Source organism: Marmota flaviventris, chromosome 5 (genome assembly GCF_047511675.1).
Source record: "Marmota flaviventris isolate mMarFla1 chromosome 5, mMarFla1.hap1, whole genome shotgun sequence".
Lineage (NCBI taxonomy): Eukaryota > Metazoa > Chordata > Mammalia > Rodentia > Sciuridae > Marmota > Marmota flaviventris.
This window is the reverse complement of record NC_092502.1, coordinates 160487380-160631558: the sequence shown is the minus strand read 5'-3', so window position 1 is coordinate 160631558 and position 144179 is coordinate 160487380. Positions and strand designations below refer to the sequence as shown.

The 144179-nt window shown below is 46.2% G+C and overlaps 2 protein-coding genes across 2 annotated transcripts; one reads left to right on the top strand and one right to left on the bottom strand.

Moving 5' to 3' along the window:
* Nucleotides 1-44367: 44367 nt before the first annotated feature.
* Nucleotides 44368-70656, bottom strand: Nsun2 (NOP2/Sun RNA methyltransferase 2). Its single transcript, XM_027943893.2, has 19 exons — nucleotides 70471-70656; nucleotides 70198-70355; nucleotides 69598-69702; nucleotides 65960-66065; nucleotides 63194-63265; nucleotides 62300-62384; nucleotides 60752-60944; nucleotides 60292-60366; nucleotides 59044-59174; nucleotides 55396-55469; nucleotides 54790-54920; nucleotides 54294-54390; nucleotides 51574-51755; nucleotides 51205-51297; nucleotides 50668-50803; nucleotides 49958-50038; nucleotides 49593-49731; nucleotides 48001-48040; nucleotides 44368-45342 (listed from the first exon to the last, which is right to left on the bottom strand). The coding sequence occupies exons 1-19, from the start codon at nucleotides 70564-70566 to the stop codon at nucleotides 45060-45062; spliced, it is 2277 nt and encodes a 758-aa protein (XP_027799694.2). The 5' UTR covers nucleotides 70567-70656; the 3' UTR covers nucleotides 44368-45059.
* Nucleotides 70657-71083: 427 nt separating this feature from the next.
* On the top strand, nucleotides 71084-111168 carry Srd5a1 (steroid 5 alpha-reductase 1). Its single transcript, XM_027943899.2, has 5 exons — nucleotides 71084-71600; nucleotides 94167-94333; nucleotides 96795-96896; nucleotides 102145-102295; nucleotides 109871-111168. The coding sequence occupies exons 1-5, from the start codon at nucleotides 71320-71322 to the stop codon at nucleotides 109935-109937; spliced, it is 768 nt and encodes a 255-aa protein (XP_027799700.1). The 5' UTR covers nucleotides 71084-71319; the 3' UTR covers nucleotides 109938-111168.
* Nucleotides 111169-144179: the final 33011 nt, after the last annotated feature.

Below are 144179 nucleotides of genomic sequence, written 5' to 3'. Positions count from 1 at the left end.
CAAGATAGCTGGCACTGCTGAGGGACAGGGTGTGGCCAGCTTCAGTCCAGAGGACAGGTGCTCCGGGCAGGCAGGGGGAGGGGCTAAGCTGTGATCTTTCAGCCACAGGAGCCATGGTGCAGGAGTGGGCAGAAGACAACACAGGCCATCGGCTGGGACTGGGGGCAGAGGCTGAGCTTCCTCCTGCTCAGGCCAAGGGGGGCCCCACCGCCCCTGAGCCCCTGCACACACCCCCACCTCCCAGATGGCCTCCCTCTGACCTGTGGGCCTCATGGACAGACCTACACATCACTGGGGAGGACCACAGAGTCAGAGGCTCCTCAGAGCCCCCAGTGCCTGCTTAGGGTCACCCTGGGAAGATTCCAGAATCCAGACCAATAGGAGAAGCTCTTCCAGAAAAGAAAAAAGTGAATAAATGCTGACTCAAGTTCCTGCATGGGTCTGTTCAGAAATGACTGCCCTATAATTCCCAGCACGTAATTTTATAAAACCTTTGTTAGGGTTTTGATGTGAGGTGTCTCCTGAAAACTCACACGTGAGACAGCGCAAGAAGGTTCAGAGGAGAAATGACTGGGTTGTCAGTCAGTGATCAATCCCCCCATGGGATGAACTGAGTGGTGACTGAAGTGGCGGGGGTGGCTGGCGGAGGTGGGGATCGGGGCGTGCCTTGGGGTGTGTATTTTGTATCTGGCGAGTGGAGTCTCTCTCTTTGCTTTCTGACCACCGTGTGAGCTGCTTCCTTCTGCTACACTCTTCCCCCACCATGTTCAGCCTCACCTGAACCCTGAGGCCTCAGGTCCCCATTTCCTCCACAGGACCTCTGGAGTGGACGGTGGTCAACAGTCAGGGTATTACCCAGAGGCCTCCTGGCAGCCATTGTGGTGCTTTAATATTTGAAGAATGGTCCCTAAAAAGAGGAAGCAGCCCTTCACGGTCCTTCACGTGTCTGCCCGTGAGATAAGGGAGGCCAGCAGAGGAAGAGCTCTCTGTGAAGCAGGGCTGTGGACAAGCGAGAAGCAGCTCTTGAAAAGTGCTGAGCTCCCAACACAGGGGCATCCAGTTGCCATATACCCATCAACGAGGGCTCCCCTCTCCCTGAACCACGTGGTGGGAGGGATGAGTCTGAAAGCCCCTTTCTGATTCCGGTATCCATGCCAAGACATTGGCAGCCTCGGTATCACAGACAGGGCAAAAACCATGAGGCCCCACCGTCTTGGAAAGTCAAGAGACTGCTGGCAGAGAAGGAGAGCCTTGGACTGGAGGGAGCCAGCCCCAGGTCCAGAGAGACAGAGCAAGGTCCCAGAGGACAGCATCCCAGGCGGCAGGAGAGAGTCTCCACTTGGCCTGTGCAGAATTCACTCCCCCCTGATCGGCGGCCGTTAGGGGCAGAGGTGCCACCTGGCCTGGCCCAGCTTGGCTTCGCCCATCCACAGGACTTGCGTGCCCAGGCGCCCCTGGCCGGCATGGGGAGCAGCTGCGCCCGCCTGTCCAAGATTTCACCTTGGGGGTGGAGCTGAGGCTAGTGAAGGCTGGCTCTGTCCCGGGCCAGGGGTGCCCGCCACTCACTTCAGCCAGGTGACTCTACCAGGTGACTCTGCAGAGGGCAGAGGCTCCATCTAGCTGGACGCTGTGGGGTCAAACGAGGGAACAGTTTGGATGAACTGGCACGATCTCTTTGTGATTGCAACTCTGGGTGGGAATAAGTAACAATGGTGAGGAACGAGGATGATGTCTGAGAGGTGACAGGTGGGTGAAGACGGTATAGACATTAGTCTAAGAAAGGTGAGACCAAGCCATTTCTTGATTTTCTTTAAATCCATTCAAACTTTGGTCCTCCATCTTCCATGTGGACAGAACCTGAATCCCAGCCTAGCCCTACCCTAGGACCTCACACAGCCAGGGCAGAGAAGGTTCTGGAGTCTCCGCTGGGGTGCCTGTCTGGGCACTGTGAGCACACCCACCCCCAGCCCAGTACAGCCCTCCATGGGGACGCCTGAGACCCCTTGTGAAGGCCATTCTCACTGAGAACAGAAGCCCCCAAGTGGCCATCTTCCCAGGGGTCCCCAGGTCCCCTGTGTACTGTCTTCGAGGTCTACTTCCCTTCTGAACACCCAGCAATCCTCCACCTTTATCAATGGCAGCCGGGAGTTGCTTACAAATGACTTCTGCTTTTGGCCATGAGCTATAACTCACCCCCTCCTGCTTGGAGAAGAGAGGCGGCCTAAGAACCAGGTCACCCCATCAAAAAAGGAAGGAGCACCAAAGGAGCTGTGCAGGGAGAGGACTGCTACTCACATCCCTGGAGGCAGTGCAGGGGTCAGCGTGGGCAAGCGCCCTCACCAGGTGGGCATAAGGTGTGGCCGCCTTAAGTGAGTTCCCTGGGCTTCCCAGCAGGTAATGCAAAATCAAAACACCACCCTGTGGCAGAGGTCTGGAGAGCTGGCCGTCCCCTTGTGATGGTTCATGTGTCAGCGTGGCTGGGCTTTGGTGTCCGCTATTTGGTCAAACCCTAGGCTGAATGTTCCATAAAGGTATTTTGATGTGATTAACATCATAGCAGTGGACTTCAGGTAAAGCAGATTGCCTTCCATCACGCGGGTGGGTCTCATCCAATCAGTTGAAGGCCAGAAGAATAAAGACTGGGGTTCCCTGGGAAGGGATTCTCCACACAGCAGCATAGGAACCCCATCTTAGACTCCAGACCCAAGACACACATCAGCTCTTCCCTGAATTCCAGTGGGTTGATTCTGCCTCAGGTAAACCCCGGTTGTCTCCCTATCTACATGCAGGTGCTTGTGAATTCTCCAGGTGCCTCATACGCATGGTCAGAGAGTTTGGGGAAGAGAAACCAGTTGGAGCCACTTCACTATGCTCTTGGTCGCAGGCCAGGCATCTGTGCTCAGGATGGGATGTCACCACCCAGTGCAGTAAGCCTTGTAACGTAGGGACAGCCTGAGGGCTGAGTGTGAGCTGCATCTCAGTGCTCTCCGTCGCTGGGCCACTTCGCGGCGAAACCAGCCAAGCAATTTACTTGGATGCAAACAGTGACAGAGAAAATGTGTTCAGTTTTTAAGACATTATAACCCACTGAGTGATCGGTGTGTCATTGTCTCCTATGAGAAAAAAACTTGAAAAAGATGACTTTACACTGCTAATACAAGGACATTGCTGGAGTATTAGAGAAATTCATTGCCCCAAAAGTCTAATCCAAACAAGAATCATCCATTCAAGGGTCCTCATGGTGCCCTCAGCTCCGGCGAGCTATTGAAATATTTAGAAGGATTTGCTTGTATCCACCTGAACACACCTTGCTCTTTTGGAGTTTTTACGCCTTCCCCTCGATATTGAGGCCAGGGTCAGTGCAGACAAGGCGCGGAGTAAGGGATTGTGGATGAATCATGGCTGGGGCCAGAAGGGGCCAGCTGAGGCCCGGTGTCTATGCCAGACAAGGTTGGGGTCCACGAATTCCTCAAGACAGACCCCCTGGCAGCCCCTCAGGGTTTGCTAAGCCATGGAAGGCAGACTGGCTTGGAGGGAGACTCAACCAGGATGGAGGGACCCCGAGGACAAGGAACTGAGGGTGGCCTGTGAACAGGAGCAACAGAGCTCCTCGTTCAGCAGCCCACAAAGAACAGAATGTGACAACAGTCGCCAGGAGTGGGTAGCTGATCCTTCTCCTGCTGATTGTTGACATAACTGAAGTCCAAATGGCAACTTGATCAGCAAGGACCCCGGAAAGTCTCCTCCTTCCCGGTCCAGGCAACTGTGATGGGAAGTCAGGAGTAGCTTGAGCAGCCAAGGTTGGGGTAGTTTGTAATGCAGTCAGGAATGACCCGTGACACCCCCCCAAGCAGAGCGAGGCCTGCCCTCTGGTCTCTGGACTTGGATTTTCACTGCAGAGATGGTCCTTCTTGGGCAGGACCGAAGCCCAGGCATCTGGGTTTCGCTTATGTCAAGTGACTCCAGGGAGCTGATGTAGACTCAGCCTGAGCGGAGGGATTAGTGCCCAGGGCGCCTCAAGCCACAGGTGAGCAATGGGTGCCCCTTTGTGGTAGGCAGCCCTGAGCTGCAGAACCAGCCTCTCTGGGAGCAGGCCCTGAGGTCTGCAAGGCCTCGGGTGTCACAGTTCTATGGTGGAATGATTAAACCAAATCAGATGCTCCTCCCCTCTGTGATTTTAAAGCCCTGGAGGGAGACTCCTGCCTGCGACCCTCTGGTCTGGAGGCTGCGGAAGCCTCCACACTGGTATTCATCCTTGGTCATCAGGGACCCTGGCCCCACCTGCCTCCGTGGGGCAGGTTTGTGAGGTGCTGCCCGTTCAGCTTTGTTGTGGAGTTCCAGGATGATGGGAGCTGAACCGGAGCAGAGATCTCAGCTGGGTGGGAACAGCACAGACCCTCCCAGACAGCCTGAAGCTGGCTGGCTCACCTCAGCATGCCCCAGGACAATGTCCCTCCTAGTCACTGAGTGGCCACTCAAGGGTCTCACATCTGTGGAGGTCCCTGGATAATGAACACACCACACACACACACACACACACACACACACACACACACACAGCATGAGCCACAGGAGAGCAGAAACAATTCATCCCCCCAAGGATGGATGCCACAGGCCGGGAGCTGGTCAGGGCCTGGCTCCTCCTTACCCCTGGGGCATCCTGCACTTTGGGGGATAACTTGATGACAGACCCAAGGCCCTCCTCAGGGACCAGCATGAGCCCGGCCTCACCTGTTGCTGGTGGGAATGTGAATGACGCAGGCACTGGGGAGTCCAGCAGCTCCTCCGAGCGGGATCAGGGCTACCACGCAGTGCGCTGGGTGGTTGTGTCCCCTCAGTGCGTGTCCTCAAATCCTGACACCCAGGGTGACGGCATCAGGAGGGAGGTCACGAGGTCATGAGAGTGGAGCCCTCAGGAGGGCATCAGGGCCCTTATCAAAGAGGCCCCCCTCAGCATGTCGCAGATACTCTGTCTCACAGAAAGGGAGCGTGGACCTCCGTGACATCTAGGAATCCTTCATACCGACACCCAGGTGAGTGCAAGATCGGGTGACTGGAGGTGACAGTCTACTAAGTTGCCACAGAAAACTGATCATCACAGTGTGCCTGCTCCACAGTCTGCCCAGAGCCCTGGAGACGACTCGCTGTGCCTCCATCCTGCCCCATGGCCTCCATCCTGCCCCATGGCCTCCATCCTGCCCCATGGCCTCCATCATCCCTCATGGCCTCCAGCCTCCTCCATGGCCTCCAGCCTCCTCCATGGCCTCCAGCCTCCTCCATGGCCTCCATCCTGCCCCATGGCCTCCATCCTGCCCCATGGCTGCTGCCCTTCCACATCCATAAAAAACACTGTGGTGAACACCTTCATGCAGACAACCTGTCCGCAGATTCCCTTAGGGACCTTGCTTCGGCTCTTCAGAATCCCACTAGAGGTGCAGCGCTGATGGCTGCAGGTGCACAGATACTTTGTTTCACTAAGTTCTGGTGGATTGCTCTGTGGCATGACCACAGCTGTCTACACTGCCTTCCCAGCAGGAGTGGGAGGGGCTTCTAGCCCCCAGCCCAAGAGGCCCACCCAGCTTCACACATTTTCAAGTCAGCGGGTGTGAAGTGAGAGCCTTGGTGAGCTAGCGGATGGTGCTTCTTAATTTGCAAGCCTTAATTACCCATGGCTTCAAAAGGCTCTGTTTTTATATGTCTTTGAAGTCCCTTCTGTAAATGGGCTCTTCGTACCCTTCGCTCATTTTTCTGTTGGGATTGGGGTTCCTTCTTTTCCTGATGTCAGGGCTCCCTGTGATCTCGTGGGTGTAGACAGCCCACACTGACGGGGATCTCTGTGACGGAGAACTCCATGCATCAGCACTGTTCCCTGTGTGTATTCCAGGGTTTCTCCAGTGATCCCCTGTCCACTCTATGATAAGGACACACATTTACCTTGTCTTCTATGACCTGGGGGAGGTGCCCCAGTTGTGTGTCACACTCCCATGTGTACAGGGTCTCTCTGAGTCGGTCTTCTGTTTCACTCTTCCCTTCTGTCCTTAGAAAATGCCATGTTGCTCTTATGACCACCTCCTTATATAATGCCCTAATATCTACCATCATGGTTTGGAAATGGGGTGTCCCCCCAAAAGCTCATGTGTGAGACAACACAAGAATCTTCAGAGTGAAACGTTTAAATCATGAGAGGTCTGACTGCATCGGTGGATTAACCAATGATATGGGTGAATTGGGCAGTAATTGTGGGCGGGCAGGGTGGGGCTGGAAGAAGTGGGTCACGTGGGTGTGACTTTGAGGCCTATATTTTGTCCCTGGGGAGCAGAGCTGCTTTTCTCCTGCATGACCTCCTGCCGCAATGTCCTGCCTCCCCTCAGGCCCAGAGCTGTGGAGTCGGCTGACCCTGGACGGACAGTGGACTGCTGCCCTCCTCCCTGGGGCTGGGTTCTGTTCTGGTGACGAGGAAACTGTTCCTGCTCCAGAGAATGCCCAGGACTTTAGCAAGGCTGGCTTCTCCAGGGCCCGAGGACGGGGAAGCTCACTTTGGGAGGCCTTAAAAGGGTGCCATCCCTCCACTGTGTCTGCTGATGTCTCAGGTTGTCACTTCTTGCCCTGAGGTGCCAGGCTAGTGCCTTCTAAGTGGCCCTGCAGACAAGGAGAGCCAACGCCAGCTGCCTCGGGACCGGTCCTCTGTCACCCACTCCCAGGAATCCCAGCCTCTGGGCCAAAGACACTCATGCGGAGGTGCAGCTTCATTGTCTTCTGGGAGGGTTACATGGGTCTTGGCAGCACGTCACTTACGTACATGACAATGAAGCTCACACATACCCGGTGCAGACAGTTTGGAAACTCCTCTGCACAAGGAAAGAACACTCAATTCCTCTCGCCACAGGCACCGTAACATTGCAAGGCACGACCCGTCTGGCTTCCATGGTGTCTTCTGAGCTCCCTCCCCACAGCCCCACTCCCAAATCTCTGCACAAATGACACCACTCAAGTCCTACGACTCCTTCCTGCTGTACTGGCCTGGGCCTCAGCTCCTGGTAGCTTATGATGGTCCACTAGATGTGTCCACTTGCCTGGACCCTTAGGTGCCCACACACTAGGTCACACTTCATGCTGGGAGTGTTGGGAGGGTGCTTTTGGATGATGTTCTCATTCATGTTAATAGACAGGGTGGAGCAGATGACCCTCCCAATGTGGGTCACCCCAGCCAAGGCCTGAGGAGTTCTTCCATCTCAGGGACCTTCAAACTGGGACATGAGCACTTCTACCCTCTCCAGACTTCACCTGAGCCCGTCTTGCATTCTGCAGGTCCTTGAGTATGATCACCTCCCTAATCATGTGAGCCAGCTCATGGCAATAAACACGCACACATGCGCTTGCACACACAGGCGCATACACACACACATACACACACTATTGATTCCTTCCCTGGAGAACCCTGACTCATGACAGCCAGCATCAGCACTTCCTCACCACCTCTGCCCCTGCCCCTTCACTATGGTCACGTCACTTTTGGTGGCCTCACTGTGTCATCATTAGCAGGAGTGAATAAGAGGAAAAAACTCCTTCGTGTCCTTTGATTTCTAACATTGTCTCCAGGTTCCATGAAGTCTGTACCCTGGTCTGTCTTGGCTGCTGCTTATTATCAAGTGCCTTGTTCTTGGCATGGTAGGCGCTCACGAGCAGGTGTGGATGGAGGGAGGGAGGGAGGTTTGAGAGGGAGGTGGGAATTGGGGGCCTGGCTCTGGGGTACATATTCGTATCTGGTGAGTGGAGTCTGCTGTCTGATGATCATGTGAGCTGCTTCCCTCTGCCACACTCTTCCGCCATGATGTTCAGCCTCACCTCCAGCCCTGAGCAATGGAGCCTGCCTTCTATAGACTGAGACCTCTGAAACTGAGCCCTCAAATAAACTCTTCCCCCTCTGCAGTTGTTCTGGTTGGGTCTTTTAGTCACAGCAGCAAAAAAAAAAATGACTAAAACAGCACCATCCACCCCTTACCTGGACCATGAAACTTCCTCCTGGTCTGAAGCCAGCACCCATCCCCCTCACCAACCTCACCGCCTCGAGCCCAGACCCCTCCTGCCCCAGACCCGCTAAGCTGTGGCTGGATTTGCCTCCTTTTCTACAACCATCAAAATGGACTCTCCCCTCTGGGCTCTCCGTAACCAGCCAGCTAATGAGGTGGAGAGATGAGTTGAAGGGTTAGGGCTAGAGGAAACTTCATGGGATTTCCCTCTGCTGTGGGTGGGATTGTGTCCCCCAAACAGATATGTTGAAGTCCTAACCCCTTATACCTTTGGATGTGACCTTTTAGGGGAATGGGCTCTTTGCAAATGTCACTGAGTTAAGGTGGCCCTAATCCAATGACTGGTGTCCTATGTGGAGAAAGAACTGGACACAGACCCAGAAAGAGGATTCGTGTGAAGACGGAGGCAGGGACTGGAGTGGCAGATGCTGCCACAAGCCCAGCACAACAGGGATGGCACAGAACCAGCCACAGCAGAAAGAGGCAGGAAGGACTCTGCACGGAGCTGGAGGGAGCGCCCCCTGGCTGACACCCCGACTTTAGACTCTGGGTCCAGAAATGTAAGAACGAACCTCTGCTGTCTCAAGTCCCCAATCTAGGACCATCTGTTACAGTTCCTCCAGGAAGCCAACCCACACTGCACAATGTCACTGTCGTCTTATCTACAATCTCCAACAGCCTTCCCAAAGGGACCAGTGACCTGGACATGGGGAGACCTATTGGAGATGTGGAGCATACAGGTGCCCCTCAGACCCCATCAGCATGGCTCCCAGCTGTGGGTCAGCTTCTGGGGACTCTGTCACACAGGCCACCATCATCCCCACTGGGCCCCCAGCACAGAGCTTGAGGATCCCTTGGTTGGCTCTCGCCTCCCACTGCCAGCACCCCTGCCCCTCTCCAGACAGACTCAACTGACCCCCACCCTTGGGACATTCACCAGGCCCTCCTGCCCTTGCCCTCTAGAAGGAGCCAGAATGGACAATCAACCACTTCCTGCTCTGGTCCTCCAAGACCCTGCCCACTGCTGTTCCCCGGGGACCCTGGCACTGCCCAGCGCCTCACCTGACAGCCTGCTAGGGGCAGAACCCCAGGCCTCGCCTGGGCCTGCTGAAACAGCCTGCAGCACTGAGGTCGCTCAGGAGCTCACATTCAGGAAGCACTGCCCTCCGCTCCCAGGCGCTCGCTGGCTACCTCTCCCTCTGCCAGTGCTACTAATGATTTGGGGGATGTCTCCACCCACCTGGACTCTCCTGGCAAACCCCCAAGCCAGTTCAACCCGACTTTCCCGCTCTGCACCTCCACCTGGGCAGCCGGTGGGTGGGATGGTCCTGTCCACAGTGCCAGCTGGCCGACTGGCTGCCCTCAGGCCAGGCTCAGCCACAGCTCAGCCCACATCCTCCTGGCTGCAGGCCTCTTCCTACACCGTCCGCCCTCCGCTGTGGCCTGTCTTCTTACTTCACTGGGAAAATGAAACTTCCCCTCACTGAAAGCATGGAAACTGGCCACCCACAGACACGCCCAGGGCCCCTGCACCAGGCCACTGCCCCATCGCCCAGGAAAGTGGCTGGATCCTCAGTGTGCCACTCTGCTGGGGACCCCTCCTCTCTCTACCTGAGGGCTCACCCCACCCCGTCTCTCCCCTTGATTAGTCCCTGTTCCCTCTGGGCTGACTCACGCCCATCACAGACACAGTCTGGAATTTCTCCCACCTTAAAACAAACCAACAACCCCTTCCTCATCCCCAGGACCCCTCCCTGTCCCCAGATGGATTCCTCAGAAAGATCACCTGTCCTTGCTGTGGCCACCCTCCGTGGTCTGGTTCTCTTACTTTAACTTGGCTTTCTTGCTCATCCTAAAAGCCATCTTGCAAAGCCACCAAGTAAGTCCAGTGGCAAAGCCTCCCTTCACTTGAGGACCTGAATTCAGCCGTCACCCTGGGGTGTCAGCCAAGTGGAGCAACAGGTCTCAGGGCACCAGCACTTGAGTGTGGTGAACTTGCCCGCCGTCCTAGCCACCCACAGGGCCAGCCACCCCTCCCTTACAAGGGCCTAGCTTGGTTGGAAGATCTGCTGTTGCTCTCTTGACTTTGGGTTCATTTTGTGCACCCCCACATGGCACAGGGCAGCACCAGTCATCCATCCAGAGCCACCACCGTGGTCTCTCAGTGTTCAGGCAGGCTCTGCTCACCGTCTCCACCCTGCTCTCCTTGCAAAACAGGAGTCAGACCCAGTCTCCTCTGCCCACTGTCCTGGACATAAAGCAACAGTGTCACCAGGGCCCCACGTGATCAAATCCCTCCTCCCACGTCATTCCCCTCCTCACTGTTTCTGCCCCTGGCCTCCTGGAGGTCCCTGGATCATGCCCAGCACATTCCAGCCCTGGGGCCTCTCTATGGACTGTTGCTTTCCGGAACATTCCTGGTATCCACAGGCTTGTGCCTTGGTTCCAGCCCCTGCCCCATGATCACTGCATCAGAGGTGATTCCTCAGCACCCAACCAAACAGCGCCGAGTCCTTCCCCTGCCTTGGTTTTTCTCCAGAATCCCTTCCTCACCTAGAGCCTGCAGATGCTGCAGATGCCCTGGGTCCACTGTGTGACACGGCAGCCCCCTCGATCACACAGCATGGCAGGTGACACAGGGACGGGGAATCCTGTCTCCCTAGCCCCATTTTAATTGCTCGCGCTGGCAGCCTCAAATCTGCCCCTTCCCTTCCCTTCCGGCCCTGCTCCCCTCAGAGAGGCTTTGTGTGTGCACCAGCCAGGAGCCCCACCCCAACACCGTCTTCTCCATCATTCCCCATCCCAAGCCAGTTGGGACACACGGCCTTTCCAGCCCATCCCAATGCCTTTGGTGCCCAATGAAGCTGTGTACTTTTCTGCCTGGCCCCAGATGTATCTGAATCTGACTCCAACTCTGTGCTTGCCTCATCACTGAGCTACCAAAAGCTCAGCTCCTTCCCTTCTCTGTCCTCAATTCCTAGGACCCAAGATGGGCTCCCAAGACTTCCACCTTCCCCAGCAAAGCTGAGACCTGTTGCCCTGCTCTGCCCAGGGTGGCTGCTGGGCCCAGAGCCCCAGCCCTTGGGCCGGGTGCTTCCTTTCCTTCCTCCTGGCTCCCGTGGTTGCTCCAGCCCTTTCCCAGCACCCCCTGCATTTCTGAACCTGCGTGCTCCCAGGCTGCTTCTCCAACCTGCGCACTGAAAAGAACCAGGCCTCCCTTGGGGCTCCGGACCACAGGGAGCTCAGTAAACGTTCAGAACAGCGGCTTGTCCACTGCTTCCCCTCCAGAGTCTTCACTGGGGTGTTGCTCAGATGGTTTGTAAGTGTCCTGAGAAGAAAAGAGAGGGATGCTGTAGGAGAGAAGAACGTCGGGTGGAGGAGGCCAGAGGGCATCGAGGTCCCTCAAACGTTTCAGGTCAGCTTCATCTTTTCTATCTCCATGACCCTCTCTGTCTCTAGAATGATCTGCAGTCTTTTTGTTGGCTGCCAGTCTGAGGTGTTCATTTATCTTCTCTAATCTCCCTGCCTGGGCTAAGTCACGTGAAGGAATACTTGCATCTCACCTGTCTCTTTGCTGTCACACTGGAAATTGACGGGAAGCTGGCCCACAGCAAGGCAGGGGCAGACGTCACCTGCACAGCCCAAGACCGGCTCGTCTTTGTTCCAAGTTGCACAAGAAGAAAGCAAGAGGAGACTCGGGCTTCTGCTCTTCTGCCTTCCACAGTGTCTTTGTGCGTGGGTGTAAGTGGGTGAGCATGTTCGTTGCTACACACCAAGGTCAAAGGCAATGTCAGAGAAATAAGATCAAGAAGGTTCTGTTTTCCCAGGAGGGGAAGGTCTTTGCTTGACCTACTGGGATTTGTCTTAGCTGCAACAGAAAAGGAAAATGTGCAATGTGGAAAATATCGGGGGGAGTCCCCTGCCTGCTCCTTCAAGGGTCGGCTTTTTAATAAAGAGTTTTCTCGCTTTCTTCGCTGCTGTTCTGTAAAATGAATCATCAAACAGGGGCCGCCGTGACCTTGACATAGCCATTGTATTAGCACCCAGCAGCTTTCAAAGACTTGAAAGATACAAACGCTTCAGAGTAACATTTAAAAAAAAAAATTCATTCTAAGCACAAACAAGTTCTGGAGAAATCTAAGTGCCCAACGTGGCTGCACTTGGGCTGTGTTCCCATCTGGCTCTGCCACCTACCTGCCACTTTGAAAGCACATTCCTGTCCAAATCCAGAAAACATCTCAGACTGGAGAGGAAACCTTGAGACACAAAGCCCAAGGGTGGGAAAGAACTTCTCCCACCTAGTTTTACTCTCTGCAGGTCTGTGGCTGAGTCCCTGCTCCGGCTGGCTGGTCCACCCCTCACTGTCTTCTGTTGCTCTGTCCATCCCTCTGTACTTCGGAGCCCATGAAGCCTCTGAGGCTGAATAGAAGTGGAGGAGAGTTAGGCAAAGCACATTGTGAACTTCTGCCCACAAGATGCCGCCCCTGTAGCCCACAAGGCTTTTCCTCCCTCCCCCATACCAAGGCTGTCAAAAAGTTCTACCAGTGCTTCCTCTGAAATTACCTTTTGAAACCAGTTTTCTGAGAAACAATTCTTGTGCAATATATTCTTCCCATTTAAAGTGTACATAATTCAACAGTTCTTGGCCTAACGTGAGACTGCCATCAATTTTAGAAACCCCAGACGTCCAATCTACCTTCACCTCTATGGACAGTCCGTGCTGCACATTTTATAGGATGGAATCATACATCATCTGTCCTCTGAGACTGTCTCCCAGTGATTGGGATAATGTGTTCAAGTTTCCCCTCTGGTGTAGCAATTAAGGGCGCCGTGTTCCTTTTCACAGCCAAATAGCATTCCATGTATGCGGAGCCTTTTGGCCTTTATGAATAATGCTGCTACGAACATCCCTGGACAAGCCCTTGTGTGGCCGTAGCTTTCACTTCTCTCGGGCATATGCCAGCAGTAGAATCACTGGGTCACACAGTCAGTCTGTGTTTAATCACTGGCTTTCTAAAGGGGCTGCACCAATTCACATCCCCTGCAGAATGGGATGACTTTTAATTGCACGAGATTCTCATGCCCACTACCAACGCCTAAGCCTGGCTCCCGCAGCCTCGTTACTGCTCTAATGACCCCTCTGTCCAGAACTGTGTGCCCCCTCCACCAGTCCACACAGCCTGCTGCTCCAGAGTGGCCTCCCACTGCCAGCGCTGTCACCTGCCAACACCGCTCCAACACTGGCACTTTACCCTACAACCCCACCAGGCGGTGACCCGCCAATCATGAGCCCCCAAGGTCTAGGCCGAGACCCTGTCAAGGCCACTCCCATCCTGCTCTCTGCTTCCCCAACATGGACCTTCACCTCTAGCCCATGCTTGAGCTCGCACACCTTGCCCCCAGGACAAGAAATTCCGGCATCCCCAGAAACGCCCCATGTGTTCTCCAGTGCTGCAGGTGGCTGTTGGGGACATGCGCACGTGCTCTCCAGGTCACTTCTGCCCGGGCCCTGCCCTGCCCCAGTGGACGAGCCCACTCTGTCCCTCTGCTCACCAAAGGCCATTCCCTCTCCACTCCGGCTTGCGCCACCCCTCACCCTTGAGGCTCCACCAAGGACCCCGTCGTGGCCCTCCCCCAAAGCTTGCCTGCACGGTTGGGCTTTTGTCCTCCTGTATTGGGCGCATATTTCACGCTGCCAAATGTAAGAGCTGCAGCCTGGTGTGTACCCACTAGCGACTGTGCGGAGCAAGGAGACAGGGTCAGTGAGCGAGCCCGGGAAATGTGCTGTGAGCGAGTCAGACGGGGCCCAGGGAACACCACAGGAACAAGCTCAGCGCAGCAGGAAGGGCGCCAGTTAGAGCCCAGCCGGTGCTGACTCAGAAGGGCCACCAGTGTGGGAAATGCCACAGAGTGGTGTGAGGAGGGCCGTGGGTCCGCCTGGGGGCCACTTCCTCATCTTCCAGGGGCTGGGGGCCAGCGTGACCACAGGCTTGGCTCGGGTTACACAGCTGGCATCTTGTCCCCGCCACTGCAGGACACAGCCCCCATCCCAGGCCCAGGAAGGCCCCAGGTCTGGCCTGCCCGTCTCATCCCCTCCAGCCTCCTGCTCCAGCAGCTTGCTGTCTGGTGAGCCCCATCAGGTCTCAGCCCAGGCTGGACGGCCTTCCTGCCTGGCCCTGCAGAGCCGCTGCCCCCTGTCATGGTCACCTCCTCAGAGTCCTCTGGACAGCCAGGCTGCAGCGGCTGCCCAATAGCCTGACACACTCCTCTGCACAGTCTCTTGTCACCCCCTGCCTTCCCCTGCCCTGCCCCTCATCCCGGAGGGAAGCTCCCCTGTGGGAGCCGGCCCCAAAGGTGTGTCCTGGTCACCGTGGTATCCAGAGCACCCCGGCACTTGCATGGGACGGGGGTCCAGTGGCTGCTTGTGGGACAGATCAATGACCCCAGGAAGGAAGGGGAGCTGGCTCAGAAGGCGGCTGCTGCTGACGGCGATGCAGATGGCCGGGTGATGACTGACCCTGGCCAGAACCCGCTTTCAGGAGGTTCAATCGCTATCCCATGTTTCAGATGAGGCCACTGGGCACAGAGAACTCCGGCAGCTCTTCCAAGGTTGCACAGCTAGAAAGCAACCTCAGGGACTCTGGGTCTCTGAGCAGCTCTGGTACAGAAACATCCCTGAGCTGGGGGCCTCCTCTGACGGCATTTAGAGAAGGAGGCAAAGTGAGCTCCCAGTTGGCACTGTGCAGACGAGGCAAAGAGAAGCCCATCCTGCCTGGACGTCCTGCCTCCCTGGGTGAGCTTGAGCAAGTCATGTGACCTTCCCTTTGCAGACACCCAGGCATTGCCTAGATCATTGAGCCCCCACTACAGAAGTTGCTGAGCTGGGCTCCAGGGGCTTGGGAGTGAAGAGACCCGATATCTTCCTGCAAAGTCTCATGACCGGGCAGGAGAGAGGGGCGTCGCCTCCCAGGACAGCTGTGGGGCACTGCTGGGACAGCCCCAGAGCCACAGCACCCACTGTCAGACCCGCTTTACCTTCCTGGGAAGCCAGGAAGGTGTTTGGCAAAAATATGGCTAATTTTGGAGTTCATGAAGGAGCTCTGCATGCATCTGTATGTACGTTATGTAGGTGAGCCGGTACATAGGTGTGTGTGTGTGACTGTGTGCACGTGTGGGCGGGTGTGCACATGCAAGCACATGCACATGTTTACAGACCACACGAGGGTGGAGGTGTGAGGCCGCACTTTCTCTAGAGGACTGCAGCACAGAGGCCCTGGGTCTGGAAGGGACAGTGCCCATCTGTTAATTATGAGAAGCCCAGGACGGTGACAGACAGAACAGCAAGGAGGTCAGGGGGACAGAGCCTTTACGCTTTGCTGAGAACCTTGGACTTGACCTCAGATACCCCATCCTCACTCCCTAGTGAAAAAGCTTTTATTCCCCCAGTTCCATCACCAACTCCTGCCCCTGGTGAAGATTCTGGACCATATCAAGTCGTTCGTCAGGGTTCTGGATCCCACTCCCGTGAGCAGCCAGCACCAGCAAGCTTAGCCAGCCTGCTCACCCATCCACACGGGGCCGGCTGGACTCCCGCGCAGGGGCTTGTGCCACTCTCACTGCTCCTTGTCCTTCTCCAGTCCCTGTCCTGCTCCCCACACGCCACCCCAGGGCACTTCTGTCCATGTCTCTTCGTAGCATCTGCTCTAGACAGCTTCTTTGCTGCTGTGACCAAAAGACCTGACAAAAACGATTTTGGAATAGGAAAGGTTTATTTGAGAGCTCACAGTTTCAGAGGTCTCAGTCCATAGACAGCAGACTGCATTCCTCAGGGCTCAAAGTAAGGGCAGAACATCATGGCAGAAGAGTGTGGCAGAGGGAAGCATCTCACATGATGACCAGAGAGAGAATCCACTCACCAGACACAAAATATGTACCCCCAAGGAATGCCCTCAATGACCCCCCTCTCCAGCCACACCCCACCTGCCTTCAGTCACCACTCAGCTAATCTCATCAGATTATTAATCACTGACACCTCTAAACCTTCTTGCACTGTCTCACACATGAGCTTTTGGGGGACACCTCACATCCAAACCATCACAGCATCCTGTGTCATCTGCACAATCTTGGATGTCCCTGTGCATACAGCTGTGTGTAGGTGTGCATGTCTCTATCGTATAGATCTGTACATGTACACATGTGTGCAAGTATCTGTGTGCACGTGTATGCATAAGTGCATTTCTGCACATGGGGTGATTCTGTCATCGTTTGCCCCTAAACTTGTCTTGTGTCATCTTTCCTCTTTAACAACAGCTCCCAACCACACGAGCTTCTGCAGTGTAGATGAAACAACCCTTCCCACCATTCACTGATTCCCCACAGCCCTGCTACGTTACAGACCTGAGGGTAACATGCGGAATAACAGCTTTCAAGGAGAGTTTCACACATATGATCACTTATTTCCAGTGGGCTGGGATCTCAGGAGTGGAATGTGTCAAATCAAAATCTATACATGTTTTTGCCGGGTGCAGTGGCACATGCCTGTAATCCCAGTGTCTCAGGAGGCTGAGGCAGGAGGATTGAGAGTTCAAAGCCAGCCTCAGCAGCTTAGCGAGGAACTTAGAAACTCGGAGAGACCCTGTCTCTAAATATAATAAAATTAAAAAAAAAAAACAGCTGGGGGTGTGCCTCGGTGGTTGAAAACCCCTGGGTTCAATCCTCAGTACCAAAAAAATAAAATCTATACATGTTTTTAAAATTCAATCAATGCAAACACACTCCTTTCCAAAAGGTTGTAAAACTACATCTTCATAAGCAGGGCACCAGAGTACCCTTCCCCACACCCCAGCTGGTAGAAAGATACAAGAGCCACCTTGAATCTTTGCTGGTGAGAAAGTACAAAGCAATAGTCTCTCGTTGCTCTAACCCATATTTTCCCCACTACTGGAGCATTTGAACAACTTTTTGGTGATTGTTGCTCATTGGGTTTCATTTTTAAAGCTTTGTCTTCTATGAACCTTTGCCCATTTAAAACATCAGGTGAGTTTTCCTTTTTAATTAATAGATGATAGAAATGAACATCTGTCATCTGTCTCACTGATGTTTTTGTGATAGATAGCTATTGTTCCAATATTACTTGTGGCTACTTTTGCCATATTTAAAGTGTTATATTAGATATATTAAAAATAAATCACTACATTAGATTTCCTTATAAGATTTTATTTTATTTGCTTATGCAAGTCTTTATCCCATCAAGAATATATTGTGATCTTGGGGGTCAAATGATGCTGTTCTTATTTCCTTCCAGTTAGCTGATGATGCTAATGAAGTAATTGTATTTCTTCCACTAAATTAAATTATCAGTGCTACTGTATATTAGCTTCTCCAGGATGGGAAGCCTCCCTGGTCTTCTGCAGAGCTGTCTGTCCTTTGCACGTCTTTGTGGACTGTCTACCTGGCCTCCTAGCAGCATCCGCCTTTGCTTAGACAGCTCTCCTCTGTCGTTGCCCTTTAGGATCTTGGCTTTTCTCGAAGAACTTTCATCTTCTCTAAAATTTCAAGACCCATGAAAATCCCTGTAGGTCTGATAATTGCAATTGAGTTAAATTTATAATAATAGCATTAGAAATGTGATACTTTTGTGATATTAAGCCTTCCCATCTAAAATTATAATATGCCTTTCCATTTATTCTTATCTTTTATGCTTTATGTCTTTTAATAAGACTTTACAATTTTCTTTGCTATTTATAGCTTTTGTTATTTTCATTTCTAGGAACATTGCTAACATAGAGAGCGATTATTGATAATTACATTTTTATCTCATATATGAAGTCTCATATTAATTCTAATAGTCTCTTGGGTTTTTTCATATACGATATCTTCAGCACAGAAGACGTTCTTCTGTCACTTTTCTCAGTGTTTATGCCAATTATTTTACTTTATTTCATTACTCTATTTTTAGAACCTCTGAGAAATGTTAAATAAAAATGATAAAAACAGGCATTTCTGTCTAATTCTTGGTTTTAATTAAAATTGTGTAGATATTTTGCTACTTAAAATAATATTGCTGGTGGTTTTTAATAGGCAGTGTTTGTTGTAGTTAAGCTGTTTTGTTTTGCTTTTTCTTACTATCCATTTGACTTTAAGTTTTTAGTAGAAATGCCAGATAAGTGTTATCATCAGATACATGGCTACTTATTTATCATATGGTTTTTCTCCTGTAATATATTGATATAATGAATTATGTATTTTGTTTTAGGTTGGGATTTTGTTTGGTTTTGTTTTTGGAGTGCTGTGAACCTAAGGCTTTGCACACGCTAGGCAAGCACTCTACCACTGAGCCTCACTCCCAACTCGGAATTATGTATTCTTAGACATCTAGGTCCCTAACACTCTTGCTGAAATTTGTTGGGTTAAATAACATGATAATATATAATGATTGTTGTATAATATATAAGTAGATAGATAATCCTGTAACTGTGATACAATATTGGTATCAAGATCATAAAATGAATTGGGAAAATGTCCCTCTTTCCATATTGCCTGTTCAGAACAAGCTGAGAGGCCAAGACTGGTCCTGGGCCTTGGTCAATCACAGTCCCATCTCCTGTGCAAATTTGCAGATGCAGTTTTTCTTTATTCTTTGTGCCTGGTCCCCTCATCGCCCCTGATTCTTCGCCCTCCCCCAGCTGTGCCCATTCCTGCACCTGCTCCAGGCACATCTGTCTTAGTGGTCTCCTTGAGATCTCACCTTTGGGAATGATTTGTCCTTCTTGTTCTCCACTTCATTCATTTCATATTTATATTAAACTCCCATTCTCTGTTTATGAAGGCTTATTTTTTTCTGGCAAAATTTGCAAAATGATTGTTTTCCCTTTTATGGCTTTGACATAATAATTTTCCTATTAATCTCTTGCTGATCCAAGATACACAAATGTGTAACTTATTCCCAGTCACATTAAGTTTTTGTCACCACTTATTTCCAGCTTCCTTGGTTTATGAAGGTGGTCTGGTCACTTTAATTTTTATAATATGTTAGGGTTTTCTTTCCTGCAAAATATTTGTTTGTTGGTTGGTACCAGGTATTGAACCCAGCAGTACTTAACCCCTGAGCCACAATTCCATGCTCTTTATCGCTACTGCATGAAGTTTGCTGATGGCACTTTTCAAGTCCTGGATATCCTGACTCTCTTTGCTATTAATGAGATCTAATTCTGAGAAAGGAGTATGGAAATTCTTAATCATGTCGAGGAGCTTTTGCTTATGTGTTTCTGCTCTGTGTTTTGCATATAGATGCATCATGATGTTATTCCACCAATTCGGGTTTCCATCCGCACGCAATGTTTGAGCACTTATGTTTACACGAGTAGTACTTTTAAGCTAAAATTTGAATTTGGGATTGTTCACTGGATTCTAATGCTGTCACTTCTGCCCAAACGTCTTCCTACCCAATCCTTTATCTCACCTCCACCCCTCCCTCCAGGTGTGCTTCTTGGGGTTTGCTGGCTAATCAGTGGTGTGGCCCTCCAGTGGTCCCTCCATGGTGAATCCCCACCCCAGGAAGCGCCAGGCCCGATGTTCTGGATCTCACTGCTTCCGTCCCGGTTCCTTGGTGCTGATTTGGACGGCTCTTCTCTCTTTTTCCTTCTCACTCCTGCTGCCTCGGCCGGCTGCCTTTCACCCAGGTCTCTCCTTGTTGGCCTGGAGGGCCTGCTGGGTTTCCCCTCCCACTAATGGTCACTGCCATTTCTGCTGTCCCAGAGAGGTCAGCATGCTTGTCTTTCAGTGAGCAGCGTGTCACCTAGTCTCCACATGGTGACTCTTTAGTTCTCCCCCTTCCTCTTGACTCTGGATTTTCAAGTGTTTTTCTTTATCCCCAAGAGATTTTAAAACATGTACCCACCCCGACACTGTCAATCCTATTCGTGATTTTTGCCTCACTATTGTGTTCTTGGTAGAATTTCCCTTATAAGAACCCTTTTCACGCGTCCTCAATTAGCAATCACGTTACATACTTTCACACAGTCTGTTCATGTATGTGGACCCTGAGCTCAGCCCACATGAGTCTCCGGAGAGTCCCCTTCTTCTTCAGTGTTCCCAGCCAGGGGGCTCATGGCAGATTCTCCCTCAAACTGCCCCACACTGAGGGTATTCCTTCACCCAACAGCAGACCTAGGCCATAGGGCTGTGGACTTGTGGCCCCTTCTCTAGATGCTATCCCAACACCAGGCCGACAGTGCTGTCATTTAGGGATCTGGGGTCAGTCTGATGTCCTCTCTGTCATAGGAATCTTTCTCTTTTGGCCTAGAAACTTGTAAATGTTTTTTGTCTTTCTTAGGGCTTATAGGGGGTTGAATAATGCCCCCCAAAAGATAATCCGGGTCTCCTGCACCTGTTTGAAAATAGTCTTTCAGATGTCATTACACTTCGGATCTCAAGATGAGACGGTTCTGGGTTTGGCTTGGTCCCTAAATCCAATGATTGGTGTCTTTAAGAGAAAGGAGCAGGGACACAGCTGAGGGGCCTATGAGGACAGAAAGACGGGCTGTCACCGCCAAGATACCAAGAACCACCAGACGCTGGAGGAGGCAAGGGAGGGCACTCCCCTCGAGTCTCAGAGGGACGTTGTGTCCTGTGCTGGGACAGAAATAGGAAAGGGCCATCCAGAATGAGTCTGCATCTGTCCTAGAACTTCCTGACAGCTCCTGGCCCACATTCAGGCTGAGGGCCAAGGATGACGGTAGCATCTTTTCCCTGTTTTAGCAGGTGGGCCTCGGGAACACGCTGGAACAAGAATGGTGTGGAAAGGGGTGCTGGCCCAAGAGAGGGAGCCTGGACTACATGGGCCTCCCCCAAGGCCTGTGCTCCAAGTGTGGAGAGGCCTCCTGCCGCAGGGACCAGCCCCATGCCGCAGAGGCCAGAGTCCTCCCAGCTGACTCTGCCTCGCTGGACGGACCACCACAGACGGACAGAGGTTCACCAAGAGGAGGGAAAACCAAGGGCAGCCACTGTTACCAGCCTACGAATGGCCTCCCTGAGCTTCCTGAGACCTCGTAGGTGCCCTTTGAGAACAAGTCAGCCCACAGACGCTTCTGGGAACAACCCTGCCCCCACTTGAAGCCAGCGGAGTCTGCCCTCAGCCTCCTCAGTTCCAGGCCAGAGCCACCGTGGGTCCATCTGAGAGGCCAAAGGCTCATCCTCAAGGAGCCAGAGTGCAAGGTCACACAGAACCAGAGGGTCATTTGAGAGGGAGCAGCAGTGAGCCCAGGACTGGCAGCCAGAGTGAAACTGGGGAGCAGATCAAGCCCCCTGGGGAGTAGACCCCAGGATGGATCTCCTGAACCTGCAGAGTGACCGTCTTGTGCCTTCCCCTCCTTGGGAAGCAGCCTGCTGGCCCCAGGGGCCTCCCGCTTACCCCTGCCCTGGCTGACCATACATGGAGCCCACCATGGATCTGGCCCCTTCGACTCCAGGCTACTGTCTCAGGTGGATGGAGTGTGAGGATTCCCTGGGAAGGAGACATCCCACCAGGACACGTCCCATGGCCAGGGGAGTGCAGGAGGGAGTCAGGACCTTGACCAGCTCCCTGAGCAGCCACACCCTGTCTGCCACCTCCTTGTCACTTGATGTGGGCTCTGGGTCTTGGCAAGCCGGCTGTCTAGACACTGGGGCTCTGGCCAAGAAGAGCCTTTTGGAGACTGTTTTGCCAAAAGAGATTGTGGCTTTCTTGGCAGAGGTGGAAAAGAAGGGCCTTTCTGCCGCCCAGCCTGGTAACGCTCTGAAGAGCAGCTGACGTTAGGACTCACGGCCAAGGGCTTTGCTCCAGCTAAAGCCAGAGAACTGGCTTCCCTGGGAACCAACCTTGGCTCAGACAGTCCTGGATGCAGCAAATGGAGGAGGTGGGACCTGGCTGGGCTCCAGTTCCCTCGGTGATGTCGCCATGCGGGTAGGTGGGCATGTTCTCCGAGAACACGTCTTGTGCTCCCAGCCCACGGGGCTCAGACCAGCTCCTGGTGCACTTGGTGAGGAGCCGGCAAGCTTCCTGCTTCTCCAAAGGCTGTGCATGCGACAGTCAGCTCTGCTCCACCCTAGCTGCCTGGGGCCCTGGGAACACTCATTTTTCCTCAGAATGTGGCATTGCTTCAGAAGAAGTTAAGTGTCCATTGGCAAAGTCTAGGGAAGTGGACACTGGACAGGTAAGCCTCAGGGTCTACCCCAAATGCCAAGAAGACCCTTCAGAAGCCCAGTGACTCTGCAATAGAGGGGACAGGAATGCCAGGCTTCTGTGAGCTGAGGAGCAAAAACACCCAGGAGGGGCGGGCTATGTCCTCAGGTGGCACAGGAAGGTGGGGATGAACACTCAGAGGTCAGATGAAGGACATTTTTCTCTGAGGATGGTGAAGGGTGGCATCAGAGCTGGTATTGGGAAGGAGCTGGGGGAGGCAGTCTGAGGGTGTGGAGGAGGATAGAGGGGCTCCAAGAGCAGAGGGGCTGTGGAGCCCACCCCAGGGAAGGACAAGAGGCAGCTGCACCTCATGGGGGTGGTGGCTGGTGAAGGCCCGGGTTGCTGCCCACCGGCTTCCACTTCCTGCCTGAGGTTGGGGTGAATGTTTGAGGTCAGCCCAGAAACCAGACCTCCTCCCATTCTGTCCTTTCCAGTCACAGCTGAGCAGCCGAGCTCCGGCCCAGAGCCCGAGGCCGGTGGGGAGGTGCCCCACTGGAATGGAGAGTGGTAAGCACGTCGCCATCTCTGGGAGGAGTTCAGTCAGGACTCAAGGCCCCCAGGCCAGACCAGCACAGGCACAGGTCTGAATCGCCAGCCTGGCACCTAGGGACTGACCGGGGACCTCGGCTGGGCCCTTTGTCCACTCTGACTCAGGGATAGTCCACTCCCAGCCCTTGCCCTTCTCCTCCCCCAGACGTCCAGGTCCACAAAGAGGCAGGATCCTCGGTTTTCCAGGGCTGTGAGATGACTCTCCCACCTGCCCTGGTCCACCTGCCCCTCACCAGGTCTGCTCTGTGGTGGGAACAGCCCCTGGAGCCAGGGCCTGCTGGAGCAGGAGGGTGAAGTGATGGCCACCTCCACCCTGCTGTGATTGCCCACAGTGTCCTCGTCCCTAATGCCAAGCTGGGAGCCTCTGACCTCCCAACAGGCTGGGAGGGGCTGATTGGAGGGAGCTGAATCCCCTCCTGGTCAGTCTCCTGAAGCCTTCCAGGATTCCCCAGGGAGACCAAGCCCTTGCAGGCTCTGGGGCACCACAGGGATCACCTGCCAGTGGATCTCACAGGCACAGGAGCGAGCATGGTGTGTCCTCACAGTGGATGGCAAGCAGCTGAGGGCCACCCAGATCGCTCTGTGTGGGCCCGTGGCATGGTTTTGGCACCAGTGCAGGGTCCAGCATGTGGGTTCACTGGACACTCACTGGACAAATGAAGCCTAAACTTCCTGAAGAGAGCCATCCAGAGCTGTGTGCCGCCCCATGCGTGTTCCCTGTGCCACATGCCATTTCAGGCACAGCTAGCTCAGTTGGCAGAAGCCGAGTCCCCCTTCTCTTAGAAGCCGCCCACGAGCCCTCGTGGAAAGTCTTCCTTGCCTGAGGACGCCCCTTTCCTTCTTGTGCACGTGTTCTGTCCCTGGCCCTGCAGGACCCACAACTCCCAAGCCGGGCCTCGAGAAGGAGGAAGCTCTACCTCCTGGGTCTTGGGACTCACCCTGGCCCAGCAGCCACGCTTTCGGGAAGCCATGAGGAGGGGCTCTGGCCCAGGGTCCCAGCTGACGTCAGTCCCCAGGTGTGAGTGAGGACGCCCCTGAGACCACTCTGTCCCATCACCATCTGACTCAAGAGGACCCCTCTTAGGAACCCCCAGCAGAGCCCATGAACTCCCCAAAGGAGCAGGAGGAAGAGGGGGAGGGGAATAACATGATTAAAAATAGTAATAAAATATTTTAAATAAAATAATTTAAAAATAAAATGATTAGTTTTGTTTTAAGTAACTGAGGTGTGGGATGACTAGATATTCAGCAATAATAAGTGGAGCACATGATAGACTAACAGGGGCTGTCAAAACCTCAATGACAATTCAACACCTGGACATCTTCAAATAAGCCTTCCCAGACATTCTACCTTAGGAGAAAGCGGTGCACCTCTTCTCAGTGAAACCACCGGTATTCTTTTTTATTAAATCATTTTGAATCTCTTCTGAGAGATACTGTCATCCTTCGCCAACATCGTGTGCTAGAGCAGAAAGAAGGGAGGTCATTTAAAGGATCATTAAATTTTAAAATGTCCATTTGCAAAGCATGCCCTGAGGGCCACTCGCTAATACCTGAGAAAGTCTATCCAGTTTGTTCATTAGCATCATGTTTTCTGTCAGGTTCTTTCTTTGTTCAATGTAAAACTGTTTGCTCAAAGACCCAATATTTGAGCTTGAACAGGGTTGTTTTAATAATTGATCATTAAATAACTTCCACATAGAGTGTAAGTCAAAGTTAAATGGATGAATAAAAATCAACTGGGTTAATAGTATCACTGAAAAAGACCCCAGATGTCAAGCAGGCTAATGTGCTCCCATGACAAGGAAAGTCAGTCACCTCAGAACTCCTTAAAGGGGTCAGACTGGGTCAGCCACAAGCAGAGAACAGGCCAGGGCCGGACAGTTTTATGGGAAGGAAGTCCTTGGCGAGGGAGCAGAGATATCCTCAAACCATCCGGTGTTTGCAGAGCATGGTCTCCGGGCCTCAGCTATACCAGACCCTTGGGGATACAAGGCTCCTGTCTGTTCCCAGAAAGATAGAAAAAATCAAACCTGTTTCAGGGAAGTTTTTCACAGTTGCACAATGGCTCCATCCAGACTCTGAATCTAAGTTCAGGACTAGCGTGGAAGAAAAGGTGCACCACTTCGTGAGGATAATCAAGATTGTTGGAAAGACTTCACTGCACTATATTTCAAGACTCTTAAATTTTTTCACAATATGCCCCTAGAATCAAGAGTGGCTGTTGATCTTGGAAGATGGATTTTGAAGTTGAGGCCAATCACAAACTTTATAAAAAGTGCATTTGCTCCTGAGATTCTTGGAAAGTGACAAGTCAACTAAGAATAGGTTTCCATTCTCTTCTTCTTGCTTTTTTCTTTTTTTTAGAGTGTGCTCAGATGAACATAACTGGGGTCAGCATAGTTTTCGATTCACCTTAAAACATCAGTAGGGCCCTTCACGTGTATCTGTTTGTCCATATCATGTATTATGGTGACACCCTTAGCCTGCCACTCAACCCAAGGAGGAGAGCTCTGCAGATAACCACACCTGTGTGCCCTCTCCCCAGGCTCTTAATCTCTGTTCCCAGAGGCAACCATTATCTGGAATTTGGAGTTCATTATGCCTTTGCTGCTTTTTTATGTATAGACGTACATATCTTTGTTCAAACATATTTTGTTTGTCTATGTATTTTAAACAATTTACATCCTAACCAAAACACCAAAGCAAGAAGAATCTCTTTTTGCAAATGATATTATCTCATTTGTAGAAAACCCTAAAAATCACACACCCATTCATGCAAAAACACTTAGAGCCAATATCCTTCACCACACCCCATCTCCTAAAGGTGCCACCACCCTCCCCACAGTGTCCCAAACTGGGGCCAAGCCGTTAGCACATGCACCTTGGGGAGACATTCAAGAGCCATACTGTAGCACCAGGTCAGAAACATTTACTGTTAATCCTGGTTTAAAATAAAGCTTTTATTTTTTATTAGGAATGGGTAATTTTATCAGCTGCTTCTCTACATTTACTAAGATGATTTTCTCTTTCAAAGTGATGATCCTTTTTGGATTTTCTTATATTAAATTTTTGGGTTCCTAGGCATCAATCATCCTTAGCTTCCTAAGCGATTCCTAAGTATCAATTATGACCATCTTTAACACTGTAGGGTACAGTTTGCTAATATTTTTTTTTTAGGATCATTGAATCCATCTTCCCAAGGGAGACGGGCCTGCAATTTGACTTTCTTGTACTGATGTTATTGAGGTGTCCAGGTCAGACCTGGCTCATAAAGTGAGCCACTGACGGGAAACCTCAAATAATTTTTTCTGTTTCAACCCATTGGTCCCACAAATTAACCTACCCATCCCAGTGAGCAAGATGGGAAGAAATTCAAAACAAGGCAAGAGGGCATCTTATAAATTATCAATCTATGAACAAGCATCTGCTTTATATGAGCCCAGTGTTCTTCAACTTCAGCTGAAAATCAGAATCACTTGGGGAATTCTTTTTAAAAAATGCTTCTGTGGCTGAGGATGTAGCTCAGTGGTAGCAAGCTTGCCCAGCACGCCTGAGGCCCTGGATTGGATTTCCTTCACCACAAAATTAAAAAAAAAAAAAAAAAAAAAAAAAAAAAAGAGATTGCTCATGAGGGACCCACCTAGGCCAATTAAATCTGAGTCTCAGGGTTGAGGCCAGCCATTGCAGTTAGCCATGGCAGCCTGAGGAAATCCAATCTGCAATTAGGATTAGCAACAATGGCTCATAAAAATCCAGATTTTTCTTCCTTGTAGCACTCTCACAGATTTGCCATCTTACAATGAACCAGTCCATGGATTTATCAGTGAGCATTTGCCAGCTCTGGAATATTTCTGGAAACACTTCAGGCTTGATAGTGCTCCTGGGATAGGGTCTCCACCTCCGAGTGCAGGCTCACTGGGAGGGAAAGCCGCCTGAGCTTTAGAGAACAAGCCCTGAAAACTCACTGTTACAGGGAAGCTGGACACAGAACAGACTTCATGATACCCTAGAATAAATGAGGCTCATGCAGTCAATGAAATCTATACAGTCACAGAAAGTTACACCAAGATGTTCACGATCTGATGTTTCTGCAGATTCCAAAACTCTGGGTGCCAGTAGTCAAATAACATTTTGATACAGGAGACAAAGTTAAATGAATAAGAAACAAATAGTATGTTAATTGATTTGTGCTTAAAAAAAGTGATATACAGTGTCAGACAGAAAAATAAATTTTAGTGATCAATTGCACAGCATGGTGACAATAGTTAATAACAATCCATCATGTATTTCAAAACTGCTAAAGAAAATATTTTAAATGTTCTCACCAAGAAGGAATGATAAATACGCAAGATAGACACACAAATCAGCTTGATTTAATCACTTCATAAGGCATACCCTGTCCTAAGATCACAGTATATCACATAAATATATGTAATTGTTACTTGTCAATTCAAAGCAAAAAAAAAAAAAAACAAGAACATCCTAACCAGAACACCAAAGCAAGAAGACTCTCTTTTTGCAAATGATATTATCTCATTTGTAGAAAATTGGGTTCTTGTTTTTTCCTCTTTGCAATTGGACTTTACATTAGAATTTCTTATGCAATGAGGAAAATAAATAAATGAAAAAATATAATGAGACAGTAATCTGGTAGTTGATTCTATTTAAGGTACTTTATTACAAGAAAAAAATTTTCCCATTGTAACTCCAGGTAGAAAGTTGAGGGGAGGGGTACGCAATCTCCACAGACATTCAGAACTAACTAGCGCCAAGTGTAGACCCAGGGACACTGAAATTCAGGGTGGCACTGTCTCTGGGCAACTCTGAGAGCCGACTCCCTCCTCTTTCTCCTCAGAAGTCATTTGCTCAAGACTGTGCTTTGCCATGAAGGCACAGACTTCAGCCATGACAATGTGACCTTCCAAACCCAGTGCCCACCCTTTAGGCAAGTTGCAAAGTTCTGCAAGCCTTCATTCGTCATGTGTAAGTGGGTATGGAAGAATGCAGATACTGTGCAGAGACCAGGAGCCCAAGGGGCCTTGTGAGAGGAAGCAGACGTGCAAAGTCCCATCTGGGGTAAGGGACAGGTGGGCCTGGAAGAGTCTGAGGCCACAGGCAGAGGGTGGTCCAGGCCCCATCCTGGGGCTGAAGACCCCCTGCACCCCCACCCTAGGACAATCTCACTCTACATTAACTCGCAGTCAGTTCATGAGGAGCCGAACAGGCATGCCTCCTGTCACATCCCCGGTTCTGCTTGCCTTCCAGGGACAGGAATGATGCAGGGTCTGCCCCATAGGGGCTGGGGAACTTGGGGGCCATCTCAGAACGTGGTGGCCCACACATCAGAGGAGTCTCACTGACTCTGATGTACCCTGAAAAAAACAGCGTTGAGGCCGGGGCCTGAGTCCTCAGCTCGGCTTATTGAGCCTGGTGGCAAAGAAGAGTTCACTGCGAGAAGTCACAGGAATAAAAAGGCATCCTTTCTGGTGGGCTCAGCCTGTTTTTAAGACCTGGGGAGCCTCACTGATAAGACCCAGGCAATTGGAAGGGCCAGCACGAGCCCCTCCATCTCCCTGGGAGGGGCCCCTTGTGGTTTTCAATTAGGCTGTGCTTGCTGCTTAGTAGTCAGGCTCCGGCTGCTGCCTGGTCGTGAAAGGCGTAAAACTGGGTCAAGCGAATGATTGCAGGCAGGCCCAGCAGTAATTTCCACTAACCAGCCTGCCTGTCTCTGGGTGCTATCGGTGCTTTGAGGATGAGCAATGGTTCCCCAAGGGTCACCTCTCAGGACCTCTGGCTGCCCACCCAGCCCTATCATGACGGATTCTCTAGTTGGGCCCAGGGTTTTCTCAAAGACATGCGGGTGATCCTAGTGGCAGCCAGGGTGAGGAACAACTGGGTTGGATACTCATTTGGGGAACAACTTCCAATCAGATAAAACTTAGAATACAAGTTGACTTCATTGAAGGAGTATTCAGTTTATTAAGCAAGAAGGGCAGCCCTGCAGGGAGGGGAAATGTGTGTTGGAAAGAAATTGACTGAGTGCAACTGGGCAGGGAATGGCCGCTTTCTGGACATGCAGACTCATCTGATGGGCACTTACTGAGTGCTTCTAAGTGCAGGCCGCTTGACCTGCAGCCCATTGTGCACCAGATCGACAGGGGCCCTGCCTCTGGGAGCCTTCAGTCTCCTAGAAATGTGCATGATGTGCCCTTTAAGATGCTAAAAGCCTGGGTTTCTTTTTAACTGGAGCATAACAGGATTCAGCTCTCCTGCCTGGCACTTTGTTTCAGGTGAGAAAATCACATCAAGGTTGTTAAGTCAAAACACATCCTGTGCTCCTTTCTCCTGGAACTTATGAATGGAATGCTAGAGGTGCTTGGGGTGATGGGGACATAACAGGATTATATCAAGCTGCTTCCCGTTGAGTGACGGCTACATGACCCATGAGGTTTGTTATACCATTTCCCCAACTTTCGTATGTTTGAAGTTTTCCATAAAAGTCAAAAAATTTTTTTAATTAAATCAATGAGTAAAGAGACCAAAAAAAAAAAAAAAAGTCTTTAAAAGGTTAAAGGTCAATTAAAAGAAAAATGCCAAGAATTCAAAGTGAAGCAGAGGAGTGTGGCTGCACAGGGCTCTCTGCAGTGGGATTTCGTGTGTGTCATGCTTGGACCCGAGGGTGAAGCGGGGAAAACAGGTGGCCGTGAAAGTCCTGTGGCAGGCTGGATGCTGCACCCTGCCTGGTGCTGCCAGGACCTGGTGGCTCATGGCACAGAGAAGGCCGCTTCTAGTGTGTTCCTTCCGCTTAGTCGGGTGCTCATGGGGCTCAGCATCGGGACACCACATGCCCCCACCACTCAGCAGGCAGCACAGAGAAGTGTTGGAAAACTGGTGCCAAAGAGTCACAGAAGTGACGTGAGCACTCGTTTCTTCTGCTAAGTCCTCTCAGGCTCTTGTGGAAAATGCTTTTAATTTGGGGATCCACATTTTGAGAGGATGTAAGCACACTGGAGGGGGTCCAGAGCACACTCCTGGGGGCCAGGAGGGAAGAGCTGAGCGTCCCCGCTGGCTGCCCTCCCCAAGGTCTCCGTGTCAGTCGAGCTGCCCCGCGGGCTCCAGTGGGTGCAGCCCGGGCTCTCTGGTTTCGGGAAATCATTGCCATCCTGTTGTGCTGCCTGTGGCTCCCGCTCCCAGGGCCCTCAGAGGCCACCCTCTGCCCTGCCTCCTCCCCTGACTCGGCTCCTCAGCGCGAGCTGACTCCCCATGAAGGCCTTGCTTGGCAGCCAGCCACAGAGGTCAGAAGTGACCCCCAACCTCCGTCACTGCTCAGCCTCCCTCATTGGCTGCCCTCTCACCTCTGCCCCAGGATGTCCCCACAAGGCCCTACCTGTCTTCCCACGCTCTCTGGCTCATCTTGTCCCTGGCACCCTTGTCACACACCTGTGGCCCTGCTGGGCTCATGCTCCAGAAACTTGGGGACTGCCTGCTTCATCCACCGTCATGGTCCCCGTCCTGGGCAGGCGTGGAACTAGGGAGGGAACAAATGGAGGCCATTTTCCTCCGGGTGCCCCGGGGCCTCGTCTAGACCCCTTCTGAAGTAGGATCAGAGAACACCAACAGTGACGCTCGTCCTTTGTCCCAGGGAACCCAGTGTTTGAGGCAGAGGTACCATGAAGTCAAGTGAGTGACGGGTGGACAGAGACTTGGAAGATGAGAGGTGGGCCACCAGGACCTTAAGCACTTGGTGTGGCTGGGGACTCCAGCAGGGTGAGGTGCTCCATCCTGGTCTTGGTGAGAGGCCACCCACGAGCTCCTGGTGACTGGGTTCTCTGGCCACACCAGGCACCAGGACAGCTGACCTCATCTCACTGGTGAGGCGGCCCAGAGGTGAGACTGGGAAGGCTGACCTTTGGGGCAGGAATCTGGAAGTTTCAAAGCACTGGTGAGGAACAGCGTGTTTTGAGATGGGCCAGAGGTGGGAGCTGGGCTTCCCAATGCCTGGCCCAAGGGGAGGGAGGACACGGCCTTTGAGCAGATCTGAACACTCTGTGGGGCTGCTCGGTGCGCGGCAGGATGTCCAGGGCCGTCTTGGCCTCACCTGGAATACCAGCAGTGTCCCCTCCACGGAGAGCGCAGTGCCTCTGGGTGCTACCATACCCCCGAGGGCAAGACCACACGGTGGGGCGTGTTGCCCTAAATGTGCCCTAGACAAGACAGCTCCCTGGCTTAGCAGGCTCGGCAGTTCCCTCTGGGGTGCGAAGTGATCTGTTCATCCTCGCCCAAGCCCACAGTGACGATGCAGAGAGGCCACAGGGAACAGGATGGCATTCCCCAGGTGCACACGGCATAGGGACGGCAGCACGTCTGCCCACGGTGCTGGGCCCCCTCCTCCTCTGAGGGACTCCTTCTGACCAGCCTGGCTCTGTGCCTCCTACTCTGTCCTCGTCCGCACCCTGCACCGTGCCAGTCTCATCAGTTGACACCACTAGCCTCAGGGCCCTTGGGGTTGTCTCTGAACTGATTCCTCCTTGGACCCAGAGACACAAATTTACAACCTGCTGCAGGAAGCAAGCCAGGGCTCCAGGTGGCTCTCTCCAGGCACAGACCAGGGCGCTAGACAACAAATGGCCTCAAACGGCTGGGACTTGATTAGTAACTGACAGTTTCTCTGTGTTGTGTTCCCACTTCCAACTCAGGACCAACGAGACCCATGCCATCAGATACCCTGCTTCCAGGTGGACCACGTGCAGCTCCCCACTCCACCAGCCCATATCGGGCACACGTGGAGCTGTGCCTTCCCCCACCTGAGCCTGCCTCTGAGTCTCTGCCAGGGCCATGACAGGGCTGAACCCCTTGTGCTAACAAGCTCTGGGTAAACAGCCTGTGCTTGTCTCCTGTGGTTAATCTCCACTTCTTTTTACAACCCTTGCCCCAGACTTTCCTCCCACTGGGCACACCGTGTGGCCAGCCCTGGCCTCCGGCTTCTCCTTGGCTACCTCTCCACAGGCTGCACTGTCCTTTGATGGTTCGCCCCACACTGAGCCCCGGAGATCCTGAGCAAAGCAGCCCTCTTCCTGCTCTCCCTCGTTCTATTCTTTCTGCTCTGACTGGTCCCAAGGTTAGGATCACCAGAGAGAACACAGTATGAGAGTTAAATCTGAATGTCAGATAAGCAACAGACACATTTCTAGTGTAAGGATAGCCCAAGTATTTCATGGTACATACTTATGCTTACCAGATCTATCTGCACAGCAAGTGTATCCCAGCACCACTTCTCCCACGGGCTGAATAAATCTCTGTTCCTCAAGTGCTCATTAAGTCAACTGGACTGTCCCGCCAATTCACTCATCGCTGAGTAAAACAAATCTTCAAAGCATCGTTGACACACACTTACTAAATCCTTCTCTGAGATCTGCATTTTGAAAAATTCAAATGATACTTGGGCCCCATGATGGCATATGTCTTAGTCTGTTTTCTGTTGCTATAACAAAATACCTGAATCTGGATGATTTCATAAAGAAAAGAGGTTTAGGGAGTTCACACGTGGAGGCTGAAAGTCCAAAATTGGTTGGGCTCCTTGGTTTGATCTCTGGTGAAAGCCTTACAGATGCATGACAACATGGCGGACAGCGTCATGGCAGGAGCATGTACAAGAAGGTGAGATCACATGGTATACCAGGAAGCAAGAGATTCAGGGCCTAGGTTTGTTCTTTATAGAACTCACTCTCAAGGGAAACAACGGGGGTCCCATGAGAACCGTCAGCCCCTTCCTTCTGAGAATGCTGCCCCCAAAGACCTAATCACCTTCCCCCAGGCCCAGCCACACTGCCATGCTGGGGATCTGGCTTCTGGCACATGGACTTTTGGGGGCACACTCAAGCCACTTCCAAACCAGAGCGGCATGCCTGTGCTCACAGGTGTTAAGCACACTGAAAATCAAGTCATGCTTAAAAAGCAAAAGATTAATTAATTAATTAAAAATAAAAAAAAATCCCTTGCATTTTTAATACAGGTCTCATGTTACGATTCATGGATACTCTAATATTTGTCTTGTCTTCAAATACCCACATTTTTTAAAGAGAGAAAAAAGAAAGCTCACCATGGCCTGGAACAAATGGCAGCAGAGCCTTGCAGCTGCCTCTGATGGAAGGTTGTCCACTGAATTTGGTGCTGCTGCCCCGTGTCACCATGGGGCTAGTCAGACCGTGTTTCACACCTCACTCTCTGCTGCTGAGAGCCGACAGGCCAGTTCCATATCTACAACCCGGAGTCGGAGCTCATCCAAGGAGCAATCGTAGCAATCGTTGCAAAACGTCCTCTCAGGTAAGCTAAGCAGAATGGTAGGGAAGCAGCCCACAGGAGGGTCTCCAGCCCTGGGCCAGGAGACCTGGGCCAGTGGACAGGCAGCTCTAAGACCAGGCATGGGGAGAGTCCATTTCAAACTTCCAGAAGCAAAGTCCTGTTGTCCCTCAAAATTATTATCAAAACCAAAAGCCAACAATGCTCCAGGAAGCCCTGGTTCTCGCAGGCCTTGGCCGTCGCATAGAACAAGGAACGTTTCCTCGGGCAGCCTCTCCGTTTCCTTCTGCCCAGCTCTGGAGGGCCAGTTACCCCTGACATCACTCTTGTTCTCTCCACTCACTTCTTCCTCGAGCAAATTTTTTATGATATCATAGCACTAAGAAAAAGAAAAGCCATTTCCCCTTCCCCGTACCTTTCTCCTCCTAAGTGATACCAAACGTGACATAGAGTAGCAAAACATGTAAGAAATAAACAGCATGTGCCTTGAATCACAGATGAAAACCAAGGCACCCGTGTGGCCCGTGGTGGCCCAAGGCTCCATCAGGGACACAGAGGCCAAACCCAGTAGTATACACAGCCAGGTGCCATGTCATGACCTGTCTGTCAACAAAGGGCCCCACATGCCATGTGGGCCCCATAGATTATAATGGAGCTAAAAATCTCATTTCACCCAGGGACATTGTAGGACCACAGTGTCATGGTGCAGCGCATCATTCAGTGTTGATTCTGGTGCTAACTGCCCTCCTGCGTGGACAGTCATATAAAAACACACCTGTGATCCCAGCCACTCGGGAGGCTAAGGCAAGAGGATTGTAAGTTTGAGGCCAGCCTCAGCAACTTAGCAAGACCCTATCTCAAAATAAAAAGGGCTAAGGGTGTAGATCCATGGTAAAGTGCCATGGGTTGAATCCCCAGCACCAAAAAATTTTAAAAACTTAAAGTACAGCACATATGATTATGTACTGTTCATCATACTTGATAATGATAATAAATGACTACGATGCTGACACTACACTTTACCTTCATCTTTATTTTTGGGTTTTCCTTCTACTTATTAGGGAAAGGTCCACTGGGAAGTGTCTGCCGTCCCGCCAGCAGCAGCCTCCCCCCGCCCCTTACGTCCCCTGAGGCTCTTGATAGCATCATTTCTCTTGGGCTTGGTTGAATCTCTTCTTGTTGGGGTCATCATGGCCTCAAAGAAGACAGAATCACTGCTGTGCTGGCAGCAGGGGCCACAGTGAGTGAATGCGCCAGAGAAGACATCACAGGGTCAGTGAGGGAGGCTAGTCGGTGGTGGTCACTGTCCACCATTCCACCATAGCGTTGTCCAGCTCCACCTCAGCTAGGACAAGAACAAAGGGTGAAAACAGCATTTTTTATAGCAAGCACATAGATTTCAGACCAGCTGGGGCCTGCGATGCTCAAGGACGGTCCTTCCACGTGCAGCAGACACTGGTGTGTACGTGGGGCCTGCTGCTGTCTGCCTGCTCCACACTCCCACCAGGAACAGCACAGAAACTTCTGTCTGAGAAGAGGAAGACCTGCCCGTGCCCTGCCCAGCAGCCCCCAACTCTGTGCCAGGACAAATGCCCTCTGGGTCAAGAGCCAAGGCCTCACCTCTGAAGCCAGGAGGGAGGGCTGGCGGGTGAGCACAGACGCTCCTGCTGGAGTTTTGTTTGGTGGCTTTGGTTTGGTTTCAGCCATGATCTGTTGGATGTCACGTCCTTGGAATGTCAGGGGCCCTCATCATTTATTCCATCTCTATCCCCATGGTTCCTTGGGGAAGTGCTGCCTGCTCTCCAAGGCAGTTTCTAGAAATGCACCGCTGCAAAGTGCCTGCAGGGCTTGTCCCTCATCCGTCCCTGTCAGCTGGAGAGAGCTTTTGCTAAGTCAGAAGGATCCATCTGAGAGTCCTCTGCCGTCCCAGGCTCCCTAAGATAATGCTCCAAAGGTGCAGAGGAATGGAAGGGTTGGAGGGAAAAGGCCCTGAGGTTACGCCACCTCAGAGTCACCTCCATGTCACAGGGATGCCATGGTGGAAGTTTACAAGCACTTCTCAAAACCACCCTTAATTCCAAAGCAGTCAGTCCTTCAGAAAGCTCGCAAGGGTCTTGGAAGTTGTTGGAACATCAGCAAGTTGCAGCAAAACACAGTTATCTTGGGCCAAATAGAGGAAAGTCTCTGATCCATGGCACACACTGGTCCTGGTGTGTGTAGGACCTTGGACAAGAGCTGGTGGCCGTCACCACAGGGGTTGTGTGGGCATTGCTGGTTAGGACTGAGCCAGACTGTGAAAGGTCAGAGGTCAGAGGTCTGGATCTGACCACTCTTGCCTCCCTCATGCCTTTCCATCCCAGGCTGCTGCCAACCTGCAAAAAAAAGTGTGTGGGAGCCACAGGTGAGTCCTGATACCTGTGGGTGCCAGGTAGCCCTGTCCAGGGCAGGCCCAGGTGGCCAGGACATCACTCCTGAGGCCAGCTTGGTGAGGTCCAAGCAGCATTGGAAACACATGACACAAATGTGCCATAGACATTCATTGTCCCTCTAAAAGTCAAGAGCGCCAGCTCGCCAAAGGCCAGTGCAGCCACCCTGCCGCTGGGAGCAAGCAGCAGGCAGCACTGCGGGCCAGGCAGGAGAGGCGGGACAGTCCTCGCTCCCATCTGGAGCTTGAGACGCGTTTCCTTACCCCGAGTCCTCTTCTTCCTCCAGGGCTCAAGTGAAGGCGTGGTCTGTCCAGTACTAGTACAAAAGCTCCCTCGAGACCCCTTCATTTTGGCCACATGAAGTGTGTTGCCCTATGAATTATTCCAATTAAATGTTCTGTGATTTTTAACAGTATTACATGAGCATGAAACAAGATTTAAAAGGAAACAATGTGTTCTGGATTCCAGTGCACCAGACGCCAGCCTCTTTCCAGACCAGCTGCGTACACACCCTCCAGCATGGGGTAGGGGCTCCCGGTGCTGCCGGGCACCTTGCTGGTTTGCACTTACTTACTAATCCGTATAGAGAAGCACATCGGGAAACAGGGCCGCCCCCCTTGGCAACTGCACAGTCTCGTTTGCGTGCTGTGGATGCGTGAGGATGGATTCAGTCAGCTGCCTGTTAGCATTCCTTCCTTTGCTCTTTCAACACCGCGGTGATTAGCTCTGCACATCTGCCCTCTCACATTTACCAACATGGATGCTGGGAAAGTTCCTAGAAGGATAATTCCTAAATCAAAGGGTATGAACACGTTAAACTTGACAGGTATTGTCGAACTGCCACCAGAGAGTTTTGTCAACGCGCACCCCCATCGCCAGTGCTCCAGGTTCCCAGTCAATACGGTGTGACAGGGACAAAAGCCAATTGTTTAAATTTGCATTCTCTAATGAGATTGAGTGTATTTCCACATGGTTACAGGCTGATAATATTTATACATTTTGTCTGTTTCTCTGTTCGGTGACCTTTTTCTGTTTGATTGGGAGGCAGTCTTTACTTATTAAAGAAATTAGCCCTTTGATATAGCATGCTTTTCAATTTGTCTTTTGTCTTGACAATTTTATGGGCCATTTTCCAAACAGGAAATGATGATGTAGTTGAATTTATTAATCTTTTCTTTCATGTTTCTGGTTTTGGGGTCATATTTTAACAATCTTCACCACTCCAAGATTGTAAAAATCAGTCGACTTTAAATCCCCAGCTCCCTACCTACCCCACATGAATAAAACATAAGTACTGCAGTGAAGTTGCTTAGTCCCACCCAAAGAATTGCTGACCTTCTGAGCTGGAAAGGGTATGGAAGATCAATAAGCCCCGCCCCCTGATTTAGCAGTTAGAGACCCCATGAGGTGATTGTTGTTTCTAGAGGCCACCCAGGGAGTGACCCCAGCAGCAAGGCTGTGGGGTTCCACACGGTGGGTGTCTTCTCCAAGTTTGCACAGCCTTACAGCCCTTCCTTGATGCTCTGGGGAGCCCAGGAGACCCAGGGAGCAGCTCTGCTGGGTAATATTCACATACTAGTTGAAATTCAATTGACTTTAAAATGACACAGTGCCTTAGATCCTGACTTTGACAAGAATTCCTAGATACTGGTAATGTTCTGGAGCAAAGGGGAGATAGGTGGTTCCTGTCAATCTTTTCAGGGACTAGAAAAGAGTGTCCTTGGGAAGACTGGCCCTAGCCTGGCTCTCCCTGAGAGAGCGACACATGCAACAGACAGCATGGGGCAGGAGCTCAGGAGCAGGCCCACACTGCGCCACGCATGGATCCCAGCCCAAGGTGTCTGGGTGCCTGACAGCTATGGGGGGTAGCACAGGGGAAGATGGCCCTTAAGGCTGATGGTTGCAGCTCAGTGGTGGCCATTCTTCAGATCACCTAACTGTGGTCTGAGAGGAGCCCCCAGACTGGAGTTGGAAGGTCACCACATTTCTGGTTTGCTTTCCTTTGCTCCTCTATAAGGCAGAGCCATCCATTACCACCACCACCACCACCACCACCACACACACACACACACACACACACACACACACACGGGTGGTTTTTATGTGGCTCCACTGGCCAAAAAATTCGGATGAGCTTAATGTTCTGTAGCATATATTATTATTTTAAAAGTTTTTAGTTTCATCTTGTGAATGCAGCATTTATTTTCCTTATGCTGAATACACATGTTTGTAAAACTACATGCCCTAAGACCAAGAAATCTCCTCCGAGGAAGAAGACCCTCCCACAGCTCCTGCTCCCCACCCATTCCTGAAGCCCTCGGAGGCAGGGAATTAGGGGATTGCCTCCCAGGACATCACTTGACTTCATCATCACCACACACAGTCTCATACACGATACACGATATGTTGACTTTATGATTAGTTTGGCTACCCAACGAGCCACTTTCGGGGAGGGCCACCTTTACTGATGGTGCCACGCTGGGCTGCGGAGGACGGGAGGGGAAGGAAGGAGGGAGGGAGAGAGGAAAACAAGGAGAGGAGCCTTTCCTAAACAGTGAGTGGACCAGGCTGTGCCCGAGTCAACCCGGCCAGTGGGCCCCAGATACGACCCTCCCCTCCAGACCAGACCAAAGGTGTCTCAGTCTCAGAGATGAAGTGGCCCAGCACCTGGCCTGTGGCGATGGGAACAGTCCTTATTTATGTCATCATGATCAGGGATTTCTGCTCTAGGGAGATGCCTCAAAACAGGAAAGAATCTGAAGGGAGGAGACTGCGTGGCTGGGAACCCAGCAGAGGGATTCTGGGGTGTAGGATGGGGTGGGGGAGGCTGGCTAGGCACAAAACTGCAGTTCTTGGCTCAGAGGCAGAGGCCCCAGAATCGCTGAATCAGGGATGGGACACCAGGAGAGTGGGTGGGGCCCACAGGACAGTGGTGGGGGCACACAGGACAGCTGTGGTGAGGTGGTGGCCTTTGTGGCCACAGCGAGGAGTTTTGACATGCTTGGAATGTCTTCATTACCACCTCTGCTTCAACTGTCTTCTAATGGTTTCTTCATTTGGGTAGAAAACCTGAGCCCAAGAATCAGGATTCAGATCCCCCTTAAATCTGCCCTACAGTCTTCAATTTCCTCCTGGAAGCCAGAGGCATCTCACAGGACTTGTGTGAAAATAAAAGTGAACACTGCATGTGAAAAGCCCTCTGGAAGGTTCTGCCGTCCAAGGAGAGTGAGGGGCCAAGCCCACCCCTGGTGGTCTCCCTGCATGTGTGGTCCCTGAGAAGCCCAGAGGCCTGGTCCCCTCCCCTCCCTCTGCTTCGGCTCATCCTTGACGGGCCAGGAAGTGATGCTGCTTGGGCCTAGGTGTTTGTGTCCCTCACATGCTCACATGGAAACTTGGCCAACAAGGTGGAATGATCAGGTGGGGCTTCGAGGGTTAGGTCATGGGGTGTCCTTCAGCCCTCATGGATCAGATTCGGTCATGTAGAGAAGAGACCCAGAGCTGCTGTGACCCTTCCGCCACTGAGTCCTCAGTAAGAAGTCACCACCTGTCACACAGGATGTGGTCCTCACCAGAGCAGAATCCGATGGTGTCTTCATCTCAGACTTCCAGCCTCCAAGAACCGTGAGAAATGATTGTTGTATATAAGCCACCAGTTTATGGTGTTTTGTTAAAACAACCAGAATGGACTCAGAAATTTGTCAGAGCAAATTTCCATGTTGAAATGAGACACTAACACTAAGCTCTAATGAGATACTAAGCAGATGTTCAGGGAAATTCAAGAGGGGAACTCCCCCTCCCCGCAATCCCACTAGAGGACGCGGTTGAGGAGCACCGCCTGCGTCAGAGGTCAGAGCAGACTCCTTTGACCGACAACATTCCTACTGTGCTTTTCTCTTGTTGGAGTAGAAGCATGCTTACCTGGGCATTTTTACTCCCCCACACTTTCAAATCCACTGGTGTGAAAGTAGATTTAGTATGTTCTTGCAAGCTTAAGTTTCCAATGATGGAATGGACTTCTCTCTCTTACTGAGAAGTTACCAAAGACGTGATCTTCTCTTGGGCACAATGCCTTTGTTTTCATGTGGTGCTAAGGAACGAACCCAGTGCCTCACATGTACCAGCAAATGCTTTATCACTGAGCTACAACCCAAGCAAAGGCTTGGTCATTTTATTGGTCTTTTATAAGAATGAGCTTTTGAATTATTAATAACCCTTACTGAGCATGTATTCTATTTCATGTCTTGGTGTTTACTGAAGCTTGCTAATTGGTACCCAAATTCCTACATTCTGATTTGTTATTTTCTGATAGATGCTATTGTTAAAGTTTTTAGTATCACTGGGTTTGTCATTTTCTTCTTGTATTGTTAACATCACTTTTCTCCATATGTCATTGCAAAGCGTTTTAAGGTTAAAGGCAGTTACATGTTTTTGCTGGGTTATTCCTTTTATAAACATAAAATACATAGCATTTCCCTGTTTTCCCCATTTACCGTGTCTTGCCATAAATTCTATTTTATATTAGCACCCAATACCTATCATAATTTAAAATATACATACTCCCGTTTATTCCAACCTCCACGTGTTGCAGGCTTTTGGAGAAATAACCAAAGCCTGGAAACAACCTCAATGTGCACTCACAGGGGTCTGGTTAGGTGGGGTAGCCTCTGTCACTCTGAGAATGAAGCTCCTCTGTACTTGACAGGAAATGATCCTGGAGATCTCTTATTGAATAATAATAATAATAATAAAAAGTCTAGAACAGAACATTCTGCGTACATGTCAACAGTGGTAGAAAAGGGGGACATTGTACCTAGCCATTTCTATCTTCCCATTCTATCTATGGACGGCCAGGCAGGAAATTGCCGACGGGGTCGGGGGAAGGCACAGAAGGGAGGCGGTGATTGACTGGAACCTCGGATAGTGAACTGTGTGAATGTTTAGCCATTCAAACATAATTAAAAATACCATACCCACATCTGCATCTTGCATTAGCAAATTCGAGCTGTTTTGCATTTTTATAGTTTTCTTGCATTTCCACCATTCTCCCCTTGTTCCTTCCTTAGACTGATGCAATTTGGCTACTTTTTCTTCAATGGTTTGGAAATTATGCTTCCTATTTCTAATTACCATCTCATACTACAAAGGGACATGCTGAAAAGTGAGTGGACGCGGTGGTGTTGGAGCGTAAAGCTGTCCTCGTCAAGCTGCAGGTATTCAGGAGCCCGTGGTTGTCACTCTGGGGGAGTTGCCCTAAGAAGAAGGGTCTCCTTTTCTCAGGGCAGCTCCCACCTCAGGACTGGCTTGATGGTGAGATATGAAGGCCCAGATCCCAACTCTGCAAAGCCACGCCAGCTCCCCACGTGACCCACTAGAGCTTTGTCAAGTTGTGACGGCCTCTCTCCCTGAACCCATCTGCTCCAAACCTGTTACATTCGAAGTCCCAGGTTTGGATCCAAACTTCCTCTATGCAAACTCCCAGCAGAGTCTGGTTTCTGAGGAGTCTGACTTCTCCAAAGATTGATTTGCCCAACAAATTCCAACACAGGCAAATGGTACAATGCTGGTCATGGGAGGTGCCCAGTCATGAACAGGAACATGCATCTATTGGTTCTGGTATGGCCTCGGTAGCACACTTGGAGAGCTTCGTATAGCTTTATAGTTGTTGCTATTTAAAAACTGGTTGGGGGCTGGGGTTGTAGCTCAGAGGCAGAGCACTTGCCTAGCACATGTGAGGCACTGGGTTTATTCTCAGAACCACATATAAACAAATATAAGGTCCATTGACAACTAAAAAAAAAGTATTAAAAACAAAAAACTGGTTGGGTATGTAGAGATCTGTTATTGGAATATGCTTTGTTGTAACCAAAATCCACCCAGAAAAAAAACCACAGGTATTTGTTTCTATTATTAAAAGTGGTCCTTCTCCTAACATCAACAATTTTATAAATAACCAAAATGAAACATGAATTAATTTGCATCATGGTAGTTTCAACAGAGGACCAATGGTTTCTAGTTTTTATTAGTTTTTCTTTATGCTTAGAAAAATCGATAATATGGAGGTTTAGCTTTAAGGATGGGAGATGTAGGTGGTAGAGATCGGTGTTTGAAATGCAGAGTGGCTGTTATGTAATTTCATAGTCCCTGCTGTGTCCAGCTCCTGATTTTCTGCCACTGGCAGCTCAGGAAGTGTCACGAAACATCCCCTCCCCAGCAGATAAAAAGAAATTAGATTCTAAGGGCTTTGATTCAATCACTACCTCAGTCACTGCCAGTATTGAAAATTTCGTAGTGGCAGAATGTGAGCAAAAAAATGACAATTTAAGCTCGATACATTTCTCCTAATCAAAAGGTTTTGTTCACTAGCAAAAGAGAAGCCAGTGATTATCAAAGTGCACCATCTCAGCAAATCCTCTCCCTCAAATCGGCTTCCACTTCAGAACACTCGCTGCTGGGCGCTGGCCTCTCTGCTGCCTGTGTCTGCTAACCAGGCCACATCAGGGGACTAGCACTACACCTACTTCACAGATGAGGAAATGGAGGCCTAGAAACTTGCCCAGGGCCACTCAGTAGGAGTATCTGTTAGCTATGGTGTCTCGGTGAAGGACCTCAGGATTTAGTGGCGTGAAACGGAACGGCTACGTAGGTAGGACAGCCTGCAGGACTTGAGGGTCTGCTTTGAGGTCCCTCGGGGGTGTACCATCCCACGGCTCACCTAGGCCGGGATACGCTTCCAACAGCTGTACAGGGGAAGCCAGCAGGACTCAGCACCAAGGGCGTCCTTGGGCCGAGGACCCGAGTTCCTTTCAAACAGGGCATCTTGCTGTCACCTGGGGACCTGGATTTCAGGAGTGCTCCCACCACAAGCCATTTAGGCACCTTATGCCGAACACCTGCTTTTCTCCTCTGGGTCTGGAATTTTGGATGTGCCATGTAGAACAGCCCATGATCCTAGCAGAATCCCTGGCAGGGACTCTACTGAGCCTCCCCAGAAGAGGTTTCACACATGTGGTCACAACTTCCCTGGGAGGACGCCAGGATGCCCCCACCCCCGGGTCTGCTCTGCACACCACCATCTTTCCCTTTTGCCACAGCTCAAGGATGCCTAGGCCGAGTCCTCCATGTCCTCCTGGAGCAGCAGCACGGAGGGGTGGTCTTAGAGACCCCGACACAGGAAGGAGCGTGCTGTCAGAAGATGGGAACCAGTCTTGAGTGACCTCATCTTCACAGAAGCACCCACTACTGCTGTCATCCAAGTCACAGGTTCAGCCCACACGTGGGAAGGCACGAAGGCATGAGCCCCAGAGCTGGGGATCACAGAGGGGCCACTGTTGAGGCACACAGGCCACAATGCCTCCCCACACCAGCTACTTGGCATTCCCCAAAGTGAGCAAGAACAGATGACAGCCCAGAGTTCCATTACTAAAATGAAATATATGTTCCAGAAGCCGCGGACGCCACTACAAATTCTGTCCTCTGGACTCTCATGTGTGCACCACATGTTCATCATTCACTTATTCATTTATCAAACAGGCTGAAGACAGCCTTGGTTCAGCTTTCCTCCACCTGGTCTTGGCCCATGCAGACCCCCTCCTGGGAGGCCAACCAGTACTGTCAGCTTCTGTGTCCTTCAGCTGTTTGACACAAATTCGAAAGGACATCATGTGCTTCTGAGTGCAAGGCTTCTTCCCCCACACAAGGGGCGGCACCCTGCCTTCTCAGCAGTCACCACTCTAGAACACTGGGCAGCTGCAGTGCTCCACGCAGTGACCAGGACGGACTGGACACCAGGGGTCTTCCTGGTTTTCTGTTGTTATAAAGATGCTATATCAAATGACTTTGCTGACAGATCATTTTGCACATTTGCTGGTCTGGGAAGTGGTTAGGGCTATGCATATTTGCCATTCTTTTATTCATCTTTTCAGTATCATCTGTAGTTCAATGGGAACAAGAGGCTGTAAGTAAAGTGTGTCTCCCTCAGTCCCCACCCACCAGGTTCCTTTGGTGACACCCCCAGCAAACACCAGCCTGTGTGGAAACCAGAAACCCTCACCAAAACATTAACTCAAATGAGAAAAAAACCTCCTCTTTTGTAGGTGTTAAGAGTATCTTTTTTTTTTTTTAGCTGCCCTAAATGTCCCGGCAGCCAAGGGAAACATGGCCCAAGAGGAGGACAGTCACTGACTCCCTACACCTCTGTGGCCCCAGGCCTTCCACCTCACCAGCAGATGCATCTTAAAAACCAGAGTCCTTGACTGTTAGGTTTGAAAGTATTTCAAAGGAGATATTCAGAAGATGCATCAGTCGAGTGAGATGTGTGGCCGGTGTAAACTTCCATAAGAGACTGGGGTCAAACGGCCAAGTTATCGGCACCGAAGAGTGGTCCTCTCTTGGTGTGAGGTTACTGGAGAAGGCTCCTCCTCTATGGGAGGAGGACACTGAAGTGAGACGGGGCAGATGCTGATAAAGGAAGACTGTTGGCAACTGCTTAGGCAGGTGACAAGTCTTTCTGCTGAATCTTGATAAGCAGTGTCCCACCCCCAGCACCCATCAGCAAGTGCAGCCATTTCAAACAGGCTCCTGTCCAACCAGCATCAGTGACAGGTTCCCCGTCAAGGCCCTCCTGGGGCCTCACCCACATGACCCCGGCTTCTTGCTGAGCTGGAACAGTGAGGAGCAAAGCCATGGCGAGGTGGCTCAGAAGACACTGACAACTTCACAACAGTCTGCATCTGAACATTTCTTTCACCGGGTAAGACAAGAGGGTTTTGAGTCCAACATTTCCGTTAGCCAAAAATAAGTTTTTCTGCCTCAGAAGGGCAAAAATCGAGTCACCCGCATATACGCATCATCATTAATAGCTCTTTATTTAAACATCTCAAGGGTTCCCAACCTCATTTAAAATAAAAAAAGACCCCAACCCCATTTAGAAATAAAAACTGAATAAAAGCACGTAAAGGCCCCGTAATTAGTATCCCAGTTCACAACAGAGAACTTACTCTGAAAAGTTATATTCACCTTTTATTACAAAGGCACAGAAGTCATCTGAGGTCCAGATAACAACCCCACTGCACATCCTCTCCACACTGCCCATGTGCAACTCAACACTGCTAGGAAGCCAAGGGACGTCCCCAAGACTTTATAAGGAGCTATAAATTCTTCCTATAAATAACTTAAGAGACTGGACCTTAAGACCAATATAGGTCTAAGAAAAGGGACCAGACATTCTACAGGGGCAACTTTCTTGAGAGGAGGATGGCTTAAAGGTGAAAGCCTGTCACCATGACAGACAAGCGACTAGGAGGGGAGCTAAAAGACACTTTCTCACGAGCTCCACCCAGAAGCAGTACCAATCCTCCCAGACTGCTCCATCGATCTTTCCATCAGTTTTCAGTTTTAAAAAATATATACTTTACAGCTCAGAAGACATTCTTAATTTAGTTTGTCACCAAGGGCCAACGGAGACCGGCCCTTGATGATATACGCATCATCATTATTAGCTTATCGTGGTGGATCGTGCGCTGTGGGGTGTCCTCATCGGGGTGGATCGGGTGCTGTGGGGTCACAGCCAGGGGTGGCATCCGGAAGGCCTGCCTCCTCTGCTCTCAACTCCTCACCCAGCCCATCCTCCGGCAGTTCAGTGGTGGCTGTGCTGTCTTCAGTGAGAGCAACCCCCTCTTTCTTCTTTTCTCCAGACACCTCCAGCCCCATCATCCTGAGGTAATGGAGTCGTTCATTCTTGGGCACGAAAGTTCGAATGGAGGCCTTTCCCCGCCAGCCACACAGCACAATGGGGCACTGCAGGGCATCTGGATTCCTACAGAAGAAGACAGCTGCATGTTACATCAGCTGTGTTCATAACTGCATCCAAAGAGACATTAGCATGCACACTACACCCTCAAGGTGCTGGAAGGACATTGTGTCTGGTACTATGGCAGGTCTTCTTGAAGAAGGATCTGGAGATCACTTCCTCCTCCTCATCCTGAAGCAGCTCACCTAAGCAGGCAATGGGATGGCCCCACCTCTGCAGGCTGCATGCTAGCTCTGTGCTGGAGATCTACCCCCCCCCCCCGCCCCGCCTTGAACACACTCCCCCAGGGGCAGCACACTGTGGTGAGGAAGAGGCCTCTCCCCTGGAGCCCTCCTGCCCACCTCATGGTGGAGTCAGTGAACAAGCTTTGGGCCTCAGGCTGAGTGACTCAGGAGTGGCAGAACCCAGCCAGGGACCATGGTGCATGTTCTTTCCCACTCCAAGCTTCACGTGACGTGGTCTCTGGTGAGCACATCATGACCTGAGCCCCATGGCACACTGCACAGTTCTGTTGTGTTACCACCTCCCCAGGCCTGCTAGTCCCACCTCGCAGTCCCCACTCTTGCCACTGGGCACCTTGCCCCCTCCCTCCTTGACCCAGACAACTGCCCCCCAGCCAGGGTTGTAGGCATCCACGGGGTAGGCTCCCAAAGGCCATGTTTAAACACAGGCTGAGGAGGGGATGCAGAGGGCTGACTGAATTTTTAAAACAAATAGGTGAGGAGAAGGACCCAAACAGGAAGCGGGGAACCACTAAAAAGAGTAAGAACCACATCAACCCCTTCCCATTTTTCCTGGTATAAAGCACAGACAGTAAGTTGACAAAAATCAAGAAAAATGCAAAAAATTCCCAACCCCCCATCTTCTTAACCACAAAAACAAGCAAACAAACAAAACCTAATAATTTCTGAAGCTGTTATTTACCTGTGTGGAAACTAGTATTTATGTGTGGAAAGTGTATCGGCATCTTAGAATACCCCAATGTTTTCCAATCAGAGCCAGATGTCACTGCTATTTTTTTAAAAAAACATTTCTGGGTCTTGATTCAAACTTTAAGAAAACTGCCTCATTCAAAATATGCTGGTGGGCCGTGCTCTGTTTCCCCGGCTTGCCTACGAGCACACCTAACAGTCCTCCTTTTTACATCTTCTCCCAAGCCCACAAAACCCTTCCCATTACACACAGCAGACCACTAGCTGCCCACATCAGCGCTGCACTCCTCTGCCCCTTCCCCAACTGTCCGTAGCACCCATCCACCCAGTGCCACCAGGCTATCACAGACCACCTTTGGCAAATTGCAGGGACACCCGATGTGACTCTGGCACCTACATGTCCTCACTTGTGGCTTTGCTCCTGCCTCCCTGAGCACTCCCATCTTCACTGACTACTCTCCTAAAAACCCAGCTCCTCTAAAGCCTAAGTTATCTCACCAAGTGCCAGGACTCGGAAGAGAGCTGTACGCTCATGAGACCTGGCCTTCTTTCCCCTTGATTCTAAAACCTCTACCCAGGAGCCTGCCCTAAAGTCCATTTCCATGTCCATTCAAGCACCTCAAAATGAGTGTTAAGTGCACCCCTTGTTCCCAGTCCTGGAGACGACACATGCTCAGCTGTGATCTCCACGTGCTCCTGCCCTTTCACTGCCCACACTCTACCCACCTCACATCCGGCAGGGCCACCTGCAGTACTCCTGGCATCTAATCCCCAGTCACCTGCCTCTGCCACCCAGCTCATCTGTTTTTCACCCACTCTACAGTCTCCCCTTCTACTCCTAACTCCCACATCAAGACCTCCTTTTCCCCACAGAGCACACACCAGACAGCAGTCAGTCTGACACCTGGGAACACAAGGCACCTCAGATCCTGCAAGGGCTCAAGGTCTTGGCTGTATATCCATCCTCTCTCCCTCCCTCCTTGTGGCTGAGCCCCAACCACACAGCTCTCCAGTCTGCTCCTGCCTCACATCTGGGCTTTAAAGGTTTCTCCTTGCCCAACTCACAGAAAACTACACGATGGCCCTACACAGCCACTCCCCAAATCAACTCAGCCCTGGGCCCCACCGTATTCCTTCTCTTGGAAGTGGTCCTCTATTTTACAAAGAAGCAGTGTTAGAGGTGAGGCTGAGATGCTACCACTTAGGAAGAAGCCACCTAACTCTTCACCCCGTTTCCTCATCTGGCAGCTGCCGCCGATACTAGGACCTATGCCTCCAGGGATCCCTGTGAGGCTCCAGGGTGAGCAGGTACAAGCACTGGACAACCTAGAAGTGAGCAACAGCAGGGCTCAGCCTGTCTTAACCAGCCTTGGAACCACGCCTGAGTGTGATGGGGACCACACCCAGCTGAACCAACAACCTGACCTCACACTCCAGTTTTCCACATAAGTCAGAAGTCAAATCAATTCCTAATGCCTGGAAAGTGTTACATATTTTGTTCTCCACAAACATGAACATATCACACCTGCCTCCCAGCCGACTATCCTACAAAGAAGTATCCTCATGGTAATCTACAAAGACAGTATTTCAGTTCTGAGGTTTTCATAGTCTTACCTTCGGTGTAACATTCTTAAAAGGCTTTCAAGGGCCCCGAGGTTCCCACCACCCCTCAAGGTTTCCCTCGCCCGAGAGAACGCAGCACAACCAATGGCAATGGGGTGCGCTGACTTACGCAGAATCCGGCTCATACTTCAGCACGACACTTCCTTTTGCTGGAAGAGAAAGAGACCTAAGTTTGCCAAGTGCCTGAGTCAGTGGACACAACTGATTGTGCTTCTACATTATGCTGTTTTGAGGAAATAGCAAATAATCCTCTCTTGACTAAGAATCTAGATGGAGTGGATGGGGCTGGGGCTCAGTGGTAGCGCACTTGCCTGGCATGTGTGAGGCACTGGGTTTGATTCTCAGCACCACATAAAAAATAAAGGTCTATCAACAATCAAAAAAAAAAAAGAATCTAAATGGGATCCTATGTGCATGTATAATTACATGGCCAATGTAATTCTAATTCATGTCCAACCAGAAGAATGAGAAGTTATACTCCATATAGTATAATGTCAAAATGCATTCTACTATCATGTATGACTAATTAAAGCAAAATATTTATCATCTTTAAAAAAAGGAATCTGGGTGGAGAAGCCCTTCTGAATATATACAGCTGCGCTGAGAACACAGCAAGGACAAGGGGACAGAGGCCCAAGGAAAACAGAATTAGAAGACCTTGCCAAAATTATTTTTATGCCTTGGAGAAAATGCCCCAAGAAGGACCTGAAGTGGAAGTTTATGAAATATAAAAGGAAAATGTAACCAAAAACCTATCCTGGTGGGTTAGCAGAGCAATGGCCTGCTGGCCAGATGGCAGTATTTTGCTTTAACAAGGTTGGCAAAGATACCAGGTGAACTAGATACCCCATTAGCTGGTCCTATGTGCCTTACAACACAGGTGAACTCGAGTACCAGAGCCTGTCCCCCTGGCTACCTGCTGATGAGTGCTGGTTGGTGGCATGGCCCAGGACTCCTGCGCTCAGCAAGCTACCCCGAGGGCTTGCTCAAGAGGCCAGCCCCCAATGCCCACAGACTCCTGTGGGTTCTGGGCTGTACCAGGGGCTTGACCAGGGATAGGTAAACAGAACAGCACTCCTAAAGATGCCTTTGATCTTTAACATTTGGAGATGCCAGATTTCTCCAGAGCCCTGCGGAGACTGACATAGTCAGTAGAGAGTACTGCGATGCACAGCCCCCCAGTCTATGCTGATGATGGGTTCTAGGACCCCAGCAGAGACCAGAATGCCAGGACACTAAGGCCTCCATACAAAATAGCTCATAGTCTGCACAGAAACCACACACATCCTCCTACATCCTTTAAGCGAGCTCCAAATTACCTAGAACTCTTAACTGCTAAGTCAAAACTTTTGTTTTGATACCAGGGATTGAACCCAGAGGCATTTAACCACTGAGTCACATTCCCAGTCTTTTTTTAATGTTTTACTTAGAGGCAGGGTCTTGCTAAGTTGCTTAGGGCCTTGCTAAGTTTCTAAGGCTGGCTTTGAACTCGTGATCTTCACATATGACAAGTGAAAAGGTTTTGTATATCCATAACTGGATAAATCTGAGGATATAAGGCAGATATGGAGGCGTAGTCTGAAATATGTGGTTGAGAAATATGCCAAAAAAGAAGGAACACCTGTATATATATATATATATATTTTTTCATTCTTATAGAGACAACCCAAGTTGTGCCTCTATGTCATCCAAATCACTTACTCAGGTCCTTGGCTTGACTGTATGTCTCATTGCTGAGTTTTCTAAAAAATGGATTTTCTTGAGTCAACAATGTCTTCACATCTTCCATTGATATCGTAATAATTCTTGAATTAATAAATGGATACAATGTATATATTCCCTGTGGGAAGAAAGATCACCATGATGCAATCCATGACATCATCACCTGCTCACAGACCTGTGTGTGGCGTGCCCCACAGGAGGAAGCCCAAGCCCACCTGTACAAAGTCCCCTAGAGGAGCTTGACAACCGCCAAGGTCCAACAACAGGTGGTAAGCACAAGTCATTCAGACCCTGTTACCTGGCCAGAGCCCAACCTCATCCCCAAATGCTTTGCCTAGAATTACCTCCTGTGCCAACCGGAAGGCACAATCAAATTCTTCACCACTGTTATTTCGACACCAGACTTTTATCCCTGTGTTAATAACCTGTAAGAAAAAAATATATATTCATGAAACACACAAACAAAAATCAGGATAATCAAAACATTCCCTTCTACTATGAGGTGGTGAGCTGTATGTGAGCAGCTCCAGGGAGGGGAACGGGCCTCGCCACAATGGGTTTTCAAGAACCCACCAACAGCTGCAAATGGCCTGTGTCACTGGCTCATGACAAATGATTAGAGATTAAAACTGGATATTTTGGAAACGCAAGAATAGGTCAGCATGCATTCTGATGGCCATTAAAGCAAGGAACTGTCACAGCATGTAGTCTTTGACAACCTAGCAGAACCACCTGGAGAGGAGCGTGCACAAGGCAGATCAGGTCTTAACACTGCTATAAAAAATGTGTGACCTGTGAGACTCAAAAGCAGGAAAGTAAATGACAAAAGGTCTACAAATGGCCAATATAAGGAAAATGTACAACAGGACAAAGTACAAGGGCCCGCCTGAGCACAGCCAGAGCTTCCATGCCCTTACCCTCCCACCCAGAGGACCAGCTCCAGGAGGATACAGTAGGGATCCAGACTTGTGCCTGCCACCAGCTCAGAAATCACAGGCCAAGTGCCAAGATCTTGCACACCCTGAATCACAGTCACAAGCCTGCGCAGTTTTACCTTCATCCTCTCGCTGTTGTTCAGCAGCACATTCCTCAGCTCCTTAGAGACCATGTAGAGTTGCCTTTTCTTCCCTTCTGTAGTTCGAGTTAGCAAATTCATTCTTGGGAATGACGGATCCAAAGCATAAAATTTCCTTTAACAAAATAAAATTGTTACATCTTACTCTCCCCAACAGCGTTCAGCTTCCACAACTGCAGTGTGGGTTAAGAGCATCCAAGCTCTGCTCCGGACTTCTGCTAAACTTATCTACCTTCACCTAGAACTGCCGGGCAGTACTTGAGGCACAAGGTCAGGGTCCTAAATTAACAAGGGTAGCTTCTCTCCTTCAAGTGCTACTCCAGTGACAGGGACATGAGACACCTGCACTACATAGGAGCCTCTCAAGAGATTTTTACAGATATGCAAAGGACCAGTTTTCCAAAAGGCAGTGGAGTGACCATCTAGTAAATGCTGCTGTACAGAGTGCACACGTGAGCAGGGGTGCATGTATCACATGAGCAAAAGAAGAATTAAACAGGCTGAATTAATCCTTACTCAATAGGTGGAAACAATGGGTCATCTTCAGGAATGAACACAAATGGATCCTCTTTAAATCCAAATAACTTCATTTTCTTTGACGGAGGAGGACTAAGAAGAAAATAAGGATGAGATAAATGAATGGGTACCCCGCACAGTAACCAAAAGCACATGGTTCCTTAGCTGAAGGCTGAAGGCAGAGGCAGAAGGCTTCTAGCTGCCCGATGGATCCCAGCAATCATGGTGCATGCCCACTAAACTAAGGCCTCTGTGTGCAATGTTCTTACACCCCACCTGTACAAAGTCCCCACAGGAAAGGCCCTGGGCCCAACAACTCCTTAGAAGACTGTAAAGGCACCAGATGATCAGGATCAAAGAATAACTCACCCACACACGCCATCTTTCTTATTTTCATTATTCTCTAAATTCTCGGGTGTTGTTATCTCTGAGTCACCAGTTCCAGTGACCAGCTGACTTTCTGGCTCTAAGGCATCCACAGGTTTCCCCTCTGTGGGAGTTGCAGTGCTCAACTGTGTGGCTTCTCTGGTCTCTAGATATTTGCCCTGTACCTGTTGTAGGGAATAAATGTGTTTTTATATAAAGATATGTAAACTTCTCACTGCTTCAAGAAAATAAAAGTTGTCAAGTTCACAAAATCAATCTGCTATAATTTTCCATAGCACTGTTAAAAAAAAAAAGTTTTTCTAAAGTAGAGCTTTTGACCTGTCTGCTGTTATAAATGGAATTCAGAGGCAATATGCCCTCAGGGTTTAAGCTGGTCTCCTAAGGAGCACACACTTCCTGATCCTCGGTAGGGCCCGCCAGGCCCGAAGTACCAGTTCCTTCTCAATTATAAATGCTTCCTATGCATCAGCTCATGCAAGGCACAGTGAAGTACAGGATGAGTCAAACACAATTCCTGAACTACTAGGCAGGCGCAAAAAGATAAGCACATAAAGAAGGGAAGCAAGAGAGAGAGAGAGAGGTGAAGAGCTTCCAGGGCATCTGGAATTAGGTAGAGCACACACCTTAGAGTCCAAGAGACACCTGACAAGAAGCACATTGCCGATTTAGGGCAATAGTATAATTTAAATTTGGTTGGGTATCAACAAAACGTTTCACTTATACTAAACTCTTCTAGGGCCTGGGCATAGCTCAATGGGAGAGCACTTGCCTAGCAGGCACAAGGCCCTGGTTCAATCCTCAGCACTCAGGGAAAAAAAAAAAAATTTAAAAAATATGTATCCTTTTGATGCTTGTGAAGTAAGTTTACAAATTAGGATACTTTTAGGCAGACGAGTTTTATTTCCCCAGGGTCACAAAGCTATTAAGCAGAGGAGCCAACACTCGACTCAGGCCTGAGTCCAAGCTTTTAAAACAGCTCGGCACTGCCTCTCAGAGCACCTTCCATTTCAGCATGAAAAGCATGAAACCAACCCCGTGCCCTGGACAGAGCTGTCTGTCAAATCTTGAAAAGTGCCTTCTGTCTCTTGGCCCATCTCAGATGGCCTGTTCTCCACAGTGCTTCCTCTGTTCCACAACCTTTCACTGCCTTAGAAATACAGATAGCTGGTATGAATTCCAGGAGGTGACTCCAAATAGATTCTAAGACCCCACCTCATCACCAGACAGCACACACTATGCTTGCCAGCAAAACTACTGTTGAATTGAGTAAGGAACAGATGAAATGGCAGAAATGGAAAAGTAGTGTTAACATTTACCTGAGCCAGTAAATGTTTTAAAAAGCAAGACAGTAATCATGTCAGGCTAAATAAAGTCAAAGTCAAAACCCAAGTATGTGACAAAGACATGAAGGCAGCCCTTAATGCAAGTAAATCTAAACCATGAACTTGAGCAGGCTTCGAGCCTCAGCTGGGAAGTTTGAAAGCCACTAGCCAGTTGAGAATATACTGACCACGTAAAATATACTAGTGCAAGTCACATGAATCGTTACAACTAAAACATGCTACCAGGGCTGGCACGTAACTCAGTGGTAGAGCATGTGCTTAGCATGAGTCCTGGGTTTAATCCTATCAACAAACAAGCAAATAACAAATTATGTGTTATTGTTAAAACATAGTATGGAAGAATGAAAAGTTTTCTCAATAATAATTTCCTATACTGGTTACTCAAAATTAACATTTTAAATATACTGGGACAAATAAAATACATTAGTAAAATTAACTTTGACTTTTTAAAATGTGGCTATTAGAAAATAGATTACACATGTGGCTGGTGCATTTCTATTAGAAGCACAGCTCTAAGCATGCAGGGGCTCTACCTTGGAAATGGGAGCTGGGACACCCCAGCATTAAGATCCCAGACGAGGCTGAATCATAAAAGGTGCCCTGGAACATGTGCCCAGGAATATGGGGGCCCCTAGAGAAAAAACTTCCTGTTTCTCCAAAGGCTAAGCATTGTCTGTCCTAATTTTCAAGCATGGGTCTTAAAGAAACACTCATTTTTACCCTGATTCCAAGGCCATATTCTATACATGGAAAGCTGACTTATGAGATAACTTGTAAAACAAAGATAGGAACAGCACATGTCAAATGGCACCACGGGTGGAGATGAGGGGGGTCGCCTTCTAACCCCACCTGCCTCCCAGCCTCCTTGTTAAGGGTACCAGAAGGCAATGAGGATTCTTACAAACAGGCGAGGCTGTGTCTCCAGGGCGGGATGAAGCCTCCACAACTCCTCACAGTCAGTGAGACGCCTTGTGGTGAAACAAGTGCCACAAACAGGCAGTGGGCTGGGGTGCTAGAGCAGAACCCAGAGGCTTCAGGTTTGGGACCATAAGGCAGCCTTCATGTTTTGTCTTTTCAACTGTTATTAAATACCTCCATTTAGGATGTAGAAGCAATGTGTTCCCCCCAAATAGCCTTTTCCACTATCTATCTCCAGGGAGAAACATCTGCTTTTTGGAAAACTCAAAATTGAAATGAATTCTCCTGTGCAGGTTCAGACCCTCTTAACTCCAATGCCCCTGCCTCCCCCTAACCTCCCCTTTGCCTCTACACTTCTGGCACTGGACTCCTATTACTTTTTGTCCTAAATGTACAAAAAGATCAAATGTCCTATCATGCTTTTTGGAAAAAAGCCCTTACCTTTGGTTGACGTTTATTCCATGGCATGGAAGATTTTTTCACTAATACTGCCACAAAGAACCCTCCAGTATTTTGATGATGTGGTAATATTCTAAGGCTAAAAAACATAGAAAATTCGAGTTTTATGATTGATTCAAAATTTGTTCTCTTTAGTATTAAAATAAAGATGATATAACAGAAAATTCATGTCTTAACTGCAAACACTCACAGCTCATCCTCGTAATGGCCAAAATGCAATCTTTAAGAGCACAGGAAGTTTCCAAGGGAAAACTTAACACTGCAGCTCAATCAATGCCACTATTTATAAATGCTCCATACCACAGCCAAGAGACACTAGGAACACCTCGCTAGCTGGAAAGTTCCTATGTGAGGATGGCCACACTTAGCCAGGCCTCACAGCAATATCACCGGCTTGCCTCCAACCCTCCTGCCAACCTCACGGCTCTCCAGGAGAGCACACCCCCTCTTCTCCAAGACCTGGAGCCCACACACCTACCACCGCTCCAAGTGCATCGCCTCTAACTTCTCCGGTTCCTTTGGTGGGAACATGGTAGGTCGAATCTGGGTATGCCTGCTATGGGGAACATCGGCCCAATCCGCAAACCACTGCCCATCCCTGGTCATAACCTGCAAGAGAGGGCAGCTTTCTAGACTAAAAGCACAACCAATGCTAAGAAAACCACAGGTGCAGGGAAAATGCCCCCCCACCTCACCCCGCCAAGAGCAACTCAGTCTGTCCAAAGACTGGACGTTTGCAAAGTCAGAAACAAAACCACCACCACAAAAGAACCATTTTCCACATAGGTTTCTTTTTATTTTTAAAACAAGCCTGACTGTTTCTGACCTAAGACTGTAAAGTGAAATTATTTCACATTGAAAACAAAGCCTGAATTCCAGACCATCAAATAAAAGCAAAGCTGTACTTATGGAGATGATGACAAAGGTTTCTGTACAATAAATAAAGGCAAGAAAACTTTTCCACTGCCAGAGAAAGAAACACAGATAATACCATTTGTCATTAAGTGATTAACTGATACCAAACCACATAACAAGATGTAGGATTCTTCACATTACCCAAACATGGTCCTTGTAGCAGGATTACCTTCCACTGTGTAACGCCTGGCATCCACTTCAGCCCTGGCAATTCAGCAGACACATCAGCGAGTTCAAGAGCACCTTCACAGAAAGAAAAAAGTTTCCAAAAATGCAAGGCACATTATGCCCAGTGACAGAAGCCAGACACAAAAGATCATATGCCATTATGACTCCATTTATAGGTAATGTCCAGGAAAAGAAAATTCACTGACAAAGTAGATTAGCAGCAGCTATGGGCTGAGGTGGAGCAGGGAATGCATGTTAATGAGCATAAGGAACCTTTTGTGATAGCAAAGATGATCTAAAACTGGTGAGGAGTACTCAACTTGGTAAGCTTGCTGAAAATCATTTAACTGAACACTTAAAACAGATGCATACAGCTCAACAAAGTTGTGTATATGAAAGCAAGGCTAACCCCTCTGAGCAGCAACCAGTACCCAAAGCAGCTAAAATTCATAATTCCCTCTTCTTATAGCTACACACCAGTCAGATGACTGGGGTCTTCATGCTGTTATATCTAAAACACACCCCAGAGCCAAAGAGAAACTCTTAAAAATGAACTGTGGAAAAATTTTTAAACAGTTTTAGATCAAAATAAATTTTCTAAAATTGCCAGTCAGGACACAGTCACCCCAATGTTAAAAATAAAGGGACAACTGTGAACACACACTCTGGCATTAAGTGTTTATAATAGTGACATTACAAGAATCTGTAATGTGGGCCCTTTTGGGAAACGATTTAAACCAGTTAGTAGGCACAGATCACCAGTGTAGATTTTCCAGCTTCACAGAAGAGAAAAACCCAATAAAGTAAAAGAATTCCCAAGGTGGACGTGTGTCAATGAGAAATGTTATGTAAGTACCTTACTGACCTTCGTCATTTCTGAACATTCTTCTGTTAAAGTTTAAAACACTCAATAATCACACAGGCACTAAAAAACCGCTTTCCTGAACTGAACCCTGTCCTGAGGCCCCGTGATGGACCTCAGGGTGACCTCCAGCCAGCAAGAAGGTTAGGAGCTGCCAACACTGACCCACTATTTGTAGTCTACATAGTACTGGCTGCCTTCTTCCAGCAAAAGCTTTGAGCACTGTCGGCTGGGGAACAGACACCTCCAGTCAGGACACCAGTGACCACTAAGATTGAAGCTCTGCTCTCAGAGGAAGCCCTGTCTCTGTGCAGCGCCTCTGGCAGAGGATTAAGGCAAAGCACCCGAGTGTGGACTGAAAACAACCACACGCAACAATTACCATCAGACAGGTGCATGTGGGAAACTCATCTTCCCAATAAGAAACACCTATAGAACAGGACACTCAAGTGACCAACAGCAAGCTGCAACAAATCTGTTCAGACCTTTGCTAACAAGAAAAACTCGGACTACATATCAGGTAAGTAAAAAAAATCACAGTATAAAATTTAATATACATAATCCAAACTCTTCAACACAGTAAAGATTAGAAGAAAATATTGCAAAAATCAATCAATTACTCTAAAAATTCACACACAAACACATATCTGCCCCACCCCTTAAGAAACTCTCCAAACATAAAATGAACTGGGCCAACAGCACTGACTGCTCTCTGAAAAGTCCTCCAAGGAGGCATCCCTGCCCCACCACAATATCTGCCCCAGGACCCTGGAGAGCTAATGATTCTTAAATGTGGATGAAGGCACACACCCCTGGGTTTGCAGAAGAATGAAGCTGTGCCACAGAGAGAGACCTGTGGGAAGAGCCAAAACTGAAACTCTACTTTCAGAGAACACTCTCTCACCTGGGCTGCTCCTGCAAAGGCTGGCGCATTGGAAATGGATGATGTCAGAGCATGTGGTGCTCAGGTGAGAACCTGCCCCTCTAATAAAACAGCAGCTATGGAGCAGGCAGGTTGGTCCTGAGAGGGGACGATCTTATAAGACATGCGGACAGGAGTGCAACAACAAGTACTGCATGAATGTCACCACTGGGAGTGAAGCAGACTCGCTGCTGCAAGAGCTTTCTTCTCCTGTAATCAGGGGTCCTGGCTGTTGGTCTTAGCCATGAGCTTAAAGCAGAAAAAGGAATAACCGTAATGACCCGAAGTACTCAGGCAACAAGAGACTTTGCAGAAAACACCAAATAGTAAGAATCTACAAAAAATTTTACATCAAGAAGCACAGGATGGGGACACGACCACCCATTCCAAGTTGAGAAAACGTTCACAAAGAAACCAGAGAAAGTCATTTTACACGAAGGCACCAGCAAAAGAAGCATTTGAGAACCCTCGCACAAAGAAACTAGCCCTCAGGTTTAAGGGGCAAACAGCAGCTAAGCACGCCACCAGGGAAAGCACGGTCCATCCTTTTCTTTCTCAGAGATCTGGGAACAGACCACGGCAAGGGACATGTGAGAGTTTGTGTTATCAAACAACCTAGACTCTCATTTTTCCAAGAGTCCTGGCTAAAGCAGGTGTAAATCCAAGCAGGTTAAGACTTCTGACACTTGACCTAAAATGCTTAGAAGTCTGATTCTATAATAGTGAAACTACTAATTATATTCCCCCCAATCCTTTTCACATACCTTCTGAAGCAAAGTACTACCCCAAACATGGTGTGACCATGCAAAAATCATGGTTCGGAAATCTTTTCCCAAGGACAATATATAAAAAAACAAAATAAACACGCCATATTAAATCCTAGTCTAAAGTGCACAACCAGACCAGCCACAGATGAGATGAACCCAACCAAATGAAAGCCAAGTAGTGGACGCTGCCTTAGAAACACACGCTTTGTCACTTATAGTTCCACTTGCTTCATACCTGGGAGTGTAGGAAACTGTTAGCTTTCTATTCTGAAAACATGACAAGTTTGAATCTTCTTACTATTTGGTATTAAGAAAATATGATGGGGAAAGTGAATGCAAAATGATGTCATTCTATAGAAAATAATATGGAGGGGTCCTCAGGAAAAATATCACCATCCAGCTGCAGACCTAAAAGAACTGAAGCCAGGGTCTCTAAGAGGTATTTATATACCATGTTCACAACATCCAAAAGGTGGAAGAAATCCAAGTATCCACCTGCAGACAAACAGGTAAACAAAATATGGTCTGTATACAAATTACTACTTGGCTTTAAAAAGGAATGAAGTTCTGACTACAACACAGATGAGCACTGGGTGCTCTGTTAGGTACAGAAGTCAGCTACAGAAAGACAAACATATGACTCTATTTCTATGAGGTAGCCAGAGCAGAAAAACTGCCACAGACAGAAATCAGAATGGTGGCTGCTAGGGTGAGAGAGGGGCCATGCTAACGGGCCCAGAGTTGGCTTTGCAAGATGAAGAATTCTAGAGATAATGGTGGATATGGCCGCACAATAACGTGCACTTACAAATGGTGAATATGACAAACTTTATGTTCTGTGTATGTCACCACAATAAAATTTTTTTAAAAATAAATCAGTTTGGTTAGGATCTAACAATTTTCCAATTTACACAAAAATGAGAAAAGCTGCTTGTTTTGAAGTCCCATATTTCACAACATATGACAAATTCATTAAGGAAGTGTTTTAACTGAAACACGTCACTTTAGGAGTCATGGTTATAGGTTACAGATATAAACAAATGCCCAGGAAGAGATCTACAGAACATAAACCGTAGTAAAAAAACCTCAATTACGTACCTTCACTTTTCTCCAACAGAGAGGCTATGACTGCTTCATCCTCGATGGGGTTCAGCGAGCATGTTGAGTACACCATCCTCCCACCCTCTGCCAGCTGCTCAGCTCCTCGGGTGGCAATCCGTAGCTGTAAGCTAAAGGTTGACATCAGGTCACCATAAGACTGAATATACCCACAGGGCACAGATATTGTAAGCACACATTTATTATGTCAGTTATAGATTTTTATGACATAGTTATAATTTTAAAAAGGGGCTGGGGGTGAAGCTCAAGTGTACAGCACTTGCCTAGCATGCATGAGGCCCTGGGTTCCATCTGCAGCATCACAAAAAAAATTAAAAAAAAAGAAAAGAAACCAAAAAGCAAACAATCCTCCCCTCCAAATAAAGAACTTTTTAAGTTTATCAGTATAAACTTACATGTGCTGTTTTTGTTGGTCAAAAAAAAAAAGGGGGGCACCTATTTATGTTTTTTCTATTTTATTAACCTTTCCTACCATGTCAGTAAGCAAAGACAAAGCTAATACTGGAATTGAAAATAACAGGTGAATTTCACTATTAAAAAGCCTCCACATTTGAAGAAATATGTGCTTTTTCAATGTAGAAACTGTCCTTTCATTGACTCTTATCCAAATACTTGCTTCCATTTCACACACACACAAAATGCCAATAAGTATTTGGTAGAGAAACAAAACTACCTATTAAAGTCATTTGTGGTGAATTTTCATTAGATCATCCACAGTTCTGTTTAAAAATGTGTGATTTTTCATGTTAAAAGTACAATCTAAGCTGTTTAAAACAGGTATTTAAAAATCCCTATGTAGAACACCGAGTTATCATTTCAGTTTGAAATTAACTTTTTACTTAAGATTTTTTCCAAGTTAAGTATTTTTCTATTTCTAAAATGTCACAACATTAAGCAAACTAATAATTCAACATGAAAAAACAAAACAGAGAAAAAAGATGGGAAGACCACGAAGATGGAAAATGTCATTCAAGGAAAAACGCATGTTTGAAATGTTCTGGAAAAATGTTATAAAAATGTTCTTTAATACACGTGTATCTGAAATACACACAACTTTCAGCTAACCTTGAAAAGTTTTAAATAAGCCCAACTTCTGACACATAAGCAAACTCTCAAGAGGCAGCATCAAATCTCACTTGCCAAAGCTGAACTCTGTACTCAAGTCCTGGGTGCTCAGCCACATCATTTCACATGTCACTGAGGGCAACTAGGTACCAGCTTACTAACCCATGCAGCTGCAAGCTGTTTAAGGTGGTCCACTTCTTCCAAACATCAATGTTTTTCCTCATAGTGCCATCTCCGCTGGAAAGAAGATATTTAAGAGCTTGATACTGCACAGATTAATCAATGACTGAAGTGTAATGGCATGTATACTCAAGATGGTTAACACAACAGGCATTACTACGAAAACCAATTAGAAAACAATCTCCGTTCTTATCAGCACAACCAACTTTCCATGTCTGTTTTAGGGACACTCTAAAAGCATTATACTTCAATTTTTAATCCAAAAAGGAAGTAACAGACTAGAACAAGAAACCTCATTCAACTCCTAGAGCAATTCCCTTGCTTCCATCTGGGAGAAATACAGGTTGGATAACCCTTAAATGAAAAGCTTAGAACCAGAAGTATTCGGGATTTGTTTGGACTTTTAAATATGGGCTTTCTGCCCTCTTAATAACATACCTACCTACAAGGGACATCACACAGAACCCGGTCATAGAAGAGAACCTCTTTCCTTCCATCCACATCTATGGTGAGTCTAGGTATGCTGGATGCGTCATGGTTGACCACCATGATGCAGGGACTGCTCAACCTTTTGGCTTGATGAACAAGCAGATAGCAGCGTTTGTTGTCCACATCATTAGCAATCACAAATCCCTCTGCGAACATAAAATTGCAGTTGTCAGGTGAGATACAGCAGAAGTTGAATTATTCACCGAAACACACTGTTGGCAAGCGAGAGGCAGCGATGTGTCAACCTAAGACCTGAGGTCAAGACTTTCTAACAGCATTTAAGGGGTCCGAAAAAAGAAGCCAAGTGGTTCTGCATGGATTTTATGGACCCATGAAATTTCAAACTCTCAAGATTAATTTGTTCAAAAATTATTCTCTTTGTACCAATTACTATGCCAACAATGTCTTTTCTGTGATAAGCAACTATTAATTACAAAGGAAGATGAGGAGAGAAGTAAAGGAACCACCCATCAGGGGTTAAAATATTGCACAGGGCTTTGATAGATGGACGAATGGGCTCCTGGAGTAGGGTATTAACATTTGAATGCATAAACTGTCCTGAGGCACTCAACTGGTCAACCAAGCTAAGAAACACTGCCTGGAAGTTTATTGCAAGCTGCCTCCGCTCATATCTGATTCCTCTCATGCCTCCAGCAAAAGGACAAATATGCTCAATAACATTTATCATCAGGATCATTGTTTAAAATATGAAATGCAAAACATCAATAATACAAAGAGGAGAAACTGCTCCTACCAGTACAACCAAGGCTCTTTATGACTGATTTGGAGAAAACAAAATCAGTGAAGTAAATAAGACTTCTTAACAAAAAACCTCTGAACAATATAAGAAGGCTTAAGAAAACACCATATATATGCAGTAAACCAAACTGGAGCAGTTGTCTCAAAAGGACGGAGCCAGAGACTAAGGTGGCTTAACAAGCTCTATGGAAAGTATTCTGTCTTGTGCTTCTTTAAAGAACCCTGGTAAAGGGGTACTAGCGCTACTCTGATACCAGCTTCCACTTCTCGAGCATTCCTCAGTCTTACAGTACTCCTGCAAGGTGAGCCCTGACATTCAGTTTCAAATGTGATGTCTAAAACTGCCACACAACTTGCCAATAAAAAGTGGAGTATCTGTACCTAGAGAGCCTGGCAGCAGCTCTGACCACACCTCACAGCCACCCACATGACGTGAGTCAACAGACAACGGGGGAATGGTACCACTGAAATTTCAAACGACATAGGCCTAACCAAAGACACTATTGCTCTTAAAGAAAACTCATACAATCCAAAAAAAAAAGAACCCTCCAAATCATGAATGTGTGGGATTGCGAACTCTTGAGGACACTGTTCAAAAATGCTCAGCTCCACCTTCGCTTAATAGAAAACTCATCTGTGTGTCCGAAAGATTTCAAGGCCCAGCAAGCAGGCAATGCTAGGTCTCTTCCTCAGCTATGAACTAAGATAGCTCCTACCCCTTCTAAACAAGCCCAGGGAGTACCTGGAAAGGGAACACTCATGTCAGCATGCAGCATTTCAATCAACTGCGTGGTCTTTGATCCAGGTGCTGCACACATATCTAAGATCTGTTGAAAAGCAAGAAAATTATGGTTGATTTCAAAAAAATCAAATATTTTACATTAAATTTAAAACAAATTTCGTTATTCTAGTATTTTGATTTGTAATTCAAGAATACACTTTTTTAATGGAATGAATCTACAGCATATCCTATGTTACTTATAGAAATCCCATAATAGCTAATGCCTGACTACCATCCCCCCACCAATTCCAGACAGGAACAGAATGGCACCAGAAACCAACGAAAGCAATTAATTAAAGATGAACAGCAAGAATCACTAGAGCACAATGCTACAGTAGAGAACACCCTAGACTCAAACCTCAGCCCAATCACTTGTCTCTGTAACCCTGGGCCAGACTACTTGGTTTCTTCCTCCTTTCTTTGCTTCATCTGGGAAAACAGATAGTGACGGCATCTTCCTTCACAGGATTGTGTGGGTGATAAAAGGAATTAATTTATACCAAGAGTACTGGACAATGTTTGGCATATGAGCTCACTGTGATTTTCAATGTGACTTGACTAATCAAGATCACTGAAGATAATCTGTATAGTAAATAAAGGGGTACTAGTGCTACTCTGATACTAGCTTCTACTTCTCGAGCATTCCTCAGTCTTACAGTACTTACTAAATTTTTAAAAGGGGGAAAACAGTTATCTGACTTGTGCAAATTAAATAGGACTTAAAAGTATAAAAAACCTAAAATACATGCCATTCTCTATCCAAAGTGGAAGAAAAAATAAGATTACATATTTTCAACAAAACAAACAGGTATGACAACGCGATGAGCTACTGGCCCCATCTGTTCAGGTACATACCTTATGATGTGGCTGAACATTAAGCAGCAGCGGTGGGATCATGCTGACGGCTTCCTGTCGGCTGATGTTTCCCTTGAGGGAGAAAAATCAGCAACCATGATAAAAATGGCAAGAGTTTCAACACTGGGCATTGTATCAAATGCAACAGGAAAAGATCATGCAATTTTACACAGAAAAGAAATTACACCATTACACAGGATATTAAATGAGAACAGATTTTTATACTTGTAGATAAGTTGCTACTGATGGCTAATTAAGAATGAATATTAGAAATTCAGGTGTAATACTAAATTTTATTACAGCCCAACTCCTCTTCTTCAGAAAGCACAAGGGGGTTGGCTGAGCAGCTCTCAAAGGTGGACCTGCTATGCAATACTGCAAGCACCGACTTTGCACAGGACAGAACATTCTGTCAGGCAAGTCTTCCTTCTTGACTAAAGTCTAACCTCTATTTTTTGATCCTGCTATTTTCAGTAACCATCCATGTCAATTTTCTATTCCTCACAACTGCCTTTCAAAGTCACTGCTCTCCTCTTCATTCTTTGGACAACTGATATCCAAAACTCCTCACTAACTGCAGTCCTCACACCTTCTCAAGGGGGCATGTGACAGGTGGATGATGTTCAGATACAGTCCTGCTGCTTGTAGGTCAGCACTGCCTCCACCACAGACGAACAGCCTGGAAGCTCTGCCAGCTGCAGGCGGCGCCTGCTGCACACGACTCCTGCCTCTGTGCCTGGACTGCAGGCCAACAGCCACCACTCACCTTCCACCCAGGAATCCATCAGTCAGAGCCTACTCTTAGCTTGTACCCGCAGCTTTCACCTCCTGGTTTATGACCAGCAGTGAGTCTGTGGAGACTCTCTGAATCTTGATTTACTCACTGACACACTGATGCCAAGCTTTTGGGTTACTCTGGAGTTCTGATAAGTCTGCCTTCTGTTTCTATCCAAGTTTTCAAATAAAGCATTAAGTAGAATGGGGACATCAGGCCCTTGACTACAGACATCCAGCACTTAGTCACCTGAATCACAAACACCCTGAAGAGGTTCTGCAGCCAGCTCTGAGTATCCTAGAGGGTACCAATGTTTATTTTGAGAGCTCTCATCACACTGGCTCCTGATCAGAACACTCAACAGGATCCTTACCAGTTGCCACGCTGACTTCCCATCTCCTCCACCTCCCAGAGCTGCCAAAACCTGGCAGTTCAGAACTTACCCCATGTAACACAGTGATCCCGACAAAGCTTCTGCTCTATTCACCTGTTCAGTGCACACCTGAACAGTGTACAACTGTTTCATAACAGTTTTGCTAATCCTTACTGGATTTACCCTCTAGATTAAAAGCTGATGAAGGGGGCTGGGGATGTGGCTCAAGCGGTAGTGCGCTCGCCTGGCATGCGTGCGGCCCGGGTTCGATCCTCAGCACCACATACAAACAAAGATGTTGTGCCAGCCAAAAACTAAAAAAAATAAATATTTAAAAAATTCTCTCTCTCTCTTAAAAAAAAAAAAAAAAAAAGCTGATGAAGGTGTATGTAGCAGCACTTAGTCTTCGTTAATATTCAGGAAGGAATACCCGGGAGGAAAAGCCAGGCAAACGTAAGTCCAGTTTAACAGTGTACAGAAAGGTCACATTAGTAGAAAATGGCTAAGAATCAAGTAGAAGTAAGAACTGAACGAGGTGACTGGCATCCCAATTGTTTAAGGCTTCAGGGAAGAGACTTGGAAAGCACAATATTTCCATAAGCTCATAGTGAAAAAGAAAGAAACATAACCTGGTGATGCACGCACGCTGACCTGGTCAAAAAGAAGTAGACTGGAAAAGAGGAAACCTGGGCCCTGACTTTACATGTGAAACTAAGAAATTTCAAACCAATAAAAAGGAAATAGCAAAGTTTATGCCAACTATACGGGTACTCATTTAACTACTGCATGAGGGAAAACTATTCTATTGGGGGAAGTTGATTCTTAAGAAAATCAGTCATTAAGTGAACTGAGTTGAAGGAAATGTGCAGCAGCAAAAAAACTGAGAAGAACATCTCTTGAGAACCAAAGATATACCCAGGTGTTTATACTTTCTGGCAAAGGTATAGGAGCTCTGTGTGGGAAGAGACAATAGAGATGATTAACACTGAGATCAAGTCTTACTTTTTAACAAAAAACAGGTTTTTTTAAAAAAAATCCTTTGTCACACATTTGTCAGATGTGATGGTACACACGTGTAATCCCAGGAATTTGAGAGGCTGAGGCAAAAGGATCACTAGTTCAAAGCCAGCCTCAGCAACTTCGCAAGACCCTGTTTCAAAATTAAAAACATAAAAAGGGCTGGGGATGTGGCTGAGTGTTTACGCATCCCTGGATTCAATTCCTGGTACAAAAAATAAAATAAACCCTATACTCTACTAATATGGCCCCCAAAACCTATTATTTTACGTCTACAACAGGAAAGTAGAAGGTGCTGGGAGTGGATTAAGCAGTGGTCTCATACGTGATACTACCTTTGTCCAAGTTGTACAAATCCACAAGAGGAGGCAATAGATCAAAATGACACCTTTGACTCACATCCTTACTAAATTTCATAATCAACAAAATCCACGTTAGGGGAAAGGTCAGAAACCAAAGCTGGGCACACACTTATGGGTGTCCTTACAGTGCGCACTATCTACCCATGGCTCCCAGTGACAAGCACAATACAAATCTGACCATGATACATTTCTGCACTGAATGCTTTAAGGAAACCAACAATCCAGAGAGACCTACTTACAGATTCGGTTTCGCTAACCAGGAACTGATGAAACCTTTCCAACTGTGGAGATTTTCTCAAGATTTTCCGACTTAAATTTGTGTGCCAGGCAAGTTCTTCAGGATACCTGAATGAAAAGAAAGTAAACAGCTGTGGACTACACACTGACGTGCTTTCCTGACAACCGCTTTCTTCTACAGACCACAGGCCAAAGGACGCTCCCCGTTGGTTTTACTTGCTCATTCACATCCATCTGCTCTCTCAAATGCACTTGGGAACACTCACTAATGTCACTGGGCATGAGGAGTGTTTAAGGAGACCACAGCCCTGTAAGAAAGTGGTGCAGTGTGGGTGGTGTGAGAAACATGTGTATGTTACTATAAAATTACAATGATAAAGACGAACTCATGGAGCCTTTTCCATTCCTGCTCCTCATAGTTGTGAGTTAACGACAGTAAGGAGGTTGGCAGGAAGAAGGCAAAAGGAGGATGAATTTCCTAAAGGAGTACAGGTAACAACAGAATTAAGACACAATACAACAGGTCTGGTCTGACAGACTGCTGAATGTTTGACATACGTTAAGCTTTTTTTTTTTTTTTTTGCAGTATGGAGAATTAAATACAGGGCTTTGTCTATGCTAGGTAAATTCTCTACCTCTGAGCTACATCCCCAGCCCTGATTAGGTCTTTTTAAAAATATGATTTTCTTTTCAATTTTTTAAAAATTTGTTTTAGTCAGTTATACATGACAGTAGAAGGCATTTATGTACTTTGACGTATCGTACATAGATGGGATATAATTTCTCACTTTTCTGAGTGTACATGTTGTAGAATCATATTGGTCATGAAGTCACATATACACATAAAGTAAATAACATAATGCTTCATTCTACTATCATTCCTACCCACACATTCCCTTCCCTCCCCTCATTTCCCTCCATCTAATCTAAGGTAATGCTATTCTTCTCTAGTGTCCCCCACATTATTGTAAATTAGCATCCGCATATTAGAGAAAACATTTGGCCTTTGGTTTTGTGGGACTGGCTTATTTCGCTTAGCATGATATTTTCCAACTCCAACCATTTACTGGTAAATACCATAATTTCACTCTTCTTTACAGCTAAGTAATATTCCATTAAGTATATATACCACATTTTCTTTATCCATTCATCTATTGAGGAACACCTAGACTGGTTCCATAGCCTAGCTATTATGAATTGATTTTTATTATTTAGAAAACAAAATTATGTGCTAAAATGTTTAATATACCAAAAACCATTTTTTTCACCAACCCCCGCAACAAGGCATTAATTTAAATTCCTAGATTCACTGTAAATCACACCGATCTAAGAATAAAGCATCTCCTGCCAATTCTGTGAATATATCTGTACTTTCTATAAATAATGACATCACTGATAAGAAAAGATATGCTTTTTAAATTTGACCTGCACCTAGCCCCTAATCTACAACTACCCAAAGAGTATGCTGTGACACAGTAAGTACCACACTCAATCTAATATCAAGCCATTAACAACATGTCATGTGGCAATAAATCTCACTGTGGCTCTAAGTCTGAGGTGTAATAATAATGTGCTCAATTTCACAATGCAGGGTCACAATGGTTCTGTACATCAAACTGCAGTCAGAGCAGCAACCAAAAAAATGAAAACGAAACATCTGGCAAACATAAATACATGTGACTAATTTGAAACTGATAAGTTGAGAGAAACAAACTTAGGCCTTAAAATTCAAAACACCGTTTGGGAGACAGAATGACTCTCACTCAACTACAGACAAGCACAGTGCCTTTCTTGGAGGCATCGGAACTGCCTTTTCCTATAAATGATGTTCATTCAACAAAGTGAGAAAGGGGCTGTTGAATGTCAAAAGAGCTGAAAAAAACAAGTTTGTGGCTTGCAGAGAACAATAAAAAACAGCAAAACTTATTTACAACCCATGGTTTCTCAGTTTGTTGGAACCTGCAGCAGAAAATGACCACAATGATTGGCCCCGAGAACACACCCGTCCCTATGGAGGCAAGCTTAACCAACCTAACTGCCAAGATAAGACAAAAATGCTGTTATCTTCAAAACCTCCTCTACCCCATCCCTGCACTCCTAGACAGAGGCTTAAGGAACAAATGTTTTCAGTTGATTCTATGAAGTGGCAAATCCATGCACAACTAAAAACGCCAGTCTCCATTTGAAGAAATGCATAAGAGTCATTACCATCAATCACATTTTCAAATCAAGGGAAGAGAAATCTTCAAGAGGAGAAAAACTGGATACCATGAAGGCCACCTTACTAAGCAAAGCCATAACCACGGCAGCTGAAAAACATCTTTGTTTTCCACTGACATTAGTGACCACCAACAGCAGTCCAAAAATCTGAGTCATCTACCTGCACTATACTCTTCAATTTTTAACTGAAAATCTGACTAAAATTTGTAACAAAAATAAAAAACATTGATTTTTGTATTGCAGAAATGTACTCTATGATGGTGATATTTCATTTTGATCTTGGCTGCACATATGTTTTAGTATGTGACCATTCCACATTCATTCAAAACGTATGTGCTATGCATATCTGTGTTACCAACACTGAAAATCCAAATGGCTAGAGAAAGAAAAGCAAGCAAAGCTAAACTCCATGACTAATGAAACCTGACGCCAGTATATGATTACTAAAGCCAGGCACAGTGGTACTTGCCAGTAATCCCAATAACTCGGGAGGAGGATCTAAAGTTTGAGGCCAGCCTCAACAATTTAGCAAGGGACCTAAGCAACTTAGTGAGACCCTGAGACTCAAAATAAAAAAAAATTAGAGGGCATGGGATGTGGCTCAATGGCAAAGTGCCTCCTCTGGGTTCAATCCCCAATACCAAACACCACCACCACCACCCCATTTCAATACTCAAAAGTCTCAAAAGTTGCCAGAAAACACTTGTTAAATTCATCCTCATGCAGCAATTACTTAAAATGTTTGTGGTTTTCTTGGTGGGAATTCTCAATATCTCAAACTCAACCTTAAATACAGAACAATCACAATCTGCTTTGACAACTTTTATAAGTTAACCCAGGGCTGGGCATCTCCAGATTGTTCAAGTATCCCAGACATTTCACAAGACAGGCTGTGCTGTGGGAACAGGGGATCCCCTTCACACAACTGAAACCAGAACAGGTAACCTAGAGACCCCCGCCCCGCCCCCCGCAAGTACAGAAGGCGCTGCACTGGCACTGGGAGAAAAAGTGCTGCAGACCAGCTCTGCAGGTAAAGTCTGGGCTGGGGCGCGACATGATCCACCACTTCTGTCAGACTGAGTCTGTCTTTTTTCTGAATGAATGTGGTGTAGCCACTTTGCAATAATTCTGAGGTGAGAAAACAAAGGCTGTAAATGGAAACAAGAGTGGTAACGTCAATGAAGAAAAGATACTGGACCTACTAAAACAAACGAAGTGAAGTTAGTGACCGAAACAGAAAACTGCAAGTCATTTGTGAACACGTGCATACCAATGTTCTGTGGTGAGAAGCGCTCTTTGAGGATGTCCACAAAGTCACTTTTCATGATAACAGCAAACGCACTGCCGAGAGATACATTCAGGGGACAAAAATTAAAATCTCAAAGAATTATCCAACATGACTAAACCTTGTGGTACTTACCAACTTAGTGGCTGTGGAACTTCAACTTTCTGACCATCCACCTCCAGGTCTTCCAATTCCTTGAAATACTTGTTCTTCAAGCAATGGAGAATTTCTTTTGCATGGCTATTAAAAAACAAGCAAGCTTCATACACTGCAGTCTTTAATACTTCATGTGTTTTAAAACTGAAGCCAACTGCATGGAGAGAAGATGTTCCTCAGCCATTGCCTTTACACCACATTCCTTAAAAATTTATGAACAATATTTATGAATCACTAAATGCCTTCCTTGCATTTATTACTTGCGGCTCATTTTTACTTGCATCTCATCTTAGAAAGCTCTTAACTACAGTGATTGGAAATAAACACCTAGCTATATCAGGCAAATTCAATGTCATATATTCTCTTGTTGCAAAGGCAGGATCCTCAGCTCACCAATTCCTCACCAAACCTTTCCCTCTGGCCACCAAATGCAATGCCTCCTTGACCTATACCTATTTCACTGACCCCTGAGCCCCTGGTCAATATTTCCTGCATGCAAACGGCCGGAAAGAGGCAGCTCTGCGGCGCTCCAACATTCCCCGGAGGAACCCCTGGGCCTGGACCTGCCGGCAGCCCTACCTCTTGTAGCCAGTAATTCTCAAAGTGGCCGGAAGAGGTTCCCGGAGTGCGCCCATGAACTGGTCCCACTCGCCCTCGGGCACGATCTTGAGCTCCTGGTAGTAGTGCTCGAACAGCTTGTTCTCCTTGACGATCTCGGGGTACCCGCCTTCCCAGCCCTGGGGAGCAAACGGGAGTCTAAGCAGGGCGCAAGGAGCCTCCCCTCGCCGGCGCCCGCGGGCCCGGGGGTCGGGAGGACCGGGCGGCGCCCGGCCCGCCGCGCCCGGCTCCTACCGCCTCGCTGCGCTTCCCGCCGCCCTCGGCGCCGTCCTCCACGCCCTCCGGCCGCTGCTGCTGCTGGAGCCGCCGACCCCGCGCCCGCCGCCCCATGGCCCACGCGGCCGCGCACGCTGCGCGCAGACACCGGCCCGCCAGGCCGTGACGCTCAGGACTTCCGGCCTGTGCCCAAGGCCCCCGTGAGGGTGGGCCTGGTCCTTTCAGGGGTCATCAAGAAATGTGCCCAAAGCGCCACAACCCGTCCTCCCGGAAAACGAGCGCGAGAGAAACGCAGCACGCCGCAGGGAAGAGAGGCTCTTGAGAGGAGCTCCAAACACGTCTTTATGCGAAGCACGCCGCTCTCTCCCAAGCGCAGGCATCTCCGCGGACCGCCTGGGAACGGCGCGTGCGCAAAGCAATGCGGGACCCGGTGGCGGGTTCTCCGGCAGCCCTGGAGTAGGCGTGGAGAGGAGGGCTCTGAGTGCGGGGGCGGGGCTCCGGTCGCGTGGGGGCGCGGCCGGCTGTATGGGCGGGGTTTCGCGAGGGCCAGGGCGCTGCTCCAGTGGTGTGGGCAAGGGCCGTCGGAATGCGCGGGCGGGAGGGCGTGGCTCCGGTTTGTGGGCGGGGCTCCAGTTGTGTGGGCGCGGCGCGCTGGGTCCGCCGGTTTGGTGGGTCCTACTGGCCGGCTGGGTGGCGGAGCAGGTGGCTGGTCCCACTCCCGGACCCCTGCTTCTACCGCGGGCCCGGAGGAGGCTGAGTCGTAGGCGGCGCGCAGGCTTTGCGTAACCAGGCCGCCCGCCCCCTTCTGCCGCCCTATATGGCACCCGCCGCCGCTTCCTGGCATGGAGCGAGCGGCCGCCTGCCGGGATGGAGCTGGCGGAGCCGCGCCTGCTGGACGCGCTCGCCTGCCTAGAGTGCTTCCTGGGCGCCCTGGGCTTCGTGTGGATCTTGCTGGTGGGCGCTCCCTATGGCCGCTACTCACCGCAGTGGCGGGGCCGCCGCCTTCCCGCGAAGACCGCCTGGGTCCTGCAGGAGCTGCCCTCGCTGGTCTGGCCGCTCTGCGAGTGCGTTCGCGCGTCCTCGGAGCGCCTCCGCAGCTGGCCCAACCGCATCCTCCTGGCCATGTTCATCGTCCACTACGTGCACCGGTAACGTCCCCCGCTGCCGCGCGCTGCGCCGGCGGTGCGGCTCCCTGTATCCCGCGACCCCGGAGTTAGTTCAGAAACACTGGGGGTTGGTCCGGAAAAGACGTGCGACGGTTAGAAAGGGCAGAAAAGGCGAGATGGGAAAAGGCGTTGAGACTTTGACCTGGGAAGTGACAGTCTCACATGGATTGAGTTCCTCTCGAGGTAGTCTGCAGTTTCTGACCCCAAGACATGGCGCTGGTTGCCTTAAATCACTATTGCAGTTGTGTTACCCTTTGGGATGTTTGTCCCTGGTGGAACGTTTCCCCTAGTCAGATGACCCCGCTGCAACTAGAGAACCTGGTCCAAAAATTCATACTCGCACACCAATTCAGACTTTCTCCAGCACCTTATGCAAGGACTATGGGGATGGCTTTCCAGGCAAGGACCCTAAACACATCTTAAGAGTGACTTTTAATTTTGGGGGAGTGGGGGGCAGTTGTGAAGATTTTTTAAATGATTATCTGAAGTCTTTAGGTCTAATAAGTTGGGGTTTGTCTGGCTTTTAAACAGCTAAAGCAAATAATTGACCAAAAATTTTAAATCAAAATGTTAATGTTTTCATTCAGGCTCTGAAAAACTGCACAGTTAAAACAATGTGCCTGCATCTGAGAAGGCTGAGTTCAGCTGCTGTTGGAAAATAGGCAGGTTAAGCAACCTCCTTGATTTTTGGAACCTACCTTAAAACACCCACCTCCTAGAAAGGTTGAGAGAATTCAACTTGTGTGTGTTTACAAGACTTTTTTTTCTGCTGGTGTCTTACATTCCACTGGAGGAAAAGGACAGAGTTTCAGATCCAGTGACCAGAACAGGTGGCTGGGACCCAGAGGGTTTGCTGTACAGGAGTTAACTGGAGACAGGCACATTACACCTAACCAACTGCCTCTAAGCTTTCATTGCAGGAACGTTAAACCAGGCCAGAGTTGAACAAAGGCTAAGTGAGTACTATGTAATTTAGGCTCCTAAAGAGTATTCTGTTAAGCAGAGTTATTGTCAGTCTGCTTGATCTATTTTTTTGTTATGTGATAGAGCTTTACTGCAATTTTAATATCAATGAGACTCCTGTCTATATATACTTTTCCATAAATTCATCAGAACTTGTGTTTCTCTACTGGATAAAAGCGAGCTCTGGAGTCAGACTGTTAGATATGTTGACCTAAATAACAGATATTCTCCAAAGATTAATAAATTTGAGAATAGCAGAGCATTGCAATGAAGTCTGTGTGCTGTAATATACTGTATGCATATCCAAAGACGAACGTCTTTGGATATGCTTCCCTGGGGGAAGTTTTCAAGACAACAAAACAAGGATGATTATGTGAAATATTTTCCAACAATGGTGCTTGGCTACAAAGGTCAACAACAAGGGTAGTATCAGCACAAGAATAAACAATTGTTGGACAGACATCCTTGCAGAAGTTATATTTTGGGTAAGGTTGTGGTGGCCATTGTTCAAAGTTGTAGGTCTGGCAGTCTTTTTGCTGGTTCTTGGTACTGGGCATGTATACATGAGATCTCCTTCCTCAAAGCCTATCTGCTGCATGATCTGCTGGTGGTGTTTATCAGCTGTATGGTCTGCTAGTGGTGTTGTTAGGACTTGACAGAAGTGACTTGTTGCTGATTTAACACTTTCACATTTCTCCCTTTGGGTCAGGCTTTTTCTCTGAGAGCATTGCCACTCGATCATCATGGACTTGGGTTTGATTGTTCCTAGGTGCCAGGACTAGCCTGTCTGGTTGTTGGTTTGGTCTAGTCTGTCAACACTGAGTAAAGTGTAGGTGAGAAGTCTGTCAACATATGACCACATTTTAGCCACATCTGAGCGATAAAGAGGTTTAGAAAAAGTGAATCTCAGACTGTTTAACTGAGTCCGCTATTAGTTCATTTTTTTCTCCCTATTTTGTAGACATTGGCTATCATCAAAGTCCTGGGCCATCATTATTCTGTTGTACTTCTGTAGAAAGTTGTCAAGCAATAGGTATGAATTCAAAGTGAAATAATATAAAACAAATCCAACAAATCCAATTACATAACAATTTAGGGGCCTTGAACCAAGGCATGTGTGAGGCCCTGGATTTGATCCCCAGTGCCACACACACACACACAAACACATAAAATTAAATGTCCAATGGGAACTGTTGTAACCATTGAGCCTATTCGCTTATTTCTCTTATTTTGTATGGTTGGGTCTCAATTTTCACAAAAGGATTTATCCAGATACAACATGTGGTATTACCACTGGCACAGATAATTTTATCATTCAATAGCCTGTAGCTAGGTTGAATTGAGAGCGTTATTAAAACGGACAATTAGAATAAATTGAACGAAAAGTTGAGTTGGGGATGTTGCCAGAGCTACCTTCTAGGTGAAGTAAAGGATTCCTTAGATTCTGCCAGGTTACTTACAGTAGGGAGATTGTGAAATATTAACTACAACAGTATCCTATCGTGTGATAGCAACAAGGAAAGATTCAGAGGGCAAGGACACTGCATTGTGATAGGGAGAATTGTTCCACCATCTTGGGAAAAGCTGCCCCCAGGCTGACCAGCCAAACTTCTCATACTGATTTGTAGTTGGAGTCTCTGGTTAAAGCATCAGGTGGTTTGATAAACTTGCTGTGAAGCCTATACATCAAACACAAGGCTTATTTCTTGAAATTTGTATCAAGCTGCATCGTTTCAGCTTTTAGCTCTTTAGAAAAGAGCAGTTCCCATTCTTAGTTGGAGAATTGTAGCCAGATATTAGGGAAAAAGCTAGGATGATTTAGGATCTAGTCCCATCTAGAGGTAAATAGTAGGAACCCGAAAACAATGAATAAAGATGCAGTCTAATAGTGAGTGTACTGTAGTTTGCTTCTGAAACAATTTTGTACTTGCAGTCTTACCAAAATTGGAGCAAAAGTAATCAAAGAAAAACTAATTATTTTGCAAAATAAGCTTAGTCTTACCAATTTGGATTATTTACATTAGCTCAGCAGGACAGTGAGTTGCCATATTGTAATCTCAGATTTTGAACCCTCTGAAGGTAGGCTTCAGGTTTCACATGTAGCACCACGATGCCTTAGAGTCCCAGGGACTACAGAAGAGTGACAGTTTTTATTTGCTCACTATAAGGCTGGGAACCCTTGAAGCCGGGAATTCTACACATATTTTCAAATATGGCATTCCAATTGAAGCCATTATTCCCATCTGTAGACTATAAAGAGAACAGATTCTTACTAAACTTGTACAAATTACTATATTTGCATAAAAAATAAAAGTATGATTAGTTTCTGAATGTTTGAAGTACCAGGTAGGGAAGAAAAATGTGTTTCTGTGTTCACCAAAAGCATACTTTACTAAATTGCTGTAGACCATAAGAAAGATGTTTTCTCAAATCTGGAAGACAAAAGCATTTAAGTAAAAAAGCCAAAAACTATTTAAATAAAAGATGTAAAAATGTGTAAATTGTATCAGTTTAGTCCATCTCACATGAGGGGTCCGATTCAGTTTGATCTTGGCTAGTGGTTTCATGAGCCCCTCAGTTTCTTCATTGAGTCCTGGAAATTCCTGTTGATTCCATTGATCTTCAGGAGTGCTCTTTAGAGTGTTGGTGTGTTAATGCTCAATGATTGCAATCGTGTAGGAAAGAATCAGAATGGGGGATGACAAGAGACTTAGAATAGCCTGCTTAGCATCCTGACAAGAGTTCAGCAGAGGATGAGGAAGTAGTGATTTTCATCACATACAGGATTTTAAAATACAATCATGACTGTCAGCATGACTGACACTAGGAATATCAGAATTCATAAATTTTACATCAGTAATCTGTCCATACAAATATAACTTTAAAAAGATTTAGCATTGCTTTATTATTTAAAGTGTTTCCCATTCAACCCAACATTCCAGGTAAGCAGAGTTGGTTTATTACAAAATAAGGTTTGTTTTCCTTTGAGGATGTTTGGTGGCCTGTGTTAGTCAGTTTTCCATCCCTGGGACAAAATACCTGACCTAAGCAACTCACAAGGAGGATAAGTTTATGGTTCAAGGTTCAGAGATTCAGTTCATGGTCAGTTGACCACGAAGCATTGGGTCTGTGTGAGGCAGAATATCATGGCAGAGCAAGTGGAGGGGGCAGCAAAGAGAGAGGGCAGGGCCCTGGTCGCACTCTCCCTTTACGTAAGTTCCCAGTGACCTTCCTTCCACTAGGCCCTGCCATCTAAAGGTTCCAGTGCCTCCCAGGGGTACCATCAGCTGGGGACCACGTCTTTAGCACATGGACCATTAGGGGACACTCGAGATACACAGCCCAGCTGGAAAATCTCTGTTAACTCTACGTGAAAAGACTCATTTAGAACTTTGATTCTGGGCAGAATGCTCCACATGTCAATATTTTAGAAACATTCAAGCAAAATAGGGTTAAGATCAATATCAAATAATAATCAATTATTATTAAACGAGAATGACAAGTAAAATAATTCAATAGCAAATAGATGTGGGAAAAAAGAAAGAGGGCCAATTTTCCTAAGTAACCAAAAACTTATAAAGACACCATGAAACACAGGAAATTATCTTTTTTTATATATATTTATTATCATTATTATTATTATTTTTTTGGTTGTAGTTGGACGCAATACCTTTATTTATTTTTATGTGGTGCTGAGGATCAAATCCAGGGCCTCGCACGTGCTACGCGAATGCTCTACTGCTGAGCCACAACCCCAGCCCAGGAAATTATCTTGATATAACAAAATCTTTGTTTCTCAGGTTGGTTGCCAAAAGGTAGGAAAAAGATCCTCCCGTGGTGTGCTTGCTTCTGTTGGTAAGCCTGGGAAGGTACCTGGAAGTCAAGCCTGGTGAGAAGGTGCTGGGGATTAATTAGAGCCTGGAGGAGCATGTGTTGCACTCCAAGAGTGCAAGTCAGAGTGACAAATGAGAACCAGCTCCGTTTGCAGCACGCTTCTCAGCACCTCTCATGGAGGTGCATGAAGTCATCTGGTTTCAGGACAGTATGTCAGGAAAACACGTTGTTAGCACCAGGCTGCAGTAGCTGAGCCAGGGCTGGGGAGGAAATCAGAATCCCACAGGAGCTGACTCAAAGCTAAGAGGTACAAAATCCAGCGGAGACTACAAGACCAGAAAAGTTGCCCTGCAGGAGATGGTTGAAATTATAAAGACATCAATTTCAGAATTAGAAATTGAAACCTAGTGCAGGTGGCCGTAGCTCAGTGGTAGAGAACGTGCCTGGAAGGGCCTGGGTTGAATCCCCAGCACTCTAAAGGAAACAGAGAAGAGCCCCTGTGCATCTTCATGGAGAACAGATGGGCATTTCCAGAAAAACCTATTGCTTCAAACAGAACAGTAGATTCTGGTTTTGTATTGGTGTGTTAATGCTCAAGTTTTAGAAAAACCTGTGAACGTTTTTCTCTACTTAGCGCCAACTTATCATACACAAAGTTTCTCTCGTAAGATTCATCCTTCTCAAACCTCCCACTCCACCATCTGCCCAGACCCGCTTCATCTCTAGCTTTGCCCTGTATTTATTTTTTCCCATTCTGGAACAATCTAGTTGATACCAAAAGCTTGGTCCTTGTCCCCAATGCTTAGGACAAAGTTTTAAGAAAACAGAAAAAAAGAGTTTAATTGCTTTACTAGCAAACGGGGAGGCAAGGGGCTCTGTCATAGAGGCTGCCGTTCTCACTGCCAGGGGAACAGAGGGCTCACAAGGGGCTGCGGGGGCTGTTCTCCCATCATCATTATTAGCAGATCCAATTACTGGTTGACATGCTAGGTCTAGAGTTTCTTTAAGCTTGTGGATAGCGAGCACACTCACAGTAGGACAGGAGGAAGGGTACCCCTGCTTCCCGGCAGCTGGGGAGGGATTGAGGGAAAGAGGGAACAAAACTTGCCAGTTTTAAAACAAGCCCCCAGTGGTTGAGCAGCAGGGTTTACCTTCAGAAGATGAAAAGGACCCTGTTACGTGACAGAGGCCCTGTGCACAGGGTTCTGCTTGGACCACAACTTCATCCTCCCACACAGAATTCCCTCTCCCCTGTCCCACCCCTCTCTCACACACACATACACTATGCATGTATCATTTTAACTTATCAAAAGTGCATCCTGATACCTACCCCTGTTTTCACATCTCTTTCCAACTTGTATGTTCCTTTCTGTCTTGTTTTTATTTCCTTCCTTAAATTTACATTTTGAAAAGCTTTTTTAAAAACACTCCCTTTTAGACATGAACTTAATTTGTCATCAATCCATCTTAATTTTCTTACATTCTTTGCATATAGAATTACAGTTTTAATAATTTTTAATTCTTACTAGCTTTAGTTTCCAGTGAAGACCCAAAAGGAAAGCAGTCAGTCTTGAATTGTTTGTTTTCGACCAGATTTACGTCTAGAAACACCTGCTCCCTCCCACTTGTTTGGTGTGGAACAGGGACATGAGGATAAAGGCTTCTCTGTGGAGACAGGTTTAGACTTTTATGAGTATCTTACTTAATTCCACATAACTTTAACATTCCAAGTTACAGGGAAAGTTCACTTATAAACATTTATCTCATTTACGTTCACCTTATGAAAACTTGGAAGTTGCTACGCCTGACACACAGAACAGTGGATGTTGCATTGCGCTCTTGTTCACACATTTATTTTTAGGTAAAATGACCTTAAGCATCTCACGGAGAAACCCCAGCAAGGATGTATGCTAACACAGTTCAGAGGACACTTTCATTTTTACTGGTCATTGTGCCACATCCTAATTTCTGTAGAGCTCCACAGAAGTGACTCCATTTTGATTCTGACAGCCTTTACAACCCATCACTTGTGACCTGGGGGAAGTTACTGAACCATGTGCGCCAGGGTTTCCCCACCTCAAAACAGGCACAGGGATGGCGCTGCCTGGCATGCATATTACACCAGGTGAGTCCCTGGACTGCCTGTGTGGAAGGACCCATCCAGTGCTCAGTACTTGGCATCAGTACTTGGCCTCGCTGTGTGATGGGCACATCCTGCATGTACTCTGCATGGTTCATGCACACGGCTGCCAGCTGCAGTGCCAGTGAAGACCTCTGAAGGCGTGGCGTTGGAAACTAAGGGGGCACTTCGTAGAGTCTTGTGTCAGTGTAGGCCTTGGGATGGGAGGCATCACTCAAATGGAAGAGTGAACACTGACTGCCCCCCAAAGACCCAGAGTCATCCCTAGAGTGGTAGAACCTGAATAGATCCTTGGGCGCAGGCAAGACTGCACAGAACAGGTGTGGGACCAGGGCTGCTGAATGCGGGAGTGCTGGTATTGAAGCCCCTGATCCCTGGACTAGTGGGTTAAAACGCCATTCCAAGAGGATTTGCTGGGCCAGGTGTAGTTTTTAAAACTGCTGTATATGTTGCACAGAGCCCATGTGGTTCAGGGACACTGATGTTGTCCAAAAAGACAAGAACGTTTTCCGTCTTATCCAAGCAACTATCTTATTAAATAGTCATATGACCTGAGTCGGCGAGAACTTGGAAGAGACCTGGGGTGGAAACAGCATTCGGCACTGGTGATAAGCCCTCTTCGCTGGCCTTGCAAACTTTAGAGAGCCCCTCCACCTGGACAGAGCACCACAGATGATACAGGACCCAGCACAAGAACAGAAGAAACCAAGCCCAGGTGGGCACGGGGACACCAAGAGGGCAGCAGGAGGGCTGAGGTCTAGAGCGAGGTCCTGGGGCTGGCCACATGCAGGGGCATCCAGTGGTGGCTGCAGAATGACAGTTCTTCCAAGAGCCAGTGACAGAACCTGGACAAGGAAGATGGACCATAATCTCAAAGAGGGAGGGCAAGTAAGGGGCGGGCGTGTTTACTTCAAGGATAAGGGACCCTGCCTGCTGATGTGCTTGCGTAGCCCACGTGCTGAAGGCGATTGGTGGGCCTGGCAGAGACAAGAAGCTTCCTTAGGTCTGGAGGAGTGCCAGGCAGGGGGTGGACCTTGGCAGGATCTTTTGACCGGAATACCAGGGAATAAAGGGCAGCCTGCCTGGAAGGGGAGAGGGTATGGTGTGATGAGGAGCGATCTGTGGAGGGCCTGTCTAGTCCCCCAAGGATGGCAAAGGACTTTTTGGGGGATGTCTTTAATATGTGACATGCAGTGGCCCTCAGTAGTTGTAGCTGTCCCCTGCATTCTGTCTGTGCTGAGGCCTCCTCCTCCTGCCCCCAGGGTTTGGGTCTTGAGGACAGACACAGCTTCCTGCCCTCTGTCCTGGGTCTTTCTGAGCAAGGAGCAGTGTCTGATGCGCTGCCAGCTACCTCAGACAGGTGCTTCCTCACGGCCTCTTAGCTGGCCTCCCAGGTTTTCATGTGGGTGAGTGCATGAGGATTACGTGAGTGACCTTGACCCCAAGCATCAGTAATGAGGGTGGCGTCTGCCCAAGATGAAGCACTCTGAAGTTGGGCAGGCATCTTGCCCAGGGTTTCCTGTGCGGGATGCAGTGGCTCCTGTCACGCTGTGGTCTGGTGGAGTCGCCCTGCCCAGGGGGCCTCCTGGTGGGCAGCCAGTGGACAGGCAGAACCCTCCCTCTGCTCTCCTGCTTGCCTGAGACTGAGCTCGGGTTGCAGCAGCACTCCCTCTGCTGCCTCCCTGTGCTCATTCGGTCCCCAGCCCTCTCTGCCTCCATGCTCTTCTCTCCTGGGCCAGCGGCCTAGCCAGCTCCTCCTCACCTGCTCTCTCTCCTGCTGGACTTCCTCCTCTTCCCCCTGTTCCTTCTCCACTGTCACCTCTAAACCTGGTCACCTGACATTGGCAGTGGTGTCCTGGTGGTACTACTCCAGCTCACCGCAGCTCTGCATGTGTCCCTGGGTAGCTGCTGGCTCCACAGACTCATGCTCTGCATCTCCTCCTGCTGGCCAGATCAGCTGGGGCCTTACCTGACCAGCTGCTCTGGCTCACGGCTCTCCCTTCCCACCCTCAGCACTGACTTTATCAGGGGGTTATTTCTTCACTGAGCTACAAAAAGGCTGAGCACGAGGTACTGATGCCATGGCTCTCCCTTGGTGGCCACCTTTATTATGGCTGGCTGTGGTCAGAGGTCTTCAAACGGCCCCAGTATGCAGGGGTTCAAATGCCCAAGTCCTGACATCTACACCAAGGTCTGTTCTCAGCCATAGCCACGTGGATCTTGATTCTCTTATTCCTGATTTTGGTGCCTTCAAGAATCTTACCTGCTTCTGACTCATGTTTCTCCTATGAAACTTAATGTCCCTTCAGAGAAACCTCAGTGTTTTGTTTTTTGCTTTTTGTTTGTTTGCTACTAGGGATTGAACCCAAGGACACTGACCCTCATCCCCAGCCCTTTAATTTTTTTACTTTTTTATTTTGAGACAATGTCTCCCTAAGTTGCTCAGGACCTCACTAAGTTGCTGAGGCTGGCCTTGAACTTGCCTCCTAAATCGCGTGTACCACCGTGCCACTTTTAAACATGTCATGTGACATTTGTGATGCTAAAAAAGCAGGGAACTGAGAGAGTATTAAACTAAGGGTATTTAAGGGTATCAAAAGATAAATGTGAGTGCACTGAATTTTTAAAGACTATTTGAGCAGACAACAATTCATGAATCAGATAGCTAACTCCCAGGTGGTTAGGGCCCCCCTGAAGGGACATGAAGGGAAAACTTTTATTAAGTATCCCAGAAGCAAGACAAAGAAAATATTTGATTGTTTAGAGTGGACAGTCCCTTGTTAGCGGTTAGTTGGTGGTTTCTGATTGGTCAAATCTCCTGTTAGTAGTTAGGTGATGATTTCTGATTGGTTGAGTTTCCAGTTAGAGGTTAGTTGGTAGTTTCTAGTTGGTCAAGTCTAATTTTAACTGTATACACTGAACTGGGTTTGGTTTTGTGAATATAAGAATATAAGAATCCTAAGAACTGGAACTGTTTGAGCCTAATGTCTTCCCAGTTAATTGTGTTTATCAAGGCATACTGACTCCTCTGCCCTGACCTTGTGGATCCAAATGATCTGAGGCAGAAAAATATCTTTTATGCTAAGTGTAGAAGCGTGAAAAACAAAATATTCATTGTGACCATAATGTTGCCTTGAAAAAGCCAAGTGCATATTTAAGTCTTACATAGTGAGATCTGTGCAGTTTCATCATTACTGCAGAAGTGTCCAATGTCAGGCCTGTTGAGAGCTTAGATGTCAGTTTGTTGAGGAAAAAAAGTAATAGCATTATTATCTGTTTTATAGTTAAAAATGGTTAAATCTAGGCTGTGATAGTGGTTCAGTGGTAGAACACTTGCCTGGCATGCATGAGGCCAGCACAGCCCCCCCCCCCCCCCAAAAAGGACTGTCAGAATATGGTGACTGAGAGGGAGGACGCACTTCCCAGCAGTTCCCAGCACCAGACTTAGAAAGCATGAAGCTTGCTCCTCAGTGAAGTGGGTAACTAAGAAAAGCCACTGAAATTTAATACTGGACAGTAAAGAATCCCTATGGACACAGAAATTTGGAAACATTGGATATAATATAAGAAATAGCCCATTAGAGGCGTGCCCACTTAGCTGGGTGGGGGGGTGTGCAGGCGGAGGGAGGACAGCAGCATAAAAAAAAAAAAAAAAGTGGCCTGTGGAATTCAGAGGGAGCTGATCTTAATGGACCAGAGTTGGTGGGGGAAGTTGTTGAGTGGAAAGCAACAAAAATCACTCAGCCCACAGGCATATAGCTCAGCGGGAGCCAGGGTGCGGTTGCTGTGACTGTAGACTGTACAGTGAACAATGTAGTAGACACCTTGTGTTTAATGCCTGATCTGGCTCCCGGTTTTTATTGTTGGTGCTGATGTCAAATGCTGGCCTCGGCATTCCTATAGAGGTGGCCATAAGTTTTATAGGTGTCAAAGTAGACACTGGACAGATCTTAGGCTGCACATGTGTTGCTGTCATGAGTGCTACCCCTGGCTCGCCCTCCCTCTAAGAAGGACTGGGAGTGATCAGTACACTTCAGGTTCACAGAGTAAAGATTCTGCTGCTGAGCAGTACTCACAGCTCAGCCAAGCAATAGCAAATCTAACACAAGATCTAGCCCCTTCAAAAATACTTCAACACATAGAACTAGGGAGACAAAAACCTCAAACAGGCCCCAAGTAGGAACAAATAGAAGGGGACCTCCAATCCTACTCCTGAACATCTGCCTGTACATCAGAAATAGAGAAGTCCCAAAAGAAAAAAAGATAACCACACATAAAAGGACACATGTATAAAAAAGTAAGGGGAGTCCATCTCAATTGATGCGCAAGTTTGAGCGTTCTGAAAACTTGAGGAAACAGGCAAATCTCCCCCCCAAAATTCACAGTACCCCATTAAAGGATCCCACAGATATGGAAGTGGATGAAATTTCAGAGGAACTCTAAAAAACAGATTATTAAAATATTCAATGAAGTTAAAGAAGAACTAAGGAATGAATTGAGAGAGCAAATATAGGAGATAAAAGACCATTTCGATAAAGTATTAGAGATTATGAAAAGAAACCAAGCAGAACGCCTAGAAATGGAGGACGTAATGAATCAAATTTAAAATTCACTTGAAGGCATCATCAACAGATTAGATTGTGTAAAAAATAGAACTGTAGATCTTCAGCAGAACTTCAGGCCTTGAAGACAGGGTATGTGATCTTGAATACACAGTATGCAATAAAGGAAAATAAAAATAAAAAATCATGATCAGAATATTCAAGAGCTCTGAGACAGCACGAAGAGAAGAAACCTGAGAGTCGCTGAGATAGAAGAGAACTCGGAGATACAGGCTAAAGGCATTAAGAACATTTTCAGTGAGATAGTAACAAAAAGCTTTCCATATATTAGAAGTGAGCTAGGGTCCACAGATATATATATAGGACCCCCAGATAGATAATATCATAACAGAACCTTTCAAAGACATCATAATCAAAATGCCTAACATAGAAAATAAGGAAAGAATATTGAAAGCTAAAACAAAATCATCAAGTCACATTTGGAGGTAAACCAAAAGTCTCACCTCTGACTTCTCATCTCAGACCCTAAAATCAAGGAGGGCCTGGAATGAAATATTCCAAGCTCTAAAAGAAAACAATTGTCAGCCAATATTGCTATATCCAGCAAAATTGATGTCTTTCAAAATTGATGGAAAAATAAAAATTTTCTATGATAAGGATAAACTAAAAGAATTTGTGATCACTACAAAGAATACTGAAAGATATACACAGCACACAGAGGAACCAAACACCAAATAGATGATCTACCAAACAGATGGAGGTCACTAGAAGAGCAACCAAGTAAATGAAAATTAAGACAGAATTAGATATAGTAAACAAACAAAAACGTCAGGAAACAACAAACACACACTCATAGTAACACTGAATGTCAGTGTTCTCGACTACCAAATTTAAAGACATAGATTAGCAGAATGAATTAAGAAATAAGGTCCAACTATATGCTGTTTACAGGAGACTCATTTCATAGGCAGACACCCATAGACTAAGAGTGAAAGAATGGAAAAAAATATTCCATTCAGAAGGGGTTAGGAAACAAGCAGGAGTAGCTACTTTTCTCATATCTGACAAAGCCGATTTCAAGCAAAAATTAATCCAAAGAGACAAGGTAACTACATACTAGTAAAGGGAATGATCCAACAAGAAGATTTGACAACAGTGAATATGTATGCCCCTAACATCAGTGAACCTAATTACATTTAAAAAATGCTTCTTGACATTTAATCCCAGATAAACCCCAATACAATAATACAGGGTGATTTCAACATACCCATATTACCAATATATAGGTCATCCAAATGTAAAATCAGTAAAGTTATTTCCAACCTAAATACTGTAAATCAAATGGACCTCATAGACAAGTATAGAACATTTTACTCTAGAACAGCTGAATTTACTTTCCTCTTAGCAGCTCATGGAAGCTTTTCCAAAATAGACCACGTTCACAGTGTTTTATATCACAATGTAAGTCTTAGTTGATATGAATTTAAAAAATCCATAGGATCATGTGCAGCCTATCAAATTCTAATGGAATGAAACTAGAGATCAATGAGAAGAAAAATAATAGAAACAACATAAACACTTGGAGATTGAATGATACACTTTTAAATGAAGAATGGATGATAGAAGAAATGAGAGAGAAATCAAGAAATTCTTAGAAACAAATGAGAACAGATATGCAACATATGGAATTCTCTGGGACAGTATAAAAGCAGTTCCAAGAAGAAAAATAGGATTGAGTGCCTTTAGGGAGCAGCAAATGCATCATGGGTCTTGACCTGCCTAGAGAGAGAGAGAGAGAGGCAGTCCTTCTCTTGGGAATTTCACAGTATAAAGGTGCCAATGGAAGATTGCTTAATTGCTATGGTAATGCCCTCTTCAAAGGGGACTTCTGTGCCAGCCACAGAATTTATCAGTTCATGACCTAATGTTCAAATACCAGGCACCCTGGGGTATAGAATTATGGGTGTAAGCTGATAACTGTCATTGAACTGTTCATACCTTTGACCTCAGTTCTGTTTGTTTTAAAGTAACTTTCTCACAGTAAATCCCTTTGATTTTAAAACCTATATAAGAAATGTGCCGAGCTTGCTCATAGTCAGTCTTCCTCCATTGGAGATTGGCTGGACCACTGGGCCCTGCTTTTTCTCTACTTTTGTGTGGGTCGGTCTGTTCTAAGTCCGCTCACCACCCAGTTTGGTAACCTGAATAAACGACCTTGAAGGATGTGGCAAAGTGCCTACATTTAAAAAAAAAAAAAATCCAAAATAAATAAGTTTATGCTCTACCTCAAGGACTTAGAAAAGGAAGAACAAACTAATTCCAAAATCAGTAGAAGACAGAAAATAATTAAGACTATAACAAAAATCAATGAAATTGAGAATGAAAAAAATACACAGGATCACTGCAACTGAGAATTGGTTCTTTGAAAAGATAAATAAGATTGATAAACCCTTAGCCAAACTAACCAAAAGAAAGAGTGAGAAGACCCAAATGAACAATATTAGAGATGAAAAACAAAGGGAGATATCACCACAGACACTTCTGAAATCCAGAGAATCTTCAGAAACTTGAAAATTTATACTCCAATAAACTGGAGAATCTAGAAGACATTGACAAATTTCTAGACACATATGACATGCCCAGATTGAACTAGAAATTGAACAGAAAACCTAAACAGACCAATATCAAGTAATGGAATTGAAACAGCAATTAAAAGCCCTTCAACAAAGAGAAGCCCAGAACCAGACAGATTCTCAGCTGAGTTTTACCAAACCTTAAAGGACTAACACCAGCCCTTCTCAAACTGAAAGGAACAGAACACTCACAAACACATCCTGAGTGTGGGGCTGGGGGTGTAGCTCAGGGTAGAGTGCCTGCCTAGTATGTGTGAGGCACTGGTTTGATCCTCAGCACCACATAAAAATAAATAAATAAAACAAAGATATTGTGTTTATAATTAAGAAAAAAATAAAAACATGCATTCTGTAAAAACAGTATAACCCTGATATCATAACCAGACAAAGACATCAAGAAAGAAAACTATAGATGATGAACATAGATGCAGAAATTCTTAGTAAAACATTAGCAAACCACATTCAGAAACACATCAAGAAGGTAATGCACCTGATCAAGTGGGTTTCCTCTCAAGGGTGAAAACTTGTCTCAACCTATGCAGATCATTAACTGGAATCCACCTGCTAAATGCAATTAAGGACAAGAGTCATATGGTCATCCCAATACCAGCAGAAAGGACCTTTGAAAATCCAGCACCCATTCGTGTTAAACCACTGGAGAAACTAGGGATAAAGGGAACTTTCCTCAACACTATAGAGGCAATATGTAACAAAGTGAGTGAGGAAAACCCGACAGCATTTCCTCTCAAATCAGGAACAAGACAATGATGTGCACTCTCACCACAATTATTCAATATAGATTTAGAGAAGGAAATTAAATGGATACAAATAGGAAAAGAAGAAGTCAGACATGTACAATTAAACCTATATTGAATGACTCTCACCAAATCTTTATATTGAATTAATGGGCATCAGAGAAGTTAAATCTATTTAGTTGTGCCATGATCCTGTGATTCTGTATCTAGAAGACCAAAAATTCAATACAAAACTCCACCAAAAGACTTCTAGAGTTGATAAATGAATTCAACAAAGTAGCAGGATACACACTCAACACCCATGAATCAATAGCTTCCAACAGTGATTCTTCTGAGAAAGAAATCAGAAAAACCATCTTGCTTGCAATGACCTGAAAAAATAAGATACTTGGAAATTAATCTACCCAAGGAAGTGAAAGCGCTCTACAAAGAACATTATAGAATACTAAAGACAGACACTGAAGATCTTAGAAGATAGAAGGATATCCCATGTTCTTGAATAGGCAAAATTCATACTGCCAAAATGGCTGTACTAGCAAAAGCAATATACAGATTCAGTGCACTCCCCATCAAAACACCAATGACATTCTTCACAGAACTAGAAAAAAACCAGCCTTAAATTCATTGGGAAGAATAACAGACCCAGAATAGCCAAAGCAATTCTGAGCAAGAAGAGTGAAACTGGAGGCATCACAATACCTGACTCAAATTATTCTACTGAGCTGTAGTTACAAAACCAGCATCTTACAGGCATAAAAGTAGATATGACCAATGGAACAGAGTAGAAGACACAGAAACCCCCTTCCCGCCTCCCATACAGCCGTCTGATGCTTGACGAAGGTACAAAAAAATCTAGATTGGAGGAAAGACAGCCTTTTTAACACATGGTGCTGGGGAAACTGGATCCATATGTAGAAAAATAAAACTAGACTCCTACCTCTCAGCCTGCACAAAACTCAAATCAAAATGGACTTAGGAATTAGACCAGAAACTTTACAACTGCTAAAAGAAAACACAGGGTCAACTCTTCATTATAGAGATGCAGGCGATTTCCTCAACAAAACCCCTAAAGCTCAAGAAATAAAACCAAGAATCAATAAGTGAGATGCCATCAAATTCCAAGCTTCTGCACAGCAAAAAAAAAAAAACAAGAGAATGAAGAGAGAGACTATAAAACAGAAGATAATCTTAGCCAGCTACTCCTCTGACAGGAGATTAATATCCAAAATATACAAAGCACTCAAAAAGCTTAACACCAAAAGTAAATAAACAACCCGACCAATAAATGGGCAAAAGAACTAAACAGACATCTCTCAAAAAAGAAACACAAATAGCCAGTGAATATATTCTAAAATATTAAACAGCTCTAGCAGTCAGGGAAATCCAAATCAAAATAACACTAAAATTTCATGTTATACTAGTCAGAACAGCAGTTATCAAGGATACAATAATATTAAATGCTGGTGAGGATGCGGGGTGAAAGGTACATTCATACATCGTAGGTGGATTGTAAATTAGTATAAGCACTCTGGAAAGCAGTGTGGAAATTTCTCAAAAACCTAGGAGTGGAGCCACTGTATGACCCAGCTAGCCTATTCCTTGGTATTTATCCAGAAGAACTAAACCTCATACTGTAGCAATATAAGCTGCATCAGGGTTTATAGCAGACAATTCATAACGGTAAAGTTATGGAATCATCCCAGGTGCTTGTCAGTAGAAGAATGGTTTAAGAAAGTGTAGTTTATATAACATAATGAAGTTTGACACTGTCATAAAGAAGAATGAAATTATGTCACTTACGTAAGTGGATGGAACTGGAGAGCATCATGCTAAGTGAAATAAGCCAAGCTCAGAAAATAAAGGGACACATGTTTTCTCTCATATGCTGAAGATATAAGAAAATAAGGGGGAAGGCGGGGATGGATATCATTAAAAATATAGGGGAGATCAGTGCAGTAGGACAAGAGGAAGGGGGAGGACAAGGAAGGGAAGGAAATGGGGAATGAATCTAGCAAAATCATGCTCTGTGCATATATAAATATAGCCTAGAAGATTCCACCTTTATGTGTATGTAAAAAGCATCAATCAAAAATACATGATGAGAGGAAGAGCAGTGGAGTAGAGCAGGGCGAATCAGGGAGGGAGAAGGGGAGAGAAGTGGGGAATGGGGACCGAAGTGGACTGAATCAGATCACACCCATGCACGAGTGACTCTGCCGAGATGAACCCACCACTGTGTTTAACTATAATGCCCAAATAAATAAATAAAAGTGGTTAAATCAACTCTAGCCTAAATTAATGCCCAATCTCTAGATATTTGATATTCCTAAACTGAAGGTTGCAACGTTTCGAGTAGGGTGTGGTGCCACTGACGTTATTTCCAGAGTCCAAGCATTTGGTAAATGAGTACCTTGTTTGTCCCTGTAAGAGATCTGGGACATTACTATTCCAGTTTGTGGGAAAAATACTTCAAGAGATAATTTCTTAGTTCACAATGTGACTTCACAAGGCATGAAGTTTGCCTCCCAGATTAGAAAACCCCAAAAATCTCACTGTAAGTTTTTAAGGAATAGCTGTTCCCTAGGCATGCTTGCATCTCAGCCCTCAGGAGGAAAGCTTTCCCTTGGCCCCTTCCCCTCTGGAGCAGAGGAGCACAGACATTGCTGACCAGTGGTCGGGTCTGGAGGAGGCAGCCACTCTGCCGTGTAGGAGAAGCTCAGAGCTCCCCATCCTGTGGGGACACCTGTGGTCCTCAAGGAGCGCATAGCGAACACGTAGGGTACTCTGATGATTTCCTAATCCACTTTTCTTCCTCAGCATTCATAGGGTACTTTTACTTTCCTGAGATTTGGAAACTTCTCAGATGAACTGAGCCTTTGTTTATTGCTTTTGCCTGATTATCTCAGCTTTGTCAATCAACAGTGGCAGCTGTTCATCTCAGGAGATGTAACTTCCCTGTCTCACTGATGGAGTCTCTTCTGAACCCATTAGTTATCTCAGATAGGTGCCAGTATTGCGTGTGAATGAGCTCCAGTTGAGAGCCACACTCACCGTACAAAATTTTTAAAATTCAGAAGAATCCAAGGAAGAAGAAAAAATCCCTCATAATTCCATGACTTAGAAAAAACAAGGTATATCTTTTCCCCATCTCTTTTATTGTTCTTCATGAGTTTTTATCACCTTTTTTAAGCAGAAATGGTACCCACAGAAACACTCAAATCATGTAACCTACTTTTGACATTTGGTATAAGTGTGTTTCTAACTTAATAGGAATATTTAATAAAAATGACTTCTGGTGACCACTTAATGTGACAGAGCACTGCCCGCTCTGCTCCATCTTGGTACTTGTGACATGGTAGAAGGGACACCTAGAAGGTGGTGTGCCTCCCAGCCGTGCCGCTGCCCAGCGTGCAGTCTCCATTGGCACGTTACTGGTGTTTTAGTCAGCTGTCTCGCTGCTGCGACCAAAAGATCTGATGAACAATTTTAGGAGGAAAAGTCCGTTTTACAGCTCATGGTTTCAGAGGTCTCAGTTCATTGACAGGTAGCTCCATTCCTTAGGCCTCAAGGTGAGGCAGAACACTGTGGCAGAGGAGTGGCAACAGAGAGCAGGTCAGGACATAAGATCAGGAAGCAAGGAACAAGCTCTGCTCAACCAGGACAAAATACAGAGCACAAAGGCAGGCCCCCCCAGGGACCCACCGCCCCCAGCCACACACCACCTGCCTACAGTTACAACCCAGTTAGTCCCTGTCAGAGGATTAATGCTCTGATTAGGTTAATATTCTCGTAACCCAGTTATTTCACCTCTGAACTTTCTTGCCTTTTTTCATACATGAGCTTATGGGGGACACCAGTATTTAAATAACAACATTCCACCCCTGGCCTCACAAAGCTTATTTCCATTTTCAATGGCAAAATACATTTAGTCCATTTCCAAGAGTCCCAGTGATCTTACAGTTTTAGCAGTGCCTAAAAGTTGAAGTCCAAAGTCTCCTCTGAGACTCAAGGCATACTCTCAGCATGAGCCCCTATAAAAATCAAATATGTCCAGTATGTAAAGGCACAGAGTAAACATTTCCATTCCACATGGGAGAAATAGGAACACAGAAAGCAGGGATGGGAGGAGAGCAAGACTGACATGGAACTGGGTGAGCAAGTCCTGTAGCTTTGTGTCCAGCATCTAGGGCACGTGGCATCCTGATGTCCTTTCCAAAGGGCTCATGTAGCTCTGCCCCTGTGGCTTTGCTGGTGGTAGCCCACTTGGCCTTATTTCTGCTCAATTCCTGCAGACGGCCTTGGCAGACATTCCCCAATACTGCCGTGTCTTAATCTTGGTGTCTCCAGTGCCTCCTTGGCTTCCTCCTTACATCTCCATGCGTTGCCCTCTGGGGGCAGCCCGCAGGGCCTCCACGGCTGCGGCACTTTGCCTAGCCTCCCAGGCCTTCCTTTGAAATCTCCACGGCAGCCTCCACAACGCCCTAACTCCAGCATCCTGCATTCCTGCAGAGCCAACACCCCATCATCCACCACCAGGATACCAGGTTGATGCCAGGGTCCACCACCCCCTGGAGCAGTAGCCAGCTTCCAGGGACTGTGGCTGCAGCAGTCTCTGAGTGCCTGGGTGACTGGTGAATCAAGTTCCTCGGCTGCCCTTGGCAAGCAGGGTGTCCTGTCAGTCTAGTCTCAAAAGGCTTTGTCGTTTACACCCTTGCACCTGAAATGGGTGTGTTCTTGCCAGTTTTTGAGATGCCCTCAGACCATCCTTCTTATTGTCTCTGGGCAGTCTGTAGAGTTTCTTTAGTGGCGTTGATGTCATTAACAACCAGGATTCCTTAGCCCCAGTTTTGCTCCGTTTTCTGGCAGAACTCCAAGTTTTTCAGATCTATCTGCTTTGCTTTCCTCTCCTGATTATCACAGTGAACTTGGCTAAAAGCCATCACTCCCTGAATACTATGCTGCCTAGAAATTTCTTCTGCTGGGGTTGTGGCTCAGCGGTAGAGCGCTTTCCTAGCACGTGCTAGGTGCTGGGTTCGATCCTCAGCACCACATAAAAATAAATAAATAAAGGTGTTGTGTCCAACTATAACTAAAAAATTAAAATATTTAAAAAAAAAAGTCCATTGCCTAAATTCAGCCTCATAGAAAGTCTTGGATACAGGCAAAATGTAGACGATTTCTTTGCCAGAATGTAACATGGATGGTTTCTAGTCCAATTTCTAAAGTCCTCCTTCTCCTGAAACCTTAGGAGCACCATGATCACTGTCCACAGTCCTGTTGGCATTCTGGTCTTCTGATCACCCCCCAGAATTGCCCATTAATCTCTGCTTACAACAATCTAAAGCTTTTTCAGCTTCCATCTCTAAATGTCTCAAAATTCCTCCCACAAAATCAAATAAGCTCCCAAAACTTCTAAGCCACATGGTCAGGTTAGTTACAGTAATGATCCCACTTCTCAGTACCAGTTTCTGTTTTAGTCTGCTTTTTTCTCCTATGACCAAAATACCTGACAAGAACAACTAGAGGAGGAGAAGTTTATGTGGCAGCTCAAGTTTCAGAGATCTTAATCCATAGATGGCCCACTCTGCTCCTCAGGGCCCCGGGTGAGGCAGAACATTATGGGGTAGAAGAAAGCAGCTCAGACAGTGCACCAGGAGGTAGAGAGAGAGAGAGCTCTGCTCAACAGGAACAAAATATAACCCCAAAGGCACATCCCCAGGGACCCACCTCCTCCAGGCACCTGCTTGCCTTCTGTTCCACCCAGTTAATCCTAGGGGAGCTTAGTGCACTGATGAGGTTAAGACTCTCATAACCCAGTCAGCTGGAGTGGTGCCTCTGAGCCTTGTATCCTGATCTGTGAAACAGTGATGATGGTAACAGTTTTGAAGTGTGAAAAACAGCGCTTAGTGTAAGATCAGAAACCATTAGGAAGATGTATCAGGAACTTAGAAGCACTTTTACGTTGTGCCTATGCTGTCAAACTCAGCCTGCAAGAGACAGATAGCAGGGTGTTCTGGCCACTGAAGCATCAAAGAACTCTGGCTTCTTTCTTAAAGCGCTTGGCTCAGCGCTTTACACCCATCTACAAACCTGTGGATGCAGAGGTTAGCAGATTCCATGGGGTGAAATTTGAGTCTTGATTCTTTATGTGGAAAGGAGAGAAAATAGAAATGTTAACAGAGAAAAGTGTCACAGTTTATCTTATACGTAATCTGATTACTTGGAAAATAGAATTTCTTTGTAGCTCCCTGGGAACTGATTTTTTTTTTTTTTTTATGTATCTTTGGCTAGTTATCAGAACAGAAAATAGACTTATGACATATTGCCTGGATAAAGTACGTGTTAGTCCAAGTACTTCATAGTTTCCCTTAAAGATAGTTTCCATCTTATGGGATTTCCATCTTCTTGGTCAATCCTTCTTTTCTCAAAGAACAGTAATAGCCATTTCCCACAGTTCTGTGGGAAAGGGTGGCTGAGTGTGAAGGCATTTTTAGTGATGAGATTTAAAATGCATGTTAGTACCCAACATGCACAAGGCCCTGGGTTCATTGCCCGTAACTGCAATAGAAATGTGCACGTGCAGTTTCTATGTGTTGTGTGTACATGTGTATACATGTGTACATGTAGTTTACAGTACTAATGAGAAGGACTGTAAGGAAGAGGAGTGTGAAGATAGAGAGAGGCTTGGGTCTCACCTTCACAAGGTGCAGCCAGCATTTGCCACTTGTTCAGATTTCAGCCTGAATTTGGAGCCATTCTGGAAGATATTGACCAAAAGTTTGCGGTTTACAATTCCCATGTCCTGGAGGGACAATCCAAGTGTATTCCTTCTGGGCCAATTTTGTTCATCTTTGTCTTTCAGGGATTTTGACAATTGCATCAGGTTGTCAGAGTTACTGGCAGAAGTTGCTATCTGCTTTTCAGGACTGTAAGATTTATAGTGACGTGCTCTCTTTGGATATATGACACATTGACATTTAAGAGAAAATGCAAACACAAAATACATTTTGCGTCCTCTTTTCTTGGTGGGTTTCTAATTCCTGATCCTTTTGTGCCCCTCCTTAACCCCCTAGTAGGGTGTCTATAGGCCAGCGGGCTGTAACAGTGTAATCAGCCAGATTAGCACTTGAACTCAACCTCTCAGTAGCCTGGTGACCTGAAACAGATTACTTCACACTGAGTTTTCCTTTTATCTGCTCAAACATGGTGACAGGTCCTCCTGCCAGGTAGCTGGGAAGCCTTGCAGCGCTCCATGCTTGGTGGAGGGAGCCCTGGTAGCAGGGATGGATGACATGGCAGTGTGGCCCAGATCCTGTTGCCCAGTAGAACTGCCCATGGTTTTAGGATAGTGGAAAACTTAAGAACCTCCTGAGGCCTCCCTGTCTCTAATTCAGTGTGTCTGTTCCACATGCTGCACGCACGACTAGAGTCCTGAGCTCGTGCACTGTGGTGAACACTGCCAAAGCAGGTCAGTTCTCTCAGTGGACTTCTCAGTTACCATGATGTACTCCATGCCTTTGGCACAGAGTGCATCCATGCAAGTGTGACTAAGGATGATGTTAACCAAGAAAAACCAAGACAAGATGAAAATGCCAAGCCATTTAAACAGAATTGCAGAAGGTGTTTTTTATTTCTTTTTAAATTTGTTTTTGTTTCCTTAGCACCTTGATTTTCCCATATCTGATTCGAGGAGGAAAGCCCACACTGCTGTATTCATGGGCGATGGCGTTTGTTTTCTGTACCTATAATGGCTACTTGCAAAGCAGATACTTGAGCCAATATGCAGTGTATGCGGACGACTGGGTCACCCAGCCCCGTTTTCTAACAGGTGAGCATCCAGGAGATCAGCTCTACCTCCCTTTTCACCAGTGAACCCCCAAGGGACAGGGTAGCAGGGAGTCCAAAGCAGCCAGAGGGCAAGTCAGGCTACCCCAGAGCCACTCGAGGGTAGGAAGGGACGCGTACGCAGGACACCTGCCCCCACAGGCACTGAAGCACAGGTGTTCCACAGAATGAGGACCCATAGGGAGCAGGAAGCTGGTGGTGAGTAACAGACAGACTGGGAGACCTGGGGGCTGGCTGACTGTGTAACCTAACCCAGCCCTCGACTGTTTCTCCTGTCACATGAGATGCAGTCAGACTGGGTTACCTTCCAACAGTGCAGGTAGACTTTTATGAGTATTCTACCTTAAGCCAACTTTTGGGTTGGGAAGTTTTGAATTTTTAAAATGTATACCAACTAATATGAATTAATATGCATTTTAGAATTTTTCAATTTCTAATTTTAGCTTTATAAATTCTGAGCAAAAGTGAAAAAGAAAGCATTAGCAATCAAAAATCTTTGCAAGAGCAGAGGCAATGCTTAGTCTCAGGGTCTTGTATGGAAGGGAGCTTTTCCAGCGCTTATTTAGCATGTCCTGGAGCATTTAGAAGTGGTAACAGGCCAGGTGCCATCACCCCATGGCGGCTGCCACAAGCCTTCACTCAGCCCATCAGATTTTCAAACTTCACCTGATTACATTTTGATTTCTCTCTGTGTATGAATTTATAATAATATAAAAACTAATGCTCACATAATTCCTTGTTGCCGACAAAGCACCTTCACATTTCTCAGTCTTATTTTTTCAAAGAATTAAAATTTATTCCAAGGGCAGTGCCCTCATTGTCCTGAGAATTGCACAAGGAGAAGGCCATGTCCTCCTCCGGAAGGTGAAGTTTGGATGAGAAGTTATAGGATCCTCTACCCCCAGGGATAGGGGCCTCCATGGTAGGCTGGACTTCACCACATGGGTCCTATGGCACTATGAACTTCTGATCTACCTGCTTCGAGATTACCTTATTTTCTCCTGCACCAACAGTCAGAAGAAAAGAACAGGCTTTTGGGATCTGTGGGGAATACACTCGGTGCCTCCCCACCTTCCTCCAAGGCAGACACGGCCAAGAGGTTAGCAGCTGGTCCAGGCCTCTGTCTAGTAAATGGCCGAGCAGTGACTTCAACCACCCACCCTGCAGTGGCCTGAGAATGGGCAGGAAAGAATGAAAGGAAGGGGAATTTCTTTTCTTAACAGAAAAACAGGTTTTTAAATACTTAGTTAAGATTCTTGTAGGAATCGTTTTTATGATGAATTGTTTGGGTACTTTTGACCAACAACAAAAGCAAAACAATCCTCCTGACCCGTGAATTTAAGGATCATTTAAAGTAGCTCTGCACACAGATCAGGTCACCTGAAGGCACCTTTGAGGCTGGTCTACAAACTGAGACACTGATCAGTCGTAGACAAACCCTTCGATTTCTCTACCACTAAACAGAAGAATTTGAAAATGAAAACAAAATGTGTCAGTGGGGGACAAACTAGGTTATCTTCTTTTGTATATGTATATTTTCACAAAATTATTTTTTGTAAGGAGCCTCATGAAATTACATGGATAATTAGTTATACTTGATAGTTACAATTAAGGGCTAATAAGTAATAATCAAATTCTAACAAGTTTTCTAGAACAATAGAAGTGGTTAACCTGAAGAATTTGTCACCTAAGTGCAATCATAGATTCTCAGAAGAACAGTGTCATATACTTACAGATGGGATAGCACTGCACTGGGATGTGTGTGCCATTGTAGACCACGTGTACATTCAGGGAGGTTAAGGCAGGGGGAAGACTTCAGGGCAAAATGAGGAGGATTGAGAAGATATTTTGAAACAGTGTCTTTGAGGACAGGGATCAATAACAAGGGTGGCATCAGTCCACACTTAAGCAGATGTTTGGGGCCAGACGACCTTGCTGAAGTACTTTCTGTGTAAGGTGGGTGGCCACGGTGTGAGGCTGTGGTTGAGTCTTGTAGTTCTTGTTATCAGGCACACATGCGTGAGACTCCCTCCTCCATGACCTCCTGACTACTGACTACTTACTTTTGTTAGGATTTGACAAAAGTGACTCCATCCTGACTCTACAACTTTCTCAGATTTCATACAAAGATTTTGCGATCCCTACAAATGGAATTAAATGTTGGATGCACATAAGCAGTAGTCATCTTTCAGTTTAAGCAACAGAGAAATAAAGTAATCGTGGAATTGAGACAACAGGATTCTTCTAGACCCTTGTTATCAGTGTTGGAGAGCAGATCCCTCACAGCACAGCGGGCGGCAGCACTGCGGAGCTCACTGCCAGCACCGCAGTGTCTCATGCTAACAGTGGCCCTCGGAAGGGCTGCTGAGCTCTGCCAAATCGGCCTGGGGTTCTTAAGTCTTGCAGTTCATTCGTGGTAAGGATCTTGTGGGTTTTCTCTGTAGGTTTTGCCTTGTGGTTATTGGGCATGCTGATCAACATCCACTCAGATCACATCCTGAGGAACCTCAGAAAACCCGGGGAGACTGGATACCGGATTCCCAGGGGTGAGTGCTGAGGGGAGATGGTGTTTGGAAGTCACACTACATGATGCTCGGCCGTTTGGTTTCTCTGCTCTGGTAAATCGGGCACAGCGTGTGTTAGCTGCAAGTGTCCCAGTGCATGTCACTGTTCTGACTGTTTCATTAGAATAGTGGAAGAGGTGTCTCTGGCCAAGGGTATGGTTACTAAGTACAAAGAAACATCTGTGTTTGGAGACAGGGTGAGGAAGAACTTAGAGCTCACAGGAGCATCTGATGCTTCTGTGTCCGGCAATATGAAGAAATAGATTCCTTGTCAGACACTCTCCCTGAAAAAGACTTAGAATTTTGTGTGACCTTTTTTTAAAAAAATCTTTTAAAATGCACCAATGTAATATTAGAAAAAAAGAAAGTAATCAAGAGAGGACAAAGCCTAAGTGGATGCCAGAATCTACATAGCAGCCCACAGAATGTGTGAGAGCAGCCAGTCACGGTGAGGCACACCTATGATTCCAATGAGTCAGGAGGCTGAGATGGGAGGATCACAAGTTCAAAGCCAGCCTCAGCAACTTAGCCAGGCCCTAAGCACTTAGTGACATTCTATATAAAAGTAAAAAACAGAAAGGGCTGGGGAATGTAGCTCAGAGATAAAGTGCCCCTGGGTTGGGTCTTCAGTACCAAAAATGAAAAAAACAACGTGTAGGAACCCTGAGAACGCGTGGCCAACAGGCAGCCTTCCTGCTAGCCCAGGTCCCCAGCCCTACAGTGGTCTGAGAGCCTTAAGCCTTTAATTAAGGTCCATTTTGTCCTAGGGAAGTGGTGCACTCACACATGTGGCCATCAAAAGCGTATGACCCCCAGGGGACCTGCTTTCAACTCAGGCTCCAAAAGCAAACGCACCACCTTCCCCAGATCCAGGGGCAGACGCACTCAGAAGCTGCAGCACCACGAGGAGATTCAGCACTGTGAGGAAGAGCCTGGAAGGCCTACAGGACTCACACCTTAGAATTAATATGTGCAGATTATAAATCGAGGGCTTGAGATGTTTTAGGAAGGCGGGGGAAGCACTAATGAGTAAGGAGTAAACCACTGTAAAAAAAGGCTGAGCAGATGCAAAGAAACCAGGAGAGCTTCTAAAAGGAAAAGGGAAAAACATAGGTAAATATGCCTTAAACTGTGACCCAGACAGCCTGGAGTCGGCAGGACCAACCTCCAGAAACTGCAGTCCTGTTACAGAGGAAGCAGAGAAGAGAAGATCTCACGGGTCCTTGACTAGCTGCTGACGACCTGTGCAGCCTGGCAGAGAGAAGACTTCCTGTCTGAGTGCTGGGCTTGGGAGCAGAGAGCACCCGCATGTGGCTCTCTGAGGAGCCCTTCCCTGGAGGCGGCAGAGCCCGCTGGCCAGTGCCTTCCCTCCTCCCCTTGCACCCTACGTGCTGAACCCTTGATCCCAAATTCAGAAGTGGTGCACATACTCAGGAGGAGGTGCTCTGCGTCAGACTGAGATTGGACATGCCACAAGCCCCTGAATCAGAATGAAAAGATGCTGGAAATGCCAGAAGCCATGCAGGTGGCTGACTTGAGAAACCTGGTGTCAGAGAGAGGTCATCCCCAGAGAAGGCAGAATCCCAGGGGAGGGTCCTGATCAGCCAGGCTGGTTGTAGAGAGGTCCAGAGGTGCCCTGGTTGCAGAGAAGCCCCGAACTTGCCCATGTACAGCTGCAGAGGTGCCACAAAAACTTCTCTGGCCCCTCCCTCTGTCTCCTGCTCCAGTGGCCAATTGATGTTCTAATCAGACATATTCAGACCTGGAGAACAGGAAAGCTAAAATCACGCCACCTTTGCAAACATTCTATAGTGAAAATACAGTTTCCGACATGATTACAAAATGTGAAGCAATTGCAGGGGTGATGCCCGTTGATCAGAGAGCACCAGCAGAACCTGCTGTCCCCAGGCAAAGCTCATGACCTCTGCGCCTCAGTCCCCGCAGCCCAGCCTCCCTCCCTCATTGAGGAATAAGCCCTCCTCCTTGGGCTGCCTCTGGTCCCTGGCCAGCACTTTCTGGGCATCCACTGCAGCTCTGAGCACAGACGAGGCAGAGATGCAGAGACTGGGCTGCTTCTGACAGCAGGAGGTGCTGCAAGTCAGTAGGGGAGAGCAAGTGGTAACCCGTAAAACCTACAGAAGATATCACTTTAAGATTCTTTATTTCTAATCCTGAAATTAAGAGGCACCCGAAGAAAAGCAGAACAGCAAAAAAATAACAAAAACAAAACCCAGAGACCACAGAAAGGACTTAGAAGATAGAAGTGAAGAAACAGGATGAAAAGTGAGCTGTGTTCCGCGATGGCTGCAGAGGGTGGGAAGAGGGACCTGTCTGTCCTGTGCGTACTAGAGGATGGACAAGCTGAGGCATTGGGAGGAACACGTATGTTTAAAACTAACCGAAGAAAACTGTGTAAAGGAAACAAGCACACCTCTGAAAGAGCCCACAGTGTGGCAGGGAAGTCTTGTGCCAGGGGAAAGCCAGGGAGCAGGGGACAGAACCCCTGGGCTCTGGGAGCTCCTAGAATGAGGGCTTTGTAACTGATCACCTCCTTGCTCACGGAAATTCAGGAGGCTTCTCCATGTGACACAGTGGCAGTCTCTGACAGGCTGGTGTGCCACCTACAACTGCTCTCAGAAACACTCTCCAGACCTATTGATGGTAGTGTCATTGGCCAAGGCTAAAGGAGGAAGGGTACAGGGTGAACAGGTGAGTGGTTAAGAGCAAGTGCAGAGCACAGGTAGGATGCCCAAGTGTCCCATCATCAGAACATACAGGCTACACTAGGGCGGAGGACAAGTGCTGTGGGGTAGGCATGACAGCTGCGGTGTGCTGTCTTTAAGCCGTCTGTGTGTGAAGGGCACACTTTTAGCAGATTGGCATCCATGGGTTTTTGTTTTTTGTTTTTTTGGTTTTTGGTTTTTGGTTTTTTGGTACCAGGGATTGAACCCAGGGGGACATTCAACCACTGAGCCACATCTCCAGCCATTTTTATATTTTATATAGAGACAACTCTTGCTGAGTTGCTTTGGGCCTCACTAAATTGCTGAGGCTGGCTTTGAACTCACCATCCCCCTGCCTCAGACTCCCAAACTGCTGGGATTACATGTGCTACTATGCCCAGCTATGGGGCTTTTAAAAATATATATTCTTTAGTTGTCAGTGGACCTTGATTTTATTATTTATTTATTTGTAGGTGGTACTGAGAATTGAATCCAGTGCCTCACACAGGCTAGGCAAGTGCTCTATCACTGAGCTACACCCCCCCAGCCCCATATATGGGTTTTTGTTTTGTTTTGTTTTAGCTAATTGTATATATTGTTATCTATAGGGAAAGGTCACTGATGAAAATGTGGACGGAGATGTCTGGTCCCATTCTCCCCTCTAGCCCTGGCCTGGGCTGGCTGCCTTAGGTGAGGTAGCTTTTACAGAGGGGGTGCCAAGGCCCAACCACCTCTGGGATTTAGCTGCCGATTAGAGACATACAATTATGACAAAACTATGTAGAAAATGGAGGCAGTTACAGAAATAGGTAAATAAGAAAGTGTGATGGCCCTGATCTCCAGAGCTCAGAGGGAAAACAGCTTTAGAAAACAGCTATGCCTCTGCAGACACTCATGCCACCCTGGTTTTAGACAAGCGTGTTACATTTTCATGTATTGTGTTTGATAAGTTTACATTTTAATTATCACAAGAGACTAGTGAATAGACATTGGCATTATTTTAAAATTACGTATTCAAGCTTACCAAAAAGTAAAGAGCACAGTGTTACCAACTTACGCCCTCACTGCCTTCCTCGAGTAAGAATTGTCAAAGCATTTTTCTGTCTCAGCTCAGCAAGACCCATTCCTCTTTCGAAGGAATGGACTGTCCCTGGCCAGGCCCTGTACATTCAGTCGTTGCGAGCCCAGAGATGACGGCTCCACACAGCACTGGAGTTTCTGTTGACTTTCAGTGTGATCAAATTTTTCAGTTTTTTTTTTTACACATTTTTATTGGTGCTTATAGTTGTACCTATCATAGGCTTTGTTGTTACATATTCGTACATGCACACAATAGAACCATATAATTTGGGCAATATCACTCCCCAGCACCTCTCCCTCTCTTCCTCCCTCCTACCCCTTAGCCCCTTTCCTCTACTGATTTTCCCTTGATTTTCATGACATCTACACCCATCTTTCTTTTCCTTTTCCTTCTCTAGCTTCCACATATGAGAGAAAGCATACGACCCTTGACCTTCTGAGTTTGACTTATTTTGCTTAACATGATGGTCTCTATTTTCCTGCAAATGCCATAATTTCAGTTTTCTTTACAGCTGAATAAAGCTCCATTGGTGATCCCATTTTTTAAAGGAAATTCTACCCATGGCTGCTTCACAGCCTGGGAGACAGTGGTGAGCAAGAGTCGGGAGCAGGTCAGCCAGGCCTCTGTGAAATCTTTGAGCAGTTCTGTGCACTTGAAATTGTCACCAGCCACAGCCACACCCACCTCCTCCCACCCTAGCAGCCCCCACTGGACCTGCTGCCTCCTCCCTCATATCCTGGAGTGGAGAACAGCTATTGCTCTGCAGCCTCGGGGCCTTTGCTATGGCCCCTTTCCATACCTCAGTTGCTCCTGTCCCCAGTGAATTCTGGCCCAGCCCTCACTGCAGCCTGGAGTGGACCTTCACCTTCTGTGAGCCTGTTCCCTGCCAGTCTCTGTGACTGCCCTCCCATCTGCACCCCAGGGCCCCCTGGCCCTGTCTGTGCTGCAGGTTCTCCTGTTGGTCACACTGGGGTTTGTGGTCGTGAAGGGGGAGGGGCTGCTGAGCACCCACAGCAGGACCACTGTGATGGAGACCATGTGTTTGTGAAGATTGGATAAGTGAAGGAGCAAAACTCCCCGAAGGTGACCGTTTCGTCACTGTTGGTCAAGGGTTCTAGAGACAGCTTCCTTGATACCATACGGGTATGGTCAGCCTGACGCTGAGCTGGTCAGTTGGTGTGTGGCCGTGTAACCGTGGATCCGTAGCCGGGCGTTGAGGCAGGTGTGCAGTGCACCGTGGAAGCTGCGGTGTGAAACACTGGAGTGTAACGTGGAGTGTGTTTTGTTGCTTCATGTTCTTTAAAAATTGTATTTTTCCACAGTTGAACTTGTATTCTCTGAGTCAGTATTCACTAGTGTCTCTGAAGTCAGCGTTTGAGTGGTATTATGTTGTAATAAATGCACTATTTTGGTCTGTTTTGTCTAGGAGGCTTATTTGAATATGTAAGTGGAGCCAACTACTTTGGGGAAACCGTGGAGTGGTGTGGCTTCGCGCTGGCCAGCTGGTCCCTCCAAGGTGGGGCGTTTGCTCTCTTCACCTTCTGTATTTTATTGGCCAGAGCAAATAATCATCACCAGTAAGTCTGAAAACACTTTTACCATCTTTCATTTGTTCTTTGATCTTAGTGTAACAATTTCAGGTTGGATTTTTGAAGTGTTATGCTCACTTGCATTGCGAGTCCCAGTGTGTGCCTTACTTTAGCTAACCACGGATAAAACCACGCACCACCACAGGAACCACGCCTGCTGTGTGGCTCAGCATGAGGAATCATCGGATCTACATCAGCGCAGCCTCTTTGAGCTTGTGGTGCTGGAATCCATGGTCAAGTTCAATGCCAAGCAGGTGATTCAGAGATGTGAGGTGGAAACACAGAATAAAATCAAGAATGTGGGCAGACAACAACATATTTACAAAAGGCTCACCTAGTCCCACAGCCTGCATTCATCAGTGGAAGGCTTGGTCCAATGTTACTAGATACACCTAGCAAAGTCTTAGAAAATGAGCAAAACAAAGCCAGGTTTCAGGTCACATCAGTGACAGGGAGGCAGCTAGCCTGGTACCCATTCTGCGGCTCTAGGGTCCCCAGGGCCAGGGACCTCCCAGGGCCCCGCTTGTGGCTGTCATCACCTCCAGGGGAACAGGCTGTTCTTTACATTTGCAATATTTGGTATGAAAAAGCAAATAAAGGTTTGTTTCTTGTAATAAAAACTAATGTAATAACACTGACACTTTTTTTTTTTTAATTTTTTATTGTGGGTTGTTCAAAACATTACAAATTTCTTGACATATCATATTCCACACTTTGATTCAAGTGGGTTATGAACTCCCACCTTCACCCCATACCCAGATTGCAGAATCACATCAGTTACACATCCACTGATTTACAAATTGCCATACTAGTGTCTGTTGTGCTCCGCTGCCTTTCCCGTCCTCCACCCTCCCCCCTCCCCACCTCTCCCCTCCCCTCCCCTCCTCTCTCTCTACCTCCTCCACTGTATAACCCTGAGGGTCTCCTTCCATTACCATGCAATTTCCCTTCTCTCTCCCTTTCCCTCCCACCTCTCATCCCTGTTAAATGTTAATCTTCTTCTCCTGCTCTTCGTCCCTACTCTGTTCTTAGTTACTCTCCTTATATCAAAGAAGACATTTGGCATTTGTTTTTTAGGGATTGGCTAGCTTCACTTAGCATAATCTGCTCTAATGCCATCCATTTCCCTGTAAATTCTATGATTTTGTCATTTTTTAATGCAGAGTAATACTCCATTGTGTATAAATGCCACATTTTTTTTATCCATTCGTCTATTGAAGGGCATCTAGGTTGGTTCCACAGTCTTGCTATTGTGAACTGTGCTGCTATGAACATCGATGTAGCAGTGTCCCTGTAGCATGCCCTTTTTAGGTCTTTAGGGAATAGACCAAGAAGGGGAATAGCTGGGTCAAATGGTGGCTCCATTCCCAACTTTCCAAGAAATCTCCATACTGCTTTCCAAATTGGCTGCACCGATCTGCAGTCCCACCAGCAATGTACAAGTGTACCCTTTTCCCCACATCCTCGCCAGCACTTGTTGTTGTTTGACTTCTTAATGGCTGCCAATCTTACTGGAGTGAGATGGTATCTTAGGGTGGTTTTGATTTGCATTTCTCTGACAGCTAGAGATGTTGAACATTTTTTCATGTACTTGTTGATTGACTGTATGTCCTCCTCTGAGAAGTGTCTGTTCAGGTCCTTGGCCCATTTGTTGATTGGGTTGTTTGTTCTCTTATTGTCTAATTTTTTGAGTTCTTTGTATACTCTGGATATTAGGGCTCTATCTGAAGTGTGAGGAGTAAAGATTTGTTCCCAGGGTGTAGGCTCCCTATTTACCTCTCTTATTGTTTCTTTTGCTGAGAAAAAACTTTTTAGTTTGAGTAAGTCCCATTTGTTGATTCTAGTTATTAACTTTTGTGCTATGGGTGTCCTATTGAGGAATTTGGAGCCCGACCCCACCGACTGTAGATCGTAGCCAACTTTTTCTTCTATCAGACGGCGCGTCTCTGATTTGATATCAAGCTCCTTGATCCATTTTGAATTCACTTTTGTGCATGGCGAGAGAAAGGGATTCAGTTTCATTTTGTTGCATATGGATTTCCAGTTTTCCCAGCACCATTTGTTGAAGATGCTATCCTTCCTCCATTGCATGTTTTTAGCCCCTTTATCAAATATAAGAAAGTTGTAGTTTTGTGGATTGGTTTCTGTGTCCTCTATTCTGTACCATTGGTCCACCCGTCTGTTTTGGTACCAGTACCATGCTGTTTTTGTTACTATTGCTCTGTAGTATAGTTTGAAGTCTGGTATCGCTATACCGCCTGATTCACACTTCCTGCTTAGCATTGTTTTTGCTATTCTGGGTCTTTTATTTTTCCATATGAATTTCATGATTGCTTTCTCTATTTCTACAAGAAATGCCATTGGGATTTTGATTGGCATTGCATTAAACCTATAGAGAACTTTTGGTAATATCGCCATTTTGATGATGTTAGTTCTGCCTATCCATGAACAGGGTATATTTTTCCATCTTCTAAGATCTTCTTCTATTTCTCTCTTTAGGGTTCTGTAGTTTTCATTGTATAAGTCTTTCACCTCTTTTGTTAGGTTGATTCCCAAGTATTTTATTTTTTTTGAAGATATTTTGAATGGAGTGGTTGTCCTCATTTCCATTTCAGAGGATTTGTCGCTGATATACAGGAATGCCTTTGATTTATGCGTGTTGATTTTATATCCTGCCACTTTGCTGAATTCATTTATTAGCTCTAATAGTTTCTTTGTAGAGCCTTTTGGGTCTGCTAGGTATAGAATCATATCATCTGCAAATAGTGATAATTTAAGTTCTTCTTTTCCTATTTTTATGCCTTTAATTTCTTTCGTCTGTCTAATTGCTCTGGCCAATGTTTCGAGAACTATGTTGAACAGAAGTGGAGAGAGAGGGCATCCCTGTCTTGTTCCAGATTTTAGAGGGAATGCCTTCAGTTTTTCTCCATTCAGAATGATGCTAGCCTGAGGCTTAGCATAGATTGCTTTTACAATATTGAGGTATGTTCCTGTTATCCCTAGTTTTTCTAGAGCTTTGAACATAAAGGGATGCTGTACTTTGTCGAATGCTTTTTCCGCATCTATCGAGATGATCATATGGTTCTTATTTTTAAGTCTATTGATGTGGTGAATAACATTTATTGATTTCCGTATATTGAACCAGACTTGCATCCCAGGGATGAATCCTACTTGATCATGGTGCACAATTTTTTTGATATGTTTTTGTATCCGGTTCGCCAGAATTTTATTGAGGATTTTTGCATCTAGGTTCATTAGAGATATTGGTCTGTAGTTTTCTTTCTTTGAAGTGTCTTTGTCTGGTTTAGGTATCAGGGTGATGTTGGCCTCATAGAATGAATTTGGAAGTTCTCCCTCCTTTTCTATTTCCTGAAGTAGCTTGAAAAGTATTGGTATTAGTTCTTCTTTAAAGGTTTTGTAAAATTCTGCTGTATACCCATCTGGACCTGGGCTTTTCTTAGTTGGTAGTCTTTTTATGGTTTCTTCTATTTCCTCAATTGATATTGGTCTGTTTAGGTTTTCTATATCCTCCTGACTCAATCTGGGCAGATCATATGACTTAAGAAATTTATCTATGCCTTCACTATCTTCTAATTTGTTGGAGTATAAGGATTCAAAATAGTTTTTGATTATCTTCTGTATTTCTGAAGTGTCTGTTGTGATATTGCCTTTTTCATCCCGTATGCTAGTAATTTGAGTTCTCTCTCTTCTTCTCTTCGCTAGCATGGCTAAGGGTCTGTCGATTTTGTTTATTTTTTCAAAGAACCAACTTTTAGTTTTGTCAATTTTTTCAATTGTTTCTTTTGTTTCAATTTCATTAATTTCAGCTCTGATTTTAATTATTTCTTGCCTTCTACTTCTTTTGCTGTTGTTTTGCTCTTCTTTTTCAAGGATTTTGAGATGAAGTATGAGATCATTTATTTGTTGGTTTTTTCTTTTTTTAAGGAATGAACTCCAAGCAATGAATTTTCCTCTTAGAACTGCTTTCAATGTGTCCCATAGATTCCGATATGTTGAACACTGACACTTTTTAAGATTGGATCAGGGGAAGATTGAACAAGAGCTTGCCATGTCTGTCATAAGGAAGTTTTTTCAGAGGAAGATGGAGCAGGAGAATCTTTCTCCATATTTGAATATGAAGCCAATAGAAATGGAAAATAAATAATCCCACTCCCCAGATGAAAACCTCTTTTAATGAAAACCCAAATGTGTTCTTTTTAGAGTCCTGTGTTGCAAAAGGACTCTTTGTCATTCATTTGCTGTTTAAATTCCTATCAGTGTGAAATCATTTTTAAAATCCTAAAAATTTAATCAGTTTTTTATGTTCAGAAATGTTGGGCTCATTAGCTAAGGACAAAATAAAAGCTATCCTTTTAAAAACAATCCAGTAAGCTCAACTAATTAAACCATCAAATTGATTTCAAAAGAAAGCACTCCATGGAGCTATTTCATATACTATATTTATTGTAATGTTCTAGAAACAATATTGGATGACAATGAAATTTTAACTAAGACAACTGGTATTTAAATTCATAAATATTGTGTTGACAGTCAATTTGTAGGTCAGGAACACTGGATCAGCTGTGGTGGGTTGCTGACAAATACTCTCACTTTAGGGTGAAACTTAAGGGAATTCTAAGGAAGTGGTTATCTCTTTCCCCAGCCTGGAGCAGCTATGCTTAGCAGAGGACTGTGCAGATGGTCACCATCTGCAGCTTTCTGTGACATGGTGGGCTTGGTACAGGCATGTCATTTTGCTTGAACTTGAGGCCAGCCAGGAATAACCCTACTGAAGTTAAAAAAAAAAATGCTAATCTATGTGTTATATTTAATGTCACTTTAAAAAACTAATTCAGTACATCTTTGAGACACTATGGATGATGGGGTAATGCTTTAGAAAAAACAAGGGCAGACAACCACATATTTACAAAAGGCTCACCTAATCCCACAGCCTCCGTTCATCAGACTCAAATGCAGGAAGCATGGTTTGTGAAGCCTGAAAAACATTTGCTAATCACTCAGTGACCTCAGAGCTAAGCCCACCCAGGAAGACATGGGAGAGTAATTGGGAGCACTGAACTGGGAGTCATGAAAACAAGAACTGCTCTCAAGAATAATTTGAAGAATGATCTCAGGTTTAGCATAATCCAAAAGTAATGAGCAGTCCCCAGCCCCACAAAAAATAAATAATGTAGCGGGTGGGCATCCCTTGGTTAGGTGGCCTATTTGGGTTTCAACGCAAAGGCCATGGAACATTAGTTCAGACTGAAAAGTAATGAATTCAAGGCAGATGTCAAAGTCAGCCCTGTTCAGGGTCCTATAAGTCACCAGCTAATGCTAGGCAAAGAAAAAGAAGTCATGCTGTTTGCCACTTTTAAAAAATCTCTACATGGTCACATTTTATAAGCCTTAACATGTGACCTCACCTAACAAAGCCTGTCTTACTCCTGTTTGGTGGTTTCTGTGAAGTGCATCCCAGCTGTCTGGCAGCAAAGCCACTGTGACCTCTCAGGGCCCCTTTGGCCTCTGGAGGAGCCTGGCCTGCGGCAGCATGGGGAAAGGAGTCTTCACAGCTTCAGCTGGGGGCAGGGATGCTGGCGTTGGTGACTTGGTGACGTGCTGCTAACACATGCTGTCCTGTTTGCCCTGCCTTTGCCCTTTGAGGGCCACTGTGTCACCTTCCGCACTCAACCCCTAGGAGAGAGGAGCTCATGGTCTTTTCTGGGAGTGCCCTGTGCAGGCATCTCATGGGGCGGCTCTTAGGAACATGGTGAATGGCCGGACCCCTGCAGACCTGTGGGGGGGCCTTCAGTCAATGACAGGTGCATTGTCCAGGATGTGCTTCCTCATATTTGCCACTTTGTTATTCACGGCCTCATTGAAAAGTGGACACCTCGTCATCCAGGATCATCATCAAGGTCATCCCTGACCTATACAGCTGGAAAGGCTGTTGTCACTGGGCCTCCTGCCAAGGAGGTGACACTTGTTCTATTGGGGACTGACCAACGTCTCCTTATCTTGTACCTTTTGGATACATGGACCAGCATGGGAAAGTAAATGTGGCAGTCGGACATGTTGAGGTCTATCTTCGTGGGTTACAGAGTTCAATTTGTGTAAACTGGCAGGATTCTGCTGGGTCACTTTCAGGCCATTGTCTTCATGTGTTTCTGCCACATTAACAAAAAGCTAAATGCTTCCCATTAATAGGTGGCAGAGAGACCTGTGTGGGGGAATGTGAGGTTGGGGGTGGTTCTTTGGCCCAGGCCTACTGAGCTGACCCCACTTGCTGATTTTGAGGGGAACTTGCTTGAGACCCCTCTGGCCCTGCCTGGCTCCAGTGGGATAAGCCACATTCCTCAGCAAATAGCCTGCTATGCGGGAGACACAAGGGCCCTAGAGACTCCTCGCTGATGATGAGAAGAGCGCAGTTACCCTGGAGGGGGACTTTTGTGACCTTTACACAGACCAGATTCCAGGACTCAAGCACAGCCCCTCAGCCACAAAAATCTATGAAGCAAGTTCCAGTTAGAACCCATCAGCAGGGCCAAGGTGCCCCAGAGTGGTCTTGGATCTTTAGCCTGCCATTGTGACACTAAAATCTGCCCATTGTAAGTGAAACTGCAGTGGGGACTGGGGACACCAGGGGCAGTCCAGCTGTCAGAAGTCAAGAGGTGGGCTTGGGCGGAGCTGTCTGGAAACTTCCCCAGACCCCCATGAACTGGAGGTCAGGAGAGGTGCCTCACCCGTCCTCCAGAGGACCCACCCTCCTTTCTCCCTTGAGTGTTCCTGTTTTCCTTTTCCTTTCCCTGCTGACGAACACCTCCCTGCAACTCTGCAACCTAGCGACACCATCATGATTTTGGCTGCATATGGGAGCTCCTTTCTCTGATAATGTCTCTATTTTGACGGGGGGAAAAAAACAAACATTTTTTTAGATGAGGGTCTTGCTGTTGCTGGGCTGGGCTGACTCCTGTGCTCAGGGATCCTCTTCTTCAAACTCCGAGTCCTGGGACTATGAGCACACATCACCACATCCAGCCTTACATCTGTTTATTTGCTAGCCTTCCCAACTGGCTTTTACCTCCAAATGAATGAGTGTGCCTGTGTTGATAAAATTTATATCAAAACTGGAAATATTGTTTGTTTTGAGCACAGGGTTAGTTACAGACCACACCAATTCCCTTTTCCCAGTTTATCCTGAGTCCTTCCTAAGAGCTGCCCAAGGACCTGGCACTGGCTGGCTGCCCTCTCTTCAGACCTGGTGTCAAGGTCACCTGAAGGGACAACCGAGCATCTGCCCCACTGCCCCAAGTCCGTGCAGTACCGGTATGCTGGTCAGTTCCTTCCCAGTGGAAAGATTATTGCACAAGTCACCTCTGGACCACACTTCAGATATGTCTGACTTCATGATACTGATGAAACTAATCTGTATTTGAAATGCCAAGGTCCTTATTATGATTTTTTTAAGTCTCAGTATTTCTTAATAATGAAAGATATCGCTTTTACTAGTTGTGAAACGTTTAAGGGACCAAATGATGTTCTTTTTCTTTTTTCTTATTTTAGGTGGTATCTCGAGAAGTTTGAAGATTATCCAAAGTTCAGAAAAATTATAATCCCATTTTTGCTTTGAATATGTTATCAATGAAATCATCTTCAACTGGAAGTTCTCAGTGGTGTTTTTCTGGGGACCTTATAAATGAGCATCTCCTTAATTTCCCTGCTTTTTTGTTGTTTTTATGATACGCTGGATTTTTCCTCATACCCTGGTGATCTGCCTAATTATAAGCTAATCAAACTGAAATCCAAGTTGAAGGATCGGGCTGCGCTGATAACTGCTCAGTCACCGCTTTCCCTCTTTGGGCTTAATGTGGGTAAGACCAGAACGTGCAGCTGTCTTCGATGGCTTCTCAGGGGCAGCAGGTTTCACTGTCCCTTCTGCACCTCCCTGTGTTGATCGGTTCAAGGTCAGGGGCAGTGTGGACCGACCCTCCCCAGCCCCCTCCAAGGGGAAATGCTGTCTGCACACTTAGACCTGAGAGGCCCAGGTTCCAGCTGCACAGTCACTGCCCGTGGGGACAGCGGGGAGCGAGGCCACTAAGGCTGCGCCCTGGCATCTGGCTCTTGTTCCAGCCCGGCTTCAGCAGCGCAGGGCGGTGCAGGGGCTGCTCCACAAGAGCAAATGGAGGCGAAGGTGTGCCGGGGGCATCCACTCAGCCTCGGGCAGCCTTGCACACTGCCCAGGTGCCTCCAGCGTGCTCCATGGCTCTTTTCTTCCTTTAGTCTGGAAAGAACCGGAATTTTCTAAGGCCCTTTTTTTCTTTATCTCTTAATATAACACAACAGAATCTTGAAACAGTTTAATTCTGATGCGCCCAAGGATACATGGAGACAAATGACAGGAGTTAGAGGTGTCAACTGCCTAAGTACAGATTTTGAAGCAAAAGCTCCATCTCGGAGGACCCTGAATCCCTCCGCGACTTTGTGAGAATCCATGAACACAGCCGCAAGGTCCCTCCCGCCGGATGCTTCAGCCTCACTGATGCAGAGGCCAGCGGCAGCTGGAGGATGTGGTGCTGAAGAGGCTGTTTTGCCCCGTGGCTGGTCCTGGTCGGCTCAGCTGGCCTTCAGCGCGGGGCGCGCCCTTCTCGGCATCCCCACAGACAGCGCTTCCTCTGCGCGGTGGGTGGTAGTCTCTCATGGTTCTAGAGTCGACAGAAAACTTCATGCTGTGGCTGTTTCACTTTAACAAAAAGCAGTGTTTTTGCAGGGGAATTTTGTTGTTAGATAAACTTCTGCCCTTTTTCTGTCCAAATAATTGCGTGAAACCCTAAAGCAATAAATATTCTGGATATCCTCAGGAACACTGGAATGTGAGCTAGTCTTCATTGATCCGAGCGGGTGTGTTCCGGGAGGTGTACCTGATGGGCGAAGGTGCTTGACTCAGACCCAGAGGTGCTCACGGTTAGGTTTACTCGGTTGGTGCTTCCCCGCCCCCTGGGTACCGGGGATGGAACCCAGAGGTGATCTACCGCTGAGCTACGTGCCCAGCCCTTTCTGCTTTTTACTTGGAGAAGGGAGCTTGCGAAGGCACCCAGCCTGGCCTGGAACTTGCAGTCCTCCTTTCTTGGCCTTCTCAGTGGCTGGGTTGACAGGTAGGCACCAGGGATGTCTCCTTTTTATTGAATGACTTGTGGGTACAAAAGTCTAGGTTAGCCACGGGTTGGATGCTGCCGCCCCCTTCCCAGACCCAGTAGGTGAATGATTAACTCAGGAAGAAATCCTGTCCTTCTTACATGTCACTGCCCGCTTTTTCCTGAAATTGTAGCTTGCATCATTAAGGAGATGAGTAAAGTGACAGCTAAAAGTCCAGTTGTGTGTGTTAGACTTGGTTGTTAGTCTGAAGGATCGCGTTAGTTTCAGCCCTGAAATCTGCCGGCTCTGTTTCCTAGTGCCAGGTGGGCCTTCCCCCTCAGTAAACTGTGGAACGGCATCATTCAACAAAAGCACGTCCTGGTGCATTTTTGTTAAGGTTTTATTTTTACACATTTGATTTTGTTTCCTGTGAATGAGAATTGATCAGTGGTATATTTTTTAGGATAAACTAAAACTAATATATTTGTTACCTATGCTACTGAAATTATATAGTCCATTTTTCCTTTCATTTTTCTATTTCTCAGGATTTCCAGTGTTGCCGTCATAATCGTTCACAGATATATTAATCATGTTTTGCAACATATGAAACTGTTAGTTTCACTGTCATTTGCTTCTGCTAATGAAAACTTGGAGAACAATATTGAATATTAGATGGATTGTCAAGATTCTTATGTGATTTCACCAGGAGTGGCTTTTTTGAGATTACTGTTTTGAGCACTCTTATTTTAGGATGATTATAAAGTCTTGTTTCTACTTTAACCATTGGTGTCTTTGCCCTTTGTGTGTGTGTGTGTGTGTGTGTGTGTGTGGTGCTGGGGACCCAACCCAGGGCCTTGTGCATGCAAGGCAAGCTCTTTACCAACTGAGCTATATCCTCAGCCCTCTTTGCCTCTTCTTTTTTTTTTTTTTTAATAAAAAAAAATGCTTATTTCTTTCAAGATTTTCAGACGCCCTCCATGCAGACCAGAAATGTGGATGAGGGCTTCACAACAGTTCCAAAGGCAATGGAAAACTGGAACATGTCCATTTTGTTGTCTAATCTAGTGGATTATTTTCTCATTCGATTTTCAGAGTTGCCCTCTTCTTTTAGTCTAAGCTAACCATATTATGGCAATTGCCTCTGCGTGTCTTATTTTTTTCAGTTTCTGCTTTCTCTTCATCACGGTCCTAATTTGGGATGGGTGCTTCTGTTCCACCCAGAACTGCTCTGAAGAGGTACTGCATTTGTTCTGGTTTTGAGGTTTGTGTTTGTTTTTCTTAGGAATCACATTTTTTTTTTTTGTTTTAAGACTGTGTATTTCTTATAAGTAATACTGTATTTCCTAAAGTTCAATAATGTGCTTATAGTTCTTACCCTAAGTAATGTCCAGTTTTACTTGTTAAATTTTCTTTGAGCCACAAGTTTTCTCAGGATAATAACTTTAGAATGATTTTTTTTTTTAACCTTTTACCCATCTGGGGGATTTTATTTAGGTTTTTTTGTTCTTCGTTTTCTCATGTGCAAATGGAGTAGAGATTATTTTCTGTAAGTATTCTTCTTTGTGGGTTTTGAGTTTTCCTTTATTCCTTAAAGAATAGTCACATTTTCTTGAACCTATTTTCAAATGTGGGCTCAACTAACTACTAAATTGGTGATCTAGGAAAATTCACTTCTCCGATGTCAATTTTTTTATGTAATGAAAAAATTAAAACCTCTGAACAGTTTTAATGTTTAATGTCTTTAGACTAATGCCTAACATACCATAAGATCCTAATAAATGCTAATTTTGTTTGTATTAAGACTATTCATATTAATTATACTCTTTTGCCAAATTAGGAATTAGCCCTGACTGTGACTTATGTATGCCATGGCATAATTTAGGTGAGAGGGTGAGGATAGTAAAAATAAAGCATTTACTATTAAAAAAAACAAAACAAAACAGTAGTCACATTTTATAACAATGACACAACCCACTTAAGTGTGTACTGTTTGTTCTTGTTTATTAATACAGACATATTTTTTAAAATTCTCTACAGTCTTATTTTTCCTCCACATCTGATTTTCCTTGCATTTCTAATGCTTTCTGTTTTATGATTTGAAGCTGTTGCTTTGCAGAACTTCCTACCTGATACACTATAACTGTTATCAACTCAAAATCATCTTCCTGTTCAATGTATCGTGGCTTGAATTCTACATTGATAAGAATATTGCCATATTTCTTTTTTTGATAGACAAATTCAGCTGGTATTCATCTGATATTTCCTTGCTTGTCTTGGAAGTTTTTAAATGTCATTTGTTTTCGTTGTCTCTAATAAAATAATAGATGGGCTTTGCAATTTAATAAGTTAGCTCAAATTCTTCGGCTAATCACTATTCTTTTATCTTGTTTTCTGTTTTTTTTTTTTTTTAATTATTGTTTGGAACTCCTTTTGTTTACCATCTAATAATTATTTGGAAAGGAGACTTCCTTTAAAAAAAACAAACCTCATAGTACTGGCTCTTATATTTTTAGAGGTACCCTTGAGAGCTTCCAGTTCAATATGATGAACTCAGTATATGCTCTTACTCCCCTCTCCTCATCTGACCCCTGTTAAAATCACTACAAAAGAATTAAAGAGGGGTTGTGGCTTAGTGGTAGAGCACTTGCCTGGCATGTGTGAGGCACGGGGTTCAATTCTCGGCACCACATAGAAATAAATGGATAAATAAAATAAAGGTCTATCAACAACTAGAAAAATACATATTAAAAATGCCAATGATATGTTCCTGATTTAATCATTTAAAAAAATAAGAAGAATTAAAGAGCAGGGAGACAGTCCTTAAGGAGAAAGAGAGTGCCCCCTGCCATGGAGCCTCAGCACACGTGGGCTGGGGACTGACAGAGCTGGGCAGAGGACCAGGGAGGCTGTGGGCCTGCTAGCATGGGAGGTCCTACCTGGGCTGACAGGGACGGGAGGGAAATGGCATCTCAGAACGAAGGCCAGTCGGGTGTCAGTTCCTGCTTCCCACAAAGAACACACCGTTGGGGTGAACACTAGCTGGTGCCTGGGAAAGCTGCTTGTTCCAGACCCCTAAAGAATGCAGGAAGAAAGGAAGTGGAGAGGGGAGCTGGCCACTCCCTTTGTCTCCAGCCTTCAGGTGAGGATTATTAAGGTGACTCAATAACAGCAGAGTGGACTTGGTGGTAAAGGAATGTACTCATCAAACATCTGGAAAACTCCACCTGCGTAGTGGGCAGGTACCCCAGCCCATATATCCTCCCTGCGTGGAGGCTCAGGGTGGCCCTCCATTGATTCCGCCTGCTGCCCGCCAGGAGCAGATGAGTAAGGGAACATCCAAACCCTCTCCACTGAGTGCTCTCACTTCTTTCCTAGGGGTTGGAAAACAGTATGCTGGGGCCTTTGCATCTCTGGGGTTGAACACATATGAAGCCCAGAAATTAGCTATAACCTCATTCCCAGGAGAGAGCAAGGAGGGCAGAGGCCAGCAGATCTTTCCAGCAAGAACTAGAGGTTGCCATCCCAGGGAGAAATAGTCTCTACGCTGGTCTTCAAGGATCATGCTCCATAATGTCTGGTTACCTTCTGCCTCACACTTCAGGGAAGCTTGGGGTCACGTGGTCCCCTGCTCACCTTTTCTGGTGAATTGTGACCAAGAATCACTGGATACTTCCAAAGTTGACCTCAAGAAAGAAAAATGAATGCCTCTAGGTAAAAACATCACCTCAAGAACAAAAGGGATGTTTTTTTAAAAAACGTTATAAATTCAGAGAGATTGAGCATCAATGGATGAGTGACAAATTGTCACAAACCATGGGACATCATGCACTGGAGTACTACTCAGCATTGGAATTTATGTTTATAAATTATCTGATGAGGGTTTTGCATCCACAACATGCGAAGTACTCGCAAAAATTCAATGATAAAAAATATGAGAACAATTCTTTAAAATGACAGAAAATCTGAACAGATACTTCACCAAAGAAAGGTACAAATGGCAAATAAGTCTGTGCCAAGATGCTTTAAGTCGTTAGGGAAATGCCAATCAAATTATGAGATTTGATCAACCTTTCTAAAAGTTAGAATCTACAAAAATTCGTACTAAAAGTAAACGGAGGCACAGTAGAAATTTAAGGAGCTTGAGGAAACAGTCCACAAATTGGGCAGCACCCAACCAGAAGTGGATCGAGAGCCCCGCAGAGGGCACCAAGGTAAAGGTGTTCATAGGACTGGCGGATGGAGAGCAAAGGACGCACCTGCTCGGCCACCGGCGTGCACTGGCCGGCTGCTTCTGAGTGGCTGGGCTTAATTCCATTCTTGCTTGACATGGGCATTCACAAGAAGAAGCTCACGTTCAGTGTCACTTACGTTTGCAAATCCAGCCTGGCTGAGGTCACTCAGGGTGGTCTGGCCGGCTTTGTCTTTCCAAGGGTTCCTCAAATCAGATCTCCACTTTAACTTACTTTACAATTGTAAATGTAATAGACAACACCCAAATATGAACATTTCCCCCATAATACACATAGCCAAAACAAGTTACTTAACTTTCCTCTTAAGAGTTACATTGACTTCATACCCCTAACGGTGGATCTGCTCAAAGGAAGGTTCATGCCTGACTTACCCGAGAGAAGCAAACATGGCTGACTAACAGTGAACTTTTACTAGAAATTTGTCCTTATAGGGGTCTTCCTTATGTACAGTTTTGCTTTCTGCAGTTTTAGTTATACCCTGGTCAACCAGGAGTTGAAAATATTAAGGGGAAAATTATGGAAATCATTCATAAGTTTCACATTGCACATAATGAAGTCTTGGCTTGCCTCACCCAGGGTGCTAATCACCTGTGTGTCCAGTGAATCCACACTGTATACCCTACAAGCCTTTAGTCACTCTGTAGCCATCTCAGTTATCAGATTGATCGTCAGGGTATGGCAATTCTTGCATGTGTCCAATAAACCTTTATTTTACTTAACATTGGCCCCCAAGTAAAGATCAGTGATGCTGGCAATTCTGTTATAATTTTTGTATTACATATTGGTTATTGTTATTAATTTCTTTGTGTTTAATTTCTAAATTAAACCCTGTCATAGGTATGTATGTATAGGAGGAAACATACTATATATATATATTGGCATGCACTGCGGGGTCTTGTAAGACATCTCCTATAGAGAAGAGGGGATGACTGTAGTTTTTTCTAATTTTAAAAAAAAGGTTGTCCAAAAACTAGTTTCATTTTACAAAGATGCTTCTTTCTCAAATTATAGTAAAAGTGACTCAAGCAGTTTTCAATTTAATCTTCTGCCACATGCCTTAGCATTCCTTCGGAATCACTGACCACGGGAACAGTGTTTGCAGAGTGTGTGGGGGTAATGCCAGTCCGAGGCTAATGAGCAGGTACATATTCAACAACAGCAGAAGGCTGGAGCCAGCATGTTAAATGGTTTCACACTAAGTATTTACATAGACACGATTCATTAACATATAAAAAAAAGAAGTCTGGAGGCCGCTTCATTCAATGTTCAAAGGGTTATCCATTCCCATTTTCTCCAAGCAGATCCTTTTATAAAATCTTATGTTAGACTGTGGCATTTTCCCAAGGCATGGCCTGAACCGCTTGCACTGCCACAAGGGCGGCTTCGCCTGGCCTTCATGGCTCACGCTGCGTTTCTCCTGGACCTCGCTGCCCCCAGCCAGGGCCTACTGCGAGTAGCAGGCCATCTGTCTACCAGAAGCCCTCCCTGAGACCTGATAGGGAACCTGGGATAGAGCCAGCGTCCCAAACGCATGTGAACAACAGAAAGTTGCTCACACTGCTTCTTGCTTAGGCCTGGTGCTTTGCTGAAAGCCCTACAGGGAGACAGAGCCAGGTCTGGGCCCTGAGAAGATGCCTGCATGAGTGTCCTGTAGGGAGGAGGGGCTAAGGAGCACCTGACTGTCCCTGCCCCTGGCTAACGGTCACTCACATCTGTCCAGCCAAACATAGCTGGTCTGTGAACTTTCAGGTCGGGACAGTCCTGTAACTGTCTCCTTAAAAGGGAATTAGTGAGTGTACAAGGGAGCCCCCTGGGGCAGAAGTTCAAGGTTGCCAGGCAAATCACAGCTCGAGATCCTGCAGCTTAAACCAGATCCATCATCTTGGGTCCTTCCAGCCTCCTCTGCCCCCAGACCAGGTCCCTGTCTCAGTCTATGTGCATGCGGAAACAAAAGACCACATAACAGAGGGTTTATCAATGACAGAAATGTAGCTCTTCTAGCTCTCGAGGTGGGAAGTCCAAAACTAAGCCAGTCTGTCAGCAGTCTGTCAGTCTCTGCAGAAGGTCTTCCCGGGTGATAGTGGGCACCTTCTCACTGAGTCCTCACATGGTAGAAGGGAGGATATCTCTGGGCCTTTTATGAGGACACTAGTTCCACCCATGAGGGCCCTGCCCTCCCAACCTGGTCACCTCCCAAAGGCACCTACCCCCCGCCCAAGCTCTTGCTGAGGGGGCCTAAGTTTTAACATCTGCATTTGGGGACACACACATGCTGGGACAGCAGGACAGCTGTCTGTTTTTCCTAGCTGAAAATGTTCCCCCATGCCTACCGTAGCCAGCTCTTTTCTAAAAAATTAGCACGGGAACTCTGGCCAATCCAGCAGCGTAACTCTGGACAAGCTGCTGCTGAACACCCGGACAGCCCTGTGCGGGCCCCAGGGCTTGACATCTCTGAGTGGTCAGGCCAGTAGCCCTTCTGCAGCCCCTCCTGGGTCCTGAATCCCAGGGGGTTTCCTGCCTCCAGGAGCCCAGCCCACAGAATGTGCCCTCCCGCCTGCACCTCAGCTTCTCACGGAGTCCCCTGCTGCGCCATCTGCAGGCCCCTGTGGCTACTGCTTTCTCACCCTGAGTGCTCCCTTGGCCTGTCCTGGCTAGAGACAGAATTGCCCTGCAGGGGCTGTCCACTCAGCTGGGACACCAGCAAAGCCCCTGCCACATGGTCCCTTCCACTTCTCTCCCCTCTTCCCTGCCCAGGACAAGAGAGTTCAGGACAAGGTCTCACCCCTGTGCCTGCCTTCACTCCACTATACCCCAGGGCTTGCAGGGACAGGCTTCTCCCTCCTCCCATGCCTAGCTGGACTTCTTACTGATGTCCTCTGACTTCAGCCTTGTGTTGGACAGGGTACAGGAGAGAGGGACTGGCCTAGCAGGTATGGGTTTAAATCAGACAGTATTTCAGAAATTGTAATCCTGCTGCCTTGCTTGTTTTAAACCAAAGTGCCTTCCCAAGCCCCAGTGCCCCCCTTCCTTTACTGACTCAAAATCCCCTCAGCACTCTCCGGGGAACAACGCGAAGCCTCTGCCAACTTGACTGGGAGGCCGTTGGCGCTCTCCTTGCACAGACTTCCAAAATACCCAGCACTGCTCCTCTTCCTCCCTGGTACCTGTTCTCTCTCAAACCACCTCCTTCCTGGCCTGCTCCCTCAGAGAGCGCCACACAAGACCCCTGTCACCTGATATCTGCAGAACTCGGGACCCGACAGACCGTTTCTCCCCTTTCCTCCTGTGTCGCAGGAAGACTGGCTGGCAGCTGCCTTGTCCAGAGCTCAGATCCAAAAGAACATAGTGTTGGACCTCTCCTTGCACTAAGATTCTCCATGGCCAATGGCACATGTGAACACTATATTTCCAGGCACAGTGCTGGCCCACAAACAGACCCTGCCCAAGTTAGGTGACAGCAAGAGACTACTAAAAAGGTGACCCAAATCAAAATGAGGCCAAGAGGGTTGGACCAGGTGTCTGGTCCAACCATCACCTCCTCCCCTGGCCACTGCTGTGACCAAGCCTCCCCACCTGATTTCCATCTGGCACATTCCAGGCCCTCTCTGCACCATCGAGCCCTGGGACATAAGAAGCTGCCTCCAAGTCCCCTTCCCTGCAGTGTGCAGCAAGCAGGGCTTCATTGCAGGACACCCTTTCTCAACTCCTCCAGTGACTTCCAACTCCAGTGGATCCAGGCTGGGATTCAATCCTGGATTCCAGGGTCTCGCAGCTTAGATGTGTGTTAGCTTTCCATTACTGTAACAAATTTGAGATCATCAGCTTATAAAGAGAAAAGGTTTTATTTTGGCTCACAGTTTCAGAGGTGCTACTCCATGACCAAGTGGACCCATTGCTTTTAGGTCTCTGGTGGGGGATGGGAGCAGCACAGCAGGAGCAGGAAGAGTCAGGAGAACAGAAAGGGGCCAGGGCCTCCACCCCCTCCAGGGCACACCTGATGACCAGAATGTCCACCATCACCATCTGTTAGAGCACCAAGCTGGGACTAAGCCTTGAACACATGGGCCTTTGGAAGACATTTAAGATAGTGGATATTGGGACCACCGAGTCCATCCATAGCCCCTGCCTGTTGGGCAGGCCCCTCTTGGCATTGCAGACCAGAGAAGAGAAAGGCTGCAGGTACTGGATGTGGAATGGGTCTGTCATCCTGGGTAGCTGTGGTCAGCAGGCAGCAGCCCTCTCCCCTGGCCACTTACAGAATGGCTCCTGCTGACCAAGCCCTCCATGATACCTGCTTGCAACCTGTGCTCTGAGCTCTGCTGTCACTGCTGGGAGCCAGAGAAGGGACTTTGGGCTCTGAAAGACACTTGAATCAAGCCTTCACAAATTCAGATTCTAAAAGCAATGAAATCCAGTAGTTCAGAAATCTAAGTAGATTTTAGAACAACTGGGAGGTGGGTAAAGAAGACATCAGATACGGTGCAAATAAGAAAGTGAATTCTTCAGAGAAAAATTCACCTCTTATTTTTTCTGGAGGTGTTGGGGACTGTTTTGAATGATCCTCTGAGGCCATGATTCTCAGTACTTTGACCCCAATAATCACCAGACCAAGCACCGTGCTGTCCTGCCTGGCCACTCTGCTGCAGCTACCCATGGCCAAGCACTCTGATTACAGGCTCTTCCATCCTGCAAGAATGCGGACCTCTCATGGTCCTGGAGCCACTCCGTCTCCAGCGTCCAGCCTCCCGCTGGGCTGCTCACCCAGTTCCCAGCACTGGCTGCACCTCCTCACCCTGCTCCTCTCTGGGGCTCAGGACTCAGACCCAAACACTTCTGCCACCAGGCAATGCCTCGTTCTTCCCTCATGTCCCAGCCTGCCCAGGGGTTCGAAGTTTCAGGGGACACGGATGAGCCATGAATGAGAGGAGTCTTCTCCCCACTTCTCCCATTCCCAGCCTCAGCCCCCAGCTTAGTGCAGAATGCTGGCCCAATGCCCAATGCAGCGACAGTGTGACGGCATACTTTGTTTGTAAGCCACAATTGATACAATTGATCAGGGATAGAAAGCTTTTCAGATCAGCCAAGACGTGCCTGACCCACGCGTCAGGGCACAATGTCAACTTCTGGAAGAACCGGCCTACTTCCTCAGAAGACTGCATCCTGTCTGTCTGCTCTCACTCCTGGGGCAGCACAGAATCTAGCACATTGTCCTAGCTGTCTTAGGTCACTTCAAAAGCTGACTTGTCAGAAGAAAATGAATGGAACTGCCAAGTCAGCAAAATAGTTGATTTGAACTTGTAGTTCTTCACAGGGATAGAATCTAATGAGCTCTATCAGTCCACTGCAAACCAGTTTAGGAACTGTGGGAGCAGACCACTCCCCAGTTTTTTGGGTCGTTTTTTTTTTATGACATTCTCCACTTTTGTCTGAAAGAAAGAGAACTGAAAATTCATATCTGTGTCACTGCTGACTAGCAGGATTCCAGGACATCTTTCAGAATGCTTGCCTTTCATTTTCAAAAGCCTCATCTCTGTCAAAAACAATGCAGATGGAATATTGTATGTTACTTCTTCAAGCCCTGATTCTCCTATAGTAGTCAGTTTTTCCATGACATGAAAATACATCCAATGGAGAGATAGAAATGCCTTTCAGCATTGGGTGTTCTCTGCGTGACTGTTGGCACGGGGACAGGTGTCTGCTGCAGAGATATGAAGGGTCCACTCTTTTTTCCTGCAGTTCTCAGTTCCTTCTCCAGGACAGTGCTCCTCAGAGCAGACAATTCTAGGCATCCGTGACAAGCTAGAGACTGAAGCAACTCAAGGGCCACGGTCAAGCTGGCCACGGGAGCTCCTGGCTGTTGTGCTATTATCTGCAGCTGGGGGTAGTCCCTGCTGTGCCCACATCAGTTCTTCCTTGCCAGTGCAGCTGTACAAGCCACTGGTCTTTGCATCCCTCACTGAGGTGTCACCTTAAGATACATGTTATTTCCTCTGTCTTAATAATACTGTACAGACACTAAATTTAACTGCTTCCGTCTAAGAGATTTAAAACAAGTTGGTTCTCTCAATGAGATATTGATTCCCTTGCTTTCTTAAAATTTAGCTGATCTGGCCTAAAGTACATTTGAGAGGCAGAACTGAAAATATCTCCAGTTAATTAGTGTCTAGCTCACTGCAAAGTATTCAACAGCTGGGGCTGACTATTTTCCCCATTTCAAAACTGTAAAATCTGTTCTCAAAGACTGCATGTAGCTGGGAAAACACCATTCCCAACTCAGATCCTCTGGGAGGGCATCAATTACTCCTCTTATTCTATCATTCATTGTGCTGCCTCATTGAAAGCATCTAAAAAAGGAAATGATGCTTGCCATTGGTCTCTTTCCCTGTCAATTGTGAAAGATGTGTTAAGGGAATATTTGGCCCAATCAGTCTAGAACTATTTCTCCCGTAACAATAAGCCAGTTCTTTTTACTTGGAATAAGAAACATCTCCAGTAAACCCATGGTAGGGGGGTGGGGAAAAACGGAACTGAGAGGCAAGCATATGAAAGATGCTCAATGTCACAGATCACTAGGAGGTGCAAACTGAAGCAACAAGGAGATTCCACAATACACCTGTAAAAATGGCCAAAATCAAACACAGCGAGTGCAAAGACTGCTGGTGAGGATGTGGAGCAGTGGAAATTTGATTCACAGCTGTCAGAATGCACAATGGTAAAGCCATGTGAGAAGACATTCTGGCAATTCTTTAATTACAAAACTAAACATAGTCTTATCAGTTGATCCAACAGTGAGCTTTTAGGTTTACACAAAGGAGTTGAAAACACATTCACATAAAAACCTGCAAACTCTCAAAATTGGCAACAAGGGGAAGCAAGGGGAACGTGCTCCAATACAGCAGAGTTGGGCGAAGAGACTGTGATACCTCCATACAACAGAGATACTAAGCTAGGAAAAGGTAAGCCAGAACTAAGTGCAAACTGCTAAGTGAAAGAAACCAATCTGAAAAGGCTGCCTACTGTACATATGGTCAGCACTGTGCGATGTTCTTTTTTATTTTTATTTTTTATGTTTTTGGTACCAGGGATTGAACTCAGGGGTACTTGACCCCTGAGCTACATCCCAGCCCTATTTTGTATTTTATTTAGAGACAGGGTCTCACTGAGTAGCTTAGTGCCTTGTTGTTGCTGAAGCTGGCTTTGAACTTTCGATCTTCCTACCTCAGCCTCCCGAGCCACTGGGATTACAGGCATATGCTACCACACCCAGTCTCTGTTCTTGGGGAGTCACTAGCAAATCAGGGATATAGAATTTGTATATAATAAAATAAGGAAGAAATCTCCAGAGTCACAGCAGCTGCCAACGCCAGGCCAGAAGCACCAGCCAGTGAGGTCCCTCTCTGAGCAAAGTGGAGGGATAAAGGAATTAAAGGAACCCATTTTTTAAGAATCCTGAGGCACGTTGGAGGGGAGCATTTAGAGATCAAAGACATTGCACACTTAAACTGAAAGGTGTGCAGCACAATATCCTTGTGCAGGACAGAAACCACCATGTCCCCAGGCAGCATGCAGAGGACAAAGGACGGAAGCATTGTGCAGCTGCAGCACAGGGGCCAGCCGCTGAGGGAGCCCACTCCTGCATGACATAGAGTGTGCTTAAGTGACCAAGGGGAAATTAAACTTGGAGAGAGTTTTACACAGGAGACAACTAGTCATGGAAACCCACGCAACTCTCCCCCTCCCCCTCCAATCCGTCTGCTTGCAGGACCAGCTGGGAGAGACACATCTGGCTGTGAATTCCAAAGGGCAGGGGAGGGAGGGAGTTTGGAGACTGAACCCAAGACCAGGAAATGTGGGGGCCACAGGTGACGTCAGGGACTATTCTAGAATTGGCTCTTCCACCACGTGAGTGGAACCCAAGGGAGATCCTGGGGTACAGTTTTCCAGCATGAACTGGCAATTACTGAGCCCTGGACGTGTGCTGATTTAAAATCTCCAGACCAGTTGGCATTCAGCGAAGATCCTGTAGCCCACCTAAGCCTGAACCCTTCTTTAAGGAATTCCCCCTACCAGATTACCTCTCTCCCTCCAGCAATCCAGAGGGTGGAGGATCATATTCCAGATAACCCCACCTAAAACTGCTGAAAATTTTCTGAACTCCAAATGAAAGACTTCTTTAGCTTTTTATTGAGATTCTTTTTCCTCTTTTTTCTTTTTCTCTATTTAATTGTGACCTTAAGAGTACATGGACATTTATACATACTCATATTTGTCTTTTGTCTCATTTCTAGCATTTTTGAAGCCAGTTATTTTTCATGGGTAAGTTTTTTGAGGAATAGGATGTTTGAGATGTTTTATTAGTATATTTTAGTTTTAATGTATATACATATATATTTTTTTTCTTTTACCTGTTCCCCTAATTCTCCTTCTCTCATTTCTTCCACTAACAGCCAATCTATATTGTTCTCTCTTTCACTCCTCCTTTAATTTTTGCCTCTATCTTCTCTCCTTCTCCCTCATAATCATCTCATCCTATGTCACTTCTGTTCTTTCCCTGTATACAATCTGAAATTATAAACCCTTTTGCACACTTGCTGTTTTAATTGTGGACAATAACTGATCATATCATTTCTGTTGATTGTGATAATTAATATTGTAGGCATCATAGTAGGAACTATCTGGTTTAATGTTTTATATTTTTTGCACTGGATGTTGTTATTATTTGTCTCCTGTGAAGAGTAAGGTATTGGAAAATTTAGAGACAATATAAATCCACAGGGCAGAAACTCTATTCCTTCAGATCCATACTGTTAAATGGGTAGACACAAAAACAACATGAAAAAGCAAGGGAACAAATAGCCCAAAACAAACCAAAATACTCCAAAAACAGAATCCATCAGCATGACAGTGGAAGAAATATAAGAGAAGTAGTTTAGAATGTACATAGTTAAACTGATCTGTGAGGTAAAGGAAGGAGTGAAATCAGAGAGAAAATGCATGGTGTGAAATATCACTTTAATAAAGAGTCTGAAAAAAATCATAAATCCTCAAAATGAAGAAATCAATAAATGATTAAAATAATTGAAAGCATCACCAGCAGACTAATCACTTAGAAGACAGTTTCAGACAATGATGACAAAATATATAATCTTGAAAACAAAGTTGACCATGGAGAAAAGATGTTAAGAAATCACAAACAGAACTTCCAAGAATTATGGGATAACCTGAAAAGACCAAATTTAAGATTTATTGGGATAGATGAAGGCTCAGAGATACAAACAAAATTTCTCAATGAAATAATGTCAAAAAAATCCTAATCCTGAAGAATGAAATGGAAAATCAAATACAGAAGACTTACAGGACCCCAAATATCAAAATTACAACAAATCCACACCAAGGCACAGTATTATGAAAATGCCTAACATACAAAATAAGGATAGAATTTTTTAAAGGCTTCCAGAGAAAAATGACAGGTAACATTTAGAGGAAAACCCATCTGGATCTCAGCTGATCTCTCATTCCAGATCCTCAAAGCTAGAAGGCCTTAGAATAATATATCCCAAGCTCTGAAAGAAAATGGGTGCTAGACAAGAATTCTATACCCATAAAAATAAAGCTTCAGAATTAATGATGCAATAAAAACCTTCCATGATAAACAAAAGTTAGAAGCATTCACAACTAGCAAAGCTGTACTATAGAACATACTTGATAAGATATTTCTTGAAGAAGAAATGAAAAATAAAATTGAAAACCAGCAAAGGGAGTAACTACACTAAAATATCAGTGAATCAATGGAGAAACAAATTCAAATTTAAAAAACAGAAATAAATCAAAATTGTAAGGAACAAAAATCATATCTCAATAATAACATTGAATGTAAAAGGCCTAAACTCATCAATCAAAAGAAATAACCTGGTAAAATTGGATTAAAAAACAAGACCCAACAATATGCTGTCTCCAAGAGACTCACCTCATAGGCAAAGACATCAACAGACTAAAAGTAAAAGGATGTGAAAAAAAATAACATTAACATGAATCTCATAAACAAGCAAAGGTTTCTATCCTCTTATCAGATAAAGTGGACTTCAAGCCAAAGTTAATCAGAAGGGACAAAGAAGGATGTTTCATACTGTATAAGGGAATTATATATCAATGAGACACAACATTCGTAAATATGTATGCCCCAATAATGGAGCATTTATGTACATCAAACAAACATTTCTCAATTTCAAGACGCAAATAGACCACAACACAATAATACTGGGTGACTTTAACCACTTCTATCACCACTGGATAGATCCTCCAAATAAAAACTAGATAAAGAAGCTATAAAACTAAAAAATACAATAATAATAATCTAGACTCAACAGACATATTTAGAATATTTCATCCATCAATGACTGAACACACTTTCTCCTCAGCAGCACATGGATCCTTCTCTAAAATAGACCATATCTTAGGCCATAAGGCAACTCTTAGCAAATACAAAAAAATAGAGACAATACTTTACATCCTATCAGATCATAATGGAATTAAGTTAGAAATCAACAATAAAATAAAAGCTAGAAGCTACTCTGACAACTGAAGACTAAATAATATGCTATTGACTAATGGATGAAGAGTAGAAGAAATCAGGGATGAAATTTTAAAAAATAGTGGTAAATGAGAATAGCAATGCAACATATCAAAATCTCTGGGACACTATAGAGGCAGTTGTTTTAGTCAGTTTTCTTACTGCTGTGACTAAAAGACCCAACTAGTACAATTGTAGAGGAGGAAAAGTTTATTTGGGGGCTGATGATTTCAATGGTCTCAATCCATAGAAGGCTAGCTCCATTTTTAGGACTCAAGGTGAGGCAGAACATCATGGCAGAAGAGTGTGGCAGAGGAACATGGCTCACATGATGATCAGGAAGCAGAGAGAGAGAGAGACTCTACTCTCCATGTACAAAATATAAACCCCATAGCCACACCCTCAATAAGCCATTTCCTTCAGCCACACCCCACCTGCCTGCAGCAACGACTCAATTACTACCATCAGGGATTAACTCACTAATTAGGTTAAGGCTATAACCCAATCATTTCTCCTCTGAACTTCTTGCATGTTGTCTCATGTGAGCTTTTGGGGGACACTTCATATCCAAGTCATAACAGCAGTGCTGAGAGGAAAGTTCTGTTGCATTGAGTTCATTCCTTAAAAGAATGGAGGGCTGGGGATATAGCTCAGTTGGGAGAGTGCTTGCCCTGCATGCATAAGGCCCTAGGTTCAATCCCCAGCACCACACACACACACAAAGAATGGAAAGTCAACAAAAAACCTAACATTACATCTCAAAGTCTGAGGGCAGGGGGGATCAATACCAAAAGCAGTGTAATACAGGAGACAATTAAAATTAGAGCTGAAATCAAAGAAATTGAAACAAACGAAACACTCCAAATTATTGCCAAAATGGCCATACTACCAAAAGCACTCTACAGATTTAATGCAATTCCCATTACTATTCTGATTATGTTCTTCATAGTAATAGAAAAAGCAGTCATAAACTTCATTTGGAAAAATAAGAGGCCCAAAATAGCCAAAGAAATCTTCAGTATGAAAAGTGAAGCAGAAGGCATCACAATACCAGACCTCAACTTACACTACACAGCTATAGTAACAAAATGGCATGGAAAGGGCACCAAGGTAGACGTGAAGACCAATGGTACAGAACAGAAACACAGAGACAAACCCACATAAGTACAGTTATCTCATACTAGACAAATGTGTCATAAACATACATTGGAAAAAAGATAGCCTCTTCAACAAATGTTGCTGGGAAAACTGGAAATACATCGATAGCAAAATGAAATTAAACCCCTATCTCTCACTCTCTCACAAAACTCAACTCAAGTGGATCAAGGACCTAGACATTAGACCAGAGAGCCTGCACCTACTAGAATAAAAAGAAGGACCAAATCTCCATCATGTCAGCTTAGAAACCCAATTCCTCAACAAGACTCAAAGTGCAAGAAGTAAAATCAAGAACCAATAAATGGTATTGAATCAAACTAAAAAGCTTCTTCACAGCAAAGAAAACAATAAAGAATGTGAAGAGAGAATCTACAAAATGGGAGAAAATCTTTGTCACCTGCACCTCAGGTAGGGCATTAATCTCCAAGATATACAAAAACTTAACACCAAAAAAACAAATAACACAATCAATAAATGGGCAAAGGAACTGAACAGACCCTTCTCAGAAGAATAAATGTGAATGTTCAACAACTACATGAAAAAAATGTTCAACATCACTAGCAATTAGAGAAATGCAAATTAAAATTACACTGAGATTCCATCTCACTCTAGTCAGAATAGCAATTATCAAAAATCCAAGTCAAGGGCTGGGGTTGTGGCTCAATGGTAGAGCTCTTGCCTCACATGCATGAGAAGCTGGGTTTGATTCTCAGCACTACATATAAATAAATGAATAAAATAAAGGTTCATCAATAACTAAAAAAAAAAAATACAAGCCACAATAAATGTTGGCAAGGATATGGGGGAAAAGGCATACTTACACATTCCTGGTGGGACTGCAAATTGGTGCAACCACTCTGGAAAGCAGTATGGAGATTCCTCAAAAAACTAGAAATGAGACCATCATTTGACCCACTTATCCCATTCCTCACCATATACCCAAAGGACTTAAAATCAGCATACTATAGTGACACAACCATATCAATGTTCATAGCAGCTCAATTCACAATAGCTAAGCTATGGAACCAATCTAGATGCCCTTCACTAGATGAATGGATTTTTAAAAAATGGTACATATACACAATGGAATATTACTCAGCCATAAAGCAGAATAAAATTATGGCATTTGCCAGTAAATGGATGGAACTGGAGACTATCATGTTAAGTAAATAAGCCAGTCCCAAAAGACCAAAGGTTGAATGTTCTTTCTGATATGCAGATGCTGACTCATAATAGTGTGGGGGGGGATGGAGTTTCACCAGATTGGACAGGGGATTGGGGGGGAAACGGAGGGGAGATGGGAATGAGAAAGACAGTAAAATGAATTGGACATAACTTTCCTATGTTTATATCTGACTACACGATCAGTGTAACTCCACATCAGGTACAACCACAAGAATGGGAAGTTATACTTCATGTATGTGTGATACATAAAATACTTTCTACTGTCATGTATGACTAAAAAGAACAAATTTTTGAAAAGAAGAATTATACTGCATCTGCTGCTGCATCCTTGTTCTTCCAAATTCATTCCATCCCAGCCTCTAACCTATTGGATGGTGCTGCCCACGCTTAGGGAGGGTCTCCACTCTAGTTCACTATCCCACATGCCAATCATTCCTACACACCCTCATTGACACACCCAGAAGCCTCTTCATCTTAGGCATCTCAATCCAATCCCGTTGACGATTCAAATTAACCATTATGGCAAGTGAACCTTACTGATCACATTTAAATGTCACTTAGTTTTTACTGTATTTTAACGGTTACTATATTATTAATCAATTGTATCAAAGGTACTACAGGATGTGTGGTACTGAGCGTAGGGAGAACTTTCGGGGAAAGAGAGCTATATGAGAACTCTGTAGTTTTTGTCCAATTTTCTATAAAATCAAAACTCAAAAGCACAAAATGTATTCATTAAAGGGATAATAGCTCAATAGTGAAGAGAGAGCTTTTGCTCATTCGGCAGGCTTTGTACCACCACACGATGAGTCAGCTGGGTGGGAGGAAGGGGAAGCCAGCCAGCCTGGTCCTGGAGACTTCTTGTCTCCCGTGCCCTGGTCCCTGGGGCTGAGCTTCCCTGCCTCCTGTCCAGGGAGCTGCCTTGCAGTGGCTCTGGCTGGACAATCTCTCTAAGGCAGGTGCATCGGTGATAACCAGAGGTCACTTTCCAGGGGTCAAGTTTCCATCCACAAGGACCACCCCCTGCACAGCTCAATCCCCTCCCCAAGCCGGCCCCCGGAGGGGAGGGCTGGTGGGCGGCTCGCCCCTGCAGATGCAGCGAGCTCAGCCGGGGCTGTGGGGCAGGTTCTGAAAGGTGCCCTTGTTCAAGACACTCTACGTCTATCTGACAGAAAATTGTCACAACACTCCGAGTGTTTTAGACAAAACACTTCCATGTAGATGAACACAAAAGTGCAAAGTCCGTGCCCGAAGGCATCTCCCAGATGTGGGGTGCCTCCCCATAGACACTGACAGGTCAGGTCAGGTCATCAGAAGCCTCAGCGTCCATGCCCACACACCCCGTCCTTGAGAGCAGAGACATCTCAGGGGATGTTCCAAATCCCTTCAGGCAGACTCATCTCCAGCCCTCTGTTTCTTAGAGTAATAGGGAACTAATGGGCTTTTCCCCTCATTCGGTACCTTTCTATTAGTTAATTAGAAATGGTTCTGCCTGAATGGGAAGGTTTTCTATCCTGGGGTCCTTGAACAGAGAAGTCTCAGAGCACAAACCTGAGCCATCAGGGTACAGAGAACCTCCCACCACCTTCCCAGGATTAACTGGCCACTTGGGTCCTGAGAATTTCCAGTGCCCCATACTTAGGGGGCTTTTGTTGTATTAAAAGGGACAACTGCATTCAAGATGAGAGGTGCTATTCAAAGAAAAGATAAAGTAGTCTCTACTGAGAACTTTCATTGTGTTGAGAATAATGCACCTCAAAATGCTAAGCCACCAAGTGTGTGCCAAGTATGGGGGCTGGGAAGGGAGTACTCTTCCCACTTGAATAGCTGAAAAAGATCATAAAGAGGCTTTCGTTTTTAGTAGAAAATATGTCATATACAGACCCCCCAATTTTCGCTTAGTGATAAACCCATCCTTCCTGCCAAGGATAGACTCTGGGCCACTTTGCTTGGCCTCCCATCTGTCTCGTCCCATGACAGGCACAGAGGAAGGAGCCTGCATCGCTGAGTCACTGCCTGGAGAAGGATGACCTAGCTCCACAACCTCACTGGACGTGAAATGGATAAGAAATAACCTTTGATTTTGTTGAGTCACTGAAATCTAGGGGTTGTTTACAACAACTGGAATGAATTATTTTGTACCATGGATATTGATATTCTGACACAGGTTTCTGCTGTTACAAAAACGTGTGGCCATTTATTCTTAGCAGTTGGGCAAGAGGTGGGGAGGACAGCATGCTGGGTCATCTATGATATGGTGTTGAAACAGTTAGCAGATGGTCACCTGCAGAGACTTGGGGAGCACACATCATTGCTACAGGATCATGAGGGCATCATTGGAAAATGGATTTTTAGGAGTGTGTTTTAACTGGAATTGATAATGTTCAGAATTGTGAGAGACAAATGAAAGAAATAAGCTCAGGAAATGATTAGCCCTGGGCTTGAGCAGCATGCTGTGACTCGACAGGGGCCTGTGTTCTCTTCCTTGGAGAAAAGGTGAGCAGTTTCAGGATATCTGAAGAAAAATAAAGCAACATGGTGGCCAAAAGGGTGGCCAGCAGCTGAAATAATTTTATGCCTACATGAATGGTTTCATTTTCTCCTGGGACCCAGGAGATTCCATTTCCCAGCGCTGTGGCATGTGGGTAAGCCAGGTGATTGGTTTTGACCAACATTCTAGGGTTAGAAGTCACAGGATCTTGTAATGGCTTGTGGCATAAAATACTCCCACAAGTTTCCTCCTCCTGCTTCCTTAGTGAACTTAGAAGACATGGTTAAGGATGGCAGTGTCCAGAGATGGAAAGACCTGGACCTCTGAATCAGCACTTGGAGGAGAGCTTCCCAGTAGAACCACCCAACCACCGCATCCAGGGAGACTGGTGCGTGAAAAATGAACTACTACCGGGTTAAGTCACCGCGATGTGGACGATTAGGAGTTCACAAGGTCAACACGGAGAACGAAGCAAAGTATATCCGGTTTGGTAAGGACAAAAATACGTCAGCATGCTTATGAGAGGGAGTTCCTGGTGGGTGTGGAACTTAGTGATTCCAAGGGCCAGGTAGAAAAGAGGATGAGGGGACAGCAGGGACAGATGTCAAGGAGTCCTCAGGTCCCAGTGGAAAGTCCAGAATGTCATTACCCTTCAAGTGATTTGGAAACACAGATTGTAGGCCAGAATCCATGACAAAATATCGCCTTTTAAAATACTTCACAAGACCAAATTGATGATACATTCTGGAGTACCTATCTGATATTCTTCAAACATGTCGAAGCCTGGCTACTGTCCACAGTGGAGGAATCAGCCTCTCTAACCCACAAGATGAACAGCCCCAAAGTATGTACCTGGTGGGCACTAGACAAGGCCCCAAAGCCAAACTGAAGGGCTCGTTCAAATCCCTGTTGGGAGCCAGGCACCTCCAGTGAGTGTGGCTCAGAACGGTGCACTGGACTCGGAAGGCCGGCAGACAGATGCAAAGACCCTCAGCAGGCAGTGCCACGTCCAGGCCTCTCTGCTTCCCAGACCAGACTTGGTGTGTTGCTGGTGGCAGGTTTCACGGTCAGGCCTGGGAGAGCAGGAGCCGAGTAGCATCTCAGCTCGATCTCCTGGGTTGGAACACATGGGCCTCCAGGACGAGGGGGGAGGACGCCAAGGTGGGTTGGGTGGGTGTCTGGCCAGGGACTGGAGGGGAGTGTGACACATGTGACCTTTGCCCCCTCTGACTTCAGTCTGCCGTGCCATTACCAGCTTTCTCAATGGATTTCATACTATATCCAGTAAGATTTGTGACCGTGCAGATTTAGTTTTATAATTTAAATGGTGTTCCACTTATTACTAGTCATAAAGACAAACATTTTTAGGCAAAGAGGTAAATGATTAATGAAGTGTTTTGTTGGAATTTTTTGAGAAGAAAGAGTGTCTACTTACACTTGTACAAAGAAGTGAGAAGCAACTTTCCCACCCAACTTGGGATGAGTTAAGAAAAAAATGCAAAGGTTTATGCAGTTCACGTTTCTGTTCCCAGTGAGAAAACTTATCAAATCTTGTAGGAATGAAGTGCAGATTCTTGCAAGATTGCCTGTTCAAGAAATACAAGAACATCATTGACAAGAATGGGTAAAACGATGTTTCCTGAGAATAATTAACAAGTACTGGAAAAAGCAGGTTCTTTTCCCTTCATGGTGACAGCTATACAGCATATATATTTGTGTCTGTGCCCAGCTCTTTTTTAAAAAAATTTTTTAAATATATATATGCTTTTAGTTGTAGATGGACACAATACCTTTATTTTGTTCATTTATTTTTAGGTGGTGCTGAGGATCGAACCCAGTGACTCACAGGTGCAAGGCCAGTGCTCTACTGCTCAGCCACAGACCCCGCCCCGTCCAGCTCTTTCTTGAATGCTGTTCTGCTTGAGGCAAAGGGAGGCGCACATTTCATACTTGCTATTGGCAACTATTTTTATTTCAGGAAATTAGCACAGCACCTTCCTTTCTTTCCTTCTGCCTCCTTGGACACAGGGTCAATGTGACAATAGCTTCTGGCTTGGACTGTGGCTAGCTCCGGGCTGCCCACTTCAAGGGAAGTCTTGTACCACAGTCCTCAGTGTAGCCCACTCGGCAAACGAATGCCCTTCTCTGGGCACCTGTGGCCAGAGGATAGGAAGGCACTCTGAACTCTGGAGAGTGGAGTCCTGGCTGGGCTCTACCCCAATGTAGACTCCAGCCTGGAGGCTGGTTCTGAGCCTCACCACTGCTTCCCCTAAGTAACTGGGATGTGTCTTCCTGACCAGGAGACTTGGTGGCTCCATCCTAGGGTGGGTGACTGCTCTCATCACAGGGCCACGCCTCCTGACATAAAGGTGTCTGTGGACAGGAGCCCCATAGGCTGCCAGGTGGGCCAGCCCTGTGTGCCCTCATGGATAGGGTTGGGTGTGATATTTCAAAGTCACAGGTCTGCACCTCCATGGAAGACCAGGCCTTGATATATGTACTGATGGGCCAAGTGCTGTGGCGCATCCTGTAATCCCAGCAGGTTGGGAGGCTGAGGCAGGAGGATCTCAAGTTCAAAGCCAGCCTTAGCAACTTAGTGAGGCCCTAAGCAACTTAGTGAGACTGTGCCAAAATTAAAAAATAAAAAAATGAAGAAGGTCTGGGGGTATGGTTCAGTGGTTAAGCACTCCTGGGTTCAATCCCTGACACCAAAAAAAAAAAAAAAAAAATTAAGTACCAAAGGACTTTCAATGTGGGTCCATCTGCCTCATAGCCAGAATGCAAGCTACCCTCCTGGTACCTGGGTGGCTTCACTGTGGATAGAATGTCCCACGTTTGAGCAGGAATTAGGAGATATGCTCCAAGAACACATCTCTTGGCTCTGGAACAGCTGAGCCACCCAGGTGGCTTCCTTTTGTGTCCAACTACACGGGCTTCCTCCTGGACCCCCTTTCTGACCCCTCCTGGACCTGCCCAGCCAAAGCTTTCCTGCTCAGACTCCAGTTGTAGGAAGAGCCAGGAGCTGCCCGACTGGCCTTTGAAGAACCCAAGTCCCCCAGCCCCTCCCCAGAAGCCAGGTGCTGCATTCACGCTTCATGATTCTCACTCAACACGTATTAATGTGGACCCACACGGGCGGGCTCCAGGGATTTCCAGACTCTGAGAAACATCTGTGGACGAAGCTTAGATGCCAGTGGGAGAAGACAGAAATCAACAGCTACATACACAGGTGAATCCAGCAGCCGGTGCCACAGGAAAGGCTGGAGAGTCACACGGAAGCAGGACTCAGGGACAGAGAGCCCGGGAGAAGAGGAGAGCGTCAACAGGCCTTCAAGGTAGGCTTGGCTGGGCAGGTTTGTGAGTGGGTTAACGGAGGTGAGGGGATCAGTGTGGGGCAGCTGGGGAAGGAGTACCACAGAGGGGAGAGCCCTGCAAATTGGGGGGGGGGGGGGGCAGGGGAGGGACGTGCTGGCGGCTGGAAGGGTGGCAGGGAAGTCAGCTGTGTGGAGCTGTGTGAGCCAGGCAGAGGACAGACAGCAGGCGAGCTGCGGGGGTCCTTGAAGGCTGCGGGTGTGCGCGTCGGTGACTCTCCTCCTGACCAGGGAGGAAGCACTGGTGACTTGGAGCCAAGGAGGGCTTGAGTCTGGTGCAGGGTTCACAGGATCTCTGGCTCCTGCATGGAGAGCAGGCAGGGAAGGAGTGGGGTTAGGAGCAGGAGACTGGCTGGAGGGCTTTCAGTGACAGGGGACAGATGATGACAGCTGGCGGGGGAGGCCAGTGCTGAGAGGTGGCCCCTGGCCTAGATGCGCAGTGAAGGTGGAAAGTAGAAGGAGTCACAGGACGGCTCCAGGGTGTTTGGTCTGAAAAACTGGAAGGTTGGAGGTGTCAGTGCAAACAGCCTGGGAGCCTGTGGGCGGGGCCTGGCTCTGGGACCAGCCGCTCAGGTCAGCTGGGTTGAGGCACCTGCAGCAGGTCTGGCCTGTGCCCAGATTCACTCTCAGAGGAAAACCTCATCCCGAAATCTGTAAACCCTTCTCCAATAACAATAGCATGATATTAATTTCCCCATAGAATTTGCATCATTACAGAAATAAAAAGTAGTAACCAGATTTTTATACATAAAATATGTTAAAATTATCTAATACTGTGACATGCCAATGGCTTTTTATCAATAGGCAAATTACATTAATAACATTCAGCTAAGGAACAGTATTTACACAATAGTGGATACTTATTTCAACCAGGTTTCTGAAGTATAAGAAAAGCAGAAAGGAAAGTAATTTTCCAATGGATTTTATTCAATTGATTCAGAGAGTGAACCAGGTGCTCCTATTAAAAAATCTATTCCCCATGGCAAGTGCATTAATATATTCCTAATTTCAGTGTTTATATATCTGAATTGTATTGTACGTGTATCAGTCAGTGTTTTCCAGAGTCATGGAATCAATAAGATGGATGGATGGATGGATGGACACACAGACGGATGGACAGATGGATGAGATTTATTTTAATCAGTTAGCTCGCTCAATTGTGAGAGTCAAGGGCCAGTGAGCAGGCTGGAAGCTCAGGCAGGATTTCTGTGTGCCAGGCTTGAGGCAAAATGCTCTCTTCTCAGGGAAAAATTTTGCTCTGAAGGCCTTCAACTGTTTGGACAAGGCCCACCCATATTATCAAGGATAATATGTTTTACTTTAAGTCAACTGGTTATAAATGTTAATGACCTGACAACTCCTTCCCAGCAGCACCTAGCTTAGTGTTTCACAAACAACTGGGCACTGAAGGCTCGCCAAAGTGAAACATAGAATCATCCCGGGAACCCTTACAAGTATGTCCCACCCTTTCAAAAATTCAGAACTTGAAAACATCATGATGTACACAAAATAATTTACCAAATTTTGATCAGAGGGACTCATCATAAGAGTTAGTGGCACTCTGCACAAGTGGGTGCATTGGAGAAGTGCAGAGACCCAGCCTAGGACCCCAGGAAGGCTGGCATGCTTCCCCTGCAGAAGGGACCCTGCAGGGTGCACAGCCCATGGTGGCTCCACTGTGTCCAGGGCACAGCCGGGGGCCTGGGGGAGGTGCCAGAGGCCCCCTGGGTTTGGAGGAGGCTTTCTGCCCGGGAGAAACAAGGGTAAGGAGGCCAAGGATCTACCCTGCAGCACCCCAGTCAGAGGGGGAAGCTGCCAGAAATCCCCCGGCCCCTGGGGGGGGGGGGTTCTGGGAGGGGGAGGTTCTGGAGGCTGAGCTTCCATGCTGAGGCTGAGGCTGAGGCTGGGAAGGAGCAGGGAGAGGTCCTCCTGCTGCTCTGGGAAGTTGAGGGGGCTTGGGAGGAGGTGCCCCCAGGAAATCTTGAGCACCTTCACAGAGATCAAACCAAACATCCTGAGGCTGTTGGTCACAGACTGAAATGATGGCAGGGGTGTGTGGTCTGAAAACAGACGCCAGTTCCTCCCCGGGGGGTAAATAACAGAAGAGTCCAAGCTGAGCGGCTCGGAGCCCTAGCCCCAGCTGCCTCCCTCTCACCCTTTCCTAGGTTTCTGATTTAAGGCCATCCAAATTATCTCCAAGAGTGTTATATAACCTCTTTAAAGCAATTAAGCACCAGTGCAAGGGCACACGCCTGTAATCCCAATGACTCTAGAGGCTGATACAGGAGGATTGCCAAGTTCAAGAAGAGCCTGGGCAAGCTAGTGAGGCCCGATCTGAAAATTTAAAAAAATTTGAGAATTTAGCTCAGTGGTAAAAGCACCTTGGATTTAATCCCCAGCGCCCAATCCAACCCCCCTCAAAAGAAAAACAAAGGCAAAAAACCAATTAAGCACATTAAATATTTAGTATGATAAGGCAGCTTAAGGTCGAGCTAGTCAGAGGAATGTAATTAAAAATCAAACAAGCAACCATGGCATTCACCATTTCCAAACAGGACGAGAGTCCTCCGTGCAGCGTGAAGCGGGGGGGATGCCAGATGAGTGAGCTCAGCGCCTTGAAGAGCCAACCAAGGCTCGTTCCAGACACTGGCAAGGCCAGGAGAGATGTCTGAGCGCACAGTGAGTGCTTGGTCCTTCGTCCGTGAGGAGAATTAATGACCTCATTATCACGCTGTGGTGATTTATCAAGTGTCATCTTTGCTGAGCAAGCCCTGGGGACCTTGGAAAGCCACGAGCCAGTGCATGTGGAGACAAATATGTAACTAGGAGTCTGGCTAGTCCACAGATGGGACTCTAGGCCACAGCGGTGGGATAATAGGGAGGACTGACTTGGAAGGCCTTTCCAATATGGCAACATGGCAGGCGAGACAGGAGGGCAGGTACAGCGGGTATCCAGAAAGGAGATGAGGCTCCAAAGTGGAGCAGGAGCTGGCTAGACCTGCAGAAAAACAAAGGTTTGGGGCCTGAGGGTGTCCAAAATATAGTGCCCTGGAAGGCCCATTATTAAAGACATTTGGGGATCAGCAGATGCTGAAAGAGGCCTCCCCAAGTTCCTTCACCTTCTAAGGCCAGGTCCACAAAAGAGGAGTTCAATCACGTTGGATCTTCTGTCTGGAATGCCATTCACCAAGGAAGGCTAGACGCATGTCACAGAGGAAGAGACACTAGAGCCCGGACCTTGTTCCCCAGGCCTTCCTCCCCCTAAAAGGCATCAACTAGCCCCTTCCCCTTTCCCAGGCAGGAGGGTGTATGGCTCCCGAGTCCCACCGGGTACTGAGTGCTCAGCTTCCTGCAAGCCCTGGGGTGTTAATAAATCTTGGTGCTTCTCCCCCCCGCTGACCTGTTATCAGATTGTCTCAGTGAAACTTCAGAGGGTCCAGGGGAGGGTCCTTCACTCCTTAGGTCAAGCTGATGGAAATAAAGGGAAGACCCATGGACTTCTCACCCAGAACTTGTTCTACTTTCCTGGTGAATATCTGCAGTCTGTTTGGCAGGGCTGGACACCTGCAATGCTTTCTCAGCCAAATGATTTCAAGAGCTTGCCTGGAGGTCCCAGGGGGGACCCGTATACCCTCCCCTTTGAGCATGCAGCTTTGGGAGACTATACAGGGAGCTCTGAGGGAGGAAGGGGACACCAGCCGGGGTCCCTGAGGCAACCCTGGTGATCAAGGAGGCGACCGATGCCACAGTCAGACCACCCTCACACCCACAGGGAATTTCGATGTGGATTCCTTCAAAGTCAGCCGGCTGTGCTCCCTTTTCTACTCACAACCAAGGCCAGTTCACCGGGCAGTTTGGCTCAACCTGCTGGGTCTGACTCTTCTCACTACACTAAATCTCTAGTCTGTGAAGCTGACGTCTTCCCTGGTGCTTTGATTTCTTGCTCTCGGCCAGAGGTGTAGCCAGACCTGCTGTTGGAGGGAAGGGAAGCTGGGTCCTAGGGTCAGCAGACGGTTCTTTCCTTTCCTCTCTCTCCTCCCTCCCTCCCTCCCTCCCTTCCTTCCTTCCTTCCTTCCTTCCTTCCTTCCTTCCCTGAGCTCCAAGTTCTAAGCCGGAAGGTGCCTGTGAGGTGGCACAGAGCCCTTGTGGAAAGCAGTGCTCTCTTGGGTGTGCAGGTGTCCTACCACCACGGACAGCGCCCCTGGGTCTTCCACCAGGCCGTGCACCTGGCCCAGTGAAGCAGCACTACACAAGACAGCTTCCAAAAATCAAGTTCAAGTTCGCATTGTATGTGACTAGGTCTAAAAGTAGACCACTCAGCCGCGCATGACTGGAATGTGACGAGGAGACGTGAGGCCTGTGTCGAAGTTCACACGCCCATCTCTGTGGCCAGCATTCACCTTGTGCACTTGGCCAGCTCACCAGCACCGCGAGGATGGCACCTAGGTTGGAGGAGTGAGGTGGGCTCAGGGTTCAGGAGCAGACAGCCAGCGGGGGGCCCCAGGCTGCAGGGTGGCAGGAGGCTGGCTTTGGGCTCAGGTTGGGCTGAAATCTCAAGAAGAGTCCCAGGTTTGATTCCCACTGTTTCTGCTTGTGATGAGAGAGTCACTGAGGACCAGAAGCACTGGGCTCAGGGGCCACGGCAGAACACCGCGTGCTGTCCCAGAACCACTTGACTTGGTACTCCGTTCCTTTACTTTCATTTTAGCTTTTTGAAAAATAAGATGCTTCTTGCTGGGCGCAGTGGCACCCGCCTGTAATCCCAGTGGCTCAGGAGGCCAGTACAGCAGGATCACGAGTTCAAAGCCAGACTCAGCAAAAGTGAGGCATTAAGCAACTCAGTGAGACCCTGTCTCTAAATAAAATACAAAATAGGGCTGGGTGTGGCTCAGTGGCTGAGTGACCCCGAGTTCAATCCCTGGTAACCCCCCTCCCCAACGAAATAATAATAAAATAAAAAATAAGATGCTTCTTAAATGGAGTTATTTCCTCCCCCTCTGCACACACAGCCTCTACACCCATACACTCACACCCACGTTCAAGCACTCACACACACACTCACACACTCATCATGGGAAGGGAGATACCCCTGAGTTATCCAGTGCAGCCCAGCGTGGTCTTACGGTCCCGGTAAGAGGGCAGAGGTGGTAAGGTGATGGCAGTAGGGACAGAGCGCTGCCTTCGAAGGGGAAGGAAGGGACCACCAGCCAAGGCCCTTAATGACATTTTTCAGCCACCAGAACCTGAAAAGGAAAAGGAAAGGGACTCTCCTCAGAACCTCCAGAAGAAAGCAGCTGAACCGATGCCCTGACTTTAGCCAGAAAAACTGAGTCTGGATTCCTGACCTCCAGAGATCTAACCTCTGCATTTATGTGGTTTTAAATTACTAAGTCTGTGGAGATTTATTACAGCAGCAATAGGAAATTAAAATGCCATTTTATGCCACGTGTGTATGTATATTTATTTTTCTAGACAAATGGAATATACAAAGCAGATTGTTTTCTTGATATTGTTGTAGTCGATTCCTATAGCACTACCCTTTTACAAAGGGCTTTCTGGCATTCATTTGCATGGACAAATATATTGTATTTAATGTATTCTCAATCCATGCATAATCAATTCTGTTTGCATGTCCACTATCAGAAATGATGTTACCGAACAGTGGGATAGCTGGGACAAATGGTGGTTCCATTCCTAGTTTTCTGAGGAATCTCCTTACTGCTGTCCAGAGTGGTTGCACCAATTTGCAGTCCCACCAGCAGTGTATGAGTGTGGCTTTTCCCCACATCCGTGCCAACACTTATTGTGGCTTGTATTTTTGAAGATTGCCATTCTGACTGGAGTGAGAGGGAATCTCAGTGTAGTTTTAATTTGCATTTCTCTAACTGCTAAAGATGTTGCGCATTTTTTTCATGTATCTTTTGAGCATTCATATTTCTTCTTTTGAGAAGGGTCTGTTCAGTTCCTTTGTCCATTTATTGATTGGATTATTATTATTATTTGTGTGTGTGTGTGTGTGTTGACCTTTTTAAATTCTTTGTATATTATGGAAATTAACGCCCTATCTCAGGTGCAGGTGGCAAAGATTTTTTCTCATTCTGTAGGTTCTCTCTTCATGCTCTTGATTGTTTCTTTTGTTATGAAGAGCTTAGATTTAACATCAGCATATACAGTGACACAGCCACATCAATGTTTATAGCAGTTCAATTCACGATAGCTAAACTGTGGAACCAAACTAGATGCCCATCAACAGAAGAATGGATAAAGAAAATATAGTATATATACACAGTGGATTATTATTGAGCCATAAAGAAGAATGAATTTATGACATTTGCCAGTAAATGGATGGTTTGGAGAATGCCGTGCTAAATGAAATAAGCCAATCCTCCAAAACTAAACTCAAATATTTTCAATGTTTTTGCTGACTCTTATTGAGCCATAAAGAAGAATGTATTTATGACATTTGAAAGTAAATGGATGGATTTGGAGAATATCGTGCTAAATGAAATAAGCCAATCCCCCAAAACCAAAACTCGAATGTTTTCAATGTTTTTGCTTAACCATAATAAAGGGTGCGGCGGGGGTGGTAAGAGAAGTTCAGTAGATTAGACAAAGGGGAATAAAAGGAAGGGAGGAAATAGGAAAGACAGTAGAATAAATCTAACATTTTTCCTATGTATATATATGAAATTACCTAAGTGAATCCCACTACCATGTCCACCCTCAAGAATGAGGTCTTAATTAGCCTAAGATTCATCCTAAACTTGTATAATTTCATCAAAATGGGATATACTTGCATGTACAACTAAGAAGAACCAATAAAACAACATTAAAAAAAGAGAAATGCTGTTGCAGGGAACATCCAGCTTCATCTCACTTTGGCCTCCAGCTGGGTTTCTGCAGGATGGGCCCTGAGTGGTGGAAGGGTGCTCAGGTTTGACAGACAGCATCAATGCCTTCTCCACTCAATTATAGCACACACCTTACCAACAAGAGCTAACCATCCTGAGTATTTATTTATTTATTTTGAGGCTATTGTAAACGGGGTAGTATTTTTTGTTTTCCTTTTAGAGGATTTGTCACTGATATACAAAAGTATCTTTGCCTGGTTTTGGAATCAGGGTGATATTGGCCTCATAGAGTGAGTTTCGAAGTGCTCCCTCTTTTTCTATTTCCTAAAATAAATTAAAGAGTATTGGTATTAGTTCTTCTTTAAAGAACCCAGCTGGAGGTCTTGTAGAACTTGGCTGTGTTTGGAAACCTGATCCTGGGCTTTTCTAGGTAGGTAGACTTCTGCTGGCGTCTTCTATTTCATCACTTGAAATTGATCTGTTTAAATTTTGTATATCATCCTGATTCAATGTGGGCAAATCATTTGACCTTAGAAATGTGTCAATGCTTTTGATATTTTCTATTTTATTGGAGTACAAGTTTTCAAAATAATTTTTAATCATCTTCTGTATTTCTGCAGTGTCTGTTGTAATATTTCCTTTTTCATCATGTATGTTGGTGATTTGAGTTTTCTCTCTCCTTCTCTTTGTTAGCATGGTTAAGGGTTTGTCAATTTTATTTATTTTTTTCAAAGAACTAACTTTTTGTTTTGTCAATTTTTTCATTTGTTTCTTTTGTTTCAATTTCATTGATTTCAGCTCTGATTTTAATTATTTCCTGTCTTCTACTGCTTGTGGTATTGATTTGTTCTTCTTTTCCTAGGGCTTTGAGATGTAATGTCAAGTCATTTATTTGTTGACTTTTTCTTCTTTTAAGGAATGAACTCCATGCAATGAACTTTCCTCTTAGTACTGCCTTCATAGTGTCCCAGAGATTTTGATATGTTGTATCTGTGTTCTCATTTACCTCTAAGAATCTTTTAATCTCCTCCTTGATGTCTTTTGCAACCCATTGTTCACTCAGTAGCATATATTTAGTCTCCAGGTGTTGGAGTAGCTTTCATTTTTTATTTTATCATTGATTTCTAATTTTATTCCATTATGATCTGATAGAATGCAGGGTAATATCTCTACTTTTTTATATTTGCTAAGAGTTGCTTTGTGGCATAATATATGGTCTATTTTAGAGAAGGATCCATGTGCTACTGAAAAGACAGTGTATTCGTTCATTGAATGATGAAATATTCTATATATGTCAGTTAAGTCTAAGTTATTGATTGCATTATTGAGTTCTACAGTTTCTTTGTTCAGCTTTTGTTTGGAAGATCTATCCAGTGATGAAAGGGGTGTGTTAAAGTCACCCAGAATTGTTGTGTTGTATTTCACTCTTGAATCTAAGAAGAGTTTGTTTGATGAACATAGATGCTCCATTGTTTGGGGCATATAAATTTATTATTGTTATGTCTTTTTGATGAATTGTTCCCTTAAGCAGTGTGAAATATCCTTCTTTATCCCTTTTATTAACTTTGGCTTGAAGTCTGCTTTATTTGATATGAGGATGGAAACCCCGGCTTCCTTCCGCAGTCCATGTGTATGGTATGCTTTTTCCCAACCTTTCACCTTCAGTCTGTGGATGTCCTTTCCTGTGAAATGAGTCTCCTGGAGGCAGAATATTGTTGGATCTTTTTTTTTTAAATCCAATCTGCCAGTCTATGTCTTGATTGGTGAGTTTAGGCCATTAACATTCAGGGTTATTATTGAGACAGGATTTGTATTCCCAGCCATTTTTTGTTTGTTTTTGGTATTAAACTTGACTTGGTTTCTCCTTTGATTAGTTTTTCCTTTAGTGTTATACCTCCCTTTGCTGATTTTCATTGTTGTTTTTCAATTCCTCTTCATGGAATATTTTGCTGAGGAAGTTCTGTAGTGCAGGCTTTTGAGTTGTAAAATCTTTTAACTTTTGTTTATTATGGAAGGTTTTTATTTCATCATCCAATCTAAAGCTTAATTTTGCTGGATATAAGATTCTTGGTCGGCACCCATTATCTTTCAGAGCTTGATATATATGTTGTTCAAGGATCTTCTAGCTTTCAGGGTATGGGTTGAAAAATCTGCACATATTCTAATTGGTTCCTCTATATGTAATATGATTCCTTTCTCTCATGACTTTTAATATTCTCTCCTTATTCTGTATGTTAGGCATTTTCATTATAATGTGCCTTGGTGTGGATCTGTGGTGATTTTGTACATTTGGTATTCTGTAAGCCTCTTGAATTTGATTTTCCAATTTATTCTTCATGTTTGGAATATTTTCTGACATTATTTCATTGAATATATTGCTCATTCCTTTGGTTTGGAACTCTATTCCTTCCTCTATCCCAATAACTCTTAAATTTGACTTTTTATACTATCCCATATTTCTTGAATGTTCTGCCATGGTTTCTTACCATTTTCACTATGTGGTCTATATTCTTTTCAAGATTATATGTTTTGTCTTCATTGTCTGAGGTCCTGTCTTCCACGAGGTCTAATCTGTTGGTGATGCTTTCGATTGAACTTTTAATTTGGTTTATTGTTTCTTTCATTTCAAGGATTTCTCTTTGTTTGTTTTTTAAAAAACCTCTATCTCCTTATTGAAGTAATCTTTTGCTTCCTGTATTTGCTCTCTTATGTCATCCTTTAATTCACAGAACATTTTAATTACATACCTCCTGAACTCCTTCTCTGTCATTTCTTCTGCTGTGCTGGCCATGATTCTAATAATGTGGTATCCTGATTTGTTTGGGGCACTTTTTTCCCATGTCTTCTCCTGTTGCTTATGTGTC

Bases quoted from the DNA above. Each gene is read 5' to 3' on its own strand.
- Srd5a1 (XM_027943899.2), top strand. From the start codon at position 71,320: ATGGAGCTGGCGGAGCCGCGCCTGCTGGACGCGCTCGCCTGCCTAGAG. The intron at 96,897-102,144 runs GTGAGTGCTGAG...TGTTTTGTCTAG, and splicing joins TGGATACCGGATTCCCAGGG to GAGGCTTATTTGAATATGTA. The intron at 102,296-109,870 runs GTAAGTCTGAAA...TTCTTATTTTAG, and splicing joins AGAGCAAATAATCATCACCA to GTGGTATCTCGAGAAGTTTG.
- Nsun2 (XM_027943893.2), bottom strand. From the start codon at position 70,566: ATGGGGCGGCGGGCGCGGGGTCGGCGGCTCCAGCAGCAGCAGCGGCCG. The intron at 63,266-65,959 runs GTAAGTAGGTCT...TTCTCCCTCAAG, and splicing joins TGGTTAGCGAAACCGAATCT to GGAAACATCAGCCGACAGGA. The intron at 54,921-55,395 runs GTAATCCTGCTA...CCTCTCTTGCAG, and splicing joins CAGGCGTTACACAGTGGAAG to GTTATGACCAGGGATGGGCA.